This window comes from Notolabrus celidotus, chromosome 19, assembly GCF_009762535.1.
Source record: "Notolabrus celidotus isolate fNotCel1 chromosome 19, fNotCel1.pri, whole genome shotgun sequence".
In the NCBI taxonomy this organism is placed as follows: domain Eukaryota; kingdom Metazoa; phylum Chordata; class Actinopteri; order Labriformes; family Labridae; genus Notolabrus; species Notolabrus celidotus.
This window is the reverse complement of record NC_048290.1, coordinates 13,162,814-13,296,150: the sequence shown is the minus strand read 5'-3', so window position 1 is coordinate 13,296,150 and position 133,337 is coordinate 13,162,814. Positions and strand designations below refer to the sequence as shown.

The 133,337-nt window shown below is 39.0% G+C and overlaps 6 protein-coding genes and 2 non-coding genes across 20 annotated transcripts; 2 read left to right on the top strand and 6 right to left on the bottom strand.

Moving 5' to 3' along the window:
• Window positions 1-3,547: 3,547 nt before the first annotated feature.
• On the bottom strand, window positions 3,548-23,731 carry LOC117831475 (prostaglandin G/H synthase 1-like). Its single transcript, XM_034710183.1, has 14 exons — window positions 23,582-23,731; window positions 23,405-23,488; window positions 19,461-19,577; window positions 17,699-17,839; window positions 17,471-17,614; window positions 15,985-16,166; window positions 15,416-15,499; window positions 14,882-15,128; window positions 13,430-13,716; window positions 12,885-13,032; window positions 11,638-11,992; window positions 5,162-5,346; window positions 4,838-5,019; window positions 3,548-4,585 (listed from the first exon to the last, which is right to left on the bottom strand). The coding sequence occupies exons 1-14, from the start codon at window positions 23,586-23,588 to the stop codon at window positions 4,022-4,024; spliced, it is 2,727 nt and encodes a 908-aa protein (XP_034566074.1). The 5' UTR covers window positions 23,589-23,731; the 3' UTR covers window positions 3,548-4,021.
• A 2,452-nt stretch (window positions 23,732-26,183) lies between these two features.
• Window positions 26,184-31,395, bottom strand: rpl37 (ribosomal protein L37). The gene is made up of 4 exons (XM_034710293.1): window positions 31,267-31,395; window positions 30,362-30,497; window positions 29,270-29,354; window positions 26,184-26,294 (listed from the first exon to the last, which is right to left on the bottom strand). Exons 1-4 carry the CDS (start codon window positions 31,267-31,269, stop codon window positions 26,225-26,227), a joined length of 294 nt encoding a protein of 97 aa, XP_034566184.1. The 5' UTR covers window positions 31,270-31,395; the 3' UTR covers window positions 26,184-26,224.
• Window positions 28,608-28,686, bottom strand: LOC117831686. Its single transcript, XR_004635047.1, has one exon. It is a non-coding gene; the product is annotated as a small nucleolar RNA SNORD72 (small nucleolar RNA).
• Window positions 30,581-30,660, bottom strand: LOC117831687. Its single transcript, XR_004635048.1, has one exon. It is a non-coding gene; the product is annotated as a small nucleolar RNA SNORD72 (small nucleolar RNA).
• Window positions 31,396-38,913: 7,518 nt separating the features above from the next.
• st8sia5 (ST8 alpha-N-acetyl-neuraminide alpha-2,8-sialyltransferase 5) lies at window positions 38,914-55,322 on the top strand. Of its 11 annotated transcripts, XM_034708895.1 has the most exons (10): window positions 38,914-39,634; window positions 44,769-44,876; window positions 45,202-45,297; window positions 48,262-48,354; window positions 50,207-50,362; window positions 51,346-51,490; window positions 52,342-52,454; window positions 52,904-52,996; window positions 53,103-53,172; window positions 53,281-55,322. In XM_034708895.1, exons 1-10 carry the CDS (start codon window positions 39,489-39,491, stop codon window positions 53,563-53,565), a joined length of 1,305 nt encoding a protein of 434 aa, XP_034564786.1. In that variant the 5' UTR covers window positions 38,914-39,488; the 3' UTR covers window positions 53,566-55,322. The 11 variants fall into 11 exon arrangements, with proteins under 11 accessions (XP_034564786.1, XP_034564784.1, XP_034564783.1 ...); XM_034708893.1 differs by having other exon boundaries at window positions 38,920-39,528; window positions 53,103-55,322; XM_034708892.1 differs by having other exon boundaries at window positions 38,921-39,634; window positions 53,103-55,322.
• Window positions 55,323-58,083: 2,761 nt separating this feature from the next.
• LOC117830775 (lipoxygenase homology domain-containing protein 1-like) lies at window positions 58,084-99,690 on the top strand. Its single transcript, XM_034709044.1, has 41 exons — window positions 58,084-58,816; window positions 65,460-65,574; window positions 67,249-67,329; window positions 68,832-69,016; window positions 70,251-70,349; window positions 70,659-70,807; window positions 70,889-71,012; window positions 72,602-72,852; window positions 72,937-73,072; window positions 73,208-73,368; window positions 73,467-73,553; window positions 74,742-74,877; window positions 74,990-75,144; window positions 75,247-75,407; window positions 76,991-77,067; window positions 77,515-77,711; window positions 77,806-77,998; window positions 78,123-78,283; window positions 78,379-78,712; window positions 78,861-79,012; window positions 80,717-80,850; window positions 81,220-81,368; window positions 81,491-81,595; window positions 81,675-81,803; window positions 81,912-82,079; window positions 82,169-82,350; window positions 83,386-83,502; window positions 84,309-84,471; window positions 84,676-84,830; window positions 84,922-85,131; window positions 86,887-87,010; window positions 87,157-87,365; window positions 87,558-87,743; window positions 88,403-88,530; window positions 89,668-89,785; window positions 94,305-94,482; window positions 96,955-97,140; window positions 97,323-97,493; window positions 97,789-97,927; window positions 98,217-98,372; window positions 98,880-99,690. Exons 1-41 carry the CDS (start codon window positions 58,084-58,086, stop codon window positions 99,358-99,360), a joined length of 7,275 nt encoding a protein of 2,424 aa, XP_034564935.1. The 3' UTR covers window positions 99,361-99,690.
• Window positions 99,691-102,815: 3,125 nt separating this feature from the next.
• On the bottom strand, window positions 102,816-118,119 carry rnf165a (ring finger protein 165a). Its single transcript, XM_034710391.1, has 9 exons — window positions 117,789-118,119; window positions 115,188-116,778; window positions 111,116-111,422; window positions 110,808-110,933; window positions 110,526-110,655; window positions 109,241-109,345; window positions 108,928-109,023; window positions 108,064-108,161; window positions 102,816-106,987 (listed from the first exon to the last, which is right to left on the bottom strand). The coding sequence occupies exons 2-9, from the start codon at window positions 115,303-115,305 to the stop codon at window positions 106,870-106,872; spliced, it is 1,098 nt and encodes a 365-aa protein (XP_034566282.1). The 5' UTR covers window positions 115,306-116,778; window positions 117,789-118,119; the 3' UTR covers window positions 102,816-106,869.
• A 3,670-nt stretch (window positions 118,120-121,789) lies between these two features.
• On the bottom strand, window positions 121,790-132,995 carry c19h18orf25 (chromosome 19 C18orf25 homolog). 3 transcript variants are annotated; one of them, XM_034709432.1, is made up of 5 exons: window positions 132,645-132,886; window positions 130,797-131,693; window positions 125,601-125,771; window positions 125,027-125,141; window positions 122,406-124,919 (listed from the first exon to the last, which is right to left on the bottom strand). In XM_034709432.1, the coding sequence occupies exons 2-5, from the start codon at window positions 131,626-131,628 to the stop codon at window positions 124,730-124,732; spliced, it is 1,308 nt and encodes a 435-aa protein (XP_034565323.1). In that variant the 5' UTR covers window positions 131,629-131,693; window positions 132,645-132,886; the 3' UTR covers window positions 122,406-124,729. The 3 variants fall into 3 exon arrangements, with proteins under 3 accessions (XP_034565325.1, XP_034565323.1, XP_034565324.1); XM_034709434.1 differs by lacking the exon at window positions 125,601-125,771 and having other exon boundaries at window positions 121,790-124,919; window positions 132,645-132,924; XM_034709433.1 differs by lacking the exons at window positions 122,406-124,919; window positions 125,027-125,141; window positions 125,601-125,771 and adding an exon at window positions 126,906-129,163 and having other exon boundaries at window positions 132,645-132,995.
• Window positions 132,996-133,337: the final 342 nt, after the last annotated feature.

Below are 133,337 nucleotides of genomic sequence, written 5' to 3'. Positions count from 1 at the left end.
CCCTAACCTCTAACCCTAACCCTAAACCCTAACCCTAACTCCAACCCTAACCCCGATCCAAACCTTAGGGTTAGGGTTGGAGTTAGGGTTAAGGTTTAGGGTTTAGGGTTAGGGTTGGGATTAGGGTTAGGGTTGCGGTTAGGGTTATGGTTAGGGTTTAGGGTTAGGGTTGGGGTTAGGGTTAGGGTTAGGGTTGGAGTTAGGGTTAGGGTTGGGGTTAGGGTTCAGGGTTAGGGTTTAGGGTTAGGGTTTGGATTAGGGTTAGGGTTGCGGTTAGGGTTCAGGGTTAGGGTTTATGGTTGGGGTTGGGATTAGGGTTAGGGCTAGGGTTAGGGTTAGAGTTTGGATTAGGGTTAGGGCTAGGGTTAGGGCTAGGGTTAGGGTTAGGGTTGGGATTAAGGGTTAAGGGTTATGGTAAGCGTTTGGGTTAGGGTTAGGATTAGGGTTGGGGTTTGGATTAGGGTTAGGGTTTAGGGTTTAGGGTTAGTGTTGGGGTTAGGGTTTAGGGTTAGGGTTTGGGTTAGGGTTAGCATTAGGGTTTAGGTTGGGGTTAGGGTTTAGGTTTAGGGTTAGGGTTTGGGGTTTATTGTTAGGGTTAGGGTTATTATTATGGTTGGTGTTTGTGTTTTGGTTAGCATTAGGGTTAGAGTTATGGTTTATGGTTAGGGTTAGGCTTTAGGGTTTAGGGTTAAGGATTAGGGTTAGGGTTGGGGTTAGGGTTGCGTTTAGCATTAAGGTTTGGGTTTAGGGTTAGGGTTAGGGTTTAGGATTAGGGTGAGGGTTAGGCTTGGGTTAGCATTAGGGTTAGGGTTAGGATTAGAGTTTAGGGTTAGGGATAGGGTTCGGGTTAAGTTGGGGGTTAGGGTTTAGGGTTAGGGTTGGGATTAAGGGTTAAGGGTTACGGTTAGCATTGGGGTTAGGGTTATGTGTTAGGGTTAGGGTTTAGGCTTAGGATTAGGGTTGGGGTTTGGATTAGGGTTAGGGTTAAGGGTTAGTGTTGGGGTTAGGGTTTGGGTTAGCATTAGGGTTAGGGTTAGGGTTTAGGGTTTAGGGTTAGGATTGGAGTTTGGGTTTTGGTTAGCATTAGGGTTAGAGTTCTGTTTTATGGTTTGGGTTTAGGGTTGGGGTTAGGGATAGAGTTGCGTTAAGCATTAGGGTTTGGGTTTAGGGTTAGGGTTTAGGATTAGCGTTAGGGTCAGGGTGAGGGTTAGGGTTAGGGTTTAGGGTTAGGATTAGGGTTAGGGTTGGGGTTAGGGTTAGGGTTTGGGTTAGGGTTAAGGGTTATGGTTTGGGTTTGGGTTTGGGTTTGTATTAGGGTTAGGGTTATGGTTAGGGTTGGGGTTAGGGTTTTGTTTAAGAGTGCCTGGATCTGCAGAAAGACACAGTACACGTCCATTTACCATTTCCTGTCATTATTTTTCCAAAGGCGCATACCAAAATCGTTCTATATATATGATAACATAAGGGTTAAAGTGCTCCAAGATCTTTCCCTTTCCTCTACCAAGTCCTGAGAACCTGCTTATGACCATTAAAAGGAGTGATTATTTGTTTGTATATTTGAATAAATCACGTCTTATTTCTACCTGGAAATACCTTAGAAACCTTAAAAAAGCTGCAAAAAACGTAATGTTTTTTAAGCAGTAAAATCTCAAAAGCTGTAAAGATACAGAAAATAGTTGAACACAACATAATAGTTGAAAGATTTGTGAACATTTAAAGCTATAATGAAGTCTGTAAGTTAAAGTATTTTGAAGCTTTAGTATCTCAAATTTGAAAGAGTGAAAAGCAGATTTGCTAAATTCTCCCTTCTGTTTCCATTGTAAAAAAACATTTAAATAACGTTGAAAGGTTCGAAAAGTATAAGGGGTAGACAAGTGAAAAGCTATAGCACCCATCTCATGAAGAAGCTGAATAGTTTAAAAGTTTAATGGTGAAAATCTGACAAAGTTTGAAGGCATGCATTTTAAGTAAATGGTGGTATGCTATAAGGTAAAGGTGTAGACTATTCAGACTATAAGGCTGTAACCAGCATTGACGTTAGCGAGGCCCCAAACTTATCAGCTAAATTGACATTGATAAAATTCACACTATTTAATTGCATAATAAGGACGTAGTCACTTTTTTCCTCGTCGTGATCTGCTGCAGCAGTCTATTTCTCAATCTCTTTTTCTCTCTCTCTTTTAGTCTGTCTCTATCCCTGTCCTTCAAGTTGCTATGGTTAAAGGTATGCTCTATGTCCATTACTTTAACGCAAGCCCACATTTTATTAAAATCAAGATTTTGTAAAAAAAAAAAAAGTTGCATCTTCATTGCATGAACAGTGCTGCCTGACAGTAGGAATCACAGAAATAAATCCCATTCTAAATTATGGGTTAGTTAAATTTGTTACCTTTCTTTCAAGTTAACAAAATAAAACTAGTATTTCCAAGTGTTAAACTAAACATCAAATTAACTATAGCCTGCATTAGCTGCTTGTACTCAGCCTACAGCTATAGAAATTCTGCAGTGTTGAACTATTACTGATATAAAGGTTTCAAAGATATCACGATGGTGTAAACAGGAGCAATACTCACATTTACAGTTGTATAAAGAGGGGATTATTTTATATTCCTTAAAGCTGCTGTGAGGAACTTTTGATTTATATCAATTTTGGCGCCCCATTGTGGACAAAGTGATACCTCATTTCTCTTGTTCTGTACATGCAAAAGTAGTGTTTTCAACAAAAACCTCACCCTGCTGTCTTTTAACAGGCAGATGTATCACTCAATGTGATTATTGACTATGAAACAGCCAAAAAATGTTGTATTTAAAGCCAAATGTCAATCATGTGGTCTGACACCTACCCCCCCTAAGTGGTTTAAGGCATTAAAAATGACAACAGAGAAGGTATCAGTGTTGTTGTTTATGGTTTTGTTTGCTTTTGAAGGTCATAAAGAGGCATCAGTGTTGGTTTCAGTCTGTTTCTCAGCTGGTGAAAAACTCCTCATAGTGCCTTTAAAGCTAATATCATTGCTTGGTCGAGGTAGATGGCTGTTTAATATGAACCTGGTTGTGCTCAGGGTTTCTGCCTGTTAGAAGGAAGTTTTTCCTTGCCGCTGTAACTAGCGAAATACTGCGAGGTGCGATGCTCATGGTGGATTAAGATGAGATAAAATTGAGTCCTGGGAGAGGGGACTGGATTGTATCTTGTCTTGATGTTGCCTCTTTACCTCACACTAGCTCGCCAGCAGTTAGGCTGAGTTCAGCATTTCCAGTACGGCTCCTGCCGCCGATTGGCTTCAAACCAGCGCTCAGGAACAGATGAGTGACATCACAGATACTATGTACATTATTTATACATTGGCGTTATACAAATAAAGATTGATTGATTGTGTGCGAGTATTAGTTGGAAGGTTCCTGTTTTTGTTCGAAGCCTATCACATGCCTGAGAACTGGATGACAGCACATATGCACTGTCTATTTTTCCAATACTCTTAGTCATTTGATTCAACTGTATGTTGCAGCTTTAATCTTTTTGATCCTATCGATTAAAACAAAGTAGGCAGTGTGTCTGAATATTCTTTATTTTTCCACTGTCTGAAATGTAACACCACATATAAAAGTTAGAAAATTAACTCCAAGTTATCTTTATCTGAAAGGTTTCTAATACTACAGTGATTCATAATAGTATAGACAAGCATGAAGCAAAGAGGAATGTGTATTTAATTTGCATACAATGAATAAATAATTGACAGTCACAAAACAATAAAGTTAACACATCTTTCTGACTTGGTAAAACAAAAGCTTCAATGATTCAATATTTCTTACGTTCAACCGGGATTGATATCATGATGGTGAATTTGTAATTACTTTCAGCTCTGATACAATTGCAATTTTTTGCAAATGTCGTTATGTTAGTGATATATTTTAAATTCTGTCTGTCTTCCTTAAGGGGGTCATATAAATTAAAAGTAATCTATGGTCCATGCAGACTGTTCACACAAACTTTCCAATTTTATAAAGCATCAAGAATATTATGGCTTTAGTCTATATCGAGGTCAGAGTCATCATCGCTCACAGTGTTCTGTACGATTGCTCCATTGCGAACTGTCTTCCTGTCTACCGGGACTTTGTCGGGCAGCAGGCCATACTCCTGCAGCAGGGCTTCCACGTCCACAGCAAAGAAATCTTCTCCGAGCTGGTCTGTGAGCCGCACAAAGTTTCCAATCAAGTCCCCTCCTTTGTAAACAAGCAGAGCAGGCAGAGCGCTGTCTCTGAACAGAGCGCTGGTGCTGATGGCCGAGCTGCGAACGCTGCAGAACTTGACCAGCGGGTATTCTTGAGCTAGACACATTAAGCTGCCACTCATGGCCTCGCAGCCCGGGACCTCTGGCTCGTAGATGTGGATCATGACCAGCGTGCTCTTGTCCTCCTTGTCCAAAGCCTCGAGGAAGTCCTCTCCGCTGTTCAGCTCGTAGACCTGTGCAAAGCGCTTGCCACGGCCGAGTTGACGCCGCATCTCCTCAATGCGCTGCATACGGTAATGCTGAAGGAAGTCCTCGTCATCCTCTTCTTCCTGGAGCATATTATACTCCTGCATGGTCATCTGTGGGGGGTCAAAGAGGAAAATTATAAAAGACAAATAGCAGGGGCTTCACTTACCAAAAAACTAAAGACAGATTTAACATCTAGCCTGTCTCTTGTTTAATAGGTAAAGAATGTACCTATCCACTGATAAATCACACTGACTTTTTTTGTTTTGATCTGATGAAAAAAAAAAGGACAGTTTCCATTTTCAGGAGTTATGTACTGGGACAAGAAGTCTTTACATTATGCATATTATCCACACACAACTTACTTTGCCTTTAAGTTTTTCCTTCAACTCTTTCTGCTTCTCTTTGTCTTTTTCCAGGTCAAGTTCGGAGCGGCAGGTCATCGACAGCTTCTTGATCAGTCTCTCCATCTCTTTCTTCTGCTCTTGTTTCTGCTCCACTTCCAACTTCTTGTACTTCCTCCAGTCATTGATTACCCCCTTTGGTCCTAGGAAGAAAAAAAAAAACAGCCAGTGTCACTATTAGCATCGTACCTTGCCCTCTTATTACCCTTTTTGTTTATTATTGTACAAAGTATGCACACTGGTCTTATCAGTACATTTTTTAGGTGTGTGTTCTTGCATTAGTACCTGTGTTGACCGCACTTCCATCAGCACTGTAATCTATCTCAGGTTCATTGATATTAGCATCCCGGATGGTCTTTTTCTCCCCATCCTCATCCTCATTATCACTGCCTTCATCTTCACTGCTGCTGTAATAATACTGCAGCTTCTCTCCCAAAATCTTGTCATCCAGAGTCGTCATGATGGTGGCTTACCTGAGGGGAGCAGTTATCAATAGGTAAGAGCATCAAGGTAACTCATTGAAAATACTTTGTGGAGACATAACATTAAACTTAAAGGGTAACAAAACCCCAGAGGTTCAAGGATTTTTTTTAAATCCAGGGATTTAAAAAATAAAAGCTATTGGAACATCAATGTATACATTTGGACAGGGCTGGAGTTTGTGGAATGTGGTGAGGTAGATTATAAAGGGTACGATTTCAGACTAAAGTACCAAATTTGTCACAGTGAACTCAGCCAGCCATTAGAAAAACTCCATTGCAGTAGTTAGGGTTCAACCTGCAGATGGCAGTCTCTACACACATTTTCAACACAATTTGAGGATTTTTAATACTTAATGCTCAACTCCTGGATCAAGACCCACATTGATTAACAGCACTACTACCTATATAAATATGTTCTCAGCTAAAAAAAAAAAAAAAAATGGACACTTTAATGATTTTATAAAAGGCTGAGCATCATAATACAGTATCTTCATAAAAAAATGTTTGAATCCAGCTTAATCTAAAATTAATCATCGATTTTAAGATTTCTAAATTTTCAACAATTTAATTGACTCAGATGAGAGACTTTAGACAACAGATGTACAGGCGAAGTATAAGTTAGAGAGGTTAACCCCCACATTGTCAGACAATTTGACTAATAACTTGCAAAGCATTGTAATTGAATGAGAGGCAATGCATTTGCTTCATCAGTCAATCCTTATATATAAAAACTAGGGCTGCAACAATATGTGTATCTGTATCGAACCGTTCGATACAGTGGACACGGTTCGGTACGCCCTATGAACCGAACAATACGCAATTTTATATTTATTTTATCAACTTCTGAGGAGGCGCTCTGTGCTGAAAGTTCAGTGGTTCTGCGCTCGACTCCTCCGGGCTGCATTGTTGAGTGCAGGTCTAGCTGGTCTCGTTTGTTTTAACTGTTTTTGTTCTAACTTCATATGGAAATATATATTTCACCATACGACGGTCTGCTTGGTTCATATGTTCACGGATGTGTGTGTGAGCGCGCACCCGCACGAAATGGAAGCACAAGTGTCCTCTTTGGTTGCAGAGCAGAGTTGTTCCGTGGTCCTGTAGTGATGCTAGACTGGGTGATGTGTTTTTAAAGTGCGTATATGCATTACTTGTGGTCTTACACTGCATGCTGTGTAAAACTTCAGCCTGATACTGGACAGTGTTTCCCCTGCTGTTATATCGGGGGTGCACCCGCACCAGAAGTGATTTAAGGTTCCCTTTCTCATAGATCTGGTTTATACCTTGTTCTTTTATTTAACAGACTAAATATCCTTATCTTATTTATCTTATTTACATGACGGGATGTCATTTCTGTCTCTACATGGTTGCACATTCACAATTCTCCTCTGCTCTCTGTATCGCGCACGGCAGATGCACACGCAGACAGATACTCATACACCCCCCCCACCACCACCATGCACAGCAGAACATGTGTCAGGTATAGCTGGCCCTGATGCATTTAATTTAATTTAAAAACTGTGCTTTTGAGATGAAACAAATGTTGGTAATTTCAATAAACTACAAGTAAAAAAAGGCATGGAAATTTCTCTTTTTCTGTATCAAAAACGTATCGAACTGTGACAAAAATGTATCGAACCACACCGAACCGTGTATTTTGTGTATCGTTGCACCCCTATTAAAAACCTTTACACATTATCAGGTTTGTCTCATAATAGTTCTGCAAAGCACATTAGTCAGTGGAGCATTATAATCCAGGCTGAAGGCACCCAAGCTGTCGTGGTGGGATACAAAGGGCTATGTCAAAAATGGGACATCTACACAATACATGGCTTAATATCCTCTGTGTATCATAAACAACATTTAGGGTTACAGGCTTTTACTGATGCACTAAACCAGATGAATGCCAGCTCATGTGGGCAGATGGATAAAGAATAGACAGACACCATTTATTATGAACTGTTACTACTACATAGCTGCCACTTCACATTGTTTGACCCAGTTCATACATCATACATACCTCAATAAATTATATTTCAACATATTGTTACAACCACAATCGTAATGTATTTCTCCTCTGGTATATTATTATAACGATTAACTACTAGGGATTCACCGAACCAATCCCGGTATCGGATGTCGGCTAGATCGGACTCAAAAAGCTAGATCGGTGACAAAAGGCCGATATATAGTGCCGATCCATATGGCAGATCTATTCATCTCAGTTCTATTCTTTTCTGTGTTAACAATAGCCATGTGTGTCTCCTACAACATCAGCGCCGGCCTGTCTGTGCATTTTTGCCCGGTGGAGCATGATGGAGGATAACTACAGAGGCTCTGCAGTTAAAGTGCATGTCACGCTTCTTTTCTTAACAACTCAGCCAGAATCTTGCAACAACATGCACATCGCTCTTGTTTCGATGGAAGGCAGTCGCTCTGAAAAATATAATGGGAGCCCAAAGAAAGAAGTTTACGTGAGCTGTAGCCGACTGCAAAGAAGCAAGAAACCTTCTATTAATGGATTCAAAGTGTGAAAAAACGGACAGGTCATTGGATTTAATTGTTCTGGATCAATCAAATCAATCAATCAATCTTTATTTGTATAGCGCCAAATTACAACAAACCTTATCTCGCTTTTACAAACATAAGAGGTCTAGACCACTCTGTCAAATTATGAACAGAGACCCAACTTCAAGACAGGGTAAGACTCAGTCTGACCCCACCTTAATCCATCATGAGCATTGCACATCGCATTATTTAGCTAGTTACAGTGGCGAGGAAAAACTTCCTTTTAACAGGCAGAAACCTCAGGCAGAACCAGACTCATGTTAGACAGCCATCATGCCTCGACCGAGTTGGGTCTGGAAAGACGGATCCTTGAAATTAAGGGATTCCAGCCTCTGGTTGAGCACTTGGAACCCAGGTACAGTACACCATCAAGTCAGAAAAGCCTGAAGTTGCCAAAACATGATTCTATCCTCACGTTAAGGAATAGAGATTATTAAATCAATACCAGGGTCGGATCGGCTAGTATCAGTATCGGCAGATACCAAAGCCCAGGTATCAATATCGGTATCGGGACCTAAAAAGTAGGATCGGTGCATCCCTATTAATTATACTTCAGGTATGATTAAATGTTATTTATACATTTACCATTGATATTTACTCATGTATAATGTGTACACATATGCATCCACTGATATTTACGCCTCTTCACTTTCATTTGGTGTCAATGTGAACAATATCTATCCGCTACCTTTGAATGTAACGTTTTAAATGCATGTTAACAGGAGATGAAGGCCTAAAACCAACACTTCAACTGTCAACAACCCACTACGATGTGTCAGCTGTGATAGCTATGTCCACAAGTTATTGGTAGCATACCACTGTATTGCTGTTACTTTCTCAAATGCGTGGCTGCTCCATGGGAGAGGATAGAGACAATCCACTTAGAGGGTTTATCAAACTAGCACACCGGCCAAGCCAGCTAGCGGTTGTGAAAGTGAGCTAAAATAGCGTTAGCCAGGTTGAGCTAGCTTGTATTGCACTAGCTTCATTCACATAGAGTAACCGTTAGCTAGCCCCTAAAACGATTCAAGCTCATATCAGAAAAAAAATAAAAATCTGTTATACACTAATATTACCTACAGTTACTGAGGAATCCACAATATTGCATCCTACCTTGATTGTGCGAGTAGTAGTGAGACGATAACCCCAATTGTCCACTCTTCCTTCCTGCTAATCTGTCAGGATGCCTTTGTGGTTCACGAAAATGTCGGAATTTTGAACACCAGCGCAAGAGAAACATAAGGCAAGGCAAGGCAAGGCAAGGCAGTTTTATTTGTATAGCGCATTTCACACACAAGGGCAACTCAATGTGCTTTACATTAAAACATTAAAAGCATTGGAAACATTCAGACAAGCTAAAAAAGCACAATTAAAATGACAAATATAATAAAACAGAAAAGAAAAGGAAAATTAGAAATATATTTTAAAAAATTACATTGAAATTTTAATTTAAAGTGACTTAAAATGAGCTAAGACAGGAAGGCAGTGGCAAATAAAAAAGTCTTAATCTTTGATTTAAAAGAGGTGAGAGTTGGAGCAGACCTACAGCTTTCAGTGCTTTATAAACCATCAGCAGGATTTTAAAGTCTATTCTCTGACAGACAGGAAGCCAGTGTAGAGATCTAAGAACTGGAGTGATGTGGTCTACTGTTTTGGTATAATACAATTTTCTCACAAGCTGTAAAAATCATATGGCCTGGTTACTGATTGAGGTTATGTAAATAATAAGTTGGCTCAACCTTGGTTTTTAATAAAAACTCTGAAGATAGTAAATATATCCTAAACACCTGTTATTGTCATACTTTATGCAGATGACACACACATACATCACCATATCACCAGGGGATTATAGTCCCATACAAACACTGATTAAATGCATTGAACAAATCAATGACTGGACGAGCCAGAACTTACTTCAGTTAAACAAAGAAAAAACTGAAATGATTGTTTTTGGAGCCAAGGAAGAAAGGTTAAAGGTTACTGCTCAGCTCTAATCTGCACAGATGAAATGTTCAAACCAAGCCAGAAACCTTGGTGTAGTCTTAGACTCAGACCTTAATTTCAGCAGCCACATTAAGACAATTACAAAGTCAGCCTACTATCACCTTAAGAATATATCAAGGATTAAAGGACTTATGATCTGCTACTACTTTATGAACAACCTCGACCTCTGAGGTCATCAGGTACTGGTCTGCTTTCAGTCCCAAGAGTCAGAACGAAACATGGTGAAGCAGCGTTCAGTCATTATGCACCACATATCTGGAAGACACTCCCTGAAAGCTGTAGGTCCGCTCCAACTCTCACCTCTTTTAAATCAAAGATTAAGACTTTTTTATTTGCCACTGCCTTCCTATCTTGGCTTATTTCAACTCACTTTAAATTAAAATTTCAATGTAATTTTTTAAAATATATTTCTAATTTTCCTTTTCTTTTCTGTTTTATTATATTTGTCATTTTAATTATGTTCTTTTATGCCTGTCTGAATGTTTCCAATGCTTTTAATGCTTTAATGTAAAGCACATTGAGTTGCCCTTGTGTATGAAATGCGCTATACAAATAAAGCTGCCTTGCCTTTCCTTGCCTTTAAATTTGTAAAACACATCTAAACTATTCCACAGCCGTTCAATATTCACCAATTGAACTGATATTTAGTGTTTGTAATTGTATTGTATACGAATATTATTCAAATATATATCCTAATACGATATGGTGATAATATGAGACTAATCTCTAACAGAGTTAGGATTTAACTGAGATCACTTGAAGGCAACATGGTTAATCCCACTGACGTAGAAAATGCAGGGAAAATGCTGGAAGGTTTATAATGCAGTACCCACTTTAACAACTAGATGGTGGTACAACAATGTCCCAGTTTGACTTCATTCGAATTTCATTTTCAAATTCACCGCCATGTCAATAAAATACTATGGATTTACTTCCCTTTAATTAATATGAAAACATTGCAGAACTATTTAAGGTCAGAAACAACAGACAACACACAGAAAGAAAAGGCTGTTATAGGCTTTGTCAATTTGTGATTTATATATTCCTGATTTTTTTTAAAAGATTGTTTTATTTACTGGTTGGTCCTTGACATGTATACTATCATGTTGTATGCCCTAGTTATCTAAATATTAATTGCTTCAGTTTATGTCATTTAAATCAGTGCTACGTATATTGTTGATTAAAAATCCTTCACTGATATCGGCTGGGATCTCCTGTTGCTGTATGTATTCAGACTTGGGCCAAAAGAAACACTGAATTCACATGAATAGAGAAGTGAAATGGGAATGCAGAGACATGAGAGGTACAGAGCAATGAATAGAAATTAAAAAAAAAAAAAAAGAAAAGAAAATATTTGCATTACTTCCAATTTAAATGACCGGACTCTAATTATCTTTGTCTATAGATATATATTTCAATACATATTCATTTTTATAATTATTAAAAAATAAATCTACACAGTACATTTCATTATTACTGGAGGGTTAGGGTCCTTCAGCACAGATCATTTTACAAAAACAAGTTTATCTTTCCATATGTATTTGTTCAAATGTGAGGTGAAGAGGGAGCAACTTAAGGTGGAGAGTTTTTCCAGGGCTGTTCAAACATGCGTTGCTGCATTTCTTCCACACAAGCATCTTCAACACTTGTTTCTTAAGCTTCAGCCTTCACATGAGGATCACAACCACAATCTCCTGAAAGGATCATAGCTCATCAGTCCTTACTTTAGCATCCTTGTTCTCTTTTTGTATTTGCTCCTCGGTTGGTAAGCTAAATGCTACATAAGGACACGTCCTGGTGTTCATACAAACCAGCTTCTTCAGTGTGGCCGAGTTCAGTATGTCAAAGCCCACTTTACCTCCAAAGGTGCTAGGCTTCCAGTATTCTGGAGAACATATAGGGTTTCCCAAAAGGCCTTTAAGAGAGAAAGGTGCACCCATCTCAACCATGCTCTCTCCAAATATGGCCCCCGATCGAGTTTTCTCCAACATCAGACCGGGATAAAATTCAAGAGCATCGATGTCTTCATAGAACTTTTCAAGCTCCTGGGCGATCTCCTCATCATCTGTCAAACAGTAAAGTGATCATGATAACTGAATAGGTAATACACATTCTATAATACAGTAAGATACAAAATACCTTAGCTTTGGTGAAACTGTTTAAATGACATTTTGGTGTTTAAGATCATTATTTTATCAACCACTGAAAGGATTGCCAATCTAATGATTGGTGACAAGTGGATAAAGGCTTGCAACTTAGGCTTTCCCCGAACCTTTACTTTAGCATGAGCAGAAGCTCAAAATTCTCCTTATTATTTTGACAATGAATCCTTAAAACTTTCAGGATCTTCTTAGCGCCACCATGACATCCAAATTGCAATTTAGTGGAGGAAAAATGCCTCAATAACTACTGAAAGATAACCATGTTAATTGGTCCTCAGATTCATGTCACTCTCAAATAATAACTCATCTCATCTATACTTTGGTGTAAGTTCTACTTACAGCACCTCAACCAAACTGGTAAACGTGGTGAGAATGTTTACCCCTAACACCACAAACCATGTAAGCATGTTAGCAATATAAAAGTAGCATTGAGGTTAGAGCACAACTGTGTATAACAATAGCCTCAGAGTGTCACTAGCATAGCAGTATACTCTGTATCTTGTCTATCACATTTTTTGTTGTGGTGGAGAAACATGAAATACAGCAAACATAAATATCAAACACATCTACCCTTCCAAGCTGTGCATTTAGAGCCATAAATATCAAGTGATTAAGAATACATCAACATTGTAACAGTGAAAGCAAGGGAGAACAGTCTTTTAAAAAAACGCCCTCAAAGGAAGCAGATGTCATTTATTCCAAGAATGTCCAGCTGTTTTCACAGACTTGTAAAAGCCATAAGTCATGACTGGACAGTTGTGCTGTGTGGTCTGTACACAGAAATGTTTTACTTACCAGTGAATTGTTTGAAGGATGTGTATGGTTTGAGGTTAAAACGCTTCCTGTACTCGTTAAAGGGCTGCAGACGGAGCTGGCGGGACTCCTTTATGGCTCCAACAGCTACTCTGGTCACCACCGCATTAATATTATGACCACCGCCAATCTGTAGAAAACATTGCATGATTCACAATATAATCTATTTGTTTTTTTAATTGTAAAGTGTGAAGTGTATTGGGGCTATTTCAAATGAAAGATGCATACGATATATTGTTCTTGCTTACAGTTTTGTTGCTGCAACACTTATTGCACTCTTTTCCCTCTTTTTCAGACAAACACTTTGATATGCTTCAGTCATCCCCATCATAGAAAATATCAGCCAAATCACACCCAATCACTTTTAACCATGCCAAGAACTCAACAGAATAAAAATCCAACAAAACAGTAAGGTTGAGTGTGAAGGCCCAAAAATACTTTCCATGGTTGTTCGAAACTAGCACTACAACCAATTCTCTTCCACAGTTTTAGCTAACATACTATGCTATATTTTTATGGTGCATTACCTGGCCAGCAGCTTGACGAGAGAAGGAATCCACCAGCTTCTCAATGCCATAGTGTGTCAAAACAGAAGTGTTGAAAAGAAACTGTGTATAGGACAGTTCATCTCCATTAATCAAGAAACTGTCAGGCATCAAGGGGTGCCAGTGGTAAAGCTGGCTGAATTCCAGAGAAATACGATTCCCATACTGGAATGGGGAGTTAAACAGCAGGGTGGGATCAAACTTCAGGTTCAGCAGGTATCCACTGAGATGCTGTACATACTCCTCTATTACTATTTTTATTGTCTCACCTGAGGGAAACATGTGGAGAAACAAAAGATGAAGGCAGAGACATTAAAATCAATCCACCCACTGTCTGACTCACAGTATAATGGGTGCAAACCAAAGTGAAGTGTAAGACAATCAACAGTCATGAGCGAATGTGGGAGTTTGCTAACACACTGTACTTAATAAAAAACTTCAAGTGACAAGCAAGTAGCATTGTTGCTGGGTGTTGATTTAATAACTAATACCACCTTTGGGTTTGTTAATTTAGAGCAGTGATGGGTTGGGTTAATTTGTTTTTTAGACTGAGTACAAAATAGCTAGTTATTGCCAAAAGTACCAAAGATGCAGATAGTTATTACTAGGTTTATCTCGTATATTTAACTAGTTTAACAACCAAAGTGAGCTATACTGTTTCTTGGTAGGGGGGCAGCTATTTTTGTAGTATTGTTTTCTCTTTGTCTTGCTCTTAACTTAGGGAAACTGACAATAGTTATCTTTCCACAGTTACCTTATAGTTAAAAGGGACATTTTGCTATACTTCAAAGTAAAACTATAAATATGAAATAGCCTTCTAGCAAACAGTTAAGCATAAAGAACATGTCAAGGCTGAATGCTAACATTACCTTTTGGTTACCTAATGCAACAGTAAAGGTGTTCATTCCTGAAGAGGTTTAATGGTAACATGTGCCAATGCCTGATGGTAGCCGACAAACTATTTGTTGTATTTGTTGTTTAGCCTATTTAAATCCTTTTACCTTTTTTCAAAGGTAATGTAAATGTTTAACTACTTCCTAGTTAACTGTAATATAGATAGATATATAGAGGTATAGATTAGATAGAGGCTTATGGCTAACATTTTTCTGATGTTAGCTAATGAGCTCTCAGCTGTGTTTTAACTTGAAGATTGACAGATTTTTCCTGGATTTTCACTGTTTATAGTCTTTTTGTACTTGTTGATCAAATACAAAGAGTCAAATAAAGTGCTGATAGCTAATTTTCAGATTTGTAAAACGTAGGAAATTTAAAACTTGGAGCAGACCAGTAAGACATTATAACAGTCTTTGTGCTACACAAAGTAATCAACTCCTGATCAGTGCATTCAACACCTCACAGTTATGATAGTGATATTCATTTTGTCATATAACTCCATATAACAACATTTTTCTTTTATAAAAGGGTCCAGCTCACCGATGATGATGAGGCGTGTGGTCTGGAACAGCTGTTCATCATCCCATGTGGGATGCTCTGCCTTCAGGATGTCACACACTCGGTTATGCTCCCGCAGCCAGAGTGTAGCAAACATTCCCAAACCAGGAAGGAGCCCAAACACTTCCTGACCAATAGCAATCTGATTCTCAAAAGGGACTCCAGGAGGGTAGCTCATCCTAACAGGTACATCAATTACAGAGGGAGGGAACATCTCGCCATCAATTAGCTGATGGAAAAAGCAATAACCAATAATTATTGATTAAAATTTGATACAAGTATTACGCATATTCTTGCATCAACAAACCATTAAAGACGCAATGAGATTTAGGAAAATTACATCTATAACCTATGACAAATCTCTCAAGGAAAACACAGCAAAATCTGGGAAACATAGATTGTTTTATTTGCAAAAATCTGAAAATAATGGCTTACTATGCCCTAGGGACATGATTACTTAGAATTTTGATTTGAAATATTAAGACTAGTCTGTATTCACAGTTTTGATTCTTTTACCTGGTATTTAAGTTTTCCATCTTTGTGAAGCCTGAGCTTGAGCTGACGTTCAAGGTTGTCTCCGTAAACATGCCCTGCATCCACCTGTTTTTGTCCAAAAAAAATCAAAGTGGGCTTCCTGTTACAATTTGTGGCTCAGCATTAATACATTATTTTCAAAACCCCTTTTATTATCTCATATGCGATAAAAAGTGATCTTAACAAACACACACTCACATATAGAAATGTGCTAATTAATTATATATATATATATATATAATTACCACAAATATGAGAGTGGAACTTATTAACCCTCAGCAAAAGAGCATATGACCCTCTTTAAAAAGGTAATCTATATTTCTTACAGGTTTAAGTACAGTGGCACGTGTGTTCTTCCATTTCACATGTGGACACCTGCTTTGTATTCTAGCAACCTTAAATATCACCTCTCTAGCCTTTTTATATCATTATCCAGTTTTCACAATATTGTGTTTTTACTGCTTTTTCTATTAAAGACAAAGCCTACAAAGTGCAATTCAAATAATGTTCATTATTCTTATTAAGTGTAAAATAGCTCGAGATGGACTAACCCCATGAGCCAAAGCCTTAGTAAAGCCAAGACCCATACGATTGTAGGTCTTAAAGAACTGATGGGTGAAGTGCTGGGCAAAGAAGGCGAACATGAGGTTGGAGCCCTGTGGGTCGGGTCTGAACTTCTTCCTTTTCAGCAGTCTCTCAACCAACAGCTCAGGGTCAGGAAGCCCAGCCTTGCCTAAACAGAAACATGACAGCGTCAACACAGCACAGGGCAAAACAGAGATACACAACACCTCTAGTCATAATACTGAAAAAGTATGTCTATGAAAACACTGCTGATAAAGTTTACATATCACACTGCACTTCTGAACCCTTCAAGGTTATACAGTTTTCATGCATGTTCCTAAGGTAAAGGATCTCAGCTATAATGGAACAACTCTAAACAAAAGTGATGTTTGGCATTGCACATTATTGACACTGCCACACATTAACATTCTTGTTTCAAATAATTGAATGGTGAAACATATGCATCTGTAATGTGTCTGCATATTTCTATTTTATGCTACTTACTACTTCTACTAAAATTGTTTTGTGTTCATTTTCAACAGTTTTGCTTTTACTCCACATATCTTACTACAACACTAATCTTACCACACGTATCTTCCCACTAGGCATATTTAATCCAAAATATAAAACTGTTTTTAAAAATACACAAAAAGGACGAAGATGTTTATATTTAAACTATTAATAATACAGCATATCTTTATCAGCAATTGTGTCACCAAGGAAGCACGTAATTAAGATGACAGTGCATTTGATCACATGCTAATTATTCCACTAATTGTCCTTTTTTTTTTAGATAACATTTTTACATTTTTTTTTTTCTATATGATAAAGTAAAAAAAAATAAAGTATGAATAGACATATGGAGATCACAAAAAATAGAGTACATTTTCACATACCTAAATAAAGGCTTATACACAAATACCATGAATACACAATTAAGATAGAATAATAATGATAGTAATAATCATAATGAGTTAATATAATATACATATATAAAAAACACGCACACAAAACAAAACAAAACAAACCCAGAATAAAACCCACCCATTCCCTGGATCCAGAACTACAAACCTCAGTTACATGTTACTCCTGAAACCCAAGGAGGCTCGTTAAAAGTGAATACCAAGCCTGTATGGCAGAGTCTTTTGCTCTGTGGACTCTGGCTATTGACAACTCCAAATAAACAATGTCCAAATATGTCAGAACCCATGCTCGGAAAGAGAGTGAGTGTGGAGGTTTCCAACGTGTGGCCACTAGTTTTTTTCCAGCCATAATTCCAGCCAACAATGCTCTTTTCTTGTCCAGGGTCAGGCCTAGCTTTGGACTGGACACTAATTGTCTTACTATCTCCATCATCTGCCAGCTATCTTTGTTTAGCATTTGGTGCTTAACAACAGGTAGTGTACTGAATTAGTAGAATTCACTTTTAATCCATTGATAACACAAACATTTTAAGGTTCAAACATGGCTAACCTTTGACCCCCACAGGTGTTGGACAGTCCTCTGGCACTGGGGGCAGAATCCGAGTGTAGTAGCTCAGATTGTAGTAGGATTCCCAGCTGAGATAGTTGTATTTTGAGTTGAAAGTTGGAGGGTTGGGAATCAAGTTGGACCTAGCTGTTTATTTAAAAAGGAAAGAATATTTAATATGTTGAATTAAACACTGGATGAATTTCTCTGAATGAATTACTGACTCATGACCTGTTAGGACCAGCCGCATGAGAACGTCCCGTAGGAAGGTGTAGTTGATGATGTCCCACAGCCAGCGGAAATGAGTGAGTATGTAATGCACCACATCTGGGCTGGGCTTCAAGAAATGATGTACTCTGCTCCAAAACTCCGCTGTGGTGGGAGGAGACATTAAAAAAACAGTCCTGTTACTGGAAGAACAGGCAGCTGGGAATTCAGAGTGGAAATTCACTCAGGATAAAATCATTGTGTTATGGTCCAACAAGATTGAGCTTGTTTCAAACAACTGATTTGCCACCCACTTCCCTGAATTGCTTAGCGGTTGATTGAATGGACTAAATAGAAAAGGCAGTTCAGTCTGATTATCAGGCTCTGAGTTTTGGCATCAACTGGGAAGGTCAGATGATCAACTAGACAAGTAGGCAACAACTCCAGGGCCACAATTAAGTGGCCCAGAAAGGCATACATTAAATATTTCAGTTTACATTTTTAATTTCCCTTTTAATTAGCTGTATGTTAAACTGTATGGCATTCATTATCTAAGCTAACTTGCTGCAACTCCATATCAGTCATTCAGTTATGATTGGGGTATTGATATTATCAGTGGATTGTCAGTGAAAAACAGTTAAGCTACACCATCAGGCTATTTCTTTAAGACCCAGTGACCCTTTTTTTTGTGCTACTTTAGTGAAGTAGAATGTAACTGTGAGCATAACATCAACACGCTATCACTGGCATGTTGGTATTAAATATCAACATGTCAAGTGGACATTTTATTTATCTCTACCACCCACAAGAGAAATTTCTGGCTCCTTAGCAGCCAGATAACCCCACTCGGTTCAGAGCAGGCTAGGTGCTAACTATGTCTGTATGCTTTTTTGTGCTGAAAAGAAAGTTCACAGAAAGTTGGTTGAGCAATATGTCACAGAAAATGTGCCTGCTTTGGTCACAAATGACACATTGAGGTTGGTGGGATGAAGCCCACTCATAAAATTGTGGGTTGAAAAGCTAAACAAGTAGCTGAATCATGCTACAAAGTTCCTTTAACCGGGGAGAAGTTAAAGATTCATGTGATAACCCCTAATCTGAAAGATTAAAGGTTTTATCAATGCAGGAAATATGAAACCACTAAAATTATGGTTTACAGAACCTTTATTGAACTAATAAACCCTAAAAAGCTGAGTTGAATCTGAATAAACTTTGTGCTTAAATTCATATTCATATTTTTGAACACATCATTTCAACTAAATGTTATCACAGACTATTTCCATTATCCCTGTTTGACTTTGAATGTCTTTTCCATTCCCTCTTCAACCAACTTCATTATTTTTTTCTATACACTTTCTAAGCAACGGCTAATTGTTTAATCTCTCATGAGTGTGACGTAACTGCATAACTGTCAGCCAAACATATCCCATCTGATTAAGCACTCTAGTTTGTAAAGATCCCTTGTTAATGAGAAGCAGACCATGAAGCAAAATTTATAGGCCATTCAGTAAAGTGACTAAACAGCTCTGACCTGGCTGACCTCTTTCTGGTATTTTCTCTTGTTCCTCCAACTTTTGCAAATATTTGGGTCTAGACAAGAAGTCCAAACTCAGTAAGCAAGCCGCTTTGTAGCCGTACTTCCTTACAACAACAAAATGAAATAGTCAGCCTATCTTCTAACTCTTCCCTTTTTATGTGAAAGCATAACGGAATACTTGAAATTCTTTAAGAGTTCAATAATACAGGCGGATATGAGAAGTGGTCACGCAAGGATAATTGGACTCACGGACAGTGCAGTTTTCTCCATAATAGCCGGTGCGAGTGCAGTCACACTCATACTTGTCCTCATCATATCTTACACACACACCCCAGTGCTGGCAGGGGAAATAACAGCATGGGTTCACTGTGGAAAACAAGAAGAGTTCATGTGAGGGACTGCTGGGGGAAAAAAGTAAAGAATGTCAGGCAAGCAGATCATATATGTTACTTTGCATTGCAGTAGAGGTCAAATGTTTACGTGACATGTTTAAAGTATAACTTGATTAAGATCCCATGTGTTCATCCCAGATGTTATCATCTGTGTAAGCAGGACATGGGATCACCACTCCTGAATTTGTATGATATAAAAAAAATATGTCTTTCAGCCAGACATGAAACTTCAGATTTAACCCTCCGGACCCATTTTGATTAAAATAACATCTGCCATCCACAACCATGGTAATTCCATTTAATTCATGCTCCCAGAGCAAGTTTCTGGACAATAACTTAATTGAATAAATTATTTGTTTGATTACAAAGTCTTACCTACCCTTCAAAAATACATGCATACATGTATCTATGCATACAAGCATGCATATATATATTCATGCATTCATGCATTCATACATGAATACATACATACATACATACATACATACATACATACATACATACATACATACATACATACATACATATATACATTCATACACACACACACATACATACATACATACATACATACATACATACATACATACATACATACATACATACATGCATACATACATACGTACATACATACGTACATACATACGTACATACATTCGTACACACATACATACATACATACATACATACATACATACATACATACATACATACATACATACATACATACCTTAAGGTTATTATATGACACTCGTACCGAGCATTCAATTCAGAATCTGTCCACTAGATATCACTAAATATTCCCATTTCTACACACTTTAATGGTGCCTTCCCACTTGTGCTACCTATGCCATGGGCACTACTGAATACCCACACCATCACAGATGCAAGCTTTTGAACTGCACGCTGATAAGAAGCTGGCCGGCAGGCCCCTTTTCTCTTAAGAGCAGAGGACACAGGGCCCATGATTACCAAAAAACAAGTAACATTTTTAAGTGGCATATCACAGGACAGTTTTCCTCTTCACATCAGTCCATATTTAATGGTCTTACAGCCCAGAGAAGTCAGCTCTGAATCACATTTAAATAATGATTTCCTCTTGGGATGGTACAGTTTTAACTTGTATTTTTGGATGCAGGGACAAACTTTGTTTACAAAGGTTTTCAGAAGTAATTTTGAGCCCATGCAGTGATTTCCACTACAGAGTCATGCCTGTTTGTAATGCAGTGCTGACTGAGGGCCTGAAGATCATGTCCATCCAGTATTGGTTTTCGGTCTCTTCTCTTTTGTCCCTAGATTTCTCCAGATTCTCTGAACATTTTAATGATATGCACTGTAGATGATGTAAATCCATAAATTCATTGCAATTCTACACTAAGGAGTATATCATGATTTATTTTTCTATTCAATGAACTTGTTGCTCACGCAGTCTCTTACAAAGTGGGGAACCTCTTTCCATCTTTACTTCTGAGAGACTCAGCCTCTCTAGAATACCATTTTTGAATCCAGTGATGTTACTAACCTCTTGCAAATGATGTTCTCCTAGGTTTTGTCTACAGCATTACTTTTTCAGTGTTTCCTGTCTTTGCCATAATTCTTTTTTGAATGTTGCTGGCATCAAATTTAAAATGAGTATATATTTTTCATAAAACATTCGTTTTTATCAATTTCAACATTTGGTATGTTGTCTTTGCATTAATTTTGAGTAAACATGGGTTTCAGATGATTTGCAAACCATCAAATTCTGTTTTTATCAAAATTTTACACAGCACCTTACTTTTTGGGGGAATTAGTGTTGGAAATGTATTCCCCAAAATGTCAAAATATTCCTTTAGGAAATTAAGCTCTAAGGAGAAAACAACTCTAAAGTTGGATTATTAATGTAAACAGATGTAAGACCAACTAAAATATGAATACGTGTATATTCCTTCATAATTCCTTTAAACAAAAAAGACAAAATGTTTGGCGTTTTTTTGTCAGCCATATGAAAATTATTTTATTCTTACACAGATAGGCAAAGGGGAGGGGGTTGTTTAGTAGGCATACTGACAGGATACAACAGGCACATTTCATACATGCCAGTTTAAGTATCATGATACAAATCATCCTTAACCAAAGAAATTAGATATCAGACTGGATTCTTTGTATCAGACATCCCTTCATCCTAACATTGATAGCTTTTAGGTCATTATATCAGAGAATAGTTCCGGGGGCAACATAACCCAAAACTCTAAAACCTCCATGTGAAAGGAGATCTCCTCAGACAAAAGGCAATTCTACAGAGGACATATACACGCGTGCGTCCCTTTACATGCAAAAACATGCCTCTCCTGCCCACGCAGCCCAATCCTTCTCTGTCTCCTAGCAGCAAACTCAACACATAAGTAACCTCATCCAAATGCTATGTAAACTGAATGGATAGAATCTGATTGAACAGGACAAACTGAGTCAAATCCAGCTGATAGAAGGAAATGGATCACTTTGATTGGGACAGTATTTAGTGGAAAAAACTTTTCCCATGTGACGCAACATGATGTAAAAACACGGAGTCTTTCTGTTGGCCATAATCATGATGAGACATCATGTGATTCAGAAATAATTGCAGTCCTTTTCTTAGGGGGGCTGATGCTAGAGAGCATTGTTTCATGGCATTCCATGCTTTCATGCTAATTGCTAGCTAGCTGGTGTGGAAAAACATTTAGGGATTGTCAAGGGTCAGAGTAATTTCCCATGTTGGAGTTCTGTTTGTCATTTAAGTTTCTGTGTGGCATTTCATTAACAAGCTCATGTTAAAAAAGATGAAAGTAATAGCTTTGAATGTGGTCTCATTTTCAATTGCTAGCTTGAGACTTGGTAACTAGCATTAACCCTTAAGCATAAAATATTGGATTCAATACTATGAATTTTCATTTATATCAATGAGGATGTTTGCAAAAAATAAACATGGTTCACATCTATGGTTTCAGTCATAAGCAATTTATAAGGGATTCAAAAGTGAGACAACTAACCCCAGAGTATAACACAAACAACCCGAACTGGCCTCTTGACAAAGGGTTTATGCTAGTGGTAGACTTATATCAAGCTAAGTGTTTTTGTTCTAATAAGGGTTACTTAATTAAATGCTGCCCATAAAAACTTTAAAAGTAACACTAGCATGACAAATTACTCACACCTGTGGAAATTACCAAATCTCTCAAGTAGTGATCAGAGCAGAAGAATGCAGTGGAACTCCTTTTCCAGGATTGTGAGGGCTGATAACATCACCCTGAACCAGGGGGGCCTATTGTGTATATAAGGGTGTGAGAGGAGGGGATGGTGGTCATTGTACAGGTCAGGCTGCATGTCTGGCATCAGGTCAGGCAAGACAAGTCTGTTTGGGAGGCTTTAATGTTAAAAATTACTGTATCCAATTTTGTGAATGCTAGTTTTCCCTAATTTGAATCAACTATGAAAGAAAAATAAGCCTTAAAACATGACCCTGAATACGTTTTCTTTTTTAAAATTGCTCCTTCTTGCATGTTATTCTTGCATGTTATTGTACTGACAATAGGCCTGCTGGGACCTGTCTTCGTTATCACGGATATGGGAATGCCTACAAGTCTTTGGCAGCTTAACTTGTTTAAAAGGAAGACCTGATAAAACCACAGGGTTAAAGAAAACAAGCACTTAAGCACATTGTTCACCCTCCTGCACATATATTTCCTGTATCTGATATTAAAACAAGTGCTCGAACTGACAGATAATAAGATAACAATCCAGGATTTAAAACACCCTGTCCAAACCCACTGACCCATTACCTACCTGTGCTGGAAGAAATCTCATCTCCCCGGCACGTTGGCTCCCACAACAGCAAGATAAGAGCCCAAACTGAACCTAGGACAGAGGCTTGAAAATGTAGTCATTTGAGATTAGTTTATGTCTAAGGTTGGACAGTTTAAAGTTAAAGCAGACACACAAGCAGCAATCAGATATACTTACATCTCATTACAGCAGCCTCAGTTCAGGAAATGTGCATTCCAAACTCATAAAACTGTAAGAAAAGCGTAAACATCCAGACTCAGGGCTGAGTCACAGAGTTGTTGGGATGAGACGGAGAGAAGAGTATCAGAGCAGTAACTCCTGTGTCTGAGTGCTGCAACCCTGCTGCACTATACGTCCCTACCTGCCCTCACAGTGGGTGGAGAAAGTGAGACAGGCTTCAGCTATGTGTTTCCGCTCTTTGTTGCCCCCTGCTGTTGCATCCAGGGATAATCCTCCTTCCCCCAAAATGTCATTTCTTTTGTTTCAAACATAATTCTATTTAGCAGAACTGTTGGAAATGATGTAGTTACTTGCATTTTTCATACCATGACATATCAACATTTCCATACTGGTCAAATGTAGGAAATAAACCATTGTAATTGTAATTTTAACTGCTTTGAAAGGTGTCTTTACCCATTACAATGAGCTGAATTCTGCGTACGAAAAGATAAGGGTGTATTAGGTGTATGTATAAGTCCATCCCTGGAGGGAAATGCAACCTAAGCATTCTACAATGCTATTCTAACATTTATTACATACAAAAATGTATGTACACATTTTTTTTTAAAAGTGGTAAAGCATTTTCTTGATTGTTAAACTCTAGTACAAGGTATCAGATTGACATAATAGAGGGGGATATGTAATGTGTGCCTTTAAAATACACATACAAATAATTAACAAATAGTAAGAATATTACAGCCAAAGCAGTTTCTTAACAACAGGCTTTCTTCCTCATATCTATGTAAGGCAAATTCTGTTCCTGTTTTGCATTTACATGACATATATTGTTTACCTGAAGACAGTGAGTCTTATGTTGCAGAAAAGAACACAGCAGGGCTAGAGTCAGAGCTTCATGGATGTAATGGATGATATGACCTCTGACCATAAAAATAACAAAGCCCAAAAGTAATGTTGTTGTACTCAGTCTGTGTATACATGTATACACATAAATATATATATATTCAAAATACAAAATCTTGTGTTTATAGCTAAATATATCAAGATACATTTGTAAAGCCAAACTACAGTCTTCTGTACAATGCTCAAAACAATCAACCAGTGTTTCGAAAGTCAAGTGAAACCTGATCAACTACACAGACAAGCTGTAATGAAAAATTGGCAACAGTACAACTTTATGTGTGAAAAATAAATCAACTCAGTGAGTTTTGGCAGCACAGAGGAGAAACCCTGCGGCAGCACCAAAAAGTTTCTAAGATAAATACAGCTGTTTCAAAAGGCTTGCGCGCTTATCTGCGATGGAAACCACACACGTATTCCCTTAACAGATTATGTTTGACGTTCCAGATCCACAAACTAATAAAACATTTGAAAAAGAAAAAAAAAAGGTTAACGTTGTAGAGACAGGTATGGGAGAAAGAAACACTTCTCTGCAAACCCCCTTTAGGCAGTTGGCATATTTATAGGATTTACTGATGTAACCTTTGCTGCTCACGTGTGAAATGTGTTTTCTATGCATCAGTACACGTACACTCCATATTACTCAACATTTTCAACTTCAGTCTTGAGCAGGCCTCTGCAAAAAATAAAAAAGCTCTACTGAGACAAAATGTGGCAATGTTCCCCCAGAATCCCACCATTTCAAAATAATTACACAACCTTCAGTTGGTGGTTTCTTCTGACATGATCCAGCTTTGAACCATTAAATTCAACCTTTTGACTCCTTTTGTAAACTGACCTCTCCGTACTCATCAGATACATTCACCATTGTTTGGGGCCTGCTAAATATTTACTCTAGTTTTTTAAGCATGTGTGGTTGTGGCTTCCCTAAGATTAAAGGCACATACCAACATTTATCTTTAAATTGCACTTGAAGTAGCCAAAAGTGAAGCTTAAGTTTCAGTTGCAGGAAAAACAATAATATTTGAGGAGTACTCTGCAGTAAAAAAGAAACTCTAGTCAATGTATACATTCAATACAAGATAAACTGAACTGTGTTCATTCACGTGAATTCCTCTAATATCAACATCGAAGCCACAACAGTGTGCCATTTAAAATGATATTACCTCAGTTAGGTTTTGTTTACATTCAATGTGCTTACTACTACTACCACCACCACCACCATCTGTCTCATCACTAACATCCCTCTTTCTAACCCCATTTAGGGCAGGTGGCTGTCTAACACGAGTCTGGTTCTGGCTGAGATCTCTGCCTGTTAAAGAAGTTTCTCCGTCCGTCTGAAACTTGCTAAATACTGCAAGGTGCAATGCTCAGTGGATTGAGATGAGAGAAGACTGAATCCCGTCAGTAAGAGAGGTCTGGATTGTATCCTGTCTTGAAGTTAGGGCTTTGTTTATAATTTAACAGAGTATGGTCTAGACCTGCTGTTTGTAAAAGCGTCTTGAGTTAACGTTTGTGGTGATAAATGAATGATCCAACGGTTCTCGTTCTACATAAAGCCTCTATGTCAAAGTTTTGATGAGCAGGTTTTTTTACAACCAAATAAATTCAGATGTAGACATATGTTCCCCCCAAAAGCATGACCTTTATTAATTACTGTCTTAACAATATGGCTCTGATGTTAAAAGACAAAGACTGAAACTTTTGTTGAACATCACATTTATTTATCCAAAAATGTGTCTTTTAAGATGAGCTGGAAGCAGCCACTGCAGCACGTCTGGGTTTGGGGGTGGTGCCTTCCCGGAAACCATTCCTACAAAAAAAAACAACAAATAAAAATGGTAAGATTAATGTGAGCTAAAGGGACAGAGATATACACACGTCTCACAATCAAGAGTTATTGCCATGTTGTGCAAATATTAGTATATTATGCCATAGTTCACTGTCAACTTCAGCTGGGCATAGACTGGTCAGCTAAATAACTAGGTAACCTGCTAAATGTAGATGTTAATGTTCATATTCTAGATTGAAACACTCTTGATCACCCCTCCTTTCAGTGAATCAACAGGAACCTTTCAGAACAAGGATCTCCTGTGATGCATTACAAGTAAGACCCTCTATTGGGGATGTAACGAAACACTCAACCCACGATTCGAGTTGAACCCCGATTTTCAGTTCACGATACGGATTCACTCACGATTGTGTATGATTTTCAAGGAAACTAGATTGAACTCAAAATTTAAATAACTTTTTATTTCAATTCTCAGATATGGACAGTTTCAATATATATTTTCTCTTATATTTGTTTGTAAACAAAGTAATCCTTTTTCATTTTTAAAGGTGTGTTGTAACTCAAATAAAACCACTGCACACTTTTTTTCCAGTACCTTGCAAAAAACTAAAAATGACGGTACAAAAATACCTCGCTGGAAAATTTCTGAACAATTATAGAAATGGAAAGTGAACAATTCCCAAATGAAAGTATTAAATATTAAAAACAAATACGGTAAAGCTCTTTAAATTAGGGATGTAAATTTCAAGTATTGTCCTTGATCGATCTTTGGAAATGTTAACCATCAATTATCGTTTAGTCATTTAAAAAAAAACTTAGAAGTCTTTATTATTATTTCCCCCTAAATCAAATTTTCCTTCACACAGTGTATATAACTGACGGTATTAAACAGCTAAGGATCATATTGCGGTGTTCAAAATGTTAACACGCTAAATATCAACATGAGGAGCAGGCTTATAAATAATCTCTGTGGACGCATGATGATATGCGAAGACTCAGACTACAACATGTTGATTTACTGCTAAAGGACAACTGAACAGAATCATATCTTAGACTCAGTGTCCTGTTTTCTGTCTCCTTGTTCTTATTTAGAAAAATAAGCATGTGAACGCGGTCAGGTGTCAGCCGGGAGCGCAACCAGGTCATAATCAGTCCAGCAGCTGAGAAAAAAAGCACTCATGGAGACCTGTCACTCCCGGCCACCAGATGAGCTTCTCAGCTGTGTGCAGTCGGCTGATTCTGAAACATGCTTTAAACTTAAAACACCTCCACTCAGCAAGTGACGAGAGAGCAGCGCAAGAGACTTAAGGATGTTGAACAAGCGGAGCTTAATGCAGATAGCGCCTTCTACTGTTTAAAAATAATATCCCAATAAAAATTATTTTGAATCGATTTTAATCCACCCTTATTTGTATCGGGTTTTTTTTTATACCAATTCGCGAAATCGTTACATCCCTACCCTCTATTTGTCGTGTTTTTAACCATTCAAAATTAGGGATGGACGTTTCAAGCCAAAATACTTCAATAATCACCGACATCTATTCGGCGATTATTAGTAATAATTGAGCGGGACGAGGTGCTGCCAGAAGCGAGCACTGGCAGCGTCTGACTACATTCATGCCCTCTTTTCTGTGACGCAGCAGCGTGGCATGTATGTTTACATTTTACAGCCATGCTCAGTCCCTGCAGTGTTCTCCATTTCTGAATCTCACCACAACACACATTTCCTGGGACTGTCGCTATGGTTTAACTTTTTTTTTTATATTTAATGCAGTTAGCATTCTTCTCCTTCTGTTATCTTATACAGTTAGCAAACAGCTTTAAGGCGCTCTATAGCCACAGTCTGGCAGCAATACCGTATTGCTACAGGCACCTGTGAAAAATAGTACTTTCAAAATGAGACAATATTCATGTTGACTCTTCAATTTTTAATAAGTGAAAGAACATTTGAAAATATTGTCCCAGCCGCATCAAAAATGTCCATCAACATAGAATCACTTGCACACAAACACCACTGTTCTTCCACTAAATGCATTTCATGCCATCACTCACTAAATATAAAGACACCCATGTCACTAGTTGTCAGTTCTGTTAAAATTGTCAACGTATTTTTCCTTTGCTCTCTATGCAGATGGACAAACACATTACAAACTACACCAATTTCTATGTTGGGGCAATAGCAATGTTAAAATTTTTCATAATAATCACGCAGACACATGATTAAGAATTTGTATTTTCTGCTAAAGACTTTTGGATCCTGGCTGGTCACTGTTTACTTTGTAGTGACACAGAGGGCTCATCACCATTATCACTGATCCTTTTATCTTATGATGCCGCTTACCTCAGAGAAAATACTGATATCATACCGAAGTCATTTGTTCAGACAATTATTTTTCAACATCACAGGTAAGCAGCATAGATAAGTTTCATGAGAATGTTAATTGAACTTTAGTACTTTACTTGTGCCGAAAAACAAAGAAACTTCAAGTATGTCACATTTCCTACCAATGTTTTGATTAAAGGGAAGCATGTGAACTTGAAACTGTTCAGTGGGACGGAAACATGAGCCCGCAGGAAACCAAAATTTATTCAGGTTGGCATCTCTAGCATTAAAGAAATCGCACTTTACCACGGATATTTGGTTACAGCTATGTCTCTTAGTGAAAAAATATGACCCCTAGCTTCCTCTTGGCTGTGAAAAGCATTAAAAACAGAATCTTACCTAATGGAAAACGCCACCACAATGTAATGTGTATAACTGAAAATGTGAAATCTGTATCCTTTTGAATAATTCAATAATGTTTATCATGTATGTTCAAGTTTTAATAGCAATAAACACAAATGCTATGGTACTTAAGAAAACGCTTAAGCAGTCCAGAGTCTGTGTTACTGATGCCAAGACATCAAACATCTTTACCTACATAACTATCATTGAAAATACTGAACAGAGGCACAGACAGAAAAATGCTGAACTCAGTGTTTATAACAGCTCTCACCTGAATCTGCGGTAGACAACCTTCAGGTGTCTCAGACGTCCAGTGCCAGTGGTGTTCCTCCTCTTGGCCTTGGCGCTCCAGTTGTCTATAAAAATGAATTAAGTCAGTTCACCATCCTTTAAATAGCTCATTATATCAAAGAGTGTCAGGGACACCGTTTCAGTTTCAATTCATTTCAGCATGACAAGATAATATACAATGGATCAACACGGGGAAATTGCTGGTGCTCAACAGAAAAAAAACAAACAATTGGAAATAAGGATAAACTGAATACAACAAAGTGGGTCAGAACTACTGCAACAGGCTGCCAATATCTCAGCTCTCAAAATTGAGAGACTTTTGATGTCTCAGACAACTTTCAGAAAATAAACCATTATACAGCTTCAATATTAAATCCTTTTGATTTTTTTCAGCTCCCGTCATTGTAAGGATATTCTTTGCAATACTATCCTCAATATTTCCCAGCCCTAAATGTTATACTACAACTACCCGCATTATCACACTCATTCTCCTCTATCCCTCTTTCCAACCCCAATTCGGTCAGGGCAGATGGCTATCTAATATTATTCTGGTCCTGCGTGAGGTTTCTGTCTTTTAAAAGGGAAGTCTGTCCTTGCTGCTGTAACTAGCTAAATACTGTGAGGTGCAATGCTCATGGTGGATTAAGATGAGATGGAGTCCTGTCAGTAAGAAGGGACTGGATCACACCCTGTCTTGATGTTGGGCCTTTGTTTATAGTTTAACACAGAGTACAGTGTAGACCTTCTATCTTTGTCAAAGTGTCTTAAGATAATGTTTTTAGTGATTTGGTGCTATAAAAATAAAGATTGATTGATATACAAATCATTGAAGGCATTTGAGTTCAGAGACAAATTGCTGTATCCTAATTGTACATGTTAAAGTACTTTGCTCCTTAAATCAAGTGAATATTTTTCTCATACTACATCAGTCAAATAAAAATTACATTCTCAAACATTTTGAAACACCATGACAAAACTGGAAGCCACTTTAAGGTTGGTGTTAAACTATATTACAGCAAACAAGTTAGGTACCTCTCAAATAATAGAAACATACAACAATTAGATCACTTACACTTTCTCTTGCGCTTCTCGGGGTAGCCACACTTGCCGCAGGAGGACTTCTGCAGATGGTAGGCCTTGGACCCACAGCGACGGCACAAGGTGTGCGTCTTATTCCGGCGCTTTCCGAAAGATGATGTTCCCTTGGTCTGAGAGACACGAGACCACAGACAGGTCAGAAAACAATTGCCAGAGGAATTGAAGGTAATAACTTTAGTACAACATATTACTGGTCTTGTCTCAGCACAGAAGGATGAATCACAGGCATTCATTTGTTCAGACAATTGTGTTTGAGAACATCACTGACAAGACCCAGGTGGTGGCAAAGCACACATTCAAACAGGAGGTCGAGGATACAACATGTCTTAAGGTTATCGGTATGTCAGCAGAACTAAGGCAAGACATTTTCAAGCCCTAAAATATACTTTCTACTTCAAATTCAACTCCTTAGCCAAAAAGTCAGGCATTCAAAGTCTAACTATGGGACATTAGCATACTGACGGTGTGTACACTAGAAGTGAAGCGCGTTTGATGCTGCATGAAGCGACTAGCCGTTAGCAAAGGTAATAAGCCAAACTACGTATATGTTTGATATGAATGTTAACGCTAGCTTGACCGTGGTCACAGGTCAGATTCAACAGACGATATTAAGCATTATATGGAATGTATTTCGCCTCCACTACCTGACAGCATGACCATTCTGTACACTCACCACCAATGCTAGCAATAGCAAGTAACGCCGACTGGATGCTACAGGAACAACATAAACTTTCTTTAAATTACACTACATCTCGAAGAAATGTTTAACCCAAACGGTGGTACTGTATACCCGACAGCGAGATAACAACACTCAGTGTCAAATAAACATTGAATCACACAGATGTTAATAGATTTCTCTCTACGAGCAATGCAACCTACCATTTTCGTCCGGTGGCGAAGGGAAAAGAGACCGGAAGAGGAGCGGGTGTTGCATAAAATTAAATCCGTGCTGCTTCCTGTGCGCCACAGAAATGTGCCCCCATACTGTTTTTCTGTTATAGGATCGATTTGAAAGTAAGAAGATAAGATAAGATATTACTTTATTGATCCCCCCGGGGGGGAAATTCAGATGTTACAGCAACCCAGACATAAGTACACTCAAGAAGAAGTTTCAATAAGTATAATAAAATAAGATAAGATAAGTAAAAATAAAAATAGATAAAGCTAGAATACAATAGTAAGGTGGTAAGTCCAATTACAGAGGACAATGTTAATTTCCCTGGAATACTTGTGTTTTCATATCTGATTGCTGTTATTTATTTTAAATTTGTTTTCATGTTTTGGGATAGTCTCTAAAACAATATTGTTTTACGGAACCCTAACCACATAAGAACAGGTAAAATACTTCAGGATTCAAGATTAAGGGGTAAAGATGAGCAAATAAAAAAACATGGACTAGGTCAGTGGTGTCCAAACTTTTTTCAAAGAGGGACACATTTGATGTTGTCAGAGTACCTCAAGGCCATTGGCTCCTACTGAGACTTAGGAATCATGAAAGTTACATATTAAATCTCTATTTGATAGTTATTTTACATTTTTTCACAATAAATCAGTAACTAGGTAGTCCTCAGTTCTCCACAAGACTCGTAAACATTAGCAAACCTTATCTTCTTCTGGAGGAAATTTTTTTTCATTCGGGTCAGGCAATGTGGAAAAAATATTGCATCATTATTTTTCTATGGCTGGGTCACGATCCGGATTTCATCACACTTCCATTTTATGTTGTTTTTAAGACCTTTCTGACCAGCAGACAACATTTTACGAACCTGAGTTCTAAACAATTTTTAAGCACCAAATTTTGCCTTTTCTGTACAATTTCATAATTTTGAACTTGTCTTGTGTCTTTTTTGTGTCTTCTTAACTTTTATTGACATTCTCACATCATGATTAAAACAGTAATTTGAAAACCTGTCAACTGTAAGAGTTCTTGTTTTTCTTCTTTATTGCTGTCTTGCAGAATTCCCAAAGGTTTGGCTTTTATACAAGTAGTCCATATAAAGCTTTTTGAGACGTTTCTGGATTGACTTCAGTTTTGTGTATAGATGATTCAGAATGTGATTCATCTCTGTACTATAAATAACACGTTTTAAGATGGAAGCTTGGGGCCATAAATAAATGGATCTTGGGCCGCGATTGGGCCCCGGGACGTACTTTGGACATGATTGGACTACGTACTTGCAACAATAACAAAAAAAAACAACCTGCTCACTATACATTATCCTCCTCATTATAGGGCCACTTGAAATAAAGAGAGAAGAGAGAATTGTTTATTATCTTAAAATTGTGTTTCTCTTCATTATCATTTATGTTCTAGTCTTAGTTTTTTTTTTATATTTATATTTGATTATTCTAGTTTTCAGTTGCAGGTTATTTAGTATTTATTGCCTATTGTCTCCTGTCTTGTTACACTTCTTGTCTTTGTGTTAGTTTTTGTTGTTGTTATTCAGTTATCATTTCCTGCAGTGTATTGTAAGACATTGTCCTGATGTTCATCTTCTCCTTGTGTGAGTGTTTGTACTTATGTTTCTAAATGAACATTTTCATTATCTATTTTGTCAATACCCTCTAGTCTACATAATCCCTGTGTGTATTCCTGTTGTGTTGTTCTAGAGTTGTTTTTCAATGTTTCCTGTTATTTTGTAGTATTTTCTCCAAGTGTGTTGTGTCTAATTATACTTCCTGTGTTTCCCTACTTTGTGATTGTGTATTCTGCCTTGATTGTCCTCACCTGTGCCTTGTTGTCTCACCTGTGTCTCATAGCTCATTGCCCAGTGTCATCGAAACCTGTCCATATCTCTTTATGGTTCTCCTAGGGACAATTTTATGTTTGACTGTTTCAACTTGTTGGACATTGTTATAACGCCCCCTTGTTTTTCCTTTTTGGTTTTGTTTAAAAAAAATCTGTCATCTGTGACATGTCTGCAATTGGGTCCTTGCATTTTGTTTAATAATCAGTTTTGACACTCATTTAGAAATAAATTCACTTATAGTTTGAGCTCTGTTCAGTGTAACTTTTAATCTGTATCCTTATTAGAATATGTTAATTTAGTTTGTATTACTCCCATTAAGCCGAATACTTCATTTTATGGTGACGGTAATGTCATGTTAAGTGTTTTCTTTATGCCCCATCTTCAATTTTACAGATTACTCTGCCTCCAATTATTATGTCATTAACCTCACCATACTCTGCTGTTTTGACTCTTTTATTATTCCTTAATTTGATGTTGGTTTGTACACTTAACAGGCATTCTAGCAGATCATAAGATTACTGTTAGTCCGCTGCACTTAATTCCACCATCTCTGTGTATGTTCAAATTTAGCCTTTGAAGATAATCTGTAATTTAATACTTCGTTTTAAACTCTACATACGTTTTTATGGGTTGCATAGAGATAGTTTCAATGCTAGCAAAAGTCTCCATCTTAAATCTTACACCTAGCTCTGAGTAGGTTCAAAGTCCTATAAATATCGTTGTCATGACACATATTCAAACAGGGTTTTACAGGCTGTTTGGTGTCAGCAACTTGTTCTACACAATAGATTACATCAATTAATTAAAAATGTATGATGACTTTGATTTGTACTTTCGCTTTTGTTTTCCATGAGTTAAGATAACTACATCTCGGGTGATGGAGTAAACAAATATTTCGATTTCAATTACCGAATTACTGCTTGATTAATGTCTGTTGTAGTTGACGATTTCACCTCTCAATGTCATTGTTATAATTCTACACCATAGGATATGTTGGACTGTATAAGTCACTTTGACATTGTGTTGCTGCCCCCTGCTGACATACTACAGGGGTATTAGACTTGTGCATGAGTGCAAAATGGAGCACAAGAATGCAAGGTAAAACTATGGACGAATCTCATTTTCCTCCATAAACCCTGATCCCTGAACCCCTAAGGACTTAATTGACATCGCATGGAAAGGGATTGAGTGTACAAGGGTACATAATAGAATTGGAATGGGAAGCACTTTGCTTTTTACAAATATGGGTATGCATATTTTGTCACGTTCCAAGCACAAACTTAAATGTATTTTATTGGGATTTTATGTGATAGACCAACACAAAGACAGAGACACAATGCATAATTGTGAAGAAGAAGGTAAATGATACATGGTGTTCACAACTATTTACAAATAAAAAACTGAAAAGTGTGGTTTGCATATGTATTCACCCCCCCTCAGTCAATACTTTCTTGAACCACCTTTCGCTGCAGTTACAGCTGCAAGTCCTTTGGGGTTTGTCTGTCCCACCTTTGCACATCTAGAGCCAGCATTCTTTGCACACTCTTCTTAGCAAAATAGCTCCAGTTCAGTCAGATTGGATGGAGAACTGCAATTTTCATGTCTTGCCACATATTCTCAATAGGATTCACGTCTGGACTTTGACTGGGCCATTCAAACACATGAATATGCTTTTATCTAAACTGTTCCATTGTAGCTCTGGCTTTATGTTTAGGTTTGTTGTCCTGCTGGAAGGTGAACCTCCGCCCCAGTCTCAAGTCTTTTGCAGCCTCCAACAGGTTTTCTTCCAGGATGGCCCTGTATTTAGCTCTATCCATCTTCCCATCAGCTCTGACAGCTTCCCTGTCCCTGCTGAAGAAAAGCCTCCCCATAGTATGTTGCTGCCACCATCATATTTCTCGGTGGAGGTGGTGTGTTCAGGTTGATGCGCAGTGTTCGATTTCTGCCACACATAACGTTTTGCATGCAGACCAAAAAGTTCAATTTTGGTCTCATCTAACCAGAGCACCTTCTTCCACATGTTTTCTATGTCCCATACATGGCTTGTACCAAACTGCAAACGGGACTTCTTATTGCTTTCTTTCAATACTGACACTCTTCCATGATAGCCAGATTTGTGGAGTGCACGACTAATGTAGCTCTAGCCAAAGTTCAGACAGGAAAACTATAAAAGCAATCACACTAGTTGTTTAACTCTCCTCTCCCTCGTTCAATAGCTCACCCGCTTCCAGCTGCATGCCCTGGAGCTGTCATTGGTTAATCAGTGGCTGCTGTCATCCAATAGCTCAGTGGCATACCCTTATCATCAGCCTATCAACTTTCTGCTGTCTTTTAAATGTGCCTCTCTAGTTCCTTCTTGCATTGATGGTGCGCACCCCTCCATCATATCTACCTGGTCTCTGCAAGTCTTCAATTCCTAGAATTCATCAACCACCACCACCACCAGTGTCTGGACTCTAGGGGGATTTCTTCTGCTGCCAAATTCACACATCCTACACTCACAAAATTATCCCCATAGAGTCCTTACACCAAAGATTTCTGTCAAGTTTCATTATTCATTAAGTTGTAATGAATAACCTTTAATTTTCAAACGGTGTCCCTCCTGATTGAAATATTTGTCCTGTGGACAGATCCTCCCACCTGAGCTATGGATCTCTGCAGCTCCTATACAGAGTTACCATGGGCCTCTTGGCTGCCTCTCTGATCAATGACTCTATTTACTGATGAGGTGAATTCAGAAGGCAGGTATGGTGTTTGATTACCCTTCTATGCCTGTGTGCTTAATCTGGGAATGGGCTGTTTTAAAATCGGCCTGCTATACTAGCAGTACTGATTTGGCAAAAATTCTGTATGCAGTATGTATTATGAGAAAAAGAGCGAAATCTGCAGTATACCAAAACTACCTGGATGTCCTACTGATTCGGGCAAATCTCTCAGAATGCAGCCGACCAGTCTCCCTTGCATTCTATTTCCCACAATGCACAGCGCTCCTTTTTTTCCCCAATATGAGGCCAGCACTCAGTTTTTAGGTGATAGGAAAATTAGGAAATTCCATATGAACCACTTTTAACTTTTTAAATCATAAGTTGATGCTAAAGATTTCACCTGCTGTCTGCGGACAGGATACAGGAGAACAAGACTGAACTAACTTGTGAAGAAGGCCAGCTCAGTTCTGGACCCTGTGAAGGTGGTGGCTGACAGGAGAATTATGGCCAAGCTGTCGTCTTTGATGAACATTTCTTTTCTATATATAGTCTTGTTGAAATTTTTGTACTGTACACCTTCTTGTTTGCTGCCGTAACTCCATGAATTTCCCCGTTGTGGGACGACTAAAGGAGTATCTTATCTTACCTTATCTTAAAGAAGCAGTTTCACTATTAGCTTAGCCGTTGTTTACTTCCGCTTTCCAAAACTGAATATCCAGCGATGCCTGTCAGCACACTATAAAACAGATCGTACAACATGCTAAATTCAAATGCAGAATGCAGGACATAGTGTATACTACCTTCGTTGGAAGTATGTAGAAGGCGGTTTCGAAAACAGCAAATGTCTGCAGAAATGCCCACTCACAGAAGGGTGCATAAAGGACTCAAAAAGTCTGCAAGGGATCTTAGAAACAAAAAAATAAACAACGGAGGCTATGCCCATGATTTAGTAGAGCATTAGATTTGATTGAATATGACAAAATAATCTTAGTGCAGAGTTTATAATTTCTGTCTGTCACTGCTTAGTTTTCATAAAGATTTTATCATGTTATCTGTAAAAGCTTTTAGTCAAATTTAAATAGATGGTTTGATGCTGTGTTTCCACTTAGTGTTCTGAACTTAATGTCACTGAAAACCAGAACACAGTAACAGAACCCATGGAGTGGGAGATGGTGGGTGTAAGTAGTGCCTAACAGCTATCTTTTATAACTCTAGTGCTTTGTGGGCAAATTTGGCCATGGAGATTTTTCAAACCTATGATTATAATCTTAGAGTAATGACATTAAGCATATTACTGTGGATACAAGGCAGAGGGTGCCTGGGATAACTTTAATCTTTGGACGTCCTGCTGCCTCTTTGTCTCAAGGGTAGTGATTGAACTCGCTTGCACGCTTCCTACTCTTTGCTTGTCCAACTGGGACAAGCCCTTCAGGCAGACCGTAAACATGCTGGTGGGAATACATATTCAATCTGGCCTGGGAGGGCCTGAAGGCTCCTGAAGGCTCCTGAAGGCTTGTCTCAAGAGACAGACATAGGCGGCCTGCTTTGCTTAGTTTGAGTTTACAATCCTTGACAAAAAATGAAATAACAGCTTGCTATTAATGTGTAACATATGATTCTTGTATTTCAAAGTGTTCTGTTCAGTCTGTCTTGCTTCATGGATGGATTTAGAACACTAACATGGTGTGTACAATCTAGGTCAGTTAATGAAATGTCCAGTAGCGCAGATTTATTCCTCCAGCTCCTACATTTTAAGTCTGTAAGAGTCCAATAACATTATGACTGCACCATTATTCATCATGCACTTAGTATTTTGTACTTTCGCCTATGATTCTTCCACTTTTAAAGGTGTTAATGCACACAGCTGAAGCAGCCTAGGCTGCACCAGATGGACTTTGATGACTTGATCAAACAGATGTCAAACTGGACAGAAATCAATATTGCGAAATGAATTTATTAGCAGCTGTGTTACAATATAATCCACTCATGTCTGTCAGGCACTATACACTCCATGCAGAATTACTGCTAATGTAGTGTTTAGGGACTATTGTATTGTTTGTTGACTCATTTATTGTATTTTGTGGGATGTGTGTTACTTGTTATTATTTGTTTCTTGATGTATGAAATAAATCAAATCAATCAATCTAGGAGTTTTGCTCTCAGTAGGTGCTGATGTCGTCATGACATCAGGAATTAGCCTGACACATTATTGTTTCAAGATTTGAAGTTGACTTCACATACAAGTCTTGAGCCCCCCTAACAGGTCTAACCAGTATTCTTTCTAAATATTATTTTTTAAAAGAGAACTGAACATGCAATTTGATTCACTTAATAAATATGATTTTAAATCTTATTTTTCTGTAGCAGTAATATTTATTTTTTACTTGAGACACAATTTGTTCCCTATACTCTGTAGTGATAAGATAAGATATTACTTTATTGATGGGGGGGAATTCAGTTGTTACAGCAACCCAGACATAAGTACAATCAAGAAGAAGTTACAGTAAGTAAAATAAAATAAAATAAAATAAAATAAAATAAAATAAAATAAAATAAAATAAAAATAGATAAATAAAGATAAAAATACAATTTAGATATATACAATGTTACAGATGGAATTAAGATTAAATAGCAGTAATTACAGGCAGTATTAAAAAGGTTTCAGTAGTGATAATGCAATGCAATGCAACGCAAGGCTTAAACATTTTTAGTATGACCTTGTTATGTGTTGCAATCGATAAAATCACCAATTGTACAAAGGAAACTACTTATCCACTGAGGCGGCTATCAACCTTTCATCCTGGAAAATATACTGGAGCATCATCATTTATACAGAAATCTTAGTGCAGTGTGTTTCCACGTTATGCAATCTGCCGTTTAGAGGCATGCCTCGTGGATTTTCCAGAAAAACTAAGAGAATTAGATTGTTTTTTTTTAAATGTATATGCCTCTGTTGAGGTGCATCCTCTTTTCGGAGCGTTTGACCTTGGGGTTTTGGCTGAGTAAGGAGCACCTATGTCTGAATGAAACGCAGCGCACACCCTACTGCTAGGCTGAGAAAAGGCGCACCCTCCTCCTCCCCCCTCCTGCATTTCAGTCACGCAGCCTCGCTCAGATTTGAGATGAAGCATGGAGGTTGTGTTTTTTCCTCTGTCGCAGCTCGTAGCCTTGTAGCTTTAATCTAAAAAAAATTACAAAACCGCGTTTGACATCGATCTGCCTTTGCTTGGTGTACCTCGAGGAACATTTATTTATGCGCAAATACTCACCGAAGCTCGTAATTTAGGGATAATCTGCATTGCTCTCATCCAATCGAGGGACTGCACCTCACCGACGAGAACACAACATCTTCACATGCATTTTTTAAATCTGCACTAGGACGTTGTCTTTTGCAACACCCGTGCGTTTTCGAATTAAAGGTCAAATATCAATTTAGCTGAATTTAGACCCTGAATGGTTTGCAATTAAGATCGCAGTCTGCGATGCTTTTCATTCAGCACCACGATGCTGCGGTATGAGAGCAGGAAAGTAGCCTAGAGAAGGTGATGGACAATGTGCTGTCCAGCAGGTACAAAAAGGCAGCGGCGCTCATGGTCCTGAATGCAGCGGAGAGAGACACCTAACCGGGTGTCACCGTTAGCCCTGGATGCTGCGAAAAAGAATGGGATACGCCGACCCATCGTCGGGTAAAGACATACTTGGCAATAGATCACTTTGTTTTATATTTATTTGTGCATTTGGACTCGTCACACTATTGCAGCAGATTCTTTATGGGAAAAACTACATTAAGAGGTAAGTGTTGGTTATTTCTGTTTGATTCTAAGTGACAAGAGGAAATCAAAGCGCAGGCCTGGGACAGATTTGTACACACTGTAAGGGTAATATTGAAAAGCATGTGCCCATAGTCGTTTCATGTGAGAAAAATGCTCCCAGTTAATGAACAACAAAATAAATGATCAATTGTTCAGTACAGTCTGTGTTAACTATACTATGTTTGGGGTGCATGGGGGGAATGCTTTAATGGCTGGGCAAGAACAATAGCAATTAACCATCCATCTTTTTCTCCAGTGGCATAGAAACAGTTTCCATTAGATTTGTTTTTCGATATTTTCTTAGAAAATGCAGCATCACATTCATACCATACACAGTGCTCCAGCTGTGTATGGTAATGTTTTTTCCCTTTCTTTTCCCAAAGATCTTTTTTTTTTTAATTTTCAGCCTTCTTGACTGGTCTTAGCCTACATCTTACATAGGCATCAGATTAGCAGAATGCAGCTGATCACTAGCAGAGCTGCTGCTGATGGTTATAGAGAGAAACACACTACAGATGATGTGTATTTCTTACTGGTCCCTGTTGAATAAATCATATTCACAGGCTGCACTGAGTGCACTCAGCCTCTGCAGAGCTGTGTTTTATAATACCTCTGCTACAAGATTTATCTCCCTCATATGGAAGTCTTGAAAATCTCCTTTTTGCAAACATCTTATCCCATTTAAATACCCATTTCTCCAATGAGCTGGCCCCCTTTTCTTTTTCGTCCTGAGACAAATTTCAGTGTGAGACGAGCAGATGATGAGAAGCCGGGATGTTTGATCTTTAGGTGGTTTGGATCTCACAAATCCTTCTAGAAAAAAGCATCAATCAGAAAACGTAACCCCCCACCTCCAGATATTTGACACACAGCACATGTATGCTTACTCAAAGCAAACATACATGTGTTGCAATGTGCCCACAGCTAACCCCCTCCCCTTGACACCCTGCTGGGCTGGTCTGACTAAGAACTCAATGTGGATTCATGGCATCCTGATCTCAGCAGCTGAGATGCATGAATTCAAACGCTGACACACACACATGCACCTATCTCTCGCCTGTGCCCTCACTTTGCTCTCATCCTGCAAGAGAGAGAGAGAAAGAGGGGGGGAATGGAAAGCTGCAAAAACAGAGAGCAGTGGGCTCAGTGGCGGCCATTTTGCTACAGTCTGTCTGCACACACCTCACTGCAAGTGGGGGAGAAAGAGAGAGGAAGGAGAGAGAGAGAGAGACTAATAAATGACTGTGCTTGCATGTGTGTGAGAGAGATGACGTCATTTTGGATTTCACTTTAGGCAAAAACAGGCAGAAGTTGTTGTCCACATGGGTTGTGACCACACCCAGCATCTTCCCAGCACTAAACACAAGCTCATGCTGGCAGGGAGCTTATCAGGCTGTGTGTCTTCCAGAAACACCAAGGCTCCATCTGCAGCAGAGGAGGCATTTGGGTGCTTAGAAAACATAAGAAGAAACTGTTTTGATGTTTCATCATATTTAAGACGAGCTATGTTGTGGTTTTGAGTTTCTCTGGCCACACATTAATGAGTGTCAAATGAATCAGCTCCCTCCCTGCTTTAACCCACACTAGGATGGAATTGTGAAGGATGTAAGAGTATCAAATGACAGGGAAGCTTGTTAGATGAGTGAGACTTCTGAGGGATGACATTCATTTTAAACTATATTTGACTTGATGTGAGCAATGTCTAAAAATACTCTTTTACTTTTTACATACTCTTAAAATGTCAAATCAAAATATATCTTGCATATTACATCTTATTTCAAGAAACTAGATATTTTTAGTCATTACAAGCATTATTGTTTTTCTTGAAATAGGATTTATTACTGGACTTGTCAGGTGAATGTGACAATGCTTTCCCATTGTACTGAGTACATAAACACCTTAGATAACAAAATATTTAAAAAAAAATGAAATAAAAGGGAAAGATTGGATTAAGGCTATAAAATGACACCTAATGGAAAGCCACTTTAAAAGATAGGCCTCAAATTAGCTTTTCCTCCCCAAATTTAGGTGATATGAAAAAATGAAAACAAAACAAAAAATAACCTAGAAGCTTAAACAAGCAAATCAATACTCATAAAATGTTTTGCTTGGAAGCTGCAATTATTCATATATTAACAATTTAATAACCAAGCCAGAAGACATATGTGCCTGTGACTCTTAAGGAGCACTTGTTGATGTGTTCTGCATTGCGTCCAAAACCCCAATTTGGAGCAGCGCTTTTTGATGGTACCTGTATGAGCTGTATGGCTATGTAAGGGATAATGTATGGTTAGCAGGTTGTTATTTGCAAAGGGGTCTTGACCACCCTGTATGTTTGTACAGGGTCCAACATTAAGTGGCTCTCACCTGCTCCGCTGCCATTGCTGAAATTGCTGGACAGGATCCAACATGCAAACATCCATAGCCTGCCAATTTAGCATGCTAACCAAAGCTAAGTTTTAGCCACATTGTTTACCAAATATGATGCTAATGGAAGCTAACGGTTTTACCACACCTTACGGTCTTTGGAGTCAACAAGCAGAAGCATAATGTACCTGAACTCTTTTCCGTGGATTGATTTGACATGACGTGTGATCAGTTTGACTCTGGTGTTGCTCATGTTAGTGAAAGTTATTAACCCACCAGTTAATAAGGGGTTGTCAAGGGGATTGGACTAGGGATGTTCACAATTAATCAAGTATCAATTAATTGATTGTTAAGAACTTACTCGAACAATTTTGTTTTGTTTTGATTTTATATCACGTGGAACAAACATCATGTTGTCTCATACTTCGTTCAGCTATCAGGGAGGTGTTTTAAGCTTAAAGCATGTTTTGATGTGAGTCAGCTGCTAAAGGTGTTGCGCACAGCGGAGACGCTCAGCTGGGGTCTGCGGCTGTGTGACAGGTCTCCACGAGCGCTTTTTTTCTACGCCGCCGGACTGATTATGAGCCGGTTGCGCTCTCGGCTAAATCCTGAGCACCTGCACATGCTTATTTTTCTCAATAAGAACAAGTAGGCTGAAAACTGGACACTCTGAGTATAAGATATGTTTCTGTTCAGTTCTTTAGTTGCAGTAAATCCAAATGTTGTAGTCCAGGTCTTCACTTTTATGACTGTATGTTCGCGGAGATTATGAGCCTGCTCCACACGTTGATATTCAGCATTTTACATTTTGTACGCCTCAATATGATCCATAGCTATTCAATACCGTGAGTTATATTCATTGTGTCCTGAAGGAAATTTTGATGTAGGGAATGATTAATCGATAATCAATCGTTAACATTTCCAAAGATCGATCACGGAAAATACTTGAAATGTACATCTCTAGTTTGGACCAATCAGAATCAAGCATCTTAGACAACCGGAAGATCATGAAGACAGCCAGGTAATAAAATATAGGTATAGATGCACAAAGAACTACTCGTTAATAATATAAGGACCAAGACTATTTATAGGGGAGACTCTGTGGTAAAAATTCAAATTTTCAGGAAACAAGAAAAAGATCAAGACGAGATTACAAACGTTTATCATAAGCATCTGTAAACTAAGTATGTACCGATATTAAGTATACTTTAGTGGTTACAGGAAATGCCAGTAACGTAGCCTACTAAATGGACATCTGAGTCAAAGGAAAAAAACCCTCCAATAATCGAATAGTCTAAAAGTAGTTACTGCTTCCAAGTCCTATTAACGATGCTCGGGGCAGAATCGGAGCACAGAAACTCTTGTGTCTGTTGTTTGTCTGGACTAATACTGTGATTACTGTCTGAATTTAGCCCTTAATTCAGTTTATGGAGACAAATGGGCTCCTTAGATTGAAGAGACTGGAGTAAAAATAAGTCACAAGGCACCAATTCAAGTTTTATTGGTCATTACAACATTGGAACATATGTTTATTGTAAAATCTCTATAAAATATTAATCACTGACATCATTCTAGATTGAAGTAAAGCTTTTAATTGGCATTAGTTTCAGTCATGATCAACTCAAAGATCAACTAAATTATGCTTGTTTGGTTATCTTCTCTGTACAATAAGCAGCTGTCCTCTCATTACATCTCTCATTTTACAGGCTGTCCTGTTCTGCAGCCGCTTGCAAAGTGTTGTTGAGATGTTGAAGTAGTACTCAGAGAAGCCAAATGTGCCTGTGGATCAGTATTGACATGAGTCCCCTGATTGATGAATGCTCCAGCACATAATGCACCCATAAAGGTCCTTTGGGCTTAGTTTGCTGGCTGAATTCAGCTAAACAACCTAAGAGCACTCAGTGAAATGAGTCACCCATGAATACTTGCATAATAATCAGACTTGAAAGAAGCCGTGCAACCTTTGGTATGTGAAGATATGAACTCCAAGTTTGTTGACAAATGAAGGTGTAACATCTGAGTCTTGGTGAGTTTAGCTACATTTAGCTAAATATGTTTTTAACATGAACAAAATCTCATTAAAACACCCAAATCCCCTGTATATCCAAAGCCTCACTCTACATTTTTGTGATGTTTTGGAGCTAAATGTGGAGAAATGTTGCTGTTATTTTCGGTGTGCACAACTTTACAAATGGCACCCCATAGTTCTTCTACTCTCCAGATAAAAATCTGAATTTTTGACTCCCATTCTTTGTTTTTGTGTCTGTATAAATCTTGTTAACAGTAACATCTGGGCTAAATCAGCTTTTTTATACGATCCCATCTTGGCCCAAACTGTTGGCATCTCTTCCTTGAAAGTAATTTGACATTTACAGCAACGTTGGCAATGATTGTTCCTCCCTTAAATTACTGTTACTTCAATAAATTGAACTACAAGTCTAACACTCCTGCTGGCCAGTATTGCAGTGTGAATGTTTGAATCACACTCTGGATGGTGGCATCGGGCCAAAAAGAGCATAAATGAATCATTCAGACCATGATGTCATCAACAGGAAACATTCCTACCACTTTTAGTGACTGACTGTACTGTTTTTTTTTTTTCCTGAATCCAGAAAGCTGTATGCATGTGTGTGAATGTGTCCGTTTGAGTTTTAATGAATGGGCACATAGGTTTGGTTGTTTGTGTGTTTCAAATTTGCACAATAAGGACAATAAATCCCAAATAAACTGACTCATTTTTTTACTAGTGCGCAACAGTTTAGCCGACTCAAAGGGGACGAGACAGGAAATTGGACCGGTCCTGTTAATTTCTCGGATGACGGAGCTGTGAAGCCTGCCAGAAATGGAAGGAAAAGGTACTTTTGTTGCATAACACCTCTGAGAAAAGAGAGTGTGTGTGTGAGAGAGAGAAAGATAGAATGAAAGACAGAATAAGTTTCATATCCATCATAGTGATGACCCAGCCCTGCATGCATGGACTGGGAAGCTGATTTTACCCACCAGTTTCTTCAGTAAACAAAAGCTGCAACACTATTTTACTCTTCTTGTGTTGAAATCTGCAGGTTTATTCATTTATACATTTGTTATATTGTAAAGGAGGATAGCCGGGGTTGGTAATATTTCACAGGACTGATTACATCGCACATTTAAATCTAACTTAACCTGTCTGCATGTTGACAGATGTTTCCGTCAGAATTTTCAGCCAGATTCACAGATCTCCGTAATAGTCACACCCTGCCTAGCTGATATTAAGAAGAAAAAAAAACGCCCTCAAAGGTAGGCCAGTTTGAAGGCATTTTTTAAAAGTAATTCTCACAGAAACCCAGGAATGCCTCTTTGTTTTTCATTAGTTTTGAAAGGTATAAACTCATATTTTCAGTGGTGGTTGCACTTTCAGATTTGCTCTTGCATGTTGTCTGATCCCGTTCACCTTGACCCCCAGACCCCTGACACCTTACATTCCCTCCCTCCAGAAGCTGGTATATAAAACCTCGGTCTCCTTCTGATGTACTGGCTTCTCCTCGTACCTCTGTGTCCCATCCAGCACCCCATTTCCAAATGCCTTGTCCTCCTCAACCTGTGTCTCATGTGTTTTGCACAGCTCTGTGTGTATGCCATGTACATAGTGTGGACACTTTCTCTATGCTCCCCCCTATCTCCCCTTCTCACATCTGCATTGTCTCTCTCTGCAACCTGGATTTACTCCCTTTTCTTCTTAACTTTACCCTGTTAAAATAAAACAGGAATTTGCCAGATTTGTCTCCCATTTAAAGCTACAAATCCTCATTAGTCTACTCTTCCTGGACTGGTTTTGAACCAGCATTGTACGGTTAACCTGACATGCCCTACGAGATGAAGTTCATCTCGATGAGTGATTTATTGTCTTGCTTTTACAACTGAACAGAGAACACTTGCAAAGGTTTCATCATCTTAGCTAAAGCAAGCATGAATATCCTTGTTTAAAGTGTCAGATCAACCCTATAAACCTCAGAAATACACTGCATCATCAGGTGGATGTAGACAACCAGTTTCATTGTTCCTTATTTGTACTATTTCATCCCAGCATCTTGTTCCTTTAATGCATCCCTCCATTGTATGGCTCGTTGTGTTCTTTTATTACCGTCATAGTTAATTTTTTAACTTGCCTCATTTACATCCACAGCCACAGGTAATATGTTTTAATATTATCCATCTCCAGAAATGCCACACTATCTGATGTCTATATGATATCTGATGTGACCAAAAATAACACTCATTCTGACAAACACACATTGCACACTGCATTAAGTCACCTGACGTTCACCAGAGCATTATACACATACAGTACATTTCAAACAGATATGATAATGTTTAGAGCTTTCAATACTCAGAAGTATCTAGGGGGTAAAAGGGTATATTTTTAGACATGGTTACTGAATAAAATATTTATTTAATGTTATTAAAATGTTATCAAATGCAGCCAGAGACAGATGACTCTGCAAGTTCTAGGCCCTCTGCCCAATCCTAATAGGAAAGGTATAGATCTGAGCTCAAAGAGAGAACCCCCCTGGGTGCAAAAATATTGACAATTAGACAAAATCATTTGGCTGAAATGATTTAATGCCTGGTTATTGCCTCATACTGCAAGATGAACACTGTTTTATTTGCATGCAAGCTAAAAAGAAAGCAAGCGCCAAGGCTTTTTAATGTTATACTTATTATACAGTTATATATTCAGTTACAAAAGAGGAATCAACCACTTAAGGCAGTCAGAATTGAGATTAAGGTCTTAAATTTACATTTACATTTATTTATGTTTACCTCCAAATCTGCCTTTTATTTTTTGGGGCATTTTTTGCAGTGTTAAAGTTTTTAAAGTAGACTTTGATTAAGTATCTTTTAAAGAGATCATTGTCACTTAGAGGTTAACAGTTATTTATTTATAATTGAAACAAATAAAATTAAGATCTACATGGTACAATAAGACAAAGATTTTTAACTGACAAGCACAAGGCTTGTCTGCATGATACTATTGTGTACTTCTAAACAGTACCCCCTATGGCTACAAGTGGTATTGAATGCTACAATGATTTAGATTTCTTGAGATCTTATTACAAAGTCTTAAAGTAAGCAAATTTCCTTATAATTGCAAATTGATAGCATCTATCTAAAGATGGCTAAAATAAACTAAGCTGGTCATACAAACCTCCAGCTTGTGACCATATGAGCATGGTTGTCTTTAATTCCTCTTGAGTCTGACTTTAATTCTAAAAGAGAATGAGTTATTTTTTTCTTCAAGTGATGTTTTATCTGGCTTGAATCCTCTGTAAAGTAGAAATCAATTCCAGATTGTTGCTTCTTGTAAGAATAAAAATGTTCATCCAAAACAGCCCACACTGCATTCCTGAACATTAACCCTCACACACATATATCCAGATTGCACGCTGACGCTGATGCTGCATGCAAATACAATGTTGTGCTGCAAGAAATAAGGCATCATGAGAAAAGAAAACCCATGAATAAATGGTTACTTGTTATTAATTTAAAACAAGGATGAATCCTTTTCAGTCGTCTCTCTATAGAACCGTTTTGTCAATTACACCCAAACTCAGACATTGTCTTTGTGTTCTTTTGGTTACTGTTGCCATTTAAAAGAAATGCTCTCATACCCAAGTTAAAATTCCTCAATTATAAAGTTGTGTAGGTTATTGTCTCCATATTGTGATTACCTGTTTGCATGAACATTTGTGTATTTTTTTATGCCCATAGTCAGAAATAAATGAGCTACTGAGTTCTACTCTAGCCAAATTTATCCAACATTTAAACACTGGAAGCAACAACCTTTTCCCCTTCAGATACAGTATACATATACATTTAAGTAATATGATACCAGCATTAAAGTGCACAAGTTTGCATCATTACCAGTTAAATAAGTAAAACTATGAGAGGTATTATGTTTTTAAGTTAAAGATCACATTGGTTTAGACTAAGATGCAACAGAATCTGGTGCAAGTGTCCAGGAAACAGTTTGTTACTAACCTATTTGTGACGCCTTAAATCAGCCCATCACATCCGTCATTTGTCATTCCACAATGCTTTACTGATACTCTAGTATTTTTATTTAGTCTGTAGATATTTTAGAGTAAGTTATTTTCTTTCACACTTTTTTAAATATTAGATTTTAGCTGTACCTGAATTTTGTTCATTTATGTGTGTGTGTATAAGGGTTTAGGCAGAGGATGACTGTGTCTGTCTCTCCAGGTATCTGGGAAACTATGATGGATCTTTTGAATACAACTCAACAGCATGTAGGGAACTCAGACAGGAAATCATGGACGTCAAAGTCTTGACAATGTAAGTGTTCATTACGATGAAGCTAACCCTTGTTGTGGACACCCTGTTTGGAATAACATCTTTTCCCCTGAAGGTAATCCTCAAGCTTTTGTGAGGTAAGTAAAGAGAGTCTCTAACTTGGTTTATGTTGGGAAATTAGACTGCATTTAACAATTGAGAAAATAACCTCCACACTTGAACACAAGCTAATATAGAAATTAAAATAGCCTGTTAAATAACCTTGTTACTTTGATGCTATTTAGCTACGAGTAGACCGCTTAGCTAGCTGCTCTGTGATGCTTTACTCAAGCCTTGCATCAAACTGTCGGCTAAATGCTGGCTAGCATGCTTGCTAAAATATAGAGATAAAGTAAATCAGGAGTTAGCAGTGTAATTTTGGTTTACTATGATAACTATCTTTAATTTATTTGGCTATGTTAGCATGCTGAATCCAACGTAAATGGCTTTGCAAGAATTTGATCTGGTAGCAAAGGTTTGGAATATTTAAAGTACAGACCTCATAAAAGTCTGCAACGTTATCACAACTTATTTTGAGTGGATCTTGAATGTGGATACCAACTTTCACAACAACCCATCAAATGGGGGTTGAGATGCTCCATGTGAAACCACCAATGTCAATAGGCACTAGAGAAAGATAAGATAAGATAAGTTAAGATAGTCCTTTACTCGTCCCACAACGGGGAAATTCAAGTGTCACAGCAGCAAAGTAGACAGTGCAGAAAGTATAAAGCAAACAAGAGCCTATAAAGAGCATATAAAATTAAAGAGGTAAAAAATAATCATATCTACAACATATATACTGTATATTATTGGTTATATAGTCTGAAAACTGCAGGAAGAAAAGACCTGCGATATCTCTCCGTGAGACACTGCGGGTGAAGAAGTCAAGGGATCACAACTGTGAGAAGGATTCATCCCCTTGACATCATGAATGTCCAAAAATTGGGTATTTTCAGACTGTTGAGGCCAAACTGACCAACAATACCATGGGACATGCTACTAGCTAAACTTAAATATGAATGGAAGAGACATTAAAGTGTATCTATTGTCAAATAGACAGAGGGTTAATTAGGGTTATTCACTATGCTTTTAAAGCACATGTATTATCTGTGGAATTTCAATTATAGAATTTAGATTAGGGTTTAAGGATTGTACTTACTCCTTTTTATAGTCCACAAGGTCTTAGATTTAATACACATCTTTATTTGATTATATTGTCTTTCAGCATTTGCAGAATATTCTATTTTTTTTATAATTATTATCTAACTGGAAGGCAAGAACACAGCGTCCATCTTGTAAAAAAAACCCAAAACATCAATTTCACTCCCTTATTTAATTGCCAGTTTAACAACAGTACACTGTAAATAGCATATCCACCAACAGCAGTATTTTTACTGCAAGAGAGAGTGAGACAGTTTTGCTTTTGGAAATTTTAGGGGCACATTTCCTGTTGTTTGAATATGAACATTGTCCAGTGACCTTTTTTATGTATGTCCCTCAGGCTGCCCAGGCTCTTGGCTCTCCACTGATTCTGATCATTCAGTGGAGAGCCAAGAGCCTCTCTGTTCGAGGCAGAGAGCAGCTGCTGTCACTCTGCCTGACAGTCAATGTAATGGTGTCACCTAGCCTCCCAGAGCAAATCACATCTTTCATCCAATCATCTCAAATGAGATGTCAGTTCAAGGGCAGCTATTTGCAGACATTCTCAATGAAACCAAGTCTATGCATCGAGAAGTCTACATCCAATGGCATCAGGGCACCCATCACAGAGGAGTAATCACTGTAATTATCTGACCCTGTTTGTCTTGTTTATTCAATTTGATGATGTCTCTTCAATGTACCACCCTTGTAGAAACTTCAAACGGAAAATAACTGGCCATGGGTATCCTCCCTTATCCCACAAGTCTCTCCTGTCTGGCAGGGTGAAAACATCAGAGCTGTTTGAGAGATGGCGGAACCTGCAGGTGTGTAGGTGGGAGCAGAACAAGGAGGAAACCAGCAATTTTAAGTAAGCATTACTCTGTTAGTCACATTGAAATGTTAATGTTTCTTGAGGTTTTATGGATTGCGCAATGGCTTCATGGTGTTCTACTTTTTCCCTTATTGATATTGTGTATAATGTGGATCAAGTGGGTAATGTGCAATCAGGTGTTTGTGTTTGTCAATAGTATGTGTATTTTGTGTATGTGGATTGTTGATTGTACTTTCTATTTATTGATGCTAATAGTTTGCAGTGCTGGAGTCCAAGACAAATTTCCCTATGGTGTATCAAATCTTATTGTACCATACTGTATCTCACTGTACTGTACTGTGTTGTTTTGTTGTTTTTGTTTGTTTGTTTTGTTTCATTCTATTTTGTTTTGTTATACAGATGGGAACGCACCGTATCGGATCATTTCATTAGAAGAATAAATGTACATCTGTCTACCCTTTTTAATCTCATACATGACTACATTACATCTGCATTGAAAACTGCAAATATTCAGGTTGTTTTTAAATGGCTTCAAAATATACTTAGAATTGTTTCTTCACTTTTCCTCTGAAACTTAATCATGAAAAATTGTATTATACTAAGTTTTATTATGAGTAGAGCAGGCATTGAATCTCATTGACCACAGATGTCAGTAAAATTACTATGTTTGGTAAAATTCCACATTTCTTCGTACATAATTGGTGTTTTGAAAACAAATAGACTCTATGCATAGCCTTGTTGTAAATAGACCATACTATTTTCATTGTTGTGTGTTGGAAAATAAATGTAGTCATTTCTTCAATTTGTGACGTTGATCTAAATGTGAAAGCTAACGTTTTGGCAAAAGTCAATATTCCTGTGCTGTTCTGTTGATTTGAATAATACTAAAATAATTTTAGAATGTGGCAATTATTTAAAACATAGCTACAGAAGTTGCTTTTTCCAGCAAACAATTAGGAGGTGAAGCCAATGTCAAGTCTTTTAAACATAAACTCTACTCTTTTCTTAATGTCCTACAGGATGTCTTTGTCTCGCTGCTGTAATGCTCCCTCCTTTCTATTCACCACCAAGAGGAACACTCCTGCAGGGACCAAGCTGAGATATGAGGTAGACACAAGTGGTATCCTTCCCATCACCACCGAGGTCTTCAAGATGTTCCCAGATGTGAGTGCACCGCCTGATTTGATATGTTACACAATATTGGCAATTTTATTCTTATATATTGATTTAATTCTACTAATCTTAAGGTGTGAGTAGAGCTGGGCGATATTAGAAAAGTTGTTATCATGATCATTTTTTTCATATCAGTCGATATCGATAATTATCACAATAAAAATCAAATCATTATTTAATTTAAATTCAAATTTTTGCTCCCGAGTTGAAGTTGAAGAAACAAGATGGTTTGTTAGCTTGTATCTGGATTTAGTTCTCTGATAAGCTTCTTGAAACCATAATTTTTGACAGTGCTAACAGGAAACAGGTCTTTTGTGTAAGAAGAGATTTTTGTAAAGTTCTAGTTTGTAGATTCTTATTCTTCTCAGGTTGAGATTATTTGCATAGTCAGATTTATTTACCCACATCCTGAAATTAGGTGAATTGAGTTAATAGTTAACGCTGCTTTGAGCTGGTAGGTTTTGTGTTTTCTTGTCACTGTCACTGGTTTCAGCTGTGTTTACATTACGCTCCAAACATCTTTAAGCCTGCCTACTTCTTACCCCGTGACATGATTGGCTGTTCAATATCGTCTTCTTCTTCTATCTAATGTTGAGGGGCAGTTAGCGTTTAAGACACATTAGCACCGCCTCCTTTCCAGTGGTTGGGGGGTGCAATTACAGGTTTAAATAAATCAAACTGTATCAAACGTGTTAGATTTATATTGAGAAAAATTATATCACGATAATTATCATTATCAAATTATTGCCAAGCCCTAGGTGTGAGATTGATTTGATTTGAAAGCTTTTGATGCTGTCAGTTTGGAATTGACAATATGTTTTTTTTTTGTTTTGTTAATCCAGGATATGCCATATTCCAAATCCCAGTACAAGAAATGTGCTGTAATTGGAAATGGTGGTATCATCAAGAACAGCAAATGTGGAAAGGAAATTGACTCAGCAGATTTTGTGTTCAGGTATGCAGGGTATAATTCTTTCATGTAAGGACTGCATAGTGGTTATTGCAGAATATTTTCTTAAAGTCCCTGCTGCCTAACCAATCATGGTCGAATGAACATCGTCAAAAATGGGACTCTGATGTTTGAGAGTTGATTTGATGGCTGGCAGAATGTTATGTTAAATGGACACCACACATTTCTATTAAAACACTATTAAAAAAACAGGACAACACTCATCTAATAGGCTTGGCTAAAAGCTGAAATGCTTGAAAGTCATGATTAGACATACAAAGTTGAGGAGAGGAGCTTAGAAAAAAGTCTATTAAAATGTGGTAGATACTCATCTCTGACTCAGCTATTCTCTCCTTGATCTATTGTGCAGCCCAACACAATGCCTCTCCAACATGTCTACTAAGTCAAACCAAAAGTATTTGAACTGACCTTTATGGTGCATTTCTCTTTTGCAGGTGCAACATACCACCCATTAATGAGAAGTACACCGCTGATGTTGGCACTAGAACAGATCTGGTGACAGTAAATCCAAGTATTATTACTGAGAGGTACTGCAAATATTTGAGAAATCACATCCAATAGTCTCTCTTTTAATCTGTCTTTCAGTCCTTCTCTTGTGCCTTTTTAAAATCACACATTTCACTTTCCCTGCAGATTTCAGAAGCTGGAGAAATGGCGGCGACCGTTTTATGAAGTCCTACAGAATTATGAGAACTCCTCAGTGGTACTTCCTGCCTTCTACAACACCCGTAACACTGATGTATCTTTCAGAGTCAAGTACATGCTGGACGACTTTGACTCCCAGAGAGGCGTGTTCTTCTTCCACCCGCAGTACCTCCTCAATGTGCAGCGTTTCTGGGCAGTGCAGGGTGTCCGAGCCAAACGCCTCAGCAGCGGTCTGATGCTGGTGACAGCCGCCTTGGAGATGTGCGAGGAAGTCCACCTTTATGGCTTTTGGGCATTCCCCATGAACCCCTCTGGCATCTTTATCACTCATCATTACTATGATAACGTCAAGCCAAGGCCGGGCTTCCATGCGATGCCCCATGAAATTTTCAATTTTATTCACATGCATACACGTGGGATCATCAATGTACACACAGGGCAATGCACGTGATCCCCTAAATCATCTGTTTTGAAGTGGAAACTCAACATTTTTCATTTTAAATTTGTTTCAAATCTGGTTTACCTGTTAAATTGTACTGGTTGTTAGCCAAATATTTAAAAAGATAGTTAGTCTTCACTTGTGTTCACTTCCGTTTTTTCTGTTTCAACAACACATTGAGGGTTGCCTGCTTTAAAGCCAACATTACTTTGATTTTCATTGTGAAATTTAAGTTATTTTATGTAGCCAATCAAAACCTTAAAGGTTTATCTCAGAATCTTACCACAGGATGCTTGTTTTTAATGTGAAAAGTGGTCTTCATAGTGATGTTGTTTCTGTGAAGTTTTCTAGTGGCTCTGCTGTACAGAGGTGTTGTTTTCTACTCAACGTTGCACAGATATTTACGCCGAAATGGGCCCCACTGGGTATTGTGACCCCTCATTTCCTTTCTCTTCTCTCTTTATCCCTGACACTCTGTGGCTGTGGCAGCTTTTAATGTTTGTGTTAAAAAAAACAACTTGATATTAAGCTAATATTCAAAAAAAAAAAAGGAAAAAAACGAACTTGTAACATTCAGTTGTCTACTTTTGTAATCTATTTCTTATTCACTAGAGTTGCTGGGAGAATATTTCAAAATACTACAAAAATGGCCTGTTATCAGTGGTACTCTCTTTTTCCTATTAAAAAAATACTTCCAAAGTTTCTGGCTAAGAAAATGTGTGCAAGAAAAGATGAGATGGAGGATATTGACAACAGCCAGAAAAATATAATGTACAATTTCGAATTAGGCCACCTAATTCGCAAATATAGCAATGGTAAGCACCCAGCCTCTCTTCGTTATTCATGTCTTAAAACCATGCTGCCTTATAAGAAAACAACCCCCTCTATATGATATGCAATGCACCTTTGTGTTTTGCTTATCTCTAATACATAAATACAAAACTAAATCTTAGTTTGTCTCTTGAATCGGAAGAGGGTTAAGACTCTGTAAGGTTTAGAAAATCTTGTGCTTTTCTCAGCCTATAATCTACTGGAATTAGTGAAGTCTCACTGTAAAGTCCATTCATAACCATGTAATGCTCTGCATGACTTTACTCTATACTTGGCTTTGTGTGTGCCTGCTTCAATGATCACTAAGATATGTTTACACTTCAGCCTCCACGGAAGTTCACAATACTTTTGAAGATACAAACACAGACTTTTCCACAGAGCGATGGACAGATTAAGGTACATTTTATAATAGGGGATGCATGATCAAAGAATGAAGAATGGTTGCTACCCTTTTTGTGAGATGCTAGGACACTTGTAGGACTACTTCCCCATAAAACTGTAGAAATTCAATTTATTAATTGTCAAGCACTAGCTTGCCGTGCAGGTTTCTCTTTCAGTATGTTGCACACTCCAAAAGAGACTGTGTACTTTTTTTTTTTGCCACTTATGTGTTCCTGCTCGGCTGTGCAGCTGTCCATTTTTACTTTAGTATTCAAAGGACATCATTTTGCTTTAGATTTAAACATGCTCTTTCTTTTGTCTACTCAGACTTTTTGTGTGCTATTGCACAGCAGACATAGGTTCAACAAATTTAAATACACCCTTTGGCTTGACCACTTAATAGATGTAAAACCACAAGTGAATCAAGAATGGAAAAGGAATAAAATTGGCCTGTGTGCTGAATGGTGTTGATATATAACACAGTGCTTCTTTACTGACTCTTGATCATTCTTTATACTGTATTGTTTTTGTAAATAAACTTGTTTGGATTTTCTTAATTATTCTCTCTTTTGTGTTTTTAATTAAATATTACTTGCCTATTTGTTCCATGACTGAGATTTATGGAAGCACCCTGCTGTCTGAGCATTTCCATAAATACAGTAAATATTGATTTGTCACAAACCGTATGCCACAGATTTTATGCTGACCAACACATGTTGAGAATCACAGAAGACACATAATACTAATTAAGCTGTCTTGTTTTTGACCAGTTAACCCCTGGTTAATCCCCTGCAATTAGCTCATTAAGCACAGCTACTGTCAACACCTCAATTATTAAGCAGCTGCTGGTGTCAGTGTCCTCTGACTGACGGACTAAGCATAGTTCGACTGGGAATGTGGCAGATCATATCTGAGTTGTGCAGTAAGTGTTGAGGTCATCCAATGTAGGCCACCCTGTGGATTTTAAGATAATGGCTATTTAATACAGTGATAAGACTGATTTTAGAGTTATTACTAGCAAGCTATAGCGTTAGCATACTTATGGCTGACATGAAAATAAATAACTATATATGTGCATAAAATAAAGTCAACTTGGGAAGCACAGACATTGCAAGAGTAAGCTGAAGGTTAATGGTGGTGTTTGTTAGAGGTTATGTTTTTTGTTTATGAACAAAATGTTGAAATATTAAACCTTAAATGTACAAGTTAAAGAAAGATAATGATTTGAATTATCTTGCTATCTGAACTGGACAATATTGTACTGAACAGCATTAAGTAACCACAAATAAAGGTTTAGTCATTTACAATCTTATATATAACTTAAATGCAGGTATTGATTGTTGAAATACAGTGGACATGTGAGAAACAATATATTGCTGTCTTGGTCAGGTACAGGATGGACACAACCAAACCATAAGCACATTGGTTGAAGATTTTTTATTCATTATTCTTTAAATATTAAAAATGTGATTGGTAAAGCAATACTGGAGCATCTCCTTAGGGAATTGGTTCTTCGTTACACTGGGTTATATGAGGTTTGACTCTCCGCTGTCATCTGTGGGCTAGGTAATCTGATGTTGAAAGATCAATATGACCAAACTCTACCCTTCCCCTTGATATCAACATCAGGTGTCAGGTAGCAGCAATAAGGCTAATGGGATTATTTGGCTTATTGTCAGGTGAAGATATGTACACCAGTGTGATGGAGCTGCACCTTATATTAGCCATGAGGAATTTGAGGCTTTATCTATTAAGTATTGTTATTGTTTTTTCACAAGTGGCTTAAAATTGTTAACGGCATTATTAAAACTATGCTTGACAAGTAACTTAACTTTTTAAATCTAATCTAAGATTCGACTTTGTGTTTTTCAAGCAATACAGCCACAGTGACTATAATGTACATTTAAAATAACTTGAAATTTGCTGAATTGTGAATGGTAAATCCAATAAATGAGAAGATCTTAGAGATTTAGCAACTTCAAAAATACTTCATTTATCCATGTGGGAAAATCTGTTTGTTACAGTTCCTGTTGTACGCAATATATAGGCATTAAAGAAATAAAGCAAGTATTAAAAAAAATCTTCATAGTATTTAAGAATTAAAAGTTATGTACAAAAGCCCGGTATAAGAAAAGTAGAGATACGTTATTGCACAGTAGGGTTCATGAATTGTCTACAACTTATTCATATTACAGATCTCTTGAGTAAGTTTTGTTTTTAATTGTAATGGAGGAGAAATTATAGAATGAATGAAACACTTTTAGAGTGCTAGTTACATTAAATTGTACACTTTCAGATGGTGTCAAACTCTCAATAGCCTTACAAATATTTTTTGTAAGGCGGTGAAACAGGAAAAAACACATTTAACTAATTTATCTACAGAAAAACAGTTATTCAGAGTGTTTTCTGAATGATTCACACCTCTTTTAATTGGACCCGGAAGTCACGTTGAAAAGTTGCCATAACAGAATCAGCACATCATTTGTGTTTTTAACTATGTCAACTCATGTCTCACTCAGCGGTAAGAAAACACCAAAACATTATCATAGTGAAAGTTAAAAACACAAACAAACATGAAATGTACGCGCAGGAGGCGGGCAGAACGGCAGGATGGGATTTGATTGGTTTCATAAATTGGCTCCTGATGGCAGGGATTGGTTGGTGTTTTCCCAGGTTTACTCCGGCTGTATATAGCGTCTTTTTTGCACTCTTTTTTAAGAACACATTATGTATTGATTGCCATCGGGACAGAAAAATCATTTCAACCAGTATAACAAAAAGTGCATTTAAATCTGATTACCAGCCCCAGCTTTAAGTTATCACGAAACAAACAAAAAGGAAATGTAAGGGAGAGTTTGTGTATGTGTGTGTTTATGTGTTTTGGTGTGTGTCTAACGGTTTGCATGCGTGTGACTGCAGGTAAAAGCGAGACACCCCCGGCCCGTAAAGCGATCCTAACACCATGAATAATGAAGAGTGCTGTGGCAGAGAGGATAAGTTCTCTGTGCAAGGCTCCTTTTTCACAGGGCTTTCTCCTGTGGGTCACGTGAGTGCTGAGATGACAGTAATTTTTCATGAGTTGTGTGTTGTTTGGTTGTATGGTCATATATACTGCTCAGGTGGGAGGCATCTAGGCAGCCATCACTGCCTCTGCATGTCCTCAATCTGTTTACCTGCAGCTTCACACACCCAGACGGCTCTCCACCTCAGCATCCCTAAAATTCTGTGAAGACAAGGGTCAAATGAATTGTCTTACACTATTAGAAACTCAAGACAGCACTTACGAAACTAAAGGCCAGGGAAGTGGATGAATAAAAGATGCCGTCAAAACAGAAAAAATCCACAGCTTCAGAAGAAACCGAAGAAGTTGATGACGAGGTAGAGGAAACAGAGCCAAAGTTAAAGGAGAGGAGCAAAGGTGTGACACATGGGGACAGCTCAAAAGGGGAGAAGAGCCGGAAGAAACATAAGAGTGCCGAAGGCTCTGACAATCAGGAGGCCCCAGAGAAAGAGAAGAATAAGAAAGAGGGTGAAAAAGATAAAGAGAAGAAGAAGAAAAAGAGGCAAGATGTGGATGCTGAAGCTGGTGCTGTGATTGAAAATGATGCTGAGGAGGGTGAGCAGAACAATAATGACCCCGAGACCAATTCCAAAAAGGAGAACTCAGAGAAACTCAAAGAGGAAGTGACTGAGGGGGCAAAGGAGGAGAAAAAGAAAAAGAAGAAAAAATCCTCCACAGAAAATCCAGAGGGAGAAGAGGAGATGACATCCAAGGAGAAGAAGTCGAAAGATGGCAAGAAGAAGAAGAAGTCTCACAATGATGATGAAGAGGAGCCTTTGATTGAGGATCAGGAAGAGGAGGAGGACTCAAAAAAGAAGAAGAAGAAGAAGGCAAAGAAGGGGTCAGCAGACAGTGATGAAGATAAAAAGAAAAAGGGGAAAAAATCAAAAAATAAACAGGTGGACTATGCTGTGATCTACCAGAATGAACTACTGGGATATCACACAGACTCATCTGATGGATATGAGGACGAGTACTTTAAAAAGAAGGGTAAGGTTTTAACATTGTGTTCAAATTCAGATATGTGGTCAAATCCTAAATTCAGGTCCTTCAGTACCCTTCATCTGTGATCAATAGCTATCTGGGAAAGCCCACTGTGATTGTTCCTGGGTGAAAGCTCAGTTATGTTCTACATGAATGGAGCCAAACAGAAGCTAGAGGGGTAGACAGGTGCTGGGTTCAGTCCCAGACTCAGGAGCAGGGAGAACCATAAATAAGGCCAGGAGCCAGGGGATCAAACCAAGCGAAAGAGACCAGCAGGACTAAGATAATGCAGAGGGAGACCACAGGGGCTCCATCGGATAAGAAAAAAAAAGTCCCTAATTGAACAATTCAAATCTTGGCTACTGTTTGACACTGAAAGACAAGCAAATATTTGTTCCCCATTTTTTTTCTTTCTGTCCCCTCAAACTTGTTTTTGTTCCAATCTGCTGTCTTGGAATTAGGTTTGGTTGCTATCTAATGAAAATGTATACAAGGCTATATCATTTGAAAATTGGTGCATGAACTTAACCAAAGAGCAATTGTTTCATTGCCCCTACTATGTTAGACACTTTGTGAAACAATTGCAATTTGTAAAGCCTTTCAGAAAAAAAAAACTTTTGCATAAGATGCAAAACCTCTTCAATAACTTCAACCAAGCCTGACTGGATACACCTAAGAACTACTGTGACCCAAGCTCCTTTCACATATGCCTCCCTAAAATATTAAAAAATGTTGAGGAGCTCTTGCTGTCTTTGGATGAGGCAACCAAGATCTACACCTATCAGTGCCACATGCTAAGAGACAGATGTGCAAGCATCTTTGCTTTTAAAATGGTTTAAATGTCATCAACTCAGACCCCTGCTTTTCACTTACAGTGGATTTTCCTGCTGTGTCCTCTAATTGGCGACTTCTCGTGGACTTTAAACTAGGGAGTTGGCACGACAGAAGCCCAAGAAGGGGTGGACATTTAGCCTGTTTATGTTCACAAATCTAGGGAACTTTTTAGTTTTGTATTTGTGTGAATACAACTCTAGATGACTGGCACCAGAGCTACTTTTTTAGTTTGAGAAAAAGGTCAAAGACTGGGCTGAGACAGTACCTTGCGAAGACTTTTGGTTTCATAGGTGACAGAAACAGGGGTCTCCTAGGTAAAAGAAACCAAAAAGAAGATGAGGTGTTTGGCAAATTGATGGTTGCCAACCAAAAATAACCCGGTTGTACCAATAGGATCTGACACACAGACTCACGCAATGTTTTAAATGTGCATGCCATTGGCTGACTATTTCAGATCAAATTGATCATGTTACCATTGTTTTTGCGGCATAAGACAACAGCAACGTCCAAGCTACTACAAACTGGGAATAGCTATTTCAGAATAATACATTGCATATAGTTAGTAATTTGTGGTTCCTTTTGGGGGGATTTAGCCAATTGAAAGCTGAGGCCGCCTCCCCTTGTTAGAACTGTATAAATAATGGACGTAGTATCCGTGACGTCACCCATCTGTTTCTGAAACACTGTTTTGAAGCCAATCATCAGCAGGAGCCATATTGGAAATGTTGAACTCAACCGAACTCATCCTTACTTCTGTCAAGGTAATGTGAGGTAAAGAGGCGGGATTTGAGCCTCCTCGCCATCAGCTACAGTGTTCCCACCTGTCAGTCAAGACAGCTGTGCCTCTCATAATGTAAAACTCGTAATCTTAATATATTTGAAACTGCTGCATTATGAAAAAAATTCACCCTCCATACAGTATGTGCCGATTGAGAAATTAGCTAATTAAACTAAACTAAGTTTTGTACCAGGCTGTAAACAATTTTATCTCTGCTGTAAAGATCGGCTCTTTTTAATTGGTGTGTGTTTCCGGTACTTCCAGAGCCAGCCTCAAGTGGACACTCGAGAAACTGCAGTTTTAAACACTTCCGCATTGGCTTCAATTCTAGCGGCCGGGGGTTGCCACTTGGTTAGAACTAAACTAATGCCCTGTGGAGACTACCGTCCTTGCTAACTGGGCAGATGTTACCAAAAATACTTTGTCAGGTCATGGAAAATGTAATAGTTAAGGCTTAAGTTACCATATATAAACATTATCTATTAAGCTTCTTATTTAGGATAACATACATCCAAATTGAACCACTCAATAGTTGCTTACCATTATCTAAATGTCCTTAATGTAAGCAGTATTTAGTTGTATTAATTGTAAAGCATGATGAAATGTTGGTCAATTTGAGAATTTAACAACATCAACTGTGACAGATCTAATCACAGTCATGCTAGCTGTAGGGGTACTCAAAAAACATTCATCACAAATGAAAGTTAACTCAGTTTGGAGTTAAAAATCCAACCACACTGTCCATGCCAACCTTGGTTTCTGTGAACGAAGTTTTTCTTCTTAAACATATTTGGCAAAACAAACTAATCAGTACATGAAAGCAATTTCCAAAGAAGACTTCTGACAAAAAGGAGCACTTAGCAGTTTGAAAGGTGGATTGGATGAGAAAATTGCACATAAATGCATAAACATCTGAACTTAAAAGCTTTTCCATCCCCTGTCCCCCATTATGTTGACAGAGCGAGTTCTGAAGATGTGAAATTTCACTGTATCTGCCAGCACTTCCACTGCCTGGTAATTGCTACCATAGAGTAAATGTTCAAAGTTAATGTGCTTTCAGCTCCTGATCTTTGACTATATTATGAAAGGAACAGTTAGCATCATTATGTAGCATCAGTACCTGCAATGCCTGGGTGCATCTATCTTACCACACTGACTCTCACAGTTCTCCAACACTCCAGTGAGATTATCAACTCGACTCAGTTTTACCAGGCCACTGTGTATCTGATTTTATCAGGTGTCTCTCTTTCTCCTTAATCTGGTTCTAATGGCTCTGCTCGCTGTTAATTAGGTATCCATGACTTTGGTCAAATTGCTCTTTATCAGGTCTCTGCCTCCTTCTTCCTCTACTGAAGGATTTTAGGTTATCTGTCAGTCTTCTATCTGTATTTCTTTGACATTTCCCTTGTTGCATTTATTCTTTACTTTCACTTCCTTTCTGCATTGATTGAGTCAGTCATTTGCCTTTTACCCTATGGAAAAACCTGTCAAGCTGCTCCTACCCCTGCTCAGAGAGGACATCGATTTGTCTCTCCCTGTTGTTTCTCTCTGAAATGCCCTATAGTCTCAGTCCCCAGTTTACCTTACATAACCGGAGAGAGGAGTTTTCATTTACATACCATGATGCAGCAGCGCTATAGAATTACTTCCACATATACCAAGCTGTTGTGTATCAGGCAGCAGGCATTCAGTGACTAATCTCCAGCTCAACATTTAATACTGTCACTGTAACTCCAACACGGGATGTTCGAAGGGTTGGACTTTCAGAATCCTGTCTTAAAAAACAAATTCGGAACCCGAGTCTGAGTAATGATTCTCAGAAATGAAAAAAGGATGAGTCATTGCCTACTTACTGGAATTATGTTGACAAAGGTTGAGTGAAAACTGGCTCACAAAAAGAAGTAGATATACAGACAATATTGCATATATTTGAAGTTAACAATGGGAACACGCATAGTTTTCTTGTGACTGTCTTAGAAAGCCAAAGCTGAATCCAATCCAAATGGATGGACTTTGCTGCCCTTGCTGATTGGCAGACTTAGTGGCAAGTAACTCAAGAAGTCTGCTGACAATGAGGGATGTTCAAAGCGACAACACACCAGGTCCACTAAGGCCTCTACTGATCTAAAAAGATTCCTCTAACCCTTTCTATTTGAAGCTGATAACACGTTATAGATTCCCACCTTTGCAAAACTAACATGATGGCAGTGGACCTGTTACAGTAGATTGGGTAGTACTACTGTGCTGTATTTGTCTGATACTAATTGCATTGAAGTTTTCCATGTTGAAGTTGTTTTAAAACCCAAACCAAGATCTGTTAACCATTTACCTGGTTAGGTTTAGGAGCCATAACTGATCAGTGAGTTTAATCAAACTGTCATGGATAGGGTTCCAAAGGGAGAACCACTTTTACAGTTGGTTAAGTATGTGACATGAAGTATTTTTTTCCTGTGGGCTTCCTGACCAATCACAGCACAGTATTATTGGACAAAGGGGTATCCTGTTTGGCAAAAAATGTATGAAGCATAGTATGTATGAATGAAGTCCAAAAGGAAGGACTCAACGATGCCAAGTTGGACAGATTCCAGCTTAGATTAAAAGCTGTGCTGGCAGCTGTATGGGTACACAATGGTTAACTGTGTTTCCTGTTTCAGAGTACTTAACTGTTACAAATAAGCAGAAAAAAAACTACTAAAAAGTCATGCTTTAGACCATGAATGCACTGTGCAAATTCAACCGCTTCTGACATTGCTTGATTTTGAAGTTAGGCCAAATTTCACTTTGATTGAGCATCATTTGTAGTGCATAGTGCAGGGATCATAAGGGCTAATCATTGCCCAATTAGTTCATTTTTCATGTTAGAGATTTTGTTGGCCAACTGCACACTCTTACACACTGAAAGCAATTCTCAGGCCTTTTTTCCCTCAGTGTACCTGCACAAAACAGCATCTGAAAAGCACCATGGCGACACAAGGTGTGATGTAGACTACATGGAATACACGTGGATATACACCGGTCAGCCCCAACATTATGACTACGTGTGAAATGAAATGCAATCCATTGCAACAGCTATACCACAAAAGTTTCTACATGTTCAGTTATTGTTGACACATCAGAAAGATGATAGATATGTGATGTTCTCTCTTCTCTTAACTGTCTTCATACACATCATTTAAATGACACAGACTGCTCCGTTTTCATCCTGTTTACCTTCCCATCAACTCAGTGGCTTGGTCAGACAAGGAGACACATTTGTGAAACGTGAGAGATGCTTGGCTGCTGTATCAAACCAGACATGGATTCACTGCAGATTCGCCGCATTGAATTCCCTGGCAAACATATGTGGAAGGAAACATAATGCTCCCTGATGTTTCTAGATTATTTGGCACTGTCTGAGGATGTGGCTTTGTGACTGTCCTTTTATTCAATGCTTTGCTTTTTTAAATGAGACTGTCTTTGACCTCTAACTATTCATTTCCTATGAGTCAAGCCAAGTCTCTTTAATAAAATGGCTCATTTAAACAGGTATTGACCCAAAGTGCTTTACAGACAATTCTGGCAGTTTAGAATCTGCCAGCATACAGCTCTACATAATTCATCAGAGTTGTTTAAAGCCAGGAGTAATTCATGAGGAACCATCTTAATGTAGTAAATGCAAGTGAAAACAAGTTGTTTTTTTAATTTGCTTAAAAATGTGTCACTGGGGGCAGTGTTTTGGCGCAGTGGTTGGATCCAGTGCCCGAACAGAATTAGCTCCAACACTCTAACCAACACTTTCTTCACAGCTTTTGACAAAATCCACTACCCTATGCTCTCAAGGCATACAGAGCCCCAAAATAATGAGAAAAAAAACAACAAAAATAGAACGGGACAGCCACCCAAATGTATCCCTGTAACTGGTGACAGACTTAGGATAGCCCAACATGATAAGGTATGTTGCGCTTTCTGTAACTGGAAAAAAACATGCATGCAGCATTTGATGCCATTTAAACAGTAAAATATTTTTCGGTGAGAAGAAACTGGTAGGATTGAACTCTTTGTTAAAAAAAAAAGAAGTGCCATCAGCATAGCAGTGATACAAAAGGTAACATTTCTGTAAAATACAACAATGGAGTAGCACAAATGCTATAAAAGAGGCCCCAAAATTGATCAATTGAAACTAGGGCTGTCGAATAATTAATTTCTTAATCCCAATCGAATTGTAGAATATAGTTAATCGCAATTAATACAGTTTTAATGCCATATATAGTATTATATTACTTTGCATTCAAAAATAGTTTTTAGTGTTGTCATATACTTGGGAAACATTGAAGAGACAGTTCAAGGAAAGGACAGGTATCTGATTAAAATTTTACTCAAAGCCAGTAAAAAAGCTATAACCAGAAACTGGTACAAAGCGGAACCCCCGAAGAAAGAGCACTGGTTTGAAATCATTCAGGATATCTATGTAATGAAAAAGCTGACATACCAACTAAAGCTCAGAGGACGTACGCACGACAAAAACTGGAGGAAAGGGACCACATACACGGAAAGTGAGAACAACAAATAACTGAACTGTTTCGAAATGACAAAGAGGGAGGACTCGCATACTAGAAATGCCCTTGAAACTGTTTGTGTGTTTATGTATTGTACTATAATTGTTTTCCAAAATAAAAATAAATAAAAATAAAGTATAAAAAACAAACAGTTTTTTAGTCCATAATATTAATAATGTACAGCAATTCTTACCAGTTGCTTACCAGCCACCTATGAGATGAGCCCCCCTTTTGTTGCATTAGATTCAAAAGATGATATAGCAGTGATTATTTAAAGAAGTAATAGTATGGGATAAAAAAAATTAAAACATTAATTTTGTACCTTAATCATGATGTGATTAACACGTAAATGGTGAAGCCCTAATGCAATCAGGTAGGTTCTTTTTTAACCCAAACTAGTTCTTAGTGTTTCTTGTATGAGATTTTTTTCACATCATAAACAGAATAGTGCATTTCTTATCTTCCTCACGCTCTTTCTAATCCTACTTCCTCTCTGTTTCAGTGTATGAGGTGGTCAGTGTCACTGGTGATGTAAAGGGAGCTGGGACAGATGCTAATGTGTTTGTCACCCTTTTTGGAGAATTTGGGGTCACGCCCAAGGTTCATCTGGCAAGCAAGTAAGTGGGTTTGAAAGGTCTATATCATACAACTATAGTTTGATTAAAATTCTGCCTCCAGGTCAGGTCTCAATGATTCATTTCACTCTGATTCGACTGTAGTTATTATTTCAGGCAGTTTTCTTTGTCAGTTTGATTTTGCTCAGCTAGTTCTAACTTTTTCAATGTCAGCTGTTAACTTTTTTATCTTCTTTATTCCTCTCTGATCCTTCAGCACAGCAAAGAGGTATTTTCTAACCAGTCTGCTAAAGGATGGATAAAGTTCTGTCCTTGTGTTGGGTTGTAATTTGCACATTACACTGTATGGAAGAACATTCCTGCTTTGCATTAAACTGAACCTCAAATCAGCTCAATAAGAGAAGAGGGAGATGGTCACAACAACTGTTGGTTGTGGTGCGGGAATCTCTCCTCTATACAGTCACATTAAGTGTCGGACACAGAATATCTGGAGTAAGGAGGAACTATGTGACATGTCCAGTCTTCTTTTCCATTCACGGTTAAATGAAAGAAGACCGGACATGTCATTTCTGAGGATGATCGAATGACTCAGCAGCAGGCTTCCTTTATCTCTGCACACATTGATTGACAGATAGGGTTACCTCTGCAGTGTATAGGATATACTGTCTTATTGTGAGCCACACTGGAGCATGTCACACACACCTTGTGGTGGTCTCGTTCATCCACTTCAGTAAGCACCAACATGCCATGTATTCAGTGCGTCCATGCTGTGTGGCTGGAATGCTGCTCAGCTGAGGAAATACTATACATGGATGTTGATGACCTACTTTTGCATAGAATAATCATTCTGCACAGCAAAGAGTTTCACCTTACTCCGATATAAATTAGGTCCTGCCTGTATTGTGTAGTCATCAAATAATACTTTACCACATGATACAGGTAAGGAGGGGGCTGCTATGTCTGTAGAGGCAGATACAAAATGTAACTCTTTGAAAATGTATTGCGATCACTACAAAATCAAATTGCATAATTTTCAAAATTTGCATTGGGTTTGCTTTCTCACATTATCAGTCCCTCCTTCATCACTGTCTTACAGGAGATTTTAGAGACAGGAAACATGGAAAACTGGCATGCATTAATCAGGGTTGGGCAGTATTTCATTTTTGGCATTATGTTTTTTCACAGTAAACACCATGCACCTTCAATATAGGAGCCTTGGCATTGTTTCTGGGTACAGTATTGTCTGGTAAAGAGAACACAAGAGATGTGGGTCAGAGACAAAGGCAGGCATTCTCTGTTAATGAAAAAGACGGTGTCTGATTCACTGTGGTTGGCAAAGAAGCCACTGTGTGCACACAGGCGCCTAGTTTGTCTCTGTGAGGGGTAGAAGTACATGAGGAAGAGGAGAAGGAGGAGGAGGAGGAGGAGGCGTCAAAATGGCTGAGCTTTAGAAGGTTTCAGATTATACCACTGCCATGAGACCACCAGGGCACCCTAAGCTGGATTAAGTCAGGAGATGTAATTTACTGTTCCAGAGCTCAGTTCAGTTAGCTGTCTTTTCTGCAACCCCCTAATCTTTGTCAATCAAACAAAACATTTCTCTTTTCATCTGTCTTCCTCCCCCCTCTCTCTGTCTGTCTCTCTCACACACATGCACGCACACAAAATAATCTTTGTCCCAAATTCTGACATCTGTCATGTGTCATCAATTCACAGAAGCCGTACTGCATTTGAGAAGAATAAGACAGATGTTTTCCGTATCAAAACACACAATGTTGGCCCCCTGAAGAAGCTAAGGTACTGTATAGCAAATATAATTATTTCATGTAAATAAACATTCTTTAATAGCCTTTTGATGTTTGCATAGTTGCAGCAAATTCCAAGAATGCACAACCTTAGGTCACTGACAACATCACAGCTGTGCCAACTATATCTAACACAGGATAAGAGCAGCTTAAAGAGAGGATCACACTGAAACATTTCTCACTTATGTTCCAGCTGTGCTGCTGGCCATCAAATGATTCTGTTGAGTTATACAGGGGTAAGCCCCCATCTGTTGTTGTGTGTGTCAGTGTCAAACTCCAAAGAAGGCCGAGTTACATCAAAGCTGCAGGACATGAATAGTGAAATGAGATAGATGTCTCCATTTAAAAGTCAATGAGAGCAAAAGGTGGGGATGCTGCACTGTAGCTCAGCAAGGGAACAATGGAAGGGTTGCTTTTCCCCATAGCATGCTGACTAGTCCACTGGCAGCATTTTTCAACCTTATGTTTTTAAACAGATGACACCATCATTATGAAATTGAATTCAGCAGATATTTGCTATGACTTCTGTGTAACCAGGGTTGTGGTAAGTTAAGCATTTTAAATGTTCAATTACGATGCCTCTTGTTTAGTTAGATTTCTAAAAGCTACTTATTGTTTATCAATCAATCAATCAATCAATCAATCAATCAATCAATCAATCAATCAATCAATCAATCAATCAATCAATCAATCAATCAATCAATCAAACAATCAATCAATCAATCAATCAAACAATCAATCTTTATTTGTATAGCACCAAATCACAACAAACTTTATCTCAAACATAGCAGGTCTAGACCATACTGAATGTTAAATTATTAACCAAGACCCAACGTCAAGACAGGATACGATCCAGTCCCCTCTTACTAACGGGACTCAATCATCTTAATCCACCATGAGCATTGCACCTCACAGTACTTAGCTAGTTACAGCAGTAAGGAAAAACACCCTTTTAACAGGCAGAAACGTTGAGCAGAACCAGACTCATGTTAGACAGCCATCCACCTTGACCGAGTTGGGGTTGGAAAGAGGGATAGTGGAGAATAAGAGAGAGAGATAGAGAAAGAGAGAGAGAGAGAGAGAGAGAGAAAGAGAGAGAGAGAGAGATGAGATGGATAGCAGTAGTAGTAGTAGTAGTAGTAGCTGTTGCCGCTGGAGTCCGGCATGTCCGCAGCAGCTGGAGTCTGGAATGTCCAGAGTTTAGATCATAGAAGAAGTCCTGATAAAGTTTCTTCATTTATTATGTACTAAAAATAGTGTTAACTATCTCAGAAAACTGAGTGTGTGCTTTCTTTTTTTTCCTGTGATCAGTTGTGAAACATTTTTGCACAAATTGTAGTTTTTGAAGTTGTGCAGTCTGTAGAAAAAAGTGCTTTGTCTCCATGGGGTGGTGCTTAGTGCTTAGCCTCAGGCTTGCAAACAAAGGCATTGTTGCATGACCAAAGTTGAATTCTGTTTACTTGTAGAGTGAGTTCATGACGTTTAACTCCCCAGGATCGAGCACGACAACACGGGGATGAGCGCCAGCTGGTTCTTGGACAGGGTTGTTGTGACCGACATGAATCGGCCACATCTGCGCTTCTGTTTCCCCTGCAGCAACTGGCTAAGTCGAGAAGAGGCCGACAACTTATTTGTCAGGGACCTACTGGGCAGCCTGAACCCCATGGACGTCCAGAAATGTAGGTCACTCTGAAAGAAAAACTAACAACACAGAGCAGACACAAGGGTTCACAAAGGTTTAAACAAACCCATAATGGTTCATTAAAATGTCCTAACTCGCAGCATTTCTCAAAAGTAACGGCCTCTCAATTTCCAGTTTTTTAATGTGTAACAGCAAATGCAGAATTTAAAAAACACTAACAACCAATCATACACAAATTAGAAAAGAGATACTTTGTTAAGAAACTTGACAATGTTATCACATTGTGTCTGGCCAATGGTTAACAAAGGTGTCTGATAACAACTGTGTCAGGTTGTAATTGAATTGTATCAGAGTGTAATCCTCTGCTCAACTAGCCCATGTGTTGCAATGTGATCTGCCATCTCAGAAACTGTAGTCAGTCAAGCAGAGCATCATGAAGCCAAAGTTCAGACAAACACACCATGCTGTGAGGGGCTAGTTAGAGCTATAAAGCTGTTACATGAACACATGGACGCTGCCAGGGATTTGTCCCATGAAAGAAAGCATAAAATTGGGCCACACCATTGCATCACTGTAAGTGTTCTTCTTTTTTTAAGACCCTTGTCTCCCCCATACCTGTTCACACACCATGTACACAGCAGTGTTTCCCACAGAGAATATACCTGGGCAGACCGCCCAAGTACTGTATGTGCAGACCATTTTTGCCTTTTTTTTTCCCCAACTTCTGGGATCACTAAAGTAGTGGACAATCTGTCCTCACTTCCCTTCTCTTGCACGTGTGTTTAAAAATAGTCTGACACATGGTTTGCAGGTGATTGAAGAAAGAGAGAGGGGGGGTTCCTTTGGCACGTTCTTTCAGTAAATGTCTCACATTGGATGGACCTACTGAAGTCTTCGTTTTAATGGAGTGACACGTGCACTGTCTAGTTCAGACAGGTAGCTCAGGTGCACTAACTTCAAACGTGACATGCATCATTCTCACAACCACCTTACAAAGGTATACAGTTTGGCAGTCTATTTGAGCTGCACTCTCTCTGTGATCTGTCATTGCCACCACTGCCATGCATGCACTGTGTACTGTGCTCATACTTTTAGCCCCACACCAGCATCCACCTGCAGGCTACAGCTAGGGGGTTTATGGTATCTCTTTAAAAAGAAGAAAAATGGTTCTGAAAAATACTTACAACAAGCCTATTCTTCACTCTTAGCAAAGGGATCCTTTTCCAATGATTTCAGTGTGAGATAACTGTTTCATGTTCATTTGTTTACAGATAATAAATACATTGTGAGTGTGTTCACTCCTGACATGAAGGGAAGTGGAACTGATGCTGATGTTTTCCTTAACATCTTTGGAGAGAATGGTGACACAGGTAGGGAAGCCGCTAAACTTTTATATTTTCATTATTCTGTAATCTTCTAAATTCAATGATTGATTTAAAAAAAACAAAAAACGGTTGAGTATTTTAATACACAGACACTTTTGTTTTCCAGTCCCAGGGAGGACATCTTTTGGTTTATTGACTGAAATTTAGACCAAAACATTACAAATTATTTACATTAAATCAATAGACTACAAATAAGTCAAATCCTTAAACACTTTGATGACTCAACCACCCATTGTCTGATCTTAGTCTGATTTCAATGAGTTTAATTCTGTCTTACTTCATTTCTAATGAAAGGAGAAAGACGACTGGACAGTGACAAAGACAACTTTGAACGCGGCTCAGAGGACAAGTTTACAATAGAGGCACCAAACCTGGGCAGGCTGAGGAAAATCACCATCGGCCACAACAACAGAGGCTCATCAGCAGGATGGTTTCTAGATAAGGCACATAAAATCTACTCCTGTATGCATGATCAGCACTGATGAATACAATCTCTAACTGTAGTGCATTATGTTTTTCTGTAGGTGGCTATTGATGACATGGGGAATAAAGAAGTGTACGAGTTTCCTGTTAATCGCTGGTTTGCAATGGATGAAGCTGATGGTAAAATTCAAAGAGATGTGCTGGTTGGATCCCTGCAACCAATGGGTGAGAAAAGAAAAGACAACTCATTTAGGATGATTAAAGTGAACTGAAATTTGATTCCTACCAGCTTTTTAATTTAGGAAATAGAATCTAAGAGGATAAACTGATTTAAAACTGTCTCTGTGCTAAAACTCTGGCAGTCCTGTGGCAGTGGTTGACACAGATGCAATTCCAGGACCGGCATATCAAAGTGGTGCTCATAGGTGCACTAATACCTTCTTGACCTGTATAGTCTAAGACATTTTTTTTTCAATATTATTTTTATTTGTTTCTTTTTGAGTGCAAAACATTCACAAAAAAAAACCATTTTTTACTTCCCTTTAAACCCCCACCCCCTCCATCTTTTCGCACATAAATAAGGTCAAATAACAAAATAAAAATTAAAAAACAGGCAAAAGAATAGAGGAACAGAAAAGAAAGAAAGAGAAAAAAACATAGGTCAAAAGAGATAATGTGTTCATACAACTGCAAATTTCATATTTCATGTGGATCTTTTTAAAAATAAATAAAGCATAACACTTTATAAAGGGATAAGCAGCCCGTAAACTTCATGAAATAGTTAAAAAGAAGACCTGATAAAAAAAAAAAAATAAAAAAAAAAAAATAAATAACCAACTCAGAAAAGTCTATCTACAACTGTCTAGTCTAAGACATTTTTTGACCTTGTCAACAAACATAGTATCGGTTTTATACCATTAGTTTAAGTTAATCTAAAAAATGTTCAGTTTGATAAATGCAGATCAAATCACCATCTTTGCAAAGCAACTTAACACAACAGTGATTTAGCTCATAGTCAAACGGACAGGATATGTCACCAGCTATTGATTCCATGGTTTAAGTGCTGTAGAGTGTAGGCCAAGGTGTTCTTTTTTCTGCAGTCACTACTGAGTTTAATGACTATGGCAAAACAAAATTAAAGATTAGTGACTGTAGTTACATTTTACTTTGAAGCATTTACTGTATTGACTTGGAAGCATTTGTTTTACTTCTGCTATAATGTTAGTTCATTTTTGTTGATGTGATGACATTGTTTCCTGTGAGGGCGGTTCTCTAAGCTCAGCTGCATTAAGGCCATTCATTCAGAAGCAGCAAAGAGGCAGTGCTGTAAGTTCTAATTATTGATTAGAACTTAAATATATTTTTCACAACATAATTAAATGTGAAGAGGATCAGAAATATTGCTCTAAATGTGATTAAAAAAAAAGTGACTTGAAATTTCATACTATGTTTTTGACGTTTTGGAGCTATATGTGGAGAATTGTTACTGTTATTTTCAGTGTGCACAACTTTACAAATGGCGCCCCATAAATACCAACCAGTTTTAGTGTCAGCCTATATACGGTATATTCAATCAGTCAAATTACTGGACTATGCAAGTTGTCATTATAATCCACAAATGCAATATAAGGGTACTGAAAATTATCTTGTCAACTTTAAACAAGTCAAACTAGCAATCAGGATATTTACAGTTATATTGCTGAATTTCAATTTCTGTTTCATTTTAATATACGTCAAAGACATTTTTCATATTTCAGTCAATTGGAAATCAATGATATTGTACCCTTGTACTGTAATGTAATGTCTTCCTTTAGGTATTGTTTATAATGTACAAGTGATGACTGGAGATGTGAGGGGTGCTGGCACCAACTCTAAAATCCACATGGTCATGCACGGCTTCAAGGGCATGAAGAACAGCGGCAAAATCTTCCTGGAGGGCGGTGCTTTCGAGCGCGCCCTAATTGACATTTTCAACGTGGAGATTTGTGAACTGATCAGCCCGCTAAGCAGGGTCACCATCGGCCACGACAACGGGGCTGTGGGTGCAGGATGGTACTGTGAGAAGGTATAACACATTTGTTTATTGGCAATGGAGTGATTCTAGACAAAATATGTTTTTCAGATGCCTAGCACATATCTCCCTTTCTAGGTAGTGATATACTGTCCATTCACGGGGATTGAGCAGACATTTCCATGTGGGATGTGGCTGGATGAGGACGAAGGAGATGGACTGATTGAGAGAGAATTGTATGAGATGGTTTCCCTTAGGCAGAAAAAACAAAAAAGTGGGTGAATCAACTTACAGATGAAAGAAAAGACAATCACGTGTGTTCTATTTTCCAAAAGTTACTTTTTACTGAGTATTATCTCATTACCAACATAACTATTCTAGTATAAAATACACTCTGTCTTCTCCTCAGAGTACCCATGGTCCCTGTGGATTTGGACATCAGATGTTAAAGGTGCGGGGACCGATGCTCAGGTGTTTCTGCAGATCTATGGAGAGAAGGGCAAGTCTGATGAGATCAAACTGGAGAACAACTCAGACAGTTTTGAACAGGCTCAACTTGATAAATTCATGGTAAGCCCTAGATCATCTGCTGAACTGAGCATATAACAGCTATTGTTAAGCTTCACTAATGTATCCTATGTTATTGAACAATTTTTGGTTCCCTTTAGCTTGAAATGCCAGACATTGGGAAACTGCTGAAAGTGCGCATCTGGCACGAGAAGAGGCATCCATTCTCTGGCTGGCATTTAGACAAGGTTGGACCTATTTCTCTCTCTGTCAGATCTATCAATGTAAGGTCAACAGTACTACATGGCTCTTAAAGCTAGGGTTGGTAGTCACGGAAAACTAGCATGAGTTTGAATGTAGCATTTCCTCAGGACTAATCCCCCCTCCCCTCGGAAGGGCGGGCGAAACGACGCCCCCGCGACCATGATCGTGACTGATTCAAATCCGGTCCTCACAAAAACATTATCATAGTGAAAATTAAAAACACAAACAAACATTGTTATTGTTAGTACGCACAACTGTCATGCTAGCATTGTCCAGTTGTACTGGTGACACGATATCAGGAGAAAAGTTATAACACATATAATACTGTAACAGCTCTACTGTTTGTTAAACGTGTTCAGAGTAGATGTTCTTAATTCCTACAGTGTGGACAGTTAGTGAAGGCATCAGGAGAGGTGTAGAGTGTGCGAGCGGGAGAGAGGAGAGACAAGAGAAGAAGTTCTTCATTCATTCAAACATTGATTGTTGTTTTGTTGGTTGGCGTGATCACGGCCGACAATAACCAATTAGTAAAGCTCAACGTGTTCACGAACCGACTCGTCATCCCTACAGCATCCGGACGGACACTACAGCACATATACATTTTCTGTAGGACTTACTAAATGTCATTAATTCTTCTGCTTGTCAGAGCCCCCGTGTTGAGTGATTTTTAGACTGTGATCCGGACTACAGTCCTGAGCAAAGCACCTCATCGTGTCAGAGGGAACAGGCCCGGGGTCGAGTGAGAGGGGCAGTAAGTAGAGTCAGAGGAAGCAGAGGCAGGGGACGAGGAGTACACGCCGAGGAAATGTATGCGCAGGAGGCGGGCAGAAGGGCAGGACGGGATTTGATTGGTTTAAAAAATTGGACCCTAATGACAGTGATTGGTTGGTGTTTTCCCAGGTTTACTCCGGCTGTAGATAGCAGCTTTTTTTTCACTCTTTTTTAAGAACACATTATGTATTGATTGCCATTAGGACATAAAGATCATTTTAACCAGTATAACAAAAAGTATATCTAAATCTGACTACCAACCCCAGCTCTAATGATTAAAAGTAAATAGATCTTTTGCTTGAAATTGTTCACAAAATGCTTGTTTGAAGGTCAGATAATAAAAAACAGCTGTAGATGTTTTGTCATTGCACACAATATAATAGTGCAATTGTTTTCCACAGGTCAGTTTGCTCAAGACCCTGACAATGGAGAAATACTCTTTCCAATGTGGCCGTTGGCTTGACATCAATGAAGATGACAATGAGATTGTTAGAGAGCTTCCAGCTACTAGTACAGTCATCGATGAGCCACTTGCCTGTGAGAACACTCTGAACAAAAACCTAAATAAACGAAATACAAACATGCCTTTTTTTCAAGAGTTAGCTAGTTAGTAATTGTTTCACAATGATGAAACAGTTTTCTTTTTTAGTGATAAAGTATCGTGTAACTATCTGCACCGGCAACGTAAGCGGCAGTGGCACCGATGCAAGCGTCTTCCTCAATGTCATCGGTGACCTGGGTGACACAGGGGAACGTCTCATGATCATGAGCAAAAACAATGTCAACAAATTTGAAAAGGGAAATGTGAGTGCATCATTATTACAAACCTGATGAAGAACATTTAAAGACACCGTCTGGGAAATGCACTGCAAGCAACTCATCAGTGTTTTTTCTGTCTTACCTCAGCATGACGAATTTCTCATTGAGGCCGTGTTTCTGGGCCAGGTGCGCAGAGTCCGGGTCGGCCATGATGGGCGCGGGGGAGGCTGTGGTTGGTACCTTGATAAGGTGATGGTCAGAGAGGAGGGACAGCCAGAGAGTGTGGCCATTGAATTCCCCTGTGACAGGCAAGCCAAAAATACTTTACACATGTATTAAAGGAATAGTTTGTTTATAACTATACTTCATATTCTTGGGGTTACTTTAAAAGATGCATACTATCATCAGGCTCTGTCCTCTCTTAGGTAGTAGCGGGGCGGTATAGTGTACAGCCTAACCTGGCAGGGGGAAGTCCTTGCCAGAACAGGCTTCTGTTTTCTTTCAAACTTCTCTCTACAGGCTCTTCTGTTTGTTTTCTATCTTCTCTCCTCTCACCTCATGGAAATGGGGGACTAGGGGGAGATAGAGCATACAGCCTAGCCCTGCAAAGCATAAGTATTGGGGTGAAGATGTAATGGGATGGGTTTCTGCACCAAGCGTATATTCATTAAAGAATACGCAGGTATCTTTTGTTTAATTTAAATGTTTGCAGATACGAACAGGGAGCTGGAGCTTGGATGAAGCTAGCTTAGCTTAGCATAAAGAAGGAACCAGATTTAGTAAGCTAGCCTGGCTTTGAGAGTAAAACATTAAATTGTGAGTGCCTCTTAAGCTCTGTGAACATTTGATATCTTGTAAATGTATTTTCATGATTTTTTATTATGCCGTACATTCATTGATTCATTACTCCTTGACAGCCTTTTGTTACTCATAGCTACCAATAGATGGTTATAATAATTAACAAGCTCAGTGTCAAAAGGCAACCCTGTGCCATGTAGAGTAAAGTGCTCATATGCATGCTGTTAAGTTACACGACCACTCTTATTTAAACATCAAGCCGCGGCTGAGAGGCCTGTGCTGATGTGTTTAGATCATTTGCAAACCAGGTTGGAGTTTGAGGTGAGTTATTGATTATGAATTATTAATCTATCACTTTTGGTAGGAGCCAGCTGCTATACAAGAGGTGGCTAGATGTTCTTGGGGTTGTTGTTGGTTGAAGTAATTTCAATTTAGCAATTTAACTGGGAGCATACTGAGTAGGGCCCAAGTGGCATTGTGTTGAACTCTATCCCTATCTTTGGTTAGCCAAAGTGTCAACGTGTTGATATTAAGAAAGACATTTTTTGTACTTTGATGTACCACAGTTAAATATTGATTTGTAATTCCTCCGTCACTAGCTCACCAAAACACCAACCAGCTGGACAAAGTTCAGAGGAGAGTGTTTAAGTAGTTAGGCAGGTGATGGATGAGTTTGCCTTGACAAATAGGCACTAAGTGCACAATGTTCAGCCAGCTCTGGCAGTAACAGGAGCCAAACCACAAGGCCGAGGTGCAGTGTTACGTCTAGAAGGAGGCTCTTCCTGTCTGTTTGTGTGTCTGTGTGTCTGTGTGTCTGTGTGTCTGTCTGTCTGTCTGTCTGTCTGTCTGTCTGTCTGTCTGTCATTCCTGCAAAAGGGAAAGGTTTGTTAGTTTCAAGTGCAAAATAATTTTCAATTTGAGTCTCTGTTGTTGCTTGTGCTGGTTGTGTTGCTGTCTGCTTTAACTTAAACTACTTAAGGTGTGTTGTAATTCAGTTTTTTTGTAAGTAATCAATTGATGAATAATATCCTTTCATTTTACACTTTTTCATTTGAGCTGGATTATATCTGGTTGTGTCCATTGTTTCTGTCAGGTGGTTGGACCGTAATGAGGATGATGGGCAAATTGTTCGTGAGTTAGTCCCAGCTGGAGAAGGCCTGCGTTTGTTTAGTGAGTACAGAAAGAATATTTTCTTCTAACTATGATGAGATAACTAAAGAATACCAACATATTTGTGATTTTTTTTTAAGTGGGGTTGTATGATGTACATGGCTACAAGAAGTGTAGTAGCCTTAGGGGATCCTGGTAATCTCGGCTCTTTTATTGAGAATCCATACTTAGGCCGCAGACAAGGTAAATTAGACCATGTAGCTACTTTTAAGAATGTCTGACCCAAACACTGATCTTACGTCAGTGAGTAGTGATGAAAAATTTGCCAAACTTGGTGCTGAAATTCCCCCTGTCTGCATGTGGTTGATATCCAGCCTCTCCAGCTGGTGTCTCAGTAAAGGAGCCGAGCTGACTGTGTGTAATCCATTTACTATTGACTAGTAGGTCAAATGATCCCTTTAATACTTATATAAATGATACAACAACACTTGTTTCACTTCTTCTAAGATGTCAGCTACCACATAGCAATCAAAACAGGCAGTGTTAATGGGGCCAGCTCCGACTCCAGGGTGTTTGTTAAGCTGTACGGAGAAAAGGGCGACACGAATAAGATGATACTAGCAGTTTCTGACAACGACCTCAGGAACTACTTTGAGACAGCTCGCACTGACATCTTTACCATAGATACCTTTGATATCGGACAGGTACGTTTTTAAGGATATCTCACATAGTATGAAGATAATGTTTCACCTTTTTCGAGTATTTCTTAATCCTCTTGTGTCACCTGTCTGCTTTCAGATCAATCGTTTCCTCATTGGTCACACCAATGAGGGCTTGCGGGCTGGATGGTTTCTGGACAGCGTGCAGATATCTGTTCCAGTTCATGGGAAGCAGTACATGTTCCCGAGCCACCGCTGGCTGTGCAAAGACGAGGCTGATGGGAAAGTGGAGGTTGAGATCTATCCCAGCGAGGTCTTGGACATCGAACAATGTACATAAGAGTCTTGCACAGTCAGAATGAATCACTTTTGAAGAGATTTTCAGTTAGAATATATTGCTCTGCTCCACATAATCCTTCTCCCTGTGTTAATACTGTGACTCCACCTCTATAACAGTGATCAACTATGAAGTAACAGTGGCCACAGGGGACATACGTGCAGCTGGAACCAATGCCAACGTCTTCTGTCAGATCTATGGAGAGCAAGGGAAGACTGAAGTCCTGTCTCTCAAGAATCGCTCAAACAATTTTGAACGTGGAACCACTGAGATATTCAAGGTTTGTTCAAAGCCTTAAACTTGTCAGTTAATTGTAGATAGTGTTGTAGATTGAAGTGCCTATAGTCTGACACATATTTCACACCTAAAACCTAGATTGAGGCTCAAGATGTTGGCAAGGTCTACAAGATACGCATCTACCATGATGGGAAGGGTATTGGAGATGGCTGGTTCCTGGAGATGGTGGACATCAAGCGGCTGACAATGGCTATGGTGCAGATTGAAGTGAAGAAGGAGGACACTAAGAAGGACAAAAAGAAGGACAAGAAAAAGAAGAAGAAGGAAGAAGAAGAGGAGGTGGAGATCATCGAGAAGCTGCAGGAAGTGGTTGAGACATTTGCTTTCCCCTGTAACCGCTGGTTGGCAAGGGATGAGGAGGATGGGGAGATTGTGGTGGAGCTATTGACAGAGGAAAACGAAGAACTGGAGAGTAAGTTGAACATGAGTCAACGTGTCCTATTTGCTTCTAAAGGCTAGGAAGTTTGTTTGATTCTATGTGATTATTACTAAGCTCCAGTCATGAGGTGCAAGGTTTAAATAACACTTTCAAATCGTATCTGACTGTGTTTTTCTCTCAGTGAACTCCTATGAGGTGCATGTTTTCACTGGAACGATGTGGGGTGCAGGAACAGATGCCAATGTTTACATCAACGTCTATGGAGAGATTGGCGACACAGGAGAGAGACAGCTCAGTAAGTCAAATAACCTGAATAAATATGAGAAAGGCAAGGTACGTTTTGTTTCTGTAAATTCTAGATGTGCTGATTAAATAGCCTTTCATGTTTTAAATGAGTACTTGGAAATCAGTTGGATGATCCCGGCTAGCTGTACCCCCTGTCTCCAGACTTCTAACTACAGTGGCCGAAGGCTAACTGATCTACAACAGCCCAAACAATCCTTAATGAGAGAAAGCTACTGTAAATTAAGAAACGTCACCAGTTCTTAAAAAAGTCCTAATCAAATGCATTCATGGACATGCACTGCATATTGACAACATATGCTGCAAGAGAAATCAACTGCATTAACAACAAACTGCGCTGCAAATTCAATCAAAACCGATCAATCAATCAATCAATCAATCAATCAATCAATCAATCAATCAATCAATCAATCAATCCAACTTTATCTGTATAGGGCCAAATCACAACAAACGTTATCTTAAACATAGGAGGTCTAGACCACTTCATGTCAAATTATTAACAGAGACCCAACATCAAGATAGGGTAAGACTCTCACCCCACCTTAATCCACCATGAGCATTGCACCCCGTAGTATTTAGCTAGTTACAGCAGTGAGGAAAAACTTCCTATTAACAGGCAGAAACCTCAGGCAGAACCAGACTCATGTTAGACAGCCATCTGCCATCTGCCTGGACTGAGTTGGGTCTGGAAGGAGGGATAGAGGGGAATAAGAGATAGAGGGAGCGGTGATAGTGATGAGACAAGTAGTAATAACTGTTGCTGCTGGAGTCTAGCATGACCATATCAACTGTAGTCTGGAACATCGACAGCAGCAGGAAGCCTACGGCAGCTCAGATGAACCCACGAGTCGATGGAGCTCAGGGACTCCAGAAAGGTCTATGGTTAGTCATTTTCAATGGGACAGGTAGAGTCAAAGTAAGTGATGATGGGGTTGGGGTTATGCCTCATTGGACACTGCAACTCTATTTAACTTATTTGCTCAACAGCAAATAAGGGTGATTTCCAAAATCGGGATAAATCTCTTATGAGTATCTTTAGCAAGTTAAAAAACAGACTGAAATGTATTTTGATAACCTTTGTGACCTTCAAGAAAAAAAAAGATCGCTTTCTTTTTAAAATTTTCCACAGCAAAGTTTTGCAAGCAGTCTGAGATATTTCATGAGATTTTTTTCTGTTATTTTCAGTGTGCGCAACTTTACAAACGGTGCCCCATAGTGATGCTTGACTTCAATTACAAATCTTAAGATGACAGCAAAACTGTTTCAAGATGGCGCTTCCTGTTTATATACTCAGGTTTTTGCCCACTGTGTTTTTTTACTCTCAGTGGCACCAGGAGATCTAGCAGGGATCCTGTAACATGCAAGATATAATACAATTTTTTTGTTTTTTATCTTTGGCTCAAATATTTAGCAGTGATATTAAAAAGTCTAATTCATCAATGGAAGCATCTTTGATGAATAACTCCTAAAAAAATCAACAAAAAGTTTGTATTTTCTTTCAGCTTCATACAGAGGCTCCATTCTTCTACTGTTCCTAACGCTGCCCAATCTGTTGTGTTGTTCGTGATTGTTATCTGTGATACTGTGTACTAGATAATCCTCTTGTTAAACAACTTTTGTGTCTGAAAAGCCTTGCAAGTTAGATAAAGATCTAATGAATAAGTAAAGAAGTTCTCACGGACTGATGAGCTAAATCCTGTAATATTTCTTGACCTTTTGTCACACCTGATGCAGGAGGACATTTTCAACATCACAGCAGTGGACCTGGGGGTCCTGAAGAAACTCAGGATCAGACATGACAACAGCGAGGCCAGTGCCGGCTGGTTTCTGGACAGAGTGGAAATTGTGGACAACAAAGATGACACCACGTAAGACAGAAAGGAGACTAATTGATGACTCTGATGGGTGCCTGCCTGTTCACTCAAATCCCATACATTATTTCAAATCTTGATTTCAACCTCTAGTAAATGAAATATTTATCTATTTAAAAAAATGCATATTAAGAGATTGCTGAGTCATACCAGTCATTAAAACAAAGCAACAAGTTTAAAACACATCATTATCTTTCATTATAACCACAGCACATAAAATGTCTGTAGGGCTCCACCCTGTGGTGTTAAATGGTAGTAGTTTGATCTTCCAATGTGGACATTTGACATTCCCAATGGGGATTATTTTAATGTGTTGAAGTAGATTACACACTGCAAACATATTTTGAGTATTTTAATGTGTTTCAGGTACTTCTTCCCTTGCAAACGTTGGCTGGCTGTTGATGAGGATGACGGACAGCTTGCGAGGGAGCTGGTCCCTGTGGACGAGGCCTTTATGAGGAAAGGGGATGATGATGAGGAAGACTCTGAAGCCACACTGGGTCTGGAACAGAAAGGTGGGAAACAACAATGTGGCTGACGTGTAGTGTAGAATCAAAGTGACATCTGAAATAAGACATTTAACTCACTTTTCATCATTATTTCTAAGATGTTGAGTTTTTTATTCTGGTTATTCCAGCCATGTCAACAACATACACTATGAGGGTCAAAACTGGTGACAAAAAGTACGCTGGAACTGATGCTAATGTCTTTATGACCCTGTTTGGCACCAAGGATGACACAGGTGATACTTAAAACATCCACACAACATTTATATCCTTGTGTTTTAAATATGTAAGGTAATATGTGATGTGTGTGTACAGGGATAATTAACCTAAAGGCTTCCAAGACTCATAAGAATAAGTTTGAGCAGGGGATGATCGATGAGTTCACTGTGGAAGCTGTGGATATTGGACAGCTCAAGAAGCTACGTGTTGGACACGACAACCGAGGTACAGAAGGATAGACTTCCAATTAGTGCAGAGAATAATGCAAAACATAGTCCAAATACATCCACTAATGAACTCTGTAATGTGATATAGTTTGTGTTAATGTTTAAGGAGGGGGATCAGCAGGCTGGTTCCTCGACTGGGTGGAGATCGATGCGCCGTCTCTTGGACAGAAACTGCGCTTCCCCTGTGGCCGCTGGTTGGATAAAGGGGAGGATGATGGGGCCATCGTCAGGGACCTTTTCCCTAATCCTCTACAGACGGAGCTTTACACACCATGTCAGTCCAACTACATGACAATATATAAACCATTTACAAAAATATAAGAAATATGATATATTTAATTGGTCCTGTTTTTTTTTTTTCAGTTGTTCCCTATGAGATTAAAACCTTCACGAGTGACGTGTTTGCAGCCGGCACAGATGCAGATGTCTCCATTGTCCTGTATGGGCGAGATGCAGTTTGCACTCAGCAGAAGTCTCTGTGTGTCAACAAGAGGGAGAGGATTATGTACTTTGAGAGAGGAGCTGAGGACATGTTTATTGTTGAGGTACTAGAACAAGTTATATTCATTGGTAGATAAATATAGAGAATTTAGACTGGATTTCAGAGTTTATAATCCGCCTTCAGCACAGCACGACCTCATCTTACCAGAATCTCTTGGTGACACAACCCTCAAAAATTTTTTTAGACTGTATATTAAATTGGACACCATAAATGATCTCTGACTGTGAAGCCAAAAGATTTAGAGCTCTCCCTGCTGACTAGCAGCCTACCGCATTCTAACAGATGGAAAGTAAAAGCATAAAATACACATCAAACTATTTATGGTTCCTGTCCTTATGGTTTGTTCTTATCATGTTGACTTATGTCCAAGTGTTCATATTTCTCACAACTTTAGTTTTATTCCTTATTGGATTTTAAAAAGATGTTATGTCATGATTGACAGCTGTGTTGACAAATGAGGGCTACCGCAGCTCTCTGTAATAGATTAGCAGAGAAGAAGAGGACTGGCGAGAGAAAATTTAACGAACACTAACACAAGTCATTGAACTTGGCTTCATATCTCAGGGTGGGCAGAAATGATGACACTTTTCCATTCTATAAAAAGTGAGTGGTTTAAGCTGCCTGCTGTTAAATCTGCTGAATCAGTTAAATAAAAAATTGGAAAGACAAGGTTTCTTAATCCTCTTGATAATCTTGCATCTATGTATGTTTGTCGGTGTGTGCTGATTTTGTATGTATTTAATCACTTATGGAGTACATCTTCCCCTGCAACTCTTGTTTTATTTCTATAATTATGTCAATCCATGCTGTTTTATCATGTTATTTCAAAGCACTTTGAGACATTTCATTAGAAAGACACCATATAAATGCATTTATTATTATTATTATGATGATGATGATGATGATGATGATTATTATTATTATTATTATTATTATTATTATTGTTATTGTTATTGTTATTATTACAAGAATAGAAGGATTCATGGTCTTGTATATCAGGAAAAAGAAGAACAGTGAGTAAATTGTGTATAATTTCTAAAACCATTGTTTATTTATTTTTTTTCCTTTTTCCCTACAGTTAGAAGACGTGGGGGATGTAATTGAAAAGATCCGTATTGGCCATGACAACCGCGGGGTCAACCCGGGCTGGCATCTGGACCGAGTGGAGATCAGACGGTTACTCAGGAAAGGAAAGGTACAGCAGAGAGAGGAGAAGGAAGTACTCAGATCCCTTGCCATACTGTCAAATAGTGCTTTTTATATTAAGTGTGTTTTATTATTGTTACATTTGTAAGGTGACCTTGAGTGTCCTGAAATGCACCCAAAAATAAAATGTATTTTTATTATTCTAATTCTAATTCTAATTATTATTATTATTATTATTATTATTATTATTAGATAAATCAGGAAACGACCTGACTTTACATGCACGATACATAATATAACCATCTATCTATCTATCTATCTATCTATCTATCTATCTATCTATCTATCTATCTATCTATCTATCTATCTATCTATCTATCTATCTATCTATCTATCTATCTATCTATCTATCTATCTATCTATCTATTACATTGCACCATACTAATAAAAGGATCATATGCTTTATTTGTTGGAATCAGATCCTCTAAATAACTTGTATGTACACATTAATTTAAAAAGTAAATTATTTACCCCTGCATTGCAGCAGTTACAAACACTCATGTTAAGTACTGAATACTGATTTACAGTATTGCATGTAAATTAATTCTAATTTACTCAGTGGATTTATAGTACATCTGATATTGATATAAGACTCATGTGATGGACTTACCATTACTGGTGACAAACAAGCACTACATTTGGTCAGTAGGTGGTGATGTTCTCCTCACTTACAGATGAGAGTAACCAAGGACTGGATTGAGTTCATATCTGACTCACTGAATACAAGATGCTGTGTCTACTTACCATCTGAGGCACAAATGCACAAATAAAACTTCAGACTCTTTCTTTCTGTAGGGTTCAGAGACCGTCATTTTCCCCTGTGAGTGCTGGCTTGCCAAATCAGAGGATGACGGAGAGACAGTGAGGGAGCTGGTGCCATCTGACATCATCACTGAAAAACTTTCAAGAGATGGGAACCTGAAAGTCACTGAAATTGAAGTGGAAGATGCGTTAGAGAGTATGTCAATACATACAGAGGTTTTATACTTTCCACTGCAATGAATAGTCTCAATGTAATGTCCTTTCTTGGCATTGAATCCCCATAGGAATCTCTGTTATGACACTTATAGAAAATAAATGTGTTCCTTTGAGACCCTTTTTATGCTAAAGTCGTCTAAAGTCCTGACCTCTGTTTTATTATCTGCGGTCACATTCTCTACAGCTCACACATACACTGTGTCAGTAATGACAGGTGATGTGTATGGAGCCGGCACCGACGCCAACGTCTTCCTCACAATCTACGGAGACATGGGGGACACAGGGGAGAGAAAACTCAGCAAGTCAGAGACAAACAGCAACAAGTTTGAGCGGGGATCTGTAAGAAGTAATACATTTATGAATATTATATCATTAACAAAAAATTTCAGAGTGTGATAAGTGTTGCTGTGTCATGGTTGTATCTTTACAGGTGGATAAGTTCACCATGGAAGCTGTAGACCTTGGACAGGTTTTCAAGATCAAAATTCGCCATGATAACAGCATGGTGAGTGCTGACTGGTACCTGGACCAAGTGGAGGTGGTGGATGTGGACACAGAAGAGGTCTTTCTCTTTTTATGTGAACGTTGGCTGTCGAGGAAGAGGGAGGACCAACGCATTTGCAGGGTCTTCTATGTCAAGGTAACAAGAGACTCTCGATAATTGACTTTTTTTCTGAAGCTAAAAGGAAAGAATGATATTTTTGCAAGCATCAATCAATCAATCAATCTGTATTTGTATAGCACCAAATCACAACAAACTTTATTTCAAGACGCTTTTAAAAACATAGCAGGTCTAGACTGTACTCTCTGATAGATTATTAACATCCAACATCAAACTAGGGTACAATCCAATCCCCTCTGACTGACAGGACTCCATCTTATCTCATCTTAATCCACAGGGACAGGGAGAGTTAAAGTAAGTGTTGGGGTGGATAGGATCCCAGTGAGTCAGTGTGCCAGTTCCCCCGGCAGTCTAAGCCTATAGCAGCATAACTAAGAGCTGGTCAAAGCCTGAGCCAGCTCTAACTGTAAGCTTTATCAAAAAGGAAAGTTTAAGCCTAATCTTAAAAGTAGAGAGGGTGTCTGCCTCACGGACCCCGACTGGTAGATGATTCCAAAGGAGAGGGGCCTGATAACTGAAGCTTCTACCTCCCATACTACTATTAGAGACTTTAGGTACGACAAGCAGGCCTGCATGTTGGAAGCGTAGTGTTCTAGAGGGGTAATAAGGCGCTATAAGCTTTTTAAGATACGAAGCTGTCTGACCATTAGGAGCTTCTATGCCTGCTAAGCCTGTGCCAGTGAGACAAAGAGACACAGTCTAATTCACAAAACACAGAAAAAGGATTAGATGCTTCCAAAACTGCATTGCAGTAACATCTCCATGCACCTGTGCTGTTTGGGCATACTCAAGTGAGCCATTTTACACATATTTTGGGCCACATTGGGCAATTTCTATGCAGTTTAACCTCACTGCAAAAAAGTATTTTACATCAAAACTGGCACTAACAGTCACAAATGGTTAGAGAGGGGATTTTACTGTCTGCATATACTTGTTGGTAACTGAATTGCAGTATATAGGAAGGATATAATTCCTGTGATGATGACAACAATTCCACCTCTGGATAACCATAAAATGATAAACCAATATTAAATGTCTGATAATATACATTACTTTGATGTTTGTTGGTGGCTGTGCATTTTTTATTTAGCTCACCTTTCATACTAGGACAGTTTTTAGCTTTGTCAGAATGAGAGTACAGTGCAGCAATGAGTCAGGATGCTAATGGTTTATCCCCTCAGTTAGACACAACACAAGAGCAAACTGCACAGAGCTGCAAAACTTTAACGGGTATGTTTGTGCTTGGATTGCACATTACAATAAGCTTTGTGGTTGGTCCTTGAGAAATATTGCCAAGTAGTGAGTGCAATTCTTGATCCTGCAATCAATTAAGAGAACCAGAGAGAGAAATCCCCATCATCAGAGTGAGTTACACTATAATGAACAATTTTGAGTCTCTTGGATGTAGTATTTTAAAGCTCTGAGGAGCACAAAATAATTTCCACCCACCTCCAACACCTCCAACAGAAAATCGAAGAAATCAATACCTTAAATCCACAGCACATAAATCAAAAGCACAGCATGTCAGTTAGATACACATTTTCAACCCCCTTAGATGTATAAATATTGTTTTTTTCATTTTCGTATTCTGTATTGCTTTATATACTATACTAACATTTTATTAGAACAGGGTTTTTACATTGAAAGACAAAAGCTTATGAAATAGGATATATGTTTTTTTTTTGAGTCACCTTAAGGACAAGAACAAAGCGTCATACGAACATTGCTTTTAATTTCTGTAGATCTCAAAGTTTTTCTGTTTTTTTCTCTCAGGGTTATGAAGGACTTAGAGAAGGTCTTGACAGTAAGAAGAACTTGGCCTTGACTATTAAAAGTGTAGACAGCAACATGAATAAAAAGAGCAAAAAGAAGAAAGAGGAAGAAATCGAGCTCCCAAGTAAGAAAATCAAGAATCCTCAACACCACACGCCTGATTCATCCACTACTCTCTGGATGTTTGTCATTAATATTTCAACACAAGCATCTTTGCATAATCGTTTGCTACTTTCATCAATGAGTAATTGCTGTTTCCTTCCTGCACAGTCATACCGTACCACATGACCATCTGTACCGGACCGGAGCGCGATGCAAGCACCACCAGCAGGGCTTATGTGATCATTATCGGGGCCAATCACACCCAGACAGAGAGGCTGTGGCTGGACCTGCCCAATGGGAGGAAGGGCTTTGAGGCCGGCTCTCTGGAGAGCTTTGAGACCCATGGTTCAGACGTGGGGGAGATCAAAAAGGTTGAGGTGAGGGAGGGTTGTAACTTTTAAGTTTCATCGAGCATCGTGCACAATCAGCCCCCCACCCCCACCCCACACACACACACACACACACACACACACACACACACACACACACACACACACACACACACACACATAAAAATTCTGAAAAATTCATCCACGTCACTGAAAGTGATTGTATCTCCCTGCCTGCAGCTCGGCCATGATGGGGCCACTCCTGAGAGCTGCTGGCTAGTTGATGAGCTGTCTGTTGCCGTGCCAACCAAAGGGGTCAAATACATCTTTGCTTGCAAGTGCTGGCTGGCCAAAGATCGAGGGGATGGTTTGACTGCGAGAGTGTTCAACGTGCTGGACGCTGAAAACATTTCTATCTCCCAGAAGGTATGTTAATTGGAGAAAATAGATGCAAAGCACAGACATATGGCAGAGACCATTCATCAAATTTAAACGAAAATACCCAGGCAGGTTTGTCTTGTTGAGTGAATCTATATTGTACTGTTCTATATAAGCCAATGGACCAATAAACCAAAATAAAAAAGTGTAAGTAAATAAGGTTTTATCCAATGATACCAAAAGGAAACTGACTTTTGTAACATGTATCCTTTAGAATCAGAATTAAACATTATTAACCCATACTTTTCAAAAGTTTTACCACTACAGTTACTAATATAATTTACAATATAGAAATAAAACTTAATTTATTGGAAGTGGAGTTTATTGGTGGTGGTAATAGAGTCATCTATAAAAGGGCTGACAGTTTTGACAATGATGGAAATAATTTTTGTCATTAAGGACTGGAGCCATGAGCAACCATGAGCATTGCACTTCGCAGTATTTAGCTAGTTTCAGCAGCAAGGAAAAACTTCCTTTTAACAGGTGGAAACGTTGAGCAGAACCAGACTCATGTTAGACAGCTGTACTCAATATGTATGATTTATATGGTTAAACAGCTGTAGGATTATTTCAAGTGATTAATTCAAGCTAGTTAATCCATTGAAGGACATGTCTTAATCTTTTATTGTCTTATACTTCTTTATCAGGTTATTTATGAGGTTACCGTGGTAACAGGAGATGTGCAAAATGCAGGAACAGACACCCAGATCTTCATGTCTGTGTTTGGGGCCAACGGCACCACAGAAGAGATGCTGCTGCAGAAGAACGAGGACAGGTAGTCAAACATGCATGTCAGGAACATTAAGTATTTGAAGTATATTGAAGTATTAGGGCTTTCAAAAGCTACATTTAAAAAACAAATTGTGATTAATTGCATGATTGTCCATGGTCAACTTGGCATGAATTGCAAATTATGTTTTTATATTTATGAATATTGCAACAATCCAAAACAACGACGAAAACGGTCCATAAAATTCTTCATGGTCAAAAAATAAACTCAAAGCACAGCATCACAAACTCAAGTATAACCAGCAATGACAGATTGGCATATTGAACAGAGTGTAACATTAATTAGTAATACACGAACACAATGTAGTGTCCAACTTAACACCTGTAGAAGTTAACAAAACATCCCCAGTCTTAAAAAAAGCAGCTCTTCACAAAACGATGAACCTCATGCATCACAACAACAGACACACTGTACAACAGGTAGCCTACATTGGTCAGTTAACTTTTCCATCAGTCAAACTTCCTTCACAGGTCAAGCAAATATTCTCAGTAAGGGTCTCGTACGGTGGCCCTGAGAGCTCACAGCACTGCAACTTAAGAAAACACATGCAAAAAGACAAAACACAAGCAAATTAAGAAAACATCTTCATCAATTTGACAACACATGTGCAGCATTTAGAAAACGCGCTGCAAAGACCACAGCACAGCACATTAGAAAAACATGCTGCAAATAGACCGCACAACAACGGAAGTGTTTCCAGAGGACACTTAAAAATGATGCACATGTCCGATGCGCTTGTTGTTGACGCGGATTTTGAGTCACAGCGCTATTAAGGTTCTCTTACCTTCAGTGGTGTTGGAAAATGAGATTAAAAAGTAAGTGTTTTTGATTTATTTTAACATTGCAGATTCATCGATTACAGGGTTAGGGTTCTCTCTCACAGCCACAAAGTATCACATCAACAACGCATAAAGGTGGCTTCACCTTGTGGCAATATTAGGCACTGCAGTTATATCACAACTAGACTTTGACTGTTACAGTGGACCATGGATCATATGAAGGAAGGAAAAGGAATTTGGGTTAATAAATTAACTTTGAGAGCCCTAACATATACATCTACGTCTATTTAGATTTATATATGTTGATACACAAACACACATCCATTTGCTTGTTGAATAACAGGTTTGAGCGTGGTCAGGAGGACACTTTCAACATGGAGATTGATGACATCGCCCCTCTGAGGAAAATGAGGCTCCGTATTGACGGCTCCGGAAGTCGACCTGACTGGTTCCTAGATAAGGTCAGCTAATATTTTAAGAGAACTCACCTAAATCTACACTTACAATTGTCACGGCAACACAACCCTGGCACAACTGTTGTCTAGGGCATCCAGGCGTTTGCTGCACATGCCATAACAAAAGGAGAAGAAAGCAGGTGGCTGTCGAGCTAGGGCAAGGGAGGCAGACCTTGCCTGTAGCAGCTTTTCTTCCCCAGCCATCATACCGGCACCAGATCTCACTGCTTCCTTCTGATGCGCCCTCAGGGTTTCAGGTGACAGTTCATTTTTGGTAACAGATAAGACACACAACAATAACTTCAGCTTGGTAACAAAGCAGAAATATAGGGGAGAACTTCCCTCTTTGGGAAGCCTTCAAAACAGCGGCGTCTCTTTCTCTTTTACTCCCTGCACAGCTATCTGTCCGTGTCTCATCAGCCAATTGGCCGCGTGACCAGGAAGACCCGCTCACCTCTAGCTCGACAGCCATGACTCCAATACTCAAAACAGTGTTGCCAATACCTGACTTTTAAAAACAGTGAATACATTTTTGATGCATGAAAAATTCTGGCATTTGAAAGACCCAGTAAACCCACTCCTCAACTCCTATTGTTCCTCATGGTACATCAACTGCTATTAGTAGATTATGTTGTATTGTCTGCAATTGAGATGCAGTGTGGGTAACTAAATAACGACAAGCAATAACAATTTGTGTCATAATGCAGCCAATGTCTCTGGTTCTGCCCCTTGGATTTTAACAGGTTTTTTAAACTGTCCTATAGCAGTGCAATGCTTAATCTTTGACCGAACCCTGGGTCAAGCCAGACCGACCGGTGTTTGGTGAAATGTTTCCAGGCAAGAAATATTTTGAATGTGCTTTTAGTAGACTTTTGTCCCCTCTTGTTCCTAACAAAGGAATTATGATAATTGATTATAACTCTCAAGAACAAACTGAGAATCCCATCCATAAAACGTAAAACCAGGGGCATAAAAGGAGCAACAATAACTGCTAGCATCTTCTAAAACCAATTGAACAAAATTATAACAGGTTTGTTTTTTTACCCTGGCAGTGTAAGCTGTAGGTCATAGTATCATTCAGTGTATTACAGGGGAGATCAAACATACGCCCTGCGGACCAAAGCCGGCCCGCCAGAGGTTCCAATCTGGCCTGTGGATGACTTCCCAAAGTGAAAAAATGACAGAGAAGACATTAACTGCAATTTTTCAATAAAAGTAACTGCTATTTCAGATTTGTCCTCTGGGGGTCACATGCAATCATAGTGCTGATACAGAGCACCTGAACGGCGCTCCGGGAGAATGTTTGCAGTTTGCATAATCCGGGGGAAATTCATAGACATTTTAGAGCCCTTCAAGTTCAAATCAACACTAAAGTTTTCGTATATCTAAACTTGTAACAGTAGGAGCGGTGGATACACCTTTTTCGCATGCTTACCAAACATGTGTGTACGTCATAGGTCAGTAGCACTAGCACTACACCCCTGCATACAACACTGTCCAGCAAGCAAACTGTTCATGCTGGAGCAGGGGGGTCCATAATAGTCGACTTTACCTTCTTCATTATTCTAATCTATCTGTTCCTTTGCCATTAATAATACACACTGTGTAGCATGTGACTGGGAAACATGTGTGCTTGGTGTGTTTTCAGCAGGTTTCAATGCTTAAAGAATATTATATTAGGTCCCACTATGAGACTCATCATGGCGAAAAATAAAACAGCTGTTTTTCTAAAAAGATATTTTATGTTATGTGAACATTTTCAGAATGTACTTCTACTTTTTTGCACTAAAACAAAGGGAAACATTTTGAATTGTCCTTCTCTATAGGTTATTATTCTATGATTTTATTGGTCCGGCCGACTTGAGATCAAATTGGGCTGTATGTGGCCCCTGAACTGAAATGAGTTTGACACGCCTGGTCTATTATATCTCACAGACATACACACACACACATACACATACACACACACACACACACACACACACACACACACACACACACACACACACACACACACACACACACACACACACACACACACACACACACACAGCAGGGCCCAGAGTTCTTCCTGGAGTGAGCATGTTGACCCATTTTATCTGCCATGCTGTTGTTGCTGGCATCACAGACACAAACACACACACACACACACACACACCCACACACACAGACAAATAGTAATCAACAAACTATAGTTACTGACTAGAGCACTCATGTATTTTTAAGTTTTCTTCTGATGTGAGTTGGTATTTTTGGTGCAAATATCCCCCATTTTTAAAACACAGATTACACAATCTTTCTCTGCGGCTGACCCTGTGAGGACAACATCACTGCTCACCTCCAAATTCGCTGTGATGAAATAGAGCACACTTATGCAAATATCTTCTCTGGTAAAGGCACCATGCCAGCAGAGCAGCAGAGCAGTCAGGAACAATACCCAGCCCTGTCTGTCCGTGCCTGGGACTCAGCAACTGCAAACATCTCCTTGATTTGACCCTACACAGAGCCTTGTGTGTTCAGCATCACAAGCAGATGTGCTGCCTTTATGGATCGCTGGGACTCTGTATTGAAATGGACACAACAGTGCACCCGGCAAACTGCCAGCATAGTAATCTGCCCCAATAAATATGCAGAGTGGAGAGCTAATAGGACCGTGGCCAATCAGTTTCCCAGGACTATAGTGATCTGAGTTTGTCTACACACCCATATCACACCAGTGTCCTTATGATTAAGTGTGACACAGCACTTATTCATAACAGGTTTTATCCATATAGGTTGAATGGCTCTGAGGTGTTTTCATGTCTTCAGGTTCCAGACTTTCATTTAAAATAAAACACCTTATTAGCGATTGGATGGAAACTACAATCATGAAAATTGTAGTATTTATGATCCCCAAAGGATGACTCCTTCTGACTTGGGTGACTCATAAATTGTTCCTCTAACATCCACATAAGCTTTACATTGTTGTTTTCAAATGGACTGTTTCAAGACCCATAAGCTGTATAGAATGTGGATGTCTCTTTGACATCAACTGTTTGCTTCCGATGAGGTGTTTTGAAGTCCAACAATAGCAGTCGCCATATTTAAAATGCTGACTCAACCTAAAAAAAGAGGTGGAACTAAAGTGGGCTTTTAGACTCCTAGCAAACAGCTACAACATCAGTGTCAGCCAAGTCAGCAGTGCTCCTAATAAATGCAAAACTCATAATCTTAATATTGTTAAAGTAAATGATTCATAAAAAATCAGACTAAAACTGCTTTTGAACCAGACTGTTTATTTCTGCTGTAAAAATTGGTATTTAAACATGGCTGCTTATTTGTTTTCTCTGGCTTTTGGTACCATCCTCAAGTGGAACTGCAGTTTTAGGCTTCATTTTTTGACACTGGAGGTTACCCCTAGCAATAAACATTAGGTTACCATAGCCATACTGCTTTTCCACACAAACATGAAAACTTACAAAACTATTATTTCTACCAGCTTCAGGTTTATTGCAATGTATTCCCAGGGCTAATATTGTATAATGTATCTGTAGCTGATACAGAACAGATACATGTTTGTATTTTCTAGGCTTCATTGTTAGCTTCGTTGCTGTGATCATGCAAACAAGCTAATATTAGCCCTGGGAATACATTGCAAGACCTGAGCCTGACTTTACAGAGCCTTAAAAATCTGTGTAAATGCCCAGTATCTTTCAGTCTTAGTTTCAATCTTTCTGTTGACAGTGTAGTAGTAAAACATTTGATTTCACAGATTTTTAGAATGAACCCTCCTGTTATGTTAAGGGTAAAATTGACCCATTTTAAAGTTCAGAAATAATAAAAAAAAAAAAGTTAAAAGTATTTTTTTGCTATGAAACTTCTTTTGCTTGGCTTAATTAGCGTGAACAACATATATAATGAAAATGGTTCATTTCACACATTTGCAACCCCCCCTGCATTTTTATATTACATAGTGTTCGTGGCTCAATTTGACCCGGCAGTCAAAGTGGAGGCTAAAAGGGGTCAGAAGTGTCAAATACTAAATGTTTCTTTGCAACTGTGTGACATATTTCACCCCAATCACTTTCCAATGTACATTAAAAAAGTTTTAACATGAATTTTCATAAAAAACGAGTGAATTATCCTCATTGAACTATGATCTGTGAGAATTAAAGAACACCAATGCACTAAATATTGATTTAAATGGTAAATTGGGATTTTTTGGGTTCTGACACTTTTGAATCATTAAATATGCCCCGGGTCAAGTTGACCCAGGAAGATTATTGCTATCCCTGAGAAACGAACACAACAGGAGGGTTAAGAAACAGCAAGGAACAAATAGACAAGTCAACAAGCAAAAAACAAACAGAAAAAAATAGAATTTGAAAAAACATTAGGTACCTGTGCTTTGTGGTATTCCATGGTAGTGAAGCTTAGGTGTAACCACTTTTCAGAAACATAATCTACCCCTCTCCACTTCTCTGTCTCCAGTTCTCACATTAGTAAGTGTGATGTTGTATCTTAAGAGCTAACTCTGTGCGTCTAGGTGATCATGCGTTACCTGAACACAGAGGAGGTCTCTGTGTTCACCTATGAGGAGTGGCTGTCCAAGATGCGTGGACCCAAGAGAACCATGATCTGCGAGATGGCTGCTGTTGTGGACGAGGAGGTGATGGTAGAGCTCACCACCTACACCATCCAGGTCAAGACCAGTGATAGTGCAGGTTAGTCTTCCACACAGGCCAGCTGCTGCTGAGTCATGCACAACATATTAAGTTAATTGGTTAGTGGCATTAAAAGCCTGTCAATTCCTAACAATGAGATAGAACAAAGTGCTATGAGAATACGCAGTTATGTATCCTGTTGAACCAGTTTTCTTTGTATAACTTAGTACATGGTTGTAGATGCATTGCAATACGTTTATTTCAAGTATTTTTTGTGCTTCTGTAATAACATTATCTAACAAACTATACCACTGAGAAGATTTTTTGCCACAACCTATTTTTCCACTGCAACTGTTTTCATAGTTTGAATAGATCAATGTTTGGTGTTTGGTTTTATTGGCTTCTTAAAGCAGCTAAGATATACAATTGTTTGTTAATTCTCAAGGATGAAACTAAGAAAAATGAATGAAAATTTAAATATTCAAGATAGCTAAATATTATGTTGATAGTGTAGTGCCCCTTCCTCTTCTTTTAACCAGATGTTTGAATCAAATCAAGTTTCATCTAAGTAGGGGAGAACGGGGTTGGTTGTCACACTTTTTACTGTTTTGATGATTGCTCATCATCAAAACATATTTCAATAGTCATTCCTACATTAAATTGAAGCTTAAGGTGTTGGCTTGAAATGTGTATCCCTCTCATTTTCCAACTCATTGTATCAAAGACGCAATTAACTATCAAAGACACTCTGACACAGTGTGACAACCAACCCCATCACAGGGATGGTTGTCACACACTATGGGGTTGGTTGTCACAATGGTATTTCAATGGGAAAACATTTTTAAAAAAGGCAAGAAGGCAGAACTAAATTTGAAAGTTGAATTACACTGACAAGTGATAGGCCTCCATAAATCAATGCATTTTAACATAAAATGAGCAAGGAACATGAAGAGGAAACACATCTTTGGGCCAGCCTATATAACAACATAAAGAACAAAACTAATGAGAGATTAGACATGCCAAAGTGTTGCTTGTGTTCAATTTTCAAGAATTTCTCTGTCAATTGTTTTCTGGACTCTTTAAAAAAGAAGACGCCTCAGGGTGCCCTGAGCAAGAAGTCTGAGCCGACTTCAAAGGACTGATCTCTGCCCTTGACTGTTACTGGGAACTAAAATGGGTGGAATAATGTGTACACACATGCACACATACACACACTTGATGCAGGCAACATTACATAGGCAACACTCTGGGTACCGTAATGGCCTCCTTGGCAATTTTAATGAAGGGATTTACATATATAATGCAATGAAGCAATTAAATGTTAAATAGGAATACGTACATATGGTGTTCTTTGAAAAGAAACATAAAACAGCATTCTTGAAGACGCTTCAAAAATGTCATAATTTTTAATGTTACTACTGTGCATAGTGACCCGTGTAAAACCATACCACAGGAAACATGCTGAAGTCGTGAGTGAGATTGGTGCTCACCATTGCCCAACACATATTAGCCACACCTTACTGATTCAGTGCAATAAAAGAATAGAACACAGAGGAATCATACTGTGGATGTGCGGTCTGAGTCATAGAACGCAGCTTCCTCTGCTGTTCTTTTTATGCTCTTGCATAATGTGGTTGGTTGTTTGCTGAAGAGTTTCCTTAGGGCTTTGAAATCTCCAAATTTATTTCAACAAATAATTCAACACATCCCTGTGATACTTCATGTGCGTTCCAGTTAAAAAGAACAACATCAAAGCATCGATTCATAATTTATAATCAGCAACACTCAATAACTGATGATGACAGATGACGTCAAGAACTTTTTTTTGTGGTTACATTTCATGAATTTTAGCCAGAATAATATAAAAAATACTTGGAGATGAAACATGTTGTTTAAATATGTTATATGTTGAATTGAAAGTTCAACATATGATGAAGCCTTTTGGTGAAGCTAGTGCTGTGGTGTGCTTTTTGTCCTGTGGCCAGCAGGGGGTGACTCTGCTCATATGGAGGCAGATGAGAAAATAACTGTACTTATCAGTTGATTTATTCATTTACCAAATATTTCCCTTATTGCCATTGGTTTCAATAGCTGGTTTCACGTCTTAGTCAATGCTTTATGATGTTTTTATTTCATGAAAAATTGCTAACCAAGACCAAAAGCTGTTGTGAACATTTTTAATATGCTTTACAAGTGATGGAACATTTTTACCAGTCCAGAAACAAAATTATAAATGGCAGACTCAAACAGAAAAGGTATGTACTAACGGCTCTCAAAATAAAAGACGTCTGTAATATGAAAATGTGCAACTGCCAGGGTACTGTCAGTATATTTGATATTAACATTTATTTTGAAAAGTGTTTCATCCTTTGTAAATTTTCATTTCACCTCTCAGCCAACAGGATGATGTAACAGTGTCATAGTTTTTTTCATACTGACAGTCAATTGACATGTCATTGAGTATTTCAAACTCAGAAAAAGGAAGCAGAACTCCTGAGTTACTTTTCTAAAAGGCTAATTCTGCCTTCTCAGGTGCAGGCACTGATGCAAACGTGTGGATCAATGTTTTTGGAGAGAACGGAGACACAGGAACGCTGGCACTGAAAGAGTGCAACAAGTCTAACAAGTTTGAACGCAAGCAGGTGGACACATTCCGCTTCTCCGATATCCTCAGCATGGGAGAGCTCTCCAAAGTGCGAGTCTGGCACGACAACTCAGGTCAGCCACTGAGATGAATGATCATTCTGCATGCTGGGCTAATTGAATCAGTGAACAATTGCAGCCTTAATGTGTCATATTGAGAGAAAATGTGTTTGATGAATGTAGAACCTTGGAAACATACACCTCTGTCCATTTTTACTTTCTGTCTCTTTTGCTTCCTGACTCAATTTTACACACAGGTCTTGCTCCAGGATGGCACCTGGATTATATTGATGTGAAGGATGAGATCATGGACAAAACTTTTCGTTTTCCTTGTGACCGCTGGCTTGCCAAGAATGATGATGATGGACAGATAATGAGAGAACTGGCCTGCGCTAACAACGACTTCTTGGACCTCAACGAGAAGACAAGTGAGGCTAGCTAAATTTAATGTTGAACACTTATGATTTCAGTCCTGGTTTGCTAGTCTCACAAGAAAAACACTTTTTAAGTTGGTTTTCTGGCAGAAATAAAATGAACGACATCCAATTGCTATTGCACAAGTAATATTGATCATTGATTTTAAAAATAAGGGTTTGATTTAAATGATTTCATACTTTTGTGCAGAGTGGGCACTGTATGTTCCATGTGTGAATTATGAGGCTTAGGAAAACACTGAGGATGACTGAGATAATTTATTAACTGGTTGTATTTTCCTTCTGAAAGAATATGAAATTTGTACCACTACCGGGAACTCAGCTGATTCTGAAACCAAAGAAAATGCCTGGATTGTACTTGAGGGGAAGAAGGGCCGATCAAAAGAATTAGTCATGGAGAACTCCTCAAAGAAGAAGAGGTTCTTGCGGTGAGTACTTGTGTGCAAGATTAACTCAATGAGCTGCGAATGAATGCATGAAGCAGCTTAAAGAAACATGTTATCTCTCAGTCTTTTTCTACCTTAACACTTATTGTGATAATTCCAGCAAGCACTTGAGCTCAGAGCTATGCTGCAATCCACTCTTGTGACATTACATCATTCTGCAGAAAATGAAATCTGGCACAGAAAAAAATGGCAGTAACATGAATTTAAAAAATGTAGCATAATTTAATAGAAAAGTGACTCACTCTAACATAACTATTTTCCTCTCTCAAAGGGGAAATGTCGATAGGTTTGAGTTTTCATCCAAGAACCTGGGAGACATTGTTGGTATCTGCCTTGGACACACACCAAAGGATGGAAAGAAAGTAAAGGGGGAGGCTTCCTGGTTTGTGGTTGAGATCGTTGTGACTGAAAGAGAATTGGGAAACAAGTAAGACATTGGTTACTGCTCACTGACATACATCTACACTCATTTACAATAATCAGACTGCACTCACTTTCCTCTGACGTCATCTGACGGGGAGGAGCCTAGGCATAAAACAAGGGAATCTACAAAATGAAACAGGAACCAGAGACAGGTCAAACACAAGGAAAATCCAAACAAGATCCACTCATGACAATGATGGCTAACGCTTGATTCAATGCTTGGTCAGCTGTTGTGTACTTAATTAAAAATAGAGCAGCATCTCTACTCTATATCCTGTGCAATTTTTATTTTAGCTTCTTCAATTCAGAAGTTTTGAAATGATAATCATTTGATGGTTTTTAAAATTTGTATATGATTTGAAACCTTTTGAGCTTCCAACAACGCATGATTCGGACAACTATGACAACTTTTTAAGCATGGTAAATGTTGAGGTCGTTCATCTGTTTTGTTGCAGCATTATTTGTTGGTCACAAGTTGCTTTTTCTTTTCTCTCTGTCACCATCTTTCCAGGTACATCTTCAATTGCAATGCCGCCATTCCTCTCTCTCCAAAAAGAGATGATTTCTTGACTTTTGAGTGCACTAAGGCCATTGAGAGCTTCGCCAGTAAAGCTCGAAGCCTTGTACCTGTCAAGTATGAGATAATTGTTATCACTGGTGATGAGAAAGGAGCAGGCACAGATGCCAATGTTTTCATCACTATCTACGGTTCCAATGGGGACTCAGGCTGTCGTCAGCTGAGGCAGAAGTTTCGTAACCTCTTTGAACGTGAGCAGACGGACCGCTTTGTCCTGGAAATGCTTGACATGGGGGAGCTGCAGAAAGTTCGGGTGGAGCACGACAACTCTGGTTTAAGCCCTGGCTGGCTTCTTGATCGTGTGGAAGTCACTAATACAGCAAACGGTGTCACAACAATTTTCCTCGGTGGAAAGTGGCTGGACACAAAGAAGGCAGATGGGCAGATCGTCAGGGTCTTGTATCCAAAATATTAGTAGAAGTATTATTCATAAATACTACCACTGTAGAGAGATCTCTAATCATGCTTAATAGAAGTAACCAACGAGATTCTGCTCTGGAAAGTTTAAATCTCAGGAACTGAGACACATTTTTACACTTGAATGATTTTTTTTAAATTATACTATGGTTCAATATTTCATGAAACCTGGAAATAAAGCCTGTAACAAAATATTGTGACAATATCTTCTTAAGTAAGGAAGCTGAATGTGCCATTCTTTTTAATTTCATATGTCATGCATGGTTTGTCCAGTTGCTTTGTTATAAATGAGGTTTTATAAAAGATTAAACTCTTTTGTAATACTCAGAAACAAGAAGCTTGTTTGTTTTTCTTAATGGTGTATCCATACAAAAAATATCTAAGGAACTTTGTGAAAAAGCTGCATATACTTTCATCAACAATGGTTTTAAAGGTGCAGTGTGTAGTAATTTAGCAGCATTTGGAAGAACAGACTTTTGTGTAGAAATGAAATTAATTAATTATACGTAGGCTAGTTTTTTCTAGGCTGCATAAACATTACACAGAAGTAACAGCGTGGACAAAGGAGACACCAGACAGAGTGATGAAGCAGCAGAGGAACTTAGAGCCAGTTGAAACCGTGGGAATATGTTGGTACCATTTCCCTGTAATACATGCAATGAAAGTATCTAGACCTTTTACCTGTTTACTGAGATACACTGACAGAAAGGAGGGTATATGAAAGACATGATTATTGTAGAGCTGTGGGTGGAGGTTACACTACCGTAGTCTAAAACTGCAGCTAATCACACTTATGCTGAAAAGCCAGGTTGTGAAACTCTGGCACCATAGGTGGAACGAGATACTGAACGTTAACAGCAAGCCTAATAGGCTACATAGGAGCAGGTCCCCTTGTACGGAGGCCGCCATCTTGCATTCCCCTGTTTCTACAGTACACAGAACAGACAAACAAGTAACGTGTTTTTTTATTTAGTGAGTGGGCATGGGAAATACACTGGTTTGAAGACAACAAAGAGAAGAGTGGTTGTTATTGTTCCCAACAGAATTAGTATTAATAGATGTTTTTGATGGTATAAATTTGACAAATGGAGGATCTTAATTAGCATGCATCACAGGAGCTTCTTGTCCTCAAAGGTCACCATTCCTTCCCCGACAGGAGGGGTGAGCAAGTAAGGTTTTATTTTAGAATCTAACTGCTAGCTATCGCTAAATATTCCCATGTCTACATACTGTACCTTTAAGGATGTAATGGATCACAAATTCCTGAGAAATATATCAGCCACCTCTGTGGTGCATTTTAGCTCTGCTGGGCATTTTAGCATCGTTTTGATCTTCATCTTGATTTTTACCACTTTAACCTTTTTTTTTTTTTTGGTTGACTTTCAATACTTTGGCAAATCTGTTCCCATAGAAAGACGGTTGTTTTCAGCAGAAAAAGCTCTTTAAAGGGGACATATCATGCTTTTTTCATCAATATATATTGGTCTAAGAGGTCCCAAAAACATGTCTTTAAAGTTTATGCTCAAAAAAACACTTTGAAATCAGATTTTGGTCTGCCTGAAAAGTCCTCTTCTTCATTCCTCATCAGAACACTCTGTTTTCCCTCTGACCACGCCCCCTCCGGAAGTGGATGTGCCTCGGCTCTCCAGCACGTTGATCTAATGTTTACATGTTGGCTGAATATACACGGCTGCTCAGAGATCGCGTTACTTCAACCCTCTGAATCTGATCCTGACGGAGAGGCGCCTGTAGCAGGACCTTTCTGAACGATTGGTCATAGATTTAGTGTTTCTTGTTGTTTTATTTATCAGTATGTAGACGTGTGTCTTGGTACACAGCTACGAACATGTAGCTATGTGGCTATGCTAACTAGCGCTAGCACTTATCCATGATAAATAAAAATCATCCACTAGATCTTCAAATCTGCAGACGTGGGGAGTAAAACCGACCTCTGCCAGAAAGGCAGCAGGACCTTTTATGAGGGATTGGTCACAGATTTAGTGTTTCTTGTTGTTTTATTTGTCAGTATGTCGACGTGTGTCATGGTACACAGCTACAGCTACAACTACAGCTACAGCTACAGCTACAGCTACAGCTATGAACATATAGCTATGTGGCTATGCTAATTAGCGCTAGCACTTATCCATGACAAATAAAAATCATCCACTAGATCTTCAAATCTGCAGAAGTGGGGAGTAAAACCGACCTTTGTGTTTATTAAGACAGCCTACAACTAGCATGCCTCCCTCCTAAGCTCCTTGTTAGCACACATTTGTGCAGGTAATGAAAAACAGAGGAGGGATTCAGTATTATTTTATACAGTCTATGGGCTGAACAAGCTCCGAGCTCTGACTCCGTGACAGACCGGATATTGTTGTTACGTAACAAAAACACGGAAGTCTGAAACGGCTCGTTTCACACACATTTACAGAAAGGTGTAGAAATCAGAACAGGGGCAGAATGGATTTTTTTCATTCTCGGGGGGTTTGTAGACATGCCAGGGAAACATATTTCAGGTAAAGAACCATTAAAAAGTCAATTTTGCATGATATGTCACCTTACCCAATCTACACTGTCTGCTTAGCAACACACAATAGACTGGCACAGTTAGCAAAACGCTAGGTAGAAAAGTGCCGCGTTAAGCAGATATAGGTTAAGGTTAGGGATGTACCGATCCTACATTTTAGGTCCCGATACTGATATTGATACCTGGGCTTTGGTATCTGCCGATACCGATACTAGCCGATCCGATCCCGGTATTGATTTAACAATCTCTAATCCTTAATGTGAGGACAGAATCATGTTTTGGCAACTTCAGGCTTATCTGACTTTGTAAACCAAAATAAAATAAACATTTTTAAACTGACAATATCATTATTCAAGAGATTATAAATGTGTACCAGCAGTTTGGTGAGTTAATCTTCATAACCAACAGATATTACAATTCAACTGTAAACCTCAGCAGTGGAAAAGAAACATTAGCACTGCACATGTTGCAAGTTTCCGGCGGAGTTGTTAGCCAAAGAAGCGTGACATGCACCTAATCTGCAGAGCCTCTGTATTTATCCTCCATCATGCTCCGCCGGGCAAAAATGCACTGACTGGTCGGCGCTGATGTCGAAGGAGATGCTCATGGGTATTTTAAATACAGAAAAGCATAGAATTGAGATGAATAGATCCGCCATATGGATCGGCACTATATATCGGCCCCTTGTCACCGATTTACGATCTAGCTTTTTGAGTCCGATCTAGCTGATATCTGATACCAGGATCGGTGCATCCCTAGTTAAGGTTTTTTTTTCAAACCAAAGTTCAACTTAGTGAATTTATCATCTCAACTCATAGCTGGGTCTTGAGAGTCATGAGGTCAAATTTGAACAATGTTTTGTCATAGTGGGGAAAGGTTAATACTATAAAATGACAAAGCAAAAGACATGAATAAACATACTTCTCCATTTTATCCAATTTATTACAAAAAGAGCACATACAAAAGGATAATATACAAGCCATGAAATAAAATTCAAATTAAGAAACAAAAAAAGAACGGTTTGGGTTTAGCAATGCAACTTTTAAAATCATCATTATTAGTAGTAATAATAAATAAAGTACAAAATTCCACCACGTGAATCTAATATTTACGCATAGTATGCTCATCCATTTCTTCATCAACACTCATCATTTAATGCGCTATTGCTTTAATATTAATGATAAATAGTTCTGCTTTCCGATAAAATATCCTATATTGAAAAACATTGCGCAGTCACAGCTAAAACAGCAGATTTTCATACAAGGATGGCGGCAGCCCTTTCACTGGCACTTTTTGGGATATTTTCTCTTCAGCTTTGTTTGTTAGTTTCAAACAGCAACAAAATTCATATCTTTTTATGTTATATTCTTTGTATACATTTTCACCATATACTATTAAACCATTGAGACTATTGAAACCTGAGAAAACATGCATTTTTAGAAAAGGTTGTGCTTTATAATCCTTGCGTTCCTTTTAGAGTGTGAAAGGAAACAAAGGATAGATTCTGAGAGGATAGATGGACGGTAAAACAAGGAAAGAGTAGCAAAAAGGAGGAAAATAACTGAAACGAACATGAACTAAAGTAGAATTTCTGTGGTATTTGTAAAGCCCACAGTGAAATACGCCTCTTTAAAGAACAATTTTCACAATATGTAATGCTACAGCATTACAAATCAGCAGCTTTTTTTTCTTGAATTTTTTGAGGGTAATGGCTTTTGTACATACCTGTCAGATGTTGTCTTAGCTCCTTCATTTGAATATATCATGAAACCGATAAGGCATGGTGGCTTCATGGACTGATTGTTTCGGATGGTTTCAGGAAGATTGAAATAACTACTAACACTTAAAGCGAGGCACTTGTTATGCTAAAGTCTAACAAAGAGAAACACAAGGTAGACGCAAATCAGAAAGATACAAAGAGTTAAAATAGAGGAACATGCTTCACTGATGATCATTAAGACCGATAGTGCATTGTGATAAGCAGAGCATACAAAATAAAAAGCATGTTCTAAGAGATAATATCAAAATTATCTATACTAACTTTTTTTGCCAGTGAGAGGGTTCCCATAGTTAAACAAGTGAGTGCAAAACAAAAAATCACAAACTAAAAAAATTCACTTCATTGCAGTTTGTCCACTACATCACAGCATGGGGGATCAGATAAATTGCATTGAATGGAATGTAACCAAGATCCACAGCACCACACAAGATAGAGACAGATAAAGAGAGAGAGAGATATAGAGATAGATAGATAGATAGATAGATAGATAGATAGATAGATAGATAGATAGATAGATAGATAGATAGATAGAGAGATAGAGTGAGAAAGAGAGAGAGAGAGACGGAGAGCGGGCTCAGTAGCTCAGCGTTGGACAGTAAACATGGCACAGCCAGCTTGTGGAGATCAAACAGCAGGGCGTCTTTAACTTTAGTGTTCCAAATAGTACAACTGCATGCAAAGCATTCCCATTTAAAACAATGCAAAAATGAGGTAATTGTTTTTTCATAGCATTTTTGTGTTATTTCTAAATAAATAAATTATGATTCAGTCCCCCCACCAACGAGAACTATATAAAATTAAATACAGACCCACAATATCTACAGTTAGTAATAAATTATGATTGTTAAATACTTAAGGCATTTCAACTGACAACACCCTGTGTAAACTATGAAAACTTCATCACAGATGACTCCACTACAGGAGGAGGCAGTGTCAACACTGGCAGTGCACGAAACAGGGAGAACTAGTCCTGGTTATATAGTGTTCTAGGCAAATCTTTACTTACCAGTACATGGACAGTATAGGTCCCAAAGGTATCCCTTAATAGAAAGCAAACTGGTCAGACTAATGCTGTCTTTCCACCTCAAGAACTGTCCCCAAGAACTAAAAGCTTCTCTGTCAAGGTCCAAGGTGTAAAGTAAGTGCTAGGAACTGAAAGTACTGAGGGACTTTGATTGATTTGAAAGACCCCCCACCCCTTAATGGGCTAGAGGAACTTTGTAAACCCTAAAAAGATAGTCTCGAGGTACCCCATTTAATTTAAAAAAACTTGTTGGGTAAATAATGAATTTCCACAGCATGGAATTTCCTCAAGGACTTAAGTTTTGAGACTTTGGGGATCCATGAACTCTATTTTAGCCTTGCAGCTTTGAACCTTTCTGATTGGTACTCATAGCATTTAGGAGATTCTTTGGCATCTCAGCAGACAAAGGTGTTTGATCATGGGTTTTTAGACCACAGTGAACATGCAAACAACTTTGAGCTAGAGGAACCTTTCTATTATTAGAAATGTAGCCCTTGGTACTAACAGCCTTGGGTACTTTTGGTGGAAACACAGCTTTAGTGAGAGAGGGGGTTGTGCCGTCTAGTGTCTGTGTGCACTGCGAGAGCCAGGCTGCCTCCGTCTCACCACATTCTACATGTTCTAGCAATACAGCATAGCAACCAGCATAGCAACCACAAGGGGAGGTCTGTCACACAAATACACAAGATCAATACGTAAGCTCCTCTCTGCTGAAACACTGCATGAATCTAGACCTAAATATAAACCAAATGCAATACCAAGGAAAAATCGTTTGTTGCTATATAACTATTGTCACATGTGCTTGTTCTTTAGGCAATAAGGTAAACATCAAAAAGAGGATCCCAGCACTGCCACAAAAGGGACCATATGAACACACGCTACAAGTCAGAGGAGCAGCCACTGACACCGTGCTCATTTTTTGTTTGTTTGTTAGTGTTAAGAAGATAGTCACAGCTTAGATTAACTAAGTCATGCAAAGCCATCTCTGTACCGTTTTAAACTGCAGAAACGCTACCAAAGCAGCCGCCCGAGTCGGCAATGAAACATGCATTTTTCTTAAGCACACACTGTTCTACCACTAGTCCCATGCCAGAAAAAGATGCAGGTACAAGGGCAGCTAAATATTCCTCCCACTTTCCTCTGCAGCGCACAGTAGCTTCCTTTTTTTCATCCTTTTTTTGGCTTTGTGTTGAATAAGCACTACAGTGGCTGTGCTGTTAACCTACAGCAAGTTTAAGGTTTTGCACACACATACTCACATCTGCACTTTCTAAACATCCACACATTAGTTCAACACATTCCTTGAGTCACGCACACAACAGGGCAGAGCACACACGCGTAAACCTGTTCGAGGCTCAAGCTACACTGTGACAAAATGCATTTTGGCGAAAACACCTTCTACCTATTGAAGTTTTAAAACACACGACGACTCAATCACTTGGCTCGGCTTCCACGGCAGTGAAAGAGACCTACTCGCACAACACCAACCAAAGGTAAATATATTGCAAAATGTCAAAGCTGCATGATAGAATTAAAACACTTAGCTAGTAGTGCAGCAACAGCGCACCAGATTATCACTTATTGGTTACTGCTACTCTACCACGACCACAAATGATCTTTAGGTAAACATGGCATCAGAGCATTTAGGTATTCTTGTGTGGCAGAATATTCACTTTGATCGAAGTGTGTTTAAAAGAGAGAAATATATATTTGTATATATATTTATATATTTAGAAAGAGAGAGTAAGAGAAAAGTAGCCAGCTTAGTGTGGGGTTATGTGTTTTCCACTCTCAGGACATTAAGTCATGGCTTTGAGGACATGCTACACAGCCCGGGGCTACCTACAGTACAACACCACAACAGCAACAACACCCTACTTACAACCAGCAAGCTACAAGTAAACCCTGTGTACATGAGTATGTGTGTGTGTCTGTGTTTATGTGTTCTTTGCCTCCAGAAGGATGTGCTTCTTTAGAATGAGAGTCCTTGGCCTCTCGTGCTGTCCTGGCTTGGCTCAGTTAAAGCGTGAGTCAGAAGAAGTAGGGTGGTGATGTCACATGATTTCTGGAGACATTTGGCAAAAGCACCCTACGATGGGGAGGAGGGGGTGGAAGAAAGCAGGAACCACATAAGAGTGATTGACAAAGGAAGAGGGTGGAGGGGGTTTGAATCTCATCAGCTGTCGGGGTTCAGCTGTGTTTCTATGTCAACTCGACAGATCGGACACTTCCTGCTTGTAGCCAGCCATTGGTCGACGCAGCCCTGGTGGAAGAGGTGCATGCAGGGTAGTCTCCTATAGAGGACAGAGAGACAAAGAGACATTGGGACAGTGTTAAATCATGTTAGCAAGCATCAGAATCCCTCTCAGAAGGTACAGGTATGTATTTGCAAGGAAGCTCCTGGGAGTTAATTTAGCTCATTCAGGCATGAAGAGACGACTTCTATTGAGTCATCAATCCTCAGACAGCTGAGACTCCATATGCTGTAAGCTGAGATGCTTTCCTTGTCCCAGGGCAATGCTCTTATCCTCAAATCTCAACCCCCAACTTGGTTTTTACTGCACGTGTATGTGCACATGCTCATGTATGCTTTCCGACAGAGTTAAATAAGAATCCAGATTCTACTCTACAATCCACCCCTTTAATATATGGCAAGACCCAGCTGTCAGTTAGCTGAGCTTAACACAAAGAGTGGAAACAGGTGACAACTCTCAGACAGTACCAAATCCTACCTCCTCTTTGTCTTTATTTGATCGAGTGACTAATGTAAGACAGAGGGAGAATTTGACTTTTAGCTAATGGTTTGTGATGTGTTTAAAATATGCTGACACTTTCATTAAGCAGCAGATTGTGCGAAGAGTCAAGAGCTAATTTATAGATTAATAAGTCTTTAGAATCCCTATAATATACTTCTATTCATGGAGCGACGCCTGCGAGCCTGGAGCTGCACTGCTATACATGTCACATGTCCCACTCTCATAACCATCATCCAATCCTGCCCTCTGCCTCTCAAATTGGCGGTCTATTTAAACTGGGAAAATCTCCCATCTCTCCCTCTGCCTGTCAACGCTTCCGCTGCCTGCATGCCTATTGCTGAATTTTCTTTCATCCCCACTGCCAACCCAGCATCAACCTGCAGGCTCCAGGGGGGGTGTTCAGTATGTTTGCTCATCACTCCTAAATGTCTGCATGTAAACTTTTCTGGAGGGAGTGATGAGGCTGGAGCCTGGGCGCCAAACATAAATATGTACTTGCTGCTACAATAAACAATTTAAACGTGAGTTGTCTGACTGAAATACATTTATTTTTCAGTGTTTATAATCTTGAAAGAAAGGTGATGCTCTTTGACTATGAATTTGAGCTTTCTGACCTGACATCCTCTCCATCCTCGAGCATGGACAAACAGATGGTGCACTTCTCATCCACATCTGCTTCTTCCTCCTCCATCTTCATCTGCAGTGGCTTTCTCTGTTAGCAGGTCAGATTACACACAGACACAAAAGGCAGGGTTAACAGAGCACAGTGTTTAAACCACTAGTTTATGTATCTGTCTGGTATGCAGGCCTGCTTGTCATATCTAAAGTCTCTGAAAGACCCCCATCACTTACTTTAACCCTCCCTGTCCCATCGAAAATTACTAACCATAAACCTTTCTGGAGTCCCTGAGCTCCATTGTCTCATAGGTTCCTCTGAGTTGCTGCCGTAGACATCCTGCTGCTACGGAAGTGCTGGACTCGAGCAGCGTCAGCTACTACTACTACTACTACTACTACTACTACTACTACTACTACTACTACTACTACTACTATCCGTCTAATCACTATCATCTCTCTCTCTCTCTCTCTCTCTCTCTCTCTCTCTCTCTCTCTCTCTCTCTCATTCTCCTCTATCCCTCTTTCCATCCCTTACTCGGTCGAGGCAGATGGCTGTCTAACATGATTCTAGTTCTGCTCGAGGTTTCTGCCTGTTAAAAGGAAGTTTTTCCTTGCTGCTGTAGCTAGCTTAATACTGCGAGGTGCAATGCTCATGGTGGATTAAGATGAGATAAGAACAAGTCCTGTCAGTAAGAGGGGACTGGATCATATCCTGTCTTGATGTTAGGACTTGGTTCATAATTTAACATGGAGTATGGCCCAGACCTGCTATGTTTGTAAAAGCCTCTTGATGTAAAGTTTGTTGTGATTTGGCGCTATACAAATAAAGACTGATTTATTGATTGATTATGACGTCTTACCTTTTTGTATTTGTGTGGAAAGGTGAACCTCTCAATGGTGGTTTGAACTGCTCCTCTGCTGACACTCCCGAGCCGGTCCTCTAACTGCAACAACTCCTGGCGGAAAAGTCAATGTAGTTTAATAAATATAACAATGGTTATGTAACAGCTACCTAGAGGACAAAGATTATTTCAAAGATCAGTCTTAAACAAACAAGTATATGATCCCTTCAGTACTTTAAATTCAAACAAAAATAAAAACAGTATGGCAACAGGTTCAAGTTATCTGACACTTTGTGGGTGGAAAGTGTATGAAATGTATTTAAAAAGTTACCTCATAGCTTTCTCGGACAGCTGTGGCATGCCTTGAAGGATTCAGACTTTGCAGAGCCAACAGGTGCAGTTGGGGGTACGGGTAGTTTCTGATTTCATGCACAACCTAGCAAACGAAATGTCTCCTTTTACAACAGTAATAACAATCCTATGGTCAGGCACAGTTTTTATCTAGTGTTTTGACGCATTCTTACACACTTTAAAAATACTGAAGATAACACAACATGTTGCAAATGAAAAAAACAATGGTGGTTACAAGAGGCAGCTTCTACTTCTATAAGATACCAGAATCTCAACCATAATGTAGGCTACTGTGCAGCTATAAACCCTAGATTGTGTTACTTAAACTGGCATACTGTTCTAGCCCAAACCATGATATGGTCCTTAGCCTAACCAAATGGTTTCTGGTGCCAGCCTCAGCTGAATATTGTGAAATGGCTGCAGTTTTCTTAGGCACCAAGTGTACTGAATTCAGTTTAGGATTAGATTGCCGTTTGGGTAAAGGTTAAAATTCAGCTCTGACTTTCAGTTCCACACATAATTTGTGGAAAGTCTACTGGTATGATTGTGGCCAGATGATACATATCAGCAAACAGGTACAACAATTAAGTGTATGGTAGCAATTTCACACCAGAGGGAGTAACGTTCTGAATATGTTTCATGTTTCATCCCAAAACTGTCCACAGACAGAAAGCTGAAGATAACTGACATTGAGGACAAATCTCAACCTGCTTCTATAATAGCTCTGAAATCTGTTTATGTTGGGAAAATGTAAGAACAAACAACATATTATTATATTTTGTATTTATTCACTCATTTGGCTCTGCCTAAAAAAAATAGTCACAGAATTGGCAGGGTCAGGATTCACGCCAAGTGACAACAAAATTTTCTTGCTCTCCCTCTACTCTGTGTATGTCCACATCTTTCAGCAGAGCAGCTACTTTGTTTTGTACACTTCATTTAGCAACTCAATCATGTATTGGGGTCAGTATGATTCTGAGTAACAAGCTTAATGAATGGCAAAATTGATTTTCTGCTGTAATGTTAATTAACTGTATTCCCAACACCTGATGTGGAGTGATATACAGTTAAAAGCCTCAGTGCTGTTATACTCTGCATCAGCACTCATGAAATCCTCTTATCCAGTTATATTAATTGGTGGGATCTAGCTGTGGTATGAAGTTCAAAAATCTACATCTAAAAAATGTAGAAAACGCCATCATGTAAATAAACTAATTATTAATAAAATGAAAAAATAACTGATAAATATAAGAGTGTTAACATACCACTTGTGCAGATGATGTGTTCCTGGGAAAGTGGTGCATTCGAGGGGAGGCCAGGTAATGCTGATAGTGCTGCGGAAGCTGCTGGAGCTGGTACTGATGATGAGGAAGGCTGGCGTCAACGCTGAGATCCCTGCAGGAGTACACACACACACACAGGCAACTATATCATCACTGTCACCCATGTTAGGCGGCATGACAGACAGACAGATGGGTGCACAGTTGAGAGAGCAGTATAATTTTTGGACTCCACAAGACTCTCATTTGTCTATGACTGGGACTCACCAGTCCGTGCCTTCGGCCAGGTAGCGCTGCTGCTGTGTCATTGGCTGAGGGACATGGAGGGGTGGGGAGTACTCGTAGCCTGAACGCAGTCTGTGAGGGTTCAGGGGGATGCGCTCCTGGGTTCTTCTGAAGGGGAGAAAAAATAAAATGATTTAAGTGTTGCACCTTTATTCAACAGGTTCATCCCATTAAGTTTGGAGATATTTTTGACATGGCCAAGAATAGCAACAACAAACAATTTCAACAAAGAAGCAAGTTCTTCCATTTCCTCTCCCAACATGTTCTGTCAATCTAAAAGTAGATTCTACCTTGAGTGTGGTAGGATCCTGCGGTGCTGCGCTTCTATAAGCTGCTGCTGGATGAGGTATTGCTGGTGTAAGGCCTGAGGTAGGAATGGTGGCCCTGGCACATCCTGGAACTGTGGGGGTGCGGGCAGGGCAGTGAGGGGCGGTGGCGGGTGGTGCGCAGGGGGCAGATGGGTGGCCAGGTTAGCCTGAGGCTGCTGGCTGGCGTGACCCAGAGGAAACTCTGCTGAGATGGGCGCCTGGGGAGCACCCAAATGAAAGTGTCGGCAGGAGGTAGCATGGCTGTGTTGATGCCTGGTGAAGTGTGCTCCTATGGGAAATAAATCGAGGGATCAGACCTGAGTTGGATAAAGCTTGAAATCAGTTTCATTCAATCAGACACCACATGGAGACCCAGACAAATCAGTGACGAGGACATTTTCGCACACATAATCTCAAAAACAAGCACTTTCTGGCTTTGTCACACACACAAACACTTACAAATACATGTAACAGGCACTCACACAGAGAGAACATGAAACAGGGCAGACACTGGAAGAGACAAGACAAGACAGACAAAACAGCAGATGGAAGACACAGACATTGAGACCCCTGTGGAGCTCTGTCAAAACCCACGCACAGATTGCACCCATTGCCATTGTAGAAGTATGGATCCTCGCAAACAGTCTGGTGTGTTTCCAAGAAGATCTTTGTCTAATGTCCATAACTTTCCATAAATTTCCTCTATATTATGTTTGTTTTTGGAGGAACTCATAGTCAACTGTACATTTCTCATTAAAAACCCTTCCCACCTACTAAGGTGGGCTCAAAGGATTGTGTGCTCGTCCCATTGAATCACCTCAGCATTGACGTGCACAAAACAATCAATAAGAATTACTCGGAGCTGAGAGAAAAGGAAGGCAGGGAGGAGGGTGAAGCAGGGACAAACAGTTTCTCTTTCAGCTTCCCATTACTACTTTCTAGCTTTTTGTAATAGAAAACAGACAGCATAATGGGATACCTCAGTATTGTACCTTTAAATGGCCTTGGAAAATGTAAGGTCTATTAAATGTGTTTGTACTGAAAGAAATACTTGTCTAATCTACTGTTGTGTAAACTGATTAAAGTTGTGTAAGGCAGGTTTAAACAGAGGTTAACAGAAATGGTTTGTAATAGTATTTATCACATTAAAAAATGTGGTTTAAACCTATGTGAGCCACAGTTAACTATTCCATATATATCATTCATTTATTTGAAAAGTAATCTTTTGGAATATTTTGTTGGCTAAAAAGAAGATTGTCATTACTTTGTTGAACAAGCCACATCCAACAGCCTGCTAGCTTAGGTTAATGCAGATGCTGCTAACAGAAGTGACAGCTAGCTTAGTTCCATAGGACAACAAAATATGCTAATTGCATCTATTAGGCTCACAATTGTTTATAAAATTGCACTATCTTTTTAAGTGTACATACAATGTTGCTTTATGTAGCTGTCTAGTCTAGTCCAAAATATCAAACTCTTAATTTAACTATTGCTAGCATGGCATTTCTGCATGTTTCCATTATTGTTGTTTGACTTCATTATACGAAGCCTCAGGACATAGGGAGCCAGTGAACCTTAAGAGCATTGAGCCATCTGAAACAACATGTGTCTGAGGAATTAGAGCAGAAATGGCAGTTTGTTGGTTTGGATTGGTAAAGGCTGTGCAGCACTTTGTGTAAACCCTGTGACCTGGTAAGACTGGTCAGAGGCTTGGCGTAAATATCAAATTATTTGCCAATGGGCTGTTTCACAGCTCGAACCACTGACATTAATATTTGACATACTGCAGTGCTGCTGGCATAAATACCCTCATGCTGTTATTGTTTCATCTCTGATTTGAATCAGACTTACAGATATAGAATGTTTGTTCAGTGCAGACAAAACCCCCAGCCATTCATACACCTGCATACACACATACTCGCTCACACCCACCTCTCTTCACCCCTGTGCTGCTGCACAGGCAGCCCCTCCCCCACAGTGTGGCTGCGGCATGGCGTCCCTGTGTGAGTGACAGCCTGTAAGCCCTGCCCAGCCGCGACTGCAGCAGTCTGACATCGAACCTCTCTCTCTCCCTCCCCCCTCCCATCACTGCAGCTTTATAATCGCACCTCCTCTCTAACATAATCCTGTCTTCTGCCTAGTGCGGTGGTCTTCCATCATATGCTGATCATATGACACTATGAGCTGTGTTTTTGCAGCTTTTCCATTAAAACTCATTTCCACTAGGTGATATCACTAATGAGTAAACTCACAGTCACAGTGAGGGACTAATGAGTGAAATCAGCCCGTCTGTTGTAAGGACAATTTGCATAGTTAATGCTTGCCGTTTTTAACTAACCTTGATATTAAATTTGGTTAAATAAGGGCAAAGCAATGCTTAATCACCTGAAATTAATTGGGATTATGCCAGTGCAGCTACTGTAAAATAACATATGCACTATCACACTATGATCTATTTAAAAGGCTCTTGCTGCTGGTAGCAGTGGAGAAATTTGCAAGCACCCATGGCTATGTCTTAGACCCACCTTGTGTCTGAACATAAATAACTCTGACTATTTCAGACATGTGAACAGATGTAGGGCTCAAATGGCTGGAAAGTAATGGCAAGAAGTCAGAGACTTCATAACTCTTGAAACACTAGACTTCTTCTTTAACATGTGCAGCTTCATATTTTGAAACCAATGACACCAGAGCCTGTGCTGATGTGACCAGCTGACAGACACACTTTCATTCTTTTTTTGCAGAGGCAGAAGGCTTTTTGATGAATCATGTAGTGTAAAAGTATCTTAAATCAAGTAAAAACAAGATTACAAAAATATCATCCTTAAAAAAGAAATTCAATTAAAAATCAATTTTAAAACTTTTGTATTGATAGACTCTTAGATGACAAAATAAAGTGCAGTTTTACTGTAATCATAACCAAAATGTCAGCCCTCTATGTTGACATTTTTACAAACTTCCTGCAATAAGTAATTTGCAGCTGTAATATAACATGAGCTGAATTGGGTTTTCTTCCGCTGTTGTCAGATGCAACAAAAGACTAGACTGGATGACTAGAAGAATTCATTTTGACATTGTAAAGCTGTAAGCAGTTTCTCTCTGTGATTCAATGGTTTATTTGTATAATTGTGTCAAGGTCTGTTCTGCTCATCACTGAAAACACGACTAGATGAAAGAGGCCAATAGTTGGCTACATTACACACAGACAGTTATATCACTCTACAGATGAAACAGCTGCCATTAGCAGATTGAGTGAAATTGATTTCTACTATCCTGCATATTTTGAAGACTCTTCGGAGATTCTGGATGAGAAGATAAACATGGCACAAACCATGAGGATGTCTTAGCTTTGTTTAGCACAAACCATGGTTACAGGGAGGCTAACCCGACTCTGTAAAAAAGCTACCATAATCTACCGTGGGTACCTCAAAAGCTCAGTAATCAACATGTTGCTGCCATTTGTTCAGTCTATAAAGAAGTGTAAAAAATAACAGCTGTAAGGGGGGTAGATAGGTACTAGAGGCAGATTATTATTTGTGAGTCAAAGCCAAGCTCGCTGTTTTTACCTCTTTCCAGTGTTCTTGCTAAGCTAGGCTAAATGCTACTTGTATTAGCTCAATCTTAAGTATATAGTTGTAAAACCATTATTGATCTCATCCAACTCTAGGCCACAATCAAAAGAGATTGTTCTGAACCTAGTGATGTTTTGTTTTTGTGTGTGGTAGCGATAAACTTCTATAAAGTATTTTTGTGCACACATTGTGAGCGGTCAATGTATCCGAGTATGAATGGGCAATATCTTGATACACTACAAGACATTTGTATGAAAGATTTGCTGTACCACTATACCATGTTGGGTAAAAGTTTAATATTTTGGGGTGTATTTAACCCTTTAAGGTAAAGCTGCAAATAGAAACCCAAAAATGACCCAATTTATGCAGTTAGTTTGTTGAAGTAATTTTACTTTTACGATATAATTAAATTCTTTATTAGAGAAAATGCACTCTATTGTGTTTTTATAAATGTTGATATTAAAAGATAAAATAAAATATACCATTGAAGAGTACTCCGTCCATTTTGCCCAATGGTGTCCAATTTGAACTAACACCAATTACCACCAATGAGTGAAAGTGAAGGAGGCTGTTGTGTTCTGTAGGAGGTAATGATAACATGTCATAAGAAATATAAATGCTACTGTGATTCAGAATACAAATGATTTTGTTTTCTTTATACTTTAAAGAGATATATTTTGTTTACCCCTACTCAATAGTAAGCGGAGCAGCAACTTGAGTAAAAATCTGTCATTAACAGCTGAGAAATGAGAGCACATAAAAAGTGAGGGGACCGTCTCAGTGACAGCACAGTGTGGAAGGAGGAAGGGGAGGAACACATGGAAATCAGCAAAAAGCACACTGAAGGTTAGAAAGAAATCTACAGTCTTTATTGGAAAATATTAGTATGTGTGGTACTGTGTGATAATAGTAATAATAAGAGTAATATCTCTGATATAATCATAATAATACCATGCAAATAAAGACCAAAGGCAAGGCCCGACCATGCTCTCTGTAGGGTTAACAAAACAGAAGCAGCATCCAATGAGTAGATGTGTATGCTTACAGCACAGTTCAGTATAGCAGGGACATCTCTACACAAAGTTTACATTGGAATCTGCTGTTCAATGTGAAAAAACAAAAAGTATAAAATGACCATGCATTAGGGTCTAATACAAGAACAGAAGGTAGAAAACCACAACCAAAGAATAAAAGACATTTTCATTCTAAAAGGAGTTCTACAGCAGTGCAGGATATACACATCCCTGTAAAATGGATAGCATTGTGGAGGTAAGAAGGAAAAAATTTAGAGGGGGGGGCTGTGCATGACAGTGGATTGAAAAGGGGAGATTTTGTTTGTTTCTTTCTAAATGGAAAGATGAGCTAGACCTGATTCTCGTCTATTTATCAAATCAGCTAACAGGAACAAAGGCTTGACAGGATTATGAGCAGCCATTTGGACTCTACTGAAATAGGTGCAGTGGACCATCAAAAGGTGACCATAACATCACACAAATAACAGTGATTGTAGCACCATACATGTTAGCCAATTGTTGAATTATCAATTAAATGATTAAGAGAAGGTGATTATACATGTACTTCATGCTGGTACAATGCACCTTTGCAAATAGGGGGATGGAGACAAATATTAGAAGAGTTCGATCAAGCCTTGCTGTAATCGAATCAAGGGGAAGGGGATCAAAATGTATCCACTTTACAGAAATTTACAGCAGAATGTAGTCTATCCACACTGAATGGGGGAATCACAATGACAGTCGGTAGTAAAGTCTACGCTACAATGGGTTATTCACTGAAGAGCAACATGACAGTTTAAAAAAAGACAGAGTGTTTTTCTCTACAGAAGGTGTTATTCTTTAGTCTGTTACACAGAAGGATACGGTATGAGTGGGAACTCGGTTTTAATGCCAATGTCGTCTTCAGATGGAAAGAGGAAATGAGGAAGAAGGGGTTCACAATACAGCTAGATGCAGAGAACAGGCAGAGGCTACGGCAGACAGCAGCAGATGATCGTTAGCTACACAATGGAGGGGGACAAAGGTCTGAGAAATGCGGAATGTAGAGCCAGCCTCGATACTATGGAACAGGAAAAAAGAACACAAATAAAAGCACAATGAAATCATTGGTGCTACTGCATGTAGTTCTTAACAGTGTAAATTACTACCACTACTATTATTATTATTACATAATCAACACAGATAGCCTGCTGCAATGAAGGATGATGTTATTGTTGTTATGCCCAATTCAGCGAGTGGATTATTCAGCTTTACATGCTGTTCAGATTTCAGCTGCAGGTGCAATTTTTAGGTCTCATTTGACGTTTGTTTTAGGTTCAAGGGAAAAAAAATCCACCATTTTAAAATCCGTTTCTTATGCCTAATTGTAATCCCTCTCCTAAGCTATGGGTATTAGCAGAAACTACCTGTATTATATTGAAAAGGGGAGCAAGTTGACACGTATTCAGTCATATTAAATGTTAAAAACGTTGCACACAAATAGGAATATATTCCAAGTTATGTTAGTCAGCTTTATACAGATACAGCTGCCAGCTTCCTTTTTCAAATGTATGACATAAAAACCAGATTTTGGGATATTTATCAGCAGAAGCTTAGCAAGTAAAGGCAGCTATTTCAAGCTGTTACCAAGGTAACGTTAGCTAGCGGTGTGCGGTTGCACAAAATAGTTAACGCACGTAAATACCACGCGCGGTGAACAGATAAAACCAGAACGCGCCAGCCGTTGAGCACAGCTGAGGATAAAAGGAAAGAGGGGCTGCCATTTGACAGCTGCAGACATTTGGCGATGTTATTAAAAGGTCCTAACGCACATCTTAACGGCTTTCATATAATATGATACGTCTTCAGTTACACACACCACGGTTTAGCGGTTTTTGGTCCAGGCTCAATTAGCACGCTACAAGCTAGCGGGACTGATTATGTGATACGCTCGACAGTCGCGAATATGCTGGCTGGCGTTTCTACTAGCAGGTGCCAGCTCTGTTTACATCATTTGATGACATTTCAAAAGAAGCGACGACGAAACAATTGTTAGAGTTAAAACAAATAAATACATAAAGCTAGTCATACCTCTATTTCTAACTGAGCCGAAGACGGGGAGAACCAGATATCCAACATGTACTAACACCATCCTGGGTCCTTCTTTGTTGTGTGGGTAGCCAGCGAGACAGATGGTCCATGGAAATGATCCCCTCCAGTCCCCAGCACATTCAAACGGACAGGCTGCGCTGCCTGCACACTCAGAGCCGAGCAGCCAATCACTGGACCCTTCGATCAGGACCCTCCGGCTTTGGCACCCTGTTCCACCAATGGGGTGAGTGCCGGGGCGGGGATGTCTGTGTTTTGGATAGCCCGCCCCTCTATGGCTGATTTAACCAGCACCAGATATGGTGCTACTTCCATCCCTACAGAAGAGGATTAGGGCCAGTGAAAAAAGAAAATTAAGGTCAAATTATTATTTTTTTATTATTATTCTGAGAATAAAGTCAGAATTCTGAGATTAAAGTCAGAATTTTGAGATTTAAATCAGAATTCTGAGGAAAAAGTCAGAATTCTGAGATTAAAGTCAGAATTCTGAGATTACGGTCAGAATTTTGAGATTTAAATCAGAATTCTGAGGAAAAAGTCAGAATTCTGAGATTAAAGTCAGAATTCTGTTAATAAAGTCAGAATTCTGACTTTTATCGCATAATTCTGTCTTTTTTCTCAGAATACTAATTTAAAAAATAAATTTGACCTTAATTTTTTTTTTTTCAGGCCCTAATCCTCTTCTGTTCGTCCCATCTATGCAATCCAACAGCCAGATTTTAAGGAGAACTTGTACATTCAACTTCTCTTATCCAGAGAAACTTTGCTTTCACAATCTTGAATAGGAAAAGTTATACATTTCTTTTGAGCACAGAGACAAAGACCTTTAGGCCTCATTTTTAAATCTTTTTTTTAAAGAACATTATTGTACATAAGATTAAAATGAATCAGCATTTACTTTTATTATTCTTCACTTTGGGACAAAGTAGATCTCTCAGTAAAAAGCAACAGACACCATTAGGAAATCATATCCAGACAATATAGTAAATAAAATGTGCTAATACTTGATTCATGTCAAAGTTCTTTGAAAAATATTATTTCCATATGTTGCACCATTCTCCTTCTTACATAGCAGCTATGCCAAATACTGCCTGTGTCCTGAAAACTGCCCTGGCTTTAGTGTTAAGCCTAAGGGGGGAGGAACAGATGGACATGGGGAAGCTGAGGGGGTCACAAAACTCTTAGTACCATATGTCACAGTCTTCCAATTCCCACCATGCAATGCTTTAGGCCTGCACTGCCACATAGAGTTTTTATAACTGTTTTTCTATCAGTGGATGTCAAATCAGTTCACTTCACTCATACAGTGGGTACGAAAAGTATTCATACCCCTTCACTTTTTCTACATTTTATGTTACAGCCTTATTCCAAAATGGATTAAATTCTTTTTTTCTTTCCCTCAAACATTTTACACACAATACCCCATAATGACAAAACAAAAAATGTTTTGTAGATTTTTTTTCAAATGAATTAAAAATAAAACATTCAAATATCACATGTACATAAGTATTCACACCTTTTGCTCTGAAACTCAAAATTGAGTGCATACTTTTTTCACTGATCATCCTTGAAATGTTTCTACAACTTGATTGGATTCCACCTGTGGTAAATTCAATTGATTGGACATGATTTGTAAAGGCACACACCTGACTATGTAAGATCCTACAGTTGACAGTACATGTCAGAGCACATATCAAGCCATGAAGTCAAAGGAATTGTCTGTAGACTTCAGAGATAGGATTGTATGGAGGCACAGATCTGGTGAAGGGTAGAGAAAAAATTCTGCTGCATTGAAGGTCCCAAAGAGCACAGTGGTGTCCATCATACGTAAATGAAAGAAGTTGAAACCACCAGGACTCTTCCTAGAGCTGGCCGCCAGGACAAAATGAGCGATCGGGGCAGAAGGGCCTTAATCAGGGAGATGACCAAGAACCCAACGGTCACTCTGATAGAGCTTCAGCGTTCCTCTGTGGAGATGGGAGAACCTTCTAGAAGGACAATCATCTCTGCAGCACTCCACAGATCAGGCCTTTATAGTAGAGTGGCCAGATGGAAGCCACTCCTCAGCAAAAAGCACATTAAGGTTTGCCAAAAGGCACCTAAAGGACTCTCAGACCTTGAGAAACAACATTCCCTGGTCTGATGAAACCAAGATTGAACTCTTTGGCCTGAATTTCTGGAGGAAACGAGGCACTTCTATTCATCTGGCCTATACCACCCCTACAGTAAAGCCTGGTGGTGGCAGCATCATGCTGTAGGGATGTTTTTCAGCGGCAGGAACTGGGAGACTTGTTGGGATCGTGAGAAAGATGACTACAGAGAGATTTCTTGACGAAAACCTGCTTGAGCGCTCTGGACCTCAAACTGCAGCACAGGTTCACATTCCAACAGGACTACGATCCTAAGCACACAGCCAAGATAACAAAAGAGTGGCTTCAGGACAAGTCTCTGAATGTGCTTGAGTGGCCCAGTCAGAGCCTGGCCTGAACCCCGATTGAACATCTCTGGAAAGACCTGCAAATAGCTGTGCAATGACACTCCCAATCCAACCTCATTGAGCTTGAGAGGATGTGCAAAGAAGAATGTGAGAAACTCCCCAAATCCAGGTGTGCAAAGATTGTAGCATCATACCTGAGAAGACTGGAGGATGTAATCACTGCCAAATGTGCTTCAACAGAGTATTTAGTAAAGGGTCTGAATACTTGTGTACATGCAATATTTGAGTGTTTTATTTTTGATTAATTTGCAGAAATTTCTACAAAACATTTTTCACTTTGTCATTATGGGGTATTGTATGTAGATTGTTGAGGGAAAAAAATAATTTAATCCATTTTGGAATAAGGCTGTAACATAAAATTTAGAAAAAGTGAAGGGGTCTGAATATTTTCCGTACCCACTGTAAATAGCAGACTTTCTTCATTACTGATTTTTTAAATACAAATTATAAAAAAATATAAGTTAATTACACCTATAAAAATATCCTTTTTATAACAAATTATTAAAGAAAATTCCATCCTAAGTATTTTGATAATTATACATAATTAAAATACATTCAAAAAGTTATGTTAAACATAATCATAGTTGTTTTCTATCTGTCAACTAGTTCAACTGAGTACTTTTTTTTTTACTTTAAAGCCCTCGGGCACAGCCTGCAGTAGCCATTAATTGGTGAGCTGTCACCAAGTTAGTTGGACTAACCCTGGAGCAGTGCTTGTACAAGACAGATCCCAAAACTGCATCATTCAGACTAAAAAGACATCTGCAAGAGGAAGAACACTTATTTCTAGCTTTTGAGAGTGAGCCAGCACACTTGCTGCTCTGTGAGGCCTCCTCTGCCCTGTAAAAAAAAATTAGCATACAGCTGATGATCTGTCCCAAGGGTGAAAAGAGCTCGCGAAAGGACTTTGGTTTTTAAGGGGAAGGGCCCCGCAGGCTGAATTGCTCCACTCCCTCATTGTCCTCTTTATGTGGACTCCATATGTCCCTCTAGCGGCAGGTGATGCAGTGTGACCTCTGACCCTGCCTGCCACTTGTGTGGGTGAGGGTGAAGTTGTTTTGTTCACACCAATGCTGTTGTCTAGACTGTTTGGCTACAAGATAAAAGAAAACAATGAGATGTCTTCTTAAAGTTTTGAGCCTCTGATGGGGATTACTCTCTCCCTAATTCAGAAGAGTAGTTTTTAATAACTTGTAACATGTATACTCATGCAATTATATTCTGTATGGCTCAAGGAGACCTTTTTAAAGGAATCTAAATTGAATTGTTAACTAAAACTTTTCCCATAGCTTTGTCTTAAAGGTTAACAAATGTCAGGTTTATACAAGTGAATAGAAAAGGTCCCATAAAAAATATAATAAATAAAATTAACTTCATTTACTGCCATATCGTTAATCAATTTTCTGTTTTGGCTTCAAAAGCCTCCAAGGTAAGTCTTTTTTTTTTTTACCACATTCAAGACAAAGAATCACTGTGAAGAGGGTGATTAAATAACACTCTATTTATTTAGTTTTAAAATAGTTTCTTTTTTGTTCTAGACATTATTTTAAGGAAGTCAAGGGCTTGCAGAAGCAACAAAATAAACACATTTTTGTTAATTTAAAATACTGACAGTAAAATAAAATGAAAAACAAAAAAAAGAACAAAAAAAGAGAGCAAGGCTAAATTACAGGTAATGAGGATAGTATCTGACATGAGGTTAAGGATGTGACCAAACATGCTTTGTGCAACCATAGTCAGGCATCACTGCCTGAATTTTCTACCAAACATCTGTTACTAAAGGACATGAGTATTGCTAACATTTCATTAAGATCCTAGGGAATAGTAGCAGTATGGGGTTTGCAAGCAGAAGTGGTCTTGTAAAATAATAGTACAGTGATAGCGGCATGTAGTGGGAAAAAACTGGCCAAAGGAACACATAATTTAAAAAAAATCATTATATACACAACTGTATCTTACGTTTGAAACTGAATTTTTGTGACCATAATAACATAAAACACACTTACCTACAAATCAATAGATGCAGAATTTTGGAGCAATTTAAAAAAAAAAAAGAAAATTTAGAATTGGGAAAGGAAATAAAACTTGAAACATAAATTCCATTTAGGCTTTGGTTTAGTTCTTTATATTTAGTTCTTCCCTTCCCTTCTGTGACCAGCAGAAGTAAACAATTGTGATTCTACAATTTGCAAGCATTGTATAGAAGAGTAGGTGGTATTCCATATGAAATTTAACAAATACTAAGTTTTAAAACAGTGTTTAAAGTTAGATTATTGTTTAAAAAATACCAGCATGATTGCAGAACTGCATGAAAATGAAATAAGACCACAGGGAGGGAGAGGAAGCAGGCCCTGTGAGGCTCAGGGTAAAAACAATTCATACAGTAAAAGCCTCTTCTACTACTCCCTGACATGTGGGCACAAAGTGTAGCCCACTGTTGCTCCTCTTGTGTATGCTAAATCCGTATTTATTATTAAAATATTTATTGTTGAGATAGTAAAATCCTCTGCTATGTAAGGTAAAAGAATAAGCTTTATACGATTGTAAAAGAAAATAGTGCACATTTCAAGGCATTCAGGCCATTTTGCTTTGCAGTATTCAATGGAAAAGACTTTCCTAAGTTGTCATAAAGGGGTCCCCAGAGGATTAAAGGTGTTTGCTTCCACTCAGGATGAACATGCAAACAATGAGTGCTCCCAGTCATACATTCACTGATAACTACATCACCTGTAATACTCGCAGACTCTTATCCACAAAATATGTCAAAACGATAGTAGGTTTATCCAAAGGTTCTTACTGTCAACACAACCAGCATTGCATATAGAAGTGCTGTGGTGAAAACAAGCCTACTTTTTGAGTGTTTGTATCTTTTCTTCAGGGTTTCAGTTGAACCAGTGGTTTTCAAATAACTGGAATTTGTTATTCTAAAAAAAATGCTGTGGATTTAAGACATTTTGTAAAATGCACTCTTAGTTTGTGTTGAAGAGTTTGACATACATAACTACAGCTTGTAGCTAGCTTTGCTCTGTACAACCTCACCAGTTGAAACTGAGGGACAATACTGCGTCCAACCAAAGAGTAGTCCTGTAAAAATCATCCTCTTTATGTGTCCAGATTACAAGAGATAAAAAAGGTAGTACAGGTAATCTTGTCTAAAGGCTGGTTTATACTTCTGCGTCGATCGTACGCAACAGTAGCTGACGCAGACGTAAGCACTACATACTTTTGCATCGATGTGTTTGTGTTATGCAGCAATACTCCCCCTAAATGCTTGAGGGCAGTGTGGTCTTTCCGCTAGTCGTGTCGCCTGTTTCCGGCCCTGCTACGTTTTCTGTTTACTTTTTCACAGCGATTCGGAACGTATTATGTTAATGTAGAGTTGATACATGTTGCTGTTTATCATACAACAATGCTTACATGGAAGAATAGTGAGGACATGTCATTGGGGGAGATGAAATACAAAGCCGATGTGCTGGGATCCTGGAAGTGCTGTAAATGCGGAAAATACAATGCCGGCGAGCGGACAAATCACAGGGCCGCGTCAATTTGACGCGTACGTACATTTTGGAGGAGGTGCACGTCGACCTATGCGTGTAGGATACGCCGTCGATTCGACACAGAAGTATAAGTCAGGCTTAACTCCTGACAAAGCACAAAACAAGTACTTTATAAATATATCAAACTATTTTCTTTTAGATAAACTAAAGCCTTACCTGCCAGTACAGATTACAGGCAGTACCTTTGCTGGGCACAGATTTAAAAAAAATCAAAGCTATAAATCCAGACGGACCTAGTTGTTAAACCAGTGGTGAGACTTTTGAAAAACAAAATCGACCTTTGATGAGTACAAAGCAAACTTTGCAATCAACCTATTGTCTCCTGAACAATAAAAAAAAAGTTCCAGCTGCCGTGTTTGAGTTGACTGCAGGTGAAAGCAAATAAACCTCAAAATTAAGTCCAAAAATATGCCATTCAGAGTCTGTATAGTGAAGCAGATCCACAGCCATGTCGTGACACTGACCTCAAGCAGCAACATGTTTTCACTATTGAGCTTGCAAGCACATAACACAAAATGTCAACTCACAGCCATTATTGAGGGGTAACTGAGGTATTAAATAAAGAATATTGCTATCATTAACAGATAAATTACCCTACACACTTTTTCACCTGCACTTGAAGCGCTGTGCCATTTAATTACATCTAAATCCAAGCCCAGATCAGGGAATCACGTCAGTAGAATGGCTCTGATACATGAGTATTTAACAGAAGGTTGTAACAGAAACAGAGCCCTGTAGCATGAAGAGTCCATGAGCAGTTACAGGCGAGGCCGCGACCAGAGGAAGGATTTCAGCCATAACAATGAAGGCAAGGCAAGGGGGATGAGGAGTGAGAGGAAGAAATGAGCAGTCTTCAGTGTACAAGTTGATTAAGGTAGGTATTTGTGTCCCGCATCCTCGTCCAGTGTGAGGTCCACCACTTCAGGGGGGGACACCCAGTTGGGCTGAGGGGAAACAGTAGTCCAGAGCTGGGGTTGATTTGTGCTGTTTAACTGCTCGACTGAATTATCTTTCCAGGAGGACAGACTCTTTATCACACCTCCACATGGGTGAGCACATCTAGATTTAGAAACAGAAGACACTAAAAAGCTTAATTTTATATTTAAAACCAGATTGGACAATTCACTCTCATTAAAGGTTACATTCCTCCCGCACAAAGTGTTTACCTTGCTTTCTCCTGCACTCCAACTATTTCTACCTCACTGTCAGAGGAAGCGATGTTAATCTGGCCCTTGTTGTGTTGAGAAGTTTCCTTGTGCGACAGCTCTGCCTCCACGTGGCCTGAAACAAATGAAGAGGAACAGAGTCACACATTGTGAGGGGCTACCAACTAGTAGAGAGCTTTAGGCCTCGCTGGAACATAAAAGACTGCAGCTGCTTTGACAGACAAAAAGAACACAATGATGAGTCTGACACTTAGCTTATTAGATATGGCAGGGAGTGACACACTGGACAAAACATAACATTGTGGACTTTAGATTTGAGTTTTGATGCTGCCAGCTAGTCAGTCAGAAAAGGTCAATTTGTTGTTTTGAAGCAAGGCGAAAGAAGACTTTTTTTATAGCACCAAGCCAGAGTGAGGGAAAAGGCAGTTGTACTTCAAAAAGGCGTCGTGCTGGGTTTAAAAGAAGACCGTCTCCCAACATAGCGTGTTGTTTATTGATGACACCCATGCCTCTAAATGTCCTCTCTTCACTGAGAGGAAATTATCAGTTTGGATATACCGGGTTTGTAACTGACCTGAGATAGAGCTCAGAGCTCTTATACACCCAGAGTGAGCAGTCATATCCTGGCCTCTGTGTGTTTTTAGCTCATGCTTTATCACCGTGGGCCGGACGGTCTCCACACTCATACTCTCCTGGTTAGAATCAGTGTCTGAAATATCATAGTGACCCACTACTGGAGGCCCGTCTGCAGGAAACAAAGAAAACACTTTATTATTCAAATCATGCCTGGGAATAGTAGGACTGTTTGGACCCTTCGTGCTGCTAACTGCAGCCTCTATATGAATAAGCACACGGAAAACACATCCAGATGGAAAATGGTGCAACCATACTTTGACTCTATTTTAACGCACTGGTCCTGCTGAAAATCATCAACAATGACAGGGCCATTTTTCAACGCTGAAGTAGTGAGGCTTTTCTTCAATTATAATTGTGTTTGTACAAATGAACCTCTCGCAGCATTTTTTTTTCCTCTTCATTTATTGCTTTTAATATAATACCCATTCACATAAAAACTACACTAGAATATAGTCATTACAAAACACTTCAAAATGATCATAACCTGTGAATGAAATTTTTTATCAGGTAATTAAAAGGCCAAAACAACACAAGAAGTGGAAGAGCAAGAACATGTATCTTTGTTCTACCCTGTGAAAGGAGTCCCTGTGAGATAGACACACACACTAACACAGCTACCCAGACATATCTATGCTGTGGGTGTGTGTGTGTGTGTGTGAGAGAGAGAGAGTGCATGAGTGAGGGCTGGTCTGGACAGCATGTACTATGACACAACGCTGCCTATGAATAGCTGGTCAGCCTGTAATAGAAAGGTACCGGGGTTACCAGAGAAACTGATTTAAAGGCCATGTATTAGAGATAGAAAAAAGGACTTGTGTGAACCAGGATAGCTCTTTGGTAAACAATAGACTGTCCTTAGTGTTATTTCTAATGCGCAGTGTGTGATTGTAAGGGCTTACTTTACAAGGTCGATTTAAAAAGTAAAGTCAACCATAACACATGTAGTACAACAGTCAGTGGACTCATTTTAACTAAAGATGGCAAAGTAATTATTAGGTCTGTACCCAAATCTGAATAGCTGTTCAAAACACACCAAACTCCTCTGTTGCTCTACAAGAGTCCTACATTTTACCTGAAAGACACATTTCAACATCAAATGTTCAAACACTTCTATCAGATTACATTATTAATTATTGTTTTCATTTTAATTCAGACTATGGTGAGTAGGACCTCTACTGGTGATTTGTTCCCATTAAAACCCTGTGGACTATGAATCTACAAATTAGCTAGTGGGCTGCTCAGCTTAGGGGTTTTAGAGACAAAGTCCTTTATTACAAGATTGTTTCTCCAACCTTTACAGGTAATTTGGCTTTACTTTGTGACCCATTTTGTCAAGTTGCCATGCCTGCTGTGCTGTTTTTTCTCCTCATCTGTGTGGCACAGCTCAGTGATTGTTTAATTTGACTAACAAAACCAGGGTGGACTTGGTAGCATCTTGACTTTGGGTTCAAATCATTGACTTAGAGGGGGCAGCCCTAATAACTACGCAACATGAAACCAAAAACAGAATATTCACACTATTTTTGAAAAAAATGGAAGGCCAACAGAAAGTAAATTAATACAAAATGTCCCATCAGTTACCATTTATCAGCATGAACAAAAAGGTACACCTTGCACACATGCTGCTGATGAAAATAATTTGGCCTTGCACATTCTATATACTAATATAACAACATGCAAACACGCTGGGAAGCTTCCAGCTTTCAGTTGTGTAAAACTGACAGTCATAGGGCTACATATAAACATACAGAAAAAGTAACACTTTCTTTTTAAACATTCTAACTATTAGTATGATTAAGCCAAAGATTCTCCCAATTATTTTGGATGGCATTAGCCACAATGTGACACTTTAGTCATCCTCATCAGCAAAAGTTGTTTGAGGGAGAGGTTAAGGAGAAGTGTTTCCACCTCAAAGACCACAGGATCTGAACCAGAGAAGGCCACATGATCACTCAGATCAGTCAGTTTTTAGGACGTCAGTAAACACTGCCATGCACTGCACCCCAGCCGTTAGTAACGCTGTGTTTGATATCTGTATTTTTCAGTTTAAAGTCAAGCTGTGGACACAGGCCAAGCTGGCAGACCAGTGCAAAAAAAAAAATTGACTAGGCGAATATTATATGAGTGAATATTCAAGGCTGTTGACATTGCAGCTGGTAGCCACAACACAGAAACCCATGCTTCATCTGTGATCCCTAATCTACACACAGGCTACAACGAATAACCATTAGGACTCACTCCTCTCTCACTAGTTTCTTGACACTGCACAAATGCAGCAATAGCAGCAAATGTAAAAGAAAGGCAAATTTTAAAAATGTAAACACATCTAATCTGAAAACAAGAGACGTTGTTGGTTAGCAGTCTGTTCATAGTTGTATAGGCAAATCTATGATTAAAATGGTTCAATGTTAGTAAAGCTATGCCACCAAAATAAAAGTTGGGGTATCATTTTGAAAGTCCTGAACAACTTTTAGGCTTAATGCAAACATAATTCAGGAAAAGAAAGGGTTATGTGAAAAGTGGAACCTAATTTTAATTTGATGCTCTATGTATCATTACCAGTATGAAGTCAGAATGACAAGGCACATGCTATTAAGCAGCAGCACCCCACTTTATAGCACTATCATGATGGCTGCTAATTGCTGTAATGCAATGTCTGTATAAACGACGTAATCAGCTCCTTGGCCTATGTGTGTGTGCGCAAACACAGCTGCTCAATAAAAACAAACACGCCAAATATTAAGCAGTAGAATGAGAGCCCTGACTTGAGAGTCTATAGAGATATGCCCTGTGTGTCCATGTCAGAGATTCAGCAGAAATCAAACAGGTGAGTTGAATTGTTCAGAAAGTCAAATCTCACAGTGATTCAGTGTCAGCAAATGCACTGAGTCTCAGGTCTTCACAGAGTCCAGTTTGAAGCAACAGCTCAGTCTCAGCTGCTGTTGCTGAATCCATACATTGACCTTACGTCATAATTCTTCATAACCAATGCTGTGATTTCTGAAACTATTTCTACACTTGGTAAGATCAAAGTCTGAAACAGCATGAAGTGAACTAGAGGTGTAATCTAAACATTCAAGAGGCCAGGGTCTGGAACAGCTAGATTTCCATTCTGAGTGGCCACTTCAGGTAGGATGTTGTTGTTGTTTATGGGGGTGGGGGTGAGACTGTTGTTCTCTCGAGCCAACATGTAGGCCGCCATAGTCTCCGCAGACTCTGACGATGGCAAATAGGAACTGGGTGGGGACAGGCGGCCCCCCTGTTGCTGCCCCTCGTGGGCGTCACTGGAACGTTTGGATGAGTCGTTGTCCGAGTCCAGGTGTGCGAGTTTTTCCATCCAGATGCGGAAGCGCTCCTCAGTCTGGCGCTGCATCACAGCAAAACGAGTCATGGCCTCCTCCAGGACGCTGCCGATGCCATTCCTGTCCCACGTGCCGCTCTCCAGCAGCCCATGAATCTGGGCGCCCACTCTGGATCTCTCCGTTGCACGTCTGAAGCCAGCTTTAAAGACATTGAGGCCAAGCCATAAGAAAATACAGTAGCACGGTCATGCTTCGGAGTTGGACTTTTTGCATTTAAGAGAAAATGAGTTCGTTTTTGGTTACGTGCAGATCGACTCTTTTCATGCTAATGGACTACATCATGCAGTTGTAGCACTCAAATCTGTGTACGGGATGTAAAAATGGTTGGAAAAATTCATATAGTAAAGATCTCTAAAGTCAGATAACTGGATGTTTTGGGTGACAGTGATGGTGGTTTGGAAAATTTGTTACTGAAGACTCGGGGCAGTAAATGCTTCCATTTTAGGCCATTAAAAAATATGCCTAACCTTGTTTCTGTTACAATAACAACAACCTTCCAAAATATGTAGGAAAAAAATCTGTAAAATACCTCTGCTATACCTGAACACAAAATGAAACCTAAAAAAAAGGTTCAAAATGTTACACAAACTTGATAATTATAGAAAAAAAAAACTTAACAACAAATTTTATGTATCTGAATTAAGTGGAAAAAATGGCCTATTAGAACTGGTATGAAATATAATATTTTATAGAGTTAAAACAGACAGTTATACAACAACTGCAGCGGCAGACCAAAGCCTCTTTGAGATCACATTTCTTGTAGTTACTTATAGAAAACTCAACTCACCCTAGAGATTTCTACAATCATCAGGTAACATGACGTTTACGGAGTGCAGAAAAAAGATATGCCAACAACACTGTCAGTGTTTACTCAGTATAGACACACTGTGCCTGAATTTACAGTGCAGCCATCCTCAGTCATAGCTTCATGCATCACTGTGTTTTAGTAGATTATGAAAGATATCTGGCTCATTAAAAGACCCATTATAGAGGAGATAACCACCTGTTTTTGTTTCAGATCTAAAAATTCTCCTCACCTCCTGTGTAAGCAGAATGACGCGTATGATAGACCAAACGCTGCCGGCAGAGAAATAAAGCAGGATACACTGACTGTGCCTTGCAGCTAAAGCTAGTACAGTGTGAGCACACACCACTGTCTATTCAGGGCAAAACAACTGTGGATATAAATGGCTCACTTGTTGAATTGCAGAAACCACAATATAGGTTAGATAACCAGAACATGGTTTAGAAATCATTTGATGAGTTGAAGAACGTCCGAAAGACTTCCACAGCATGCAGATGACGGGATAGAGCACCAACAAAACAAATATTGTTTAACTACAAGTGACAGGATATGGACTCTTCTAAAAACAAAAGATGAAGTATCTAGAGACAAGGTGGATGAAGACCAATGATGAGTGTGACAAAAAAAAATACACAAAAAAGAAGGTGACTGATAAAACAAACAAAGCAGTGCTCTTTCTAACTGGTTATAACAAAACGTTTTTACAGCCTTAATATGCGTCTCTGTTGCTTGTAAATTTTCAAAAAAAATGCAATGTTTAAAAAAGCAGGCTGAGGTTTTAAGGAAGCTCTGTTTTTGACTAATCAGTTTTGGTTCTCAAAAATGTAAGCCTTAACTTTTTCCTATTATTCTGAATATGAAATATAATGTGATGAAATGTTATACATAGAATTAGAGTGGCTTCAACTGTTACCCTAAACAGTGGTAGTAATACTGTTAAGCATGTTTAGAGAACACTAGGTGTTACCTGAAATATCTGTCTTGATTGTCTTGCTACCTCCTGAAGTGTCATCGTCGTCATCCTCAGATGAGCTGGTGCTGGAGTCACATGTGAGCTCGCTGTCACTTGTACTGCTGTCCTGCAGCAGGTTATACTTCTTCCGCGCTGCTGCTTCCCGTTTTTGCCTCAGCAAACGCATTCGCTCCTTGTGTTTCTGGCTCCGGTGACCTTTCGCTTTTCCCAGCTTGCCGTTTGTTTGTTTTTCCTGCCCTCCCGCTGCGGCCGAGGTGGGCTGGCAGCGGTTCTTCTTTGCAGCCATTGCATTAGGAGGCATCTCGCTCTCTGAGCGTGATCGCCGGGACTTCCTTCCCCCTGTGGAAGCGGCAGATGCATGCCTTCCTGCTGCCTGCCCTGGTTCATTCGACGCCTCCATGTTGCTTTCTTCTTCTCCTGCAGGAGTGGCACCTTCTTCCCCTGAGGAGAGTGTGTCTGAGTCAGCAAGGTGTCCGCTGGATGAGGGGGACAGCATGCAGGGGTTTGAGGAGTCACTCTCGTAGATATGACGAGATACAGGCTTATCACTCCCCGTGGACGCATGCTGGGACTCCGGGGAGTCTCTACGGAGTTCCTTCATCAGGCATGGCATGGAGAGGAGACTCTGTTCACCCTCTGTATTCAGGGGGCTGTCTCCCTCCTTTTCCCTCGGCGGTGAGCTGGTACTTGTGGTGGTCTCTGTTTTCAGGTGGTCATCCTGATCTACCTGAACAGAAGCTGTGGCTGATTGTGCTTCATCAAGGCACTCTAGTGAGCATTCGGCATCAACAAATTCCTCTGCCTTCTCTGAATCAGCCATCTTCATGCAAGTTGAGCCCAAAGCCCAAAGGTCCAACCAACATGGACCAATGTGCCTGGACAGGAGCTCACCTACCAGATACAAGACAAATTAAAATGATCAATGTACAGTGTAAACCTTGTCAGTTTTACAGATACATTTTTATATTTCACAAGGCAATTTTACATTGTACGAATGTTTTTACAATGTAATGCCAACCCAGCTATTTGCAACTAAGATATCATTACGAATGTAGCATGAGTTACCATATTAATTAATATATCAACAGCTAAATCAGCAACTCAATGTCTTTGTTAATCAATACACAATCTGAATATTTTTACAACAGTTCCAAACTAAAGTAAGAAATTTAAATATGCAACCTAAGATCTCCACTTTAACAAGTTTCAGAAACATGCTTTTTGTATACCATCTCCTTCCTGGCCGTGCATTAAACCTTTGATTATTTTAAGTACTTTGTTTGCTACTAACTTTGCACACTTCATAAAAGTATCCCCGTTAGTTTATACAGCGATATTATCAAAATGGCAGTGGACATAATGCTAAATGAACTTAGCTTGCTTTAATGGCTGCTAAAGTATACTCTAAATGTTGCTCTATATTTTAACTATATGTCCCACTCAACCAGTTTCATGCAACTCAGTTAAAAGCTCCCCTTCAATAGCAATTAAACGAGTGTGTAATAAAAAGCCTTCCTTTGCACCTAGTGACTTTAGTTAGTTATATCTTTAGCTATCCGAGGCTAGCAGCCTCCTTAACAGACACTGATTTTAGCTGCGTAGTAAAGCTAATCTCGGTCATAACCTCATACTCTGCAAAACTTGGCGAGGGGGAAGACGGCAAGTCATGCAAAACGTTCATGTTGCAGACCATCTGCCTTGCACGAGCCTATAAATGGAAGCAGTACCGAGCGGAGGGGTAACAAGCAGGTTAATGTCAGCAGTTAGCTTAAAGCTAACGGTGTCTCTGTAAAAGCGATAGCTAACTTAGCATCTCCAACGGCTACGATGGTTACAACTTACCGCGGCGTTAATTGTATTCCTCTTTATCCACTGTTAGACTTTTTGACATCTTCGATAACGTGTAGTCCCTTTGATTGACGATGCATAAACAGTGCACTTATAAATAAACTTCACTTCTTAAAAACTTGGGAGAATTTAAACGTATTTTGGCGCAGTCAGTGTGCTCGCACCTTCGCGAGCCCTGTTAGCTGTTAGCTGTTAGCCGTGTATTTATTTAAAATGTCTCCATCAGTCGTCTATCTCTCACAAAGCTACATGCGTCACTTCCGGTCTTTCCTTCACGGTCGAGTCATGCGCCCCTGTAGGCCATGAATGAAACACTCGTCCAGAGGAGTAACATAATCCTAAGGCAGGGGTGTCCAAACTTTTTTCAAAGAGGGCCACATTTGATGTTGTCAGAATACCTCAGGGCCATTGGCTCCTACTGAGACTTAGGAATCATAAAAAACAAAACAATTATTTCACTTTTTTTCTCAATAAATCAGTAACTAGGTAGTCCTGAGTTCTCCACAAGACACATAAACAATAGTAGCAAACTTTATCTTCTTCTGGAGGAAAATGGTTTTCATTAGGGTCGGGCAACATGGGAAAAATATTGTCTTTTCTGACCAGCAGACAATATTTTAAGAACACAATCATTCTTTTCCTGTGTTCTAAACAATTTTTATGCACCATTTTTGCCTTTTCTGTACA

Bases quoted from the DNA above. Each gene is read 5' to 3' on its own strand.
- LOC117831475 (XM_034710183.1), bottom strand. The intron at 5,347-11,637 runs GCTATGATCCTT...TCCCCTCAGGTA, and splicing joins GCTAAAGTAAGGACTGATGA to AGCCACCATCATGACGACTC. The intron at 4,586-4,837 runs GTAAGTTGTGTG...GACCCCCCACAG, and splicing joins AGGAAAAACTTAAAGGCAAA to ATGACCATGCAGGAGTATAA.
- rpl37 (XM_034710293.1), bottom strand. The intron at 29,355-30,361 runs GTAAGTGATCTA...TCATTTTTATAG, and splicing joins CGAGAAGCGCAAGAGAAAGT to ACAACTGGAGCGCCAAGGCC. The intron at 26,295-29,269 runs GTGAGAGCTGTT...TTTTTTTTGTAG, and splicing joins GTTGTCTACCGCAGATTCAG to GAATGGTTTCCGGGAAGGCA.
- st8sia5 (XM_034708892.1), top strand. From the start codon at position 39,489: ATGCTGCGAAAAAGAATGGGATACGCCGACCCATCGTCGGGTAAAGAC. The intron at 48,355-50,206 runs GTAAGTGTTCAT...CCACCCTTGTAG, and splicing joins GACGTCAAAGTCTTGACAAT to AAACTTCAAACGGAAAATAA. The intron at 52,455-52,903 runs GTATGCAGGGTA...TCTCTTTTGCAG, and splicing joins TCAGCAGATTTTGTGTTCAG to GTGCAACATACCACCCATTA.
- LOC117830775 (XM_034709044.1), top strand. From the start codon at position 58,084: ATGCCGTCAAAACAGAAAAAATCCACAGCTTCAGAAGAAACCGAAGAA. The intron at 79,013-80,716 runs GTACGTTTTGTT...CACCTGATGCAG, and splicing joins ATAAATATGAGAAAGGCAAG to GAGGACATTTTCAACATCAC. The intron at 98,373-98,879 runs GTAAGACATTGG...CCATCTTTCCAG, and splicing joins GAAAGAGAATTGGGAAACAA to GTACATCTTCAATTGCAATG.
- rnf165a (XM_034710391.1), bottom strand. From the start codon at position 115,305: ATGTTATCATTACCTCCTACAGAACACAACAGCCTCCTTCACTTTCAC. The intron at 110,656-110,807 runs GTGAGTCCCAGT...GTACTCCTGCAG, and splicing joins CTGGCCGAAGGCACGGACTG to GGATCTCAGCGTTGACGCCA. The intron at 106,988-108,063 runs GTCAGAAAGCTC...TGTCCTCTATAG, and splicing joins GAGGATGGAGAGGATGTCAG to GAGACTACCCTGCATGCACC.
- c19h18orf25 (XM_034709432.1), bottom strand. From the start codon at position 131,628: ATGAAGATGGCTGATTCAGAGAAGGCAGAGGAATTTGTTGATGCCGAA. The intron at 125,142-125,600 runs GTCAGTTACAAA...CATTTGTTTCAG, and splicing joins AGCTCTGAGCTCTATCTCAG to GCCACGTGGAGGCAGAGCTG. The intron at 124,920-125,026 runs GTAAACACTTTG...TTCTAAATCTAG, and splicing joins GGAGTGCAGGAGAAAGCAAG to ATGTGCTCACCCATGTGGAG.